The following is a 122,091-nucleotide window of genomic DNA, read 5'->3' as shown; positions in this document are numbered from 1 at the left end:
TACAAAACCAATAATTTTTCCCATGAATATTCCCATCTCCAAATAAAGATTCTTTAACCTGGTTCTCGATTCCTAAACCGAATAAGAGGAGGAGATGGTAGACTAAAAATTTTCACAAGAACAATAACAGGAGATGAAATTATTCTCTTAATGACAAGAGAATATGCTTCTCATTTATTTCCCATTATTACATCAGTATATAAAGACTTCATATACAACTGAAACTTGTAACAGAATACAACAATAATTAACCACTTTATAACAAATACAAGTCATCAGTTATTATCCCCCCTCAAACGGATGCTAGCTGAAGCAGTAGTTTGGATCGAAAGTAAAACAAACGAGCAGAAGTGTGAGGCTTGGTGAAAAGATTTGCAATGAGTTGTGGGAACATAACAGAGCGTAATGTCTTTACGCACAACACGTTCTCTAACGAAATGAAAGTCGATTTCAACGTGTTTTGTTCGCCCATGGAAAACAGGATTTTTTGCTAATTGTATAGCAGAAGCATTATCACACCAAAGAACAGGTGATTGTGTGCTAAATACATGAAGATCCTTCAGAAGTTGACGAACCCAAAATAGCTCAGCAGCTGTTGAAGCCAAACACCGATATTCAGCTTCCGTAGAGCTCCGAGACACTGTGGATTGCTTCTTAGATCCACACGAAATTGGATTAGAGCCAAGAAAGATAACAAAGCCCGACGTAGATCTCCTATCATGTGAGTCCCCTGCCCAATCTGAATCAGAAAAGGCATGGAGCCTTAAGTTTGAAGAGCTCCGTTGAAACATAATGCTGAACTGAAGAGATCCAGACAAATACCGAAGGATACGCTTGGCAGCAACCAAATGAGATTCACAGGGAGCATGCATAAATTGGGAAAGCTTCCCAACGGCAAATGCGATGTCTGGCCGTGTAAATGTTAGATAGTGAAGGGATCCTATAAGACTTCGATAATTCCGAATATCTTCAATTGAGCAAGGAGCACCAATATCAGTAGTGGAAGACAAACTCATGGGAGTAGTGCAAGGCTTAGCAGACAAGATCCCAAATCGTTGCAAAACATCTCTGGTATATTTGGCTTGACTGATAGACAAGCCATTATTAGTATAGGAAATTTCCAGTCCCAGAAAATATTTTAAATCCTCCAAATCAGTCATATCAAATCGACATTTCAGCTGGACTATAAGAGAAGCAATATAGGATGGATCACTCCCAGTAACAAGAATGTCGTCAACATATAAAAGGAGATAGGTATAAGATCCATGAACAAGTCGGACAAACAGAGATGAATCTACAGAAGACGCCACAAACCCAAGTTTTAGCAAATGTGTGGTGAAACATTCAAACCAAGCACGAGGTGCTTGTTTGAAACCATATAAAGATTTACGTAACTTGCAAACATAAGAAGGATTTGTAGGATCGACAAAACCTTGAGGCTGCTGCATGTAAACTTCCTCTTGAAGTTCCCCATGAAGGAATGCATTCTTGACATCTAATTGTCGAAGTTGCCAACCAAAATGAGTAGCTAAAGACAAGATAATTCGGACAGTTGGTTTCTTTACAACGGGACTGAACGTTTCGTCAAAATCAATACCTTTTTGTTGATGAAAACGTTTGGCAACAAGGCGAGCCTTATACCTAGCAATGCTGCCATCGGGATGTCTTTTAATTCTATAGACCCATTTGCACCCGATTGTATTTTTTTCGGGTGGTAAAGGAATAAGATCCTAAGTGTTCTGCTTAATCAAAGCAGAGAATTCTTCATTCATGGCCTGTCTCCATTCAGCCATCTTAGAAACCTTGGTATAAGAGGATGGTTCTTCAGACAAATCAGAAACATGAGCAAGAAATAATTTTTTCTTGGAGATCCCAGACTTGCTCCTTGTTTTCATAGGATGCACATTAGTGGGTGCAACAGAGGTTCTAGGATTAACACCTTCCAAGGCAACACCCGTAGTAGTATTACATGAGCTGGGATCAGTAGTTTCAAAGGCAACACTAACATTCTCATTGTTATTAGACATATCTGAATATTCTAAAGAAGAAGAAGCAGTGAAAGAAGGATCAATCGAACCAATAGACTCATTTGATGGTGACATTAGGGATGCCAAAAGAAGCGAATTAACAGGGGAAGATGAGGATGATAAATCATGAGTAGAAGCAGACACAGGTAGATTAGCAAATGGAAAAACAGATTCGTCGAAGAGAACATGTCTGGACGTGTATAGTCGCCCGATGCTCATATTATAATAGAAGTAGCCTTTATAATCCAAAGGATAACCAAGAAAGACACATTGGGTGGACTTAGGTTGAAGCTTGTGAGAGTTGTAAGGCTTAAGAAGTGGATAACATGCACAACCAAAGGTTTTAAGAAAGGAATAGTCAGGTTGTTTGTGAAACAGAAGTTCAAAAGGAGATTGATTTCCAAGATAGGAAGAAGGAAGACGGTTTATAACAAAAACAGCTGTTGCAAAGGCAAAAGGCCAAAACTTGATAGGTATAGAAGCTTGAGACATAAGGGTTAAAGCGGTTTCAACTATATGTCGGTGCTTTCTCTCAACAACACCATTTTGTCGAGGAGTATGGGCGCATGATTTTTGATGAAATATGCCACTTTGTTGTAAAAAAGTGCCAAGGTAATGATTCACAAATTCACCCCCACCATCAGTCCTAAGTATTTTGATGCTAGAGTTTAATAGATTTTCAACAAGAGATTTGAAATTTTTAAAGGCAGCAAACACACCAGATTTAAGAGTCAAATGATAGAGCCAAGTATACTTGGAATAGTCATCAACAAATGAAACATAATAGTTGAAACCATTTATTGAAATTTCAGGAGCAGGGCCCCATACATCAGCATGGACAAGTTCTAAAGGATGTAAAGACACACTAGTAGAAATTGGAAAAGGAAGCCGATGCATTTTACCATAGACACAATGTTTACATAGGCATTGAGAAGATTTACTGATTGGTAAATGTAAAATGTGAAGAACAGAATTCAAAACAGAATCATGAGGATGTCCTAATCGACTATGCCAAAGGAATGAAGGCACCTGTGTTCCAACATGAGCAACCGGAGAGGCAGAGTTTTTGACAGGGGAATTCAAGTGAGCAGAAGCTTGATTTGAAGAAGACAAACAAGCATTTGATGAGATAGGATAGAGACCATTGATGCTAGGGCCTTGGTAGAGTATCTTGCCCGAACATTTGTCCTGGATGAAGAATTTATCAGAATCAAAGATAAAAAGGCAATTATTGTCAAGGCAAAGACGATGAACCGAGAGAAGATTATTAGAGATAGTAGGTACATGAAGCAATTGAGATAGAGTAAGAGAAGAAGAGGGAGTTTTAAGAATGCCACAACCTGTATGAGTAATAGGAAGGGACTGACCACTTCCCACACTGACTTGCTCCTCACCAGAATATTCAGATACGTTGGAGAATTGACTTAAATCTGCCGTGACATGTGCGTTACAGCCAGAATCTGCAAGCCATGGAGAATTTATAGTAGCTAGGTGACCATAATTTTGAGAAGCTACCATTGCAGCCAACTGAGTAGGAGGATGTCGTCCCTGATAACTATAGTTCATCCTATTGTAACAGTCCAGCGCAGTATGTCCAACACATTGACAGATTTGACAAACAAGTCTTTGAGAGAAACCATCTGAGCTAGGTCGTAAGTGTGAACCAGATGTAGAAAAAGATTGATTCGGTGAAAAATTACCACGACCACGACCATAAGAGGCAGAAGAATTACTAGTGTTTGCAGATTTACTTCGATTGACTGACTTAGATTTGCCTGAATAACCTCGACCACGGCCAACATTTGGATTAGTGTTCTGATTACGAGGTGATTTTTGAGCAACTAAGAGAGCAGTCAGTGTAGAGAAAGCCTCATCACGTTTGACTTGTTTATCAATCGCAACTTCCTCTGATACAAGAAGTACATGAAGTTCACCGAATGAGACCGATGAAGAAAGAGTTCGCATCGATGTGCGAAACGTATTATATTCGACACGAAGACCATTTAATGTATAAATGATAAGATCCTCATCCTCAATAACAACTGAGATGTTAGCAAGCTTATCTTTAAGTTCTTTGACGCGTTGAACATACTGATCAATGGTCTCGAACGGCTTCTTTACAATCGATTGGAGATCTGTTTTGAGATTCACAACATTCAATCTGGAATCCGACGAGTAATGCTTCACAAGCGTAGACCACACTTCCTGAGAATTTACACAACCAACAACAAAAGCTAAAGCAGTAGTAGAAAGTGTTGCATTGATCAAGGCCATTAGGGCATGATCCTTGGCGATCCAATCTTCATACGCTGGATTAGGTTGAGTAGAATCATCGTTCAGAAACAGAGATGGCTTCTTGGTTGAACCATCCACAAAGCCGAATAACTTGTGCGCTTTTAGAATTGAAGTTAACTGAAACTTCCATAGAACAAAATTGGATGAATCGAGTCTAATAGAGAAACGATTGCATATATTGGACAGAAGAAATATTGGAGAAGCAAGATCCTTCGAGATATTGGATTACGCCATGAAAACTCACCGCAAGAAGAGACTTCACCGCAAGAAGAAACAAGCAGTAATGGAAGCGGACACGTGGTTTTGGATCGAGACGTGGGTCAATAGAAGTATGATACCATGAAATTATTCTCTTAATGACTAGAGAATATGCTTCTCATTTATTTTCCATTATTACATCAGTATATAAAGACTTCATATACAACTGAAACTTGTAACATAATACAACAATAATTAACCACTTTATAACAAATACAACTCATCAGTTATTAAGTCCATCTTCATTCCTCCCACATTATTGTCCTCTCTAATCTAGATAGAAGTTTCTCTCTTATATATATTTCCAATTTTCTAACTTTTTAAAAACAGAAAACTAAAAAGATTACAAACATGTTTTGTTTTCTGTTTTTTAAAAACGAAAAAACAAAAAATAATTATCAAACAAATATGGTTTTTATTTTTTAAAAATAGAAAAATCACAAACAAAAATAAAAAACAAAAATGATTATCAAACGTCCTTTAAAAACTGACTCAAGTGATAAATCTAATAAACTATCGAACATACTCTCTAGATCTCTCACTCGATAGAGATTGTATTATTTCTCTTAATCTAAATCCCCACGGAATGGGAGGAAACAGTAAAACCTCCTCCAATAGAATCTGCCAATGTAATAGTTATCCAAATAGCTTATATACATCACTATCAACAATTCCATTATTTGCTGCCCAAATAGTTTACATGTTTCAATCAAGAACCCACTATTTGTTTCTTAACTTCCACTAATCATTATTGAAAAAACAAATTGTTGATCTCTTGATACCTAATGTTATGACGATGAAAAATGAACTACCATGTGTCAAGCATCGAATGAGGTAGCTGACCTGGTGACGTCAGTGAAGCTATGAATGGTGAACCAGATCGATCTCGTCCTACCATTACCATCATCCATGCATAGGAAAGACAATGCTTGACTAAGTGTAGTCAGCACCCATCACTAGTCTGGCCATCGAGATCCGCAGAGTGAATCTCGACCTTCCTAGTTAACCAATTCGCCTTTGTTCACTTACAAAAAAAAGTATTGGTAATCTGTTACCAATGTATGTTTGACTCCCTTCTAAAATATACTCTACTCATTTCTCCAGCCACTACTGACTTAAGTATTTGAGTACTCATCTTTGTCTTGCAGATCAACTAATTCATACAGAGAGATAAATTTAATTATTTAGAGGGACATTCCCATACACGAACACCTAACATGTGAATTAAGATGAGGAGGATGCTTAAAAAGGGATATTATATCTTCGTTGAGAGAGATTTTAAATTCTTTTTAAGTTTAGCAATAGCTACATCCAAATAAGCTGTGGATAAGAATTTTTCTAAAATGTTTACAAATATGTTAGGAGATAAATTGATATAAATTAAATATTTATTAATACTCTTATTATAACTTGATGGGACTAGTGTTTCTACTAAAAAAATCTCTAGCCATCCTTCGGTTAGAATATTGTCTTTTTTTGACAAAAAAATTATCCTCGTTTGTTCATCTTTCGCATAACCATAGTACATTTATTAAAATGTTGATATCGATAATATCGAGAACTTAATTTTATGTAAATGTCTATGAAAATATTGATAAAATGTATATATGGTAAATATTTATAGAAAACTTGTAAGAAACAAAATTCAAAACAAATATTTAATTTAACAAATAAACATTTTACTTTTTATTAAATAAGTTTAAAAAGTTAAAAAACTATAAATAATAATATTATTTTCATATTAGTGATATTTTGTTGTCAATGTCGAAGCCATTAACATGTGAAAAATATCAATATTTTGTTAATATTTTTTATATTTGGTCAATTTTTTGCCATATAATATAAATATCAATTCACCGAATTCATTAACATGTGAAACATGTCGATGTCGACCGAAATTTAAAACCTTGACTATAATTACTAATCTTCAAACAAAAAAAAAAAAAGAAGAAGAAGAAGAAAAAAAACCTTCACCCCAAGCAAGGTATTAGATTGTCATAAAAATGTCTCAGTTCAATTTCATGAAAAAGTCATTGCCCTTGGATGTTTCTAAAAATGTTATAAAAATTAAACAAAATATCATAAAAAATATTTAAATTTACAAATAAGTTTTTCATTATTTCTTAATAAATTTAGAAGGATTAATATTACGTCTACAATAATGACATGTCGTTGATATGTTAAATATTTTAACGAATTGTTTGTACTACTATAAAAATGTCGATATCAAATACATAAAAATGTCTTACACGTCAATGAAAATTTAATAGCTTGGCCCAAGTAAAATTATAAAAAAGAATACAAAAAGTATTAATGGACCCAGTAATAGGTACCAAATTAACCCAACTCAAGAATGTGTAAACCAAAAAAAATGAAAAGAAATGGCAGTAGGCATCACAAGTGTGGGTCTTGAAAACTAAAATTTGATCAGAATCCCTCAGCTTCTGCTTAAATAACTCCACACAATCACACATAAGCTTTGCCAATTCCAACCATCTTCATCTTCAACACTTGCTATTTTTGCCTTGTAAATGTAGAAATGCTGTGTTTTAACTTCTGCCTTTCTTTCTCCACCATTTTATATCTCTGGCTACAGAAATTCCAAATGACATCTCTGGAAACTCAAGGTTCAAATGAATTAATGGAGACTAACATGACTAGAAACAAATGTTTATTTCGAGATTGTATCCAAGTATAAATCTAGGATCTACATTATATTATATATCAAACTATATTCATCTTCTCCTATCATTCTGATAAGGCCCTTCACTTTCTTTATCTTTCAAGAAGCCTAGAAAAGCAAGGAAGCCGAAGAAGAAGAATCCACCAGACCAGTTGCCTCCGCCACCGCCACCTCCCCCACCGCCATCACCATCATCACGAGGTGGAAAGCCAGAATCACCATCATCCAGTTGCGGTGACTTCTCCTTGCCTGAAATTTTCGAAAATATAATGCTTAAAGCAACAGCCGAAATTGTGATAGTGCCTAAGCCAACGCTGTGTGTGTTTGAGAGGGAGAAAGACAAATCAACAAAAGCATAGCGATGCAACTTATTTTCAAGGAGAGACAGACAATGGAGTTCTGCTTCAGAGATCGATTTTCGGACCATGTTAAAAGTTACTAGTATTCATAAAATCTGTAGGTGATTGTTACCAGGAAGAACAGTGATTGTGGGAGCCTCTCTTGTAACTGTTTGGGTCTGCTCCGCTGCACATCTAGCATTCTGCAGACAAAGTGCATCATTAAATATTTTTATTTTGCTTTAGTCAACTCAACTTTAGACAAAAACTCAAATATGACAGTTCTACAGAATATGATCGAGATCAACATCTTAACTCTCAATCCCTCTAAAAATCCTACTACTCTCAAGCTAAAAGCCCCAAAAAAGAGCAAAAATCCAACACACCAACGGTTTCAACCCTTATCATGAAAGGGCAGGTGTAAAAGAACCTCCTCCATCAAAGAGCGAAAACTTCTGTTCCAAGCTAAACTAGAACCAAACTACCCCAGATTGAGCAAGCGAACCAAAAGTTCTAGAAAATATGATCTAGGTCTTCAAACGCAACCTTCCAAAGAAAGTACATTGGGGCCCCAACAGAAAGGAAAAATGCCCGAGGATACAAGGAAAATAACGGGAGGCTGGGAGAAGAGGGATTGTGCAAAATAAGGAAAAAGGATTTACAAGGTAACCCATGGGAAGAATTAGGTATCCAATAACAAAAATCCTTCTTCCCCCAATTCACAACGTTATCACCTAACAAGGAAAGAAAAGCCAAAACATCTAACATCCCTCTATCAGACAAAGGACGGTAAAGTGAAGAACAAGCAAGGAGCAGTTATAGAAAGAAGGATGGATTACGCAATATGACTTCCTTATAAACTACTATTATTTTGTACTTCCTCCAATAAAATTATTTCTCATTTCAACAAATTGGGAAGCCTTTTGATAATCTCCCTTGGCATCTAAGCTTAAGATGGTACATTTCATGATACTTACGTAAAGTTTCTAATAAAAGATTATTACCAACTACCAAAGGGGAGAAACTTTCAAGTAAAAAGAGAAGAATATAACTCAATGCCAAAAGAAAAGAAGCAAGCATTAAAAAAAAAAAACAAACAAACAAATAGAAGGAGAACCAACTCACCAAAGCAGCAAAACATGTGAAAGCGTTGGTCTTTCTACTAGAATATAGAACACTTTCCCTTGTCCCAATAGATGGAATTGGTTTGAGAAAAAGCGGTCCCACTTTAGCAACCACTTGTTGTATCCTTCCATTAAGAGGTTGAAGTTGGAAACTATCCCTTCCTAGATGGAAGTTCTTGGCCTTTGTTCTTCCCCAATGCCGACCCACTATTTTGCAAGACGATAGTACAACCAAGTATCAAAAGTTTTGTAAACTTAATGGCAATAGAAAAAAAAAAAAATTTATTGAGAACCAGTGTAAATGTGATGGTTTTTAAAGTTAAAGGATATCATAAGAAATGAATTCCACTATTAACCTAAGCAGAAATATATTGAAACTTCTAAATCTTGGATGATAACATACAAGGCCAAAAGAAAATTAAATATATAATGATATGAATATAGGCACGCACTCGACAAACCTTAACTTATCACAACAGCCAATAGTGAAAATTGACTCCCCAAACAACTTAGTGTAAATAAACATACATCCCAAAAAACGATCAAAGATGTTATGATTCATCATTTCCACCTTGCATTAGCTGACTAAATATTGAAACCTCAAAACTATGAAAAGTTGTGATTTGGCAGTATCACAACTCACATACATGTGTATGTATGAGAAATGAGCAGCTTCAAGTACCACAATGCTTATCTAATACTTCAAGACAAATTTTGTTTCGTATAAACACATTGAGGGACAAAAATGTTATCCCAACAATCAAATTGCCAGAGGATTTATACCATCTATACCAGCTAAACTAAATTATACGTTCCCAAGCTTAGTAATGACCTATCCCGCTCTCCTGTTGTATTTATCCTTTTTATCATAATGAAATCCATTAGCTTCCTCTCACGTTGAATCAATAAATCCATTTGGAACCTAGTTGCTTGTACCTGGGGGTAGAAGAGGTAGCATGGCACCAGAATTTGTAGTAAGCATCTCCATCTATGAGGGTGGATGATAACCTGACACTGTAAACAAGAATTTCTGAGATGAAAATGCCAATGAAATGTGAACAAATTGAATTTTCTCATTATATCTTGCAACCTATAAGACTACAAGTAATAGAACCTGACAATAAAATCAAAATGAAAAGGTAAAAAAATTTTGTTTTTCTGAACCACACGTGTTACAGAGTAAAGAAAGTTAAAAAATGTAAAAACAAAACAAAACAAAGAATCCACACTATAATAAAAGTGGATAAGTATCTGATTTGATAAGAAACAATAGTTTCCATTGACTGGACGAAAAGTACAAGATAGGAATCACATCCCTAAACTCTAGAGCTGGTGTAAAAAGCCCGGCTGAGAATTTAAACTCAGAGATTGTTGAGGTCAAGCTGGAAGACTAACTCACATCATATTTGTTTGTTCAAAATAGAAAACGGGAATTTTTTCATGAGCCACCAAGAAACCTTATAGGGTGGCTTTTAGAATGATGGGACCTAAAAGATGGGCCAATTGAATACCACTTTTCTTCAAAAAGGAGCTAACTGAATGAATACCATGAGGCACCTGGTTTGGCTGACTGCTGAAGCAAGAGTTTGAGGAGCTATACACTAGACATGAACAGCAGGTAAATATAATTTGATTTGTCATTAGGTTTGATTTTTCCATGTGTTCAGGTGATTTTGATCTGTCCCTTTTATTGGTTGTCATTTCATATAATGTTACAGGGAAAGGAAAGAAGGTTGTTCAGGCACGGGATTGTTGGTTTGAAATCTCAAATCTTGGACCGGAACTGGAAACCCATACACGTAAGGTGTTAAACAACTCTGGCTTCTTGATGGTTTTGATACTTTTTTGTTGTATAACTCATTTTATTCACTTTTTTGCATCTTCCAGGGTACTTGTAACAGGAAAAGCAAGCAGCAGAATCTCGGGACCATTAAATTCTCAAATTCCGAAAAGCGTTATTTTCAGGAGTAATTGTGAGGAGTCTAAGATTGAGAGATAGGCTTCTTTAGTGGGTTGCGAGGTAGGATCCCTTCCGTTCAATTACCTAAGCCTTCCTTTGAGAGACAACCCTAAGCATGTTGCTTTCTGGAACTCGGTGATTGAAAAGGTTCATATAACTTGCCTCATGGAAAAATGTTTTCTTCTCAAAAGGTGGGAGATTAACGCTCATCTAATCGATGTTGATTGAAATTCAAATTCCTATTTATTTTAAGTCTCTCTTTAGAATCCCTCCATCGGTGAGTTCTAAAATTGATTTGTTTAGAGATTTCTTACAGGATGGGTTCTTGATTGGTTAGATGGGAGATTGTTTTGAAACCAATCTCGATCAGAGAGCTGAGGGCTAGGCATCGGTAATTTGTTGCTCCGCCATAAAGAGGCCCCACTCACTAAATGGCTTTGGTGCTTCCCCTTTGAAGATCTTGCTCCATGGCATAGGATCATTGTGAGTAAGTATGACTCTCATCCTTCCGAGTTAATTTCCAATCATAAGATCTAAGGCACTTTCAGGAACCAGTGAGAGCTATTCCCCTGGGGTACTTGAATTTCTCGAGCTTTATCAGGTTTATTGTCGGGGATGGGGCAGCGGTTTTCTTTAGGGAGGACTATTGGCTGGGGGATAGTCCCCTCTGTTGCCTCTTTCCTAGTTTTTATCATTCGTCTTTGCTGTACCCAATGCGCCTATTCTTGTTCTCATTGGAGATTCCCTATCGTTCAACTATGGTTTCAGTCGTTCATTGTCAGATCATGGGTCTTCAGATGTTTCTTTGCTCTTGTTCTTGCTGGCTACTACTTTTTACCCTCGGACCAGAGTTAGGGATATTCGTTTTTGGTCTCCTAGCCCATCCAAGAATTTCTCTTATAGCTCTTATTTTTCTATTCTTTGTAGGTCGACCCTCCTCAATGGTTCTTTGTTCTCCTTACTTTGGAAGGTTTGAATCCTCAAGAAGAACATATTCTCTATTTTTGTGTAATCTAAGCACTTGCAATCATGTGAATTGTGACAAAAATCAATGGTCAAATTTGATAATTGCCTACATAAGATTGCACCATCATGAGTAGCAAAATAGATAACATCATAACATTGTAGAATTATTAAGCGGTCTGAATGTCCATTTCAGCTTACCAATTTTTACTTCGAATTTATCACTAATATACAACTTCTGTATCATACCTAAATTATAATTAAATTGATTTATTTATTTATGTATTAATTTTATTCCTTTGACTCTCATTTTTTCCAAGAATGGGGAGAAGAAAGCCAATAATCAGTTCGACAATGGTTAGAGAATTGCAGCCTAATCATGGTGACTAGTACTTATCAGAAAATGTTGTCATACTATTTCAAGGCATGACTTTTCCAAAATATCAATTGGATGTCACGAAACAAGCATGGGAAGGTTTAGGCCAGATAGAAAAACCTCATTCGTTAAAATATATGCACCATATAGTGCAACTTATGTATGTACAAATTTTTTTTTTTATAAGAAACCAAACTTTTCATTGAGAATAATGAAAACAAAACGGATGTACACGGGCATACAAAAACAAAGCCCTAAAGAGGGAAGCCAAACTAAAGAAAGGGCCTCCAATCCAAAAGAATATGACCTAACTGATAGTTACGAAACAATTTCGTAAAAGACCCCCATAAAGAAACATTAACCTTATGAGGTCCCAAACAAACTCCCACTCTCTTTCCACCCCCTAAAAATTCTATTGTTTCTCTCCAACCAAATCCCCCACATGATCCCAAAGAAACCCGCCCGCCAAAGGAAACTCCATTTCTCACGGAAAGGAGAGGACATAAGCACTTCCTCCACCATCGATCCCCACCCTCCATGACGAGCCCAAGAAATAGCAACCATCTCAAAGAGCCGACCCTAAATTCTCTGGGAATATTGGCACTGCCATAAAGATATGATCAAGATCCTCAAAATCCTGCTTACAAAGAACGCACCAATGCGGCCCCAAGCAAGCGGCCGAGCTTTTTTGAATACGATCCATGGTGTTGACTTTCCCAAGTAAGACCTGCCACACGAAAAATTTTATCTTCTTTGGGATCTTCACTTTCCACAACGGGGTAAACGCTGGGGTTACCGAAGGAAGAGAAAAGGAACATAAAAGGTTGAAGAAGGAACTGGACGAGAAGCCCCTAGAAGGGTTAGGGGACCAAACACGGCAATCCCTTCTATCACAAAAGAGGGAACAATCAGAGAGCAAAAGGATCAACTCCGACACTTCCCACACTTCCCTATCTATCAAAGACCGAGTGAGACTCAGGGACGAGGACAACCCATCCCCCCCATTCTCCAACACCGATGCCACCGAATGCGATCTCTTATCTAATAATTGATAAATACGAGGAAAGAAAGAACAAAGAGGCTTTTCTCCCACCCAGATATCTTCCCAAAAATAGGTGCATGACCATCCCCCACAGTACAAGCTAGGAATTGAGAGAAAATGGGAAAACCAGCGGAAATAGCCTCCCAAGGATTACTCGCGCAAGCTTTGAGCCTTCCGCCAGCCACCCACTCGAAAGGGTTGGGGCCGTACTTACTCACAATAACCTTTCACCACAAAGCATTGGATTCGTGGAAGAACCGCCACAACCATTTAGCTAGAAACGCATCATTTCTCTGCCTCAAACCTCCAGCCTCAACCGGCTTGGCAACCACCTCCCAGTTAACCGCATGAGCACCACCCCCCTCATCCACCCCTTCCCACAAAAAGTCTCTCATGATCTTCTCCAGACTCTTACAAACCGCCACTGGAGCTTTAAAAAGAGAGAGATAGTATGTTGGGATCCCACTTAACTCTTCAATATTGAAAATGCTAATCTAACATTGAGATTCAGCCTATATAAATGTTTCACTTTTGATTCTATTGACATGACTCCTACTACTGAGCAATATGTATATTATCTCTCGCAAGTGCCAGGACTTTATTCTCACAATGAGGTGCTTGCAAGAATGGCTTTTTCAGCATTCTTAGGCAAGATATAGGTGAATGAGATTGAAAAACAAGTAAAAAAGAACAAGAGAAAATACATGCATACCAATAGATTACTTTTGAATCCTTGGTAGAAATTTGCAAATAAAAAAAAAATGTCATTACTAGCATTGTGTATTTTCAACGCAATTTTATTCCCCAAAGTCAACAAATACGCAGTAGAGCGAGTGGTTAAGTTGTTTGCCAAAGTGAAAAGAGGAGTTGATCAATTCACTCCCTAAATTATTTCAAGACAAAAGAAACAGAAAAGTTTCTAGGATATGCACAATTATTGTACATTTGGATTCTTTAAGTGTCCACAGTGTTTGACGCTCCAGGAATAAATTTCAGAATCTCATTTTCCCAAAGTAGGTATTCCATTCTTCCTCACTTGGATTAGTCTAGCTCCACCCAAATTGAATGGATCAGAGATGAGATTCTACAATTTATTTCAAGAGCTTGAAAATTAAAGCTAATTCTGATAGACACTTTATATGACTAAGAATCCAAATGTACAATAATTGTGCACATCCTAAAAACTTCCATGTTCCTTTTGTTCTACAATAATTTAGAAAACAGAATTATGCTAACAGAGATACAATAGGATCAACTCATATTTCTACTTTGGCAAAAAACTTAACCACTCGCTCCTCACTTTGGAGACTAAAATAGAGATGAAAATGCACAATGCTAGAAATTACAATTCTTTTTCTTGATTCGCAAATTTCTGCCAAAGATTCAACATGTAATCTATTGGTATGCATGTATTTTCTCCACCTTTTTTACATGTTTTTCAATCTTATTCACCCTCGTCTTGCCTAAGAATTCTGATAAAACTCTTTTCACTATAAGCCCCTCATCGTAATAAGAATAAGCCTCAATTTGCAAGAGAGTGATATTCCTTGATAGTAGGAGTCTTGTCAATAAAATAAAAAATGAAACATCTAGAGTTCAATGTTTGATTAGCACTTTCAATATTTAAGAATTAATTTGTACATACATGAGTTGGGCTATATCACCATATCTTATAACGAATTGGATCTTTCTATCTGCTCCTAAACTTTTCCATGCTGTCACCATGAATGCCAAACTAATTCTTGGCTTTCTTCTCCCTATCCTTAGGACGGAATTTTGTTAGAACTCATACTTCAATTTCTTCAATTTTTACACAATTTGCAAAAACAAAATCAAAGGGAAAAATGAAGAAACAAAAACAGAAGCTAGAATCGGATAAAGATGATGAAGAGGGATCGGCTTTTTCCTTTTCTAGCTTAGACGGCCCCCTATCCAAGGCAGAGATCGGAAAAAATCCTGAGGAGGACTTCCCTGAGGATTTCTCCCTTTGCTTTAGAGAAGAAGAGCAAGACCTCGAAGAGATAGTCGTAGAGACAGCTTGCCCAGAGGAAACAAAGTCAAAAAGTCATATAGTGGTCAGAAAACAGAGCCCTCCCCCAGGTCTCTCACCCCCACCTTTCTCAAAGAAGATGGTAAAAGATCTCAAGGAATGGCAAATGTGTATTCGGCCTATTTCCATGAAAAACTTAGTAGGTCAATAGGCAAAGAAGAAAAAAACAAGGGAGATTATAAACCTCCTTAAGGCTTGGGAAAACGAATCAGAGGCAGGAGATCAAGAGGAAGAAGAGGAGGCTTTAGAAACAGAGGATCAAGAGGAAGATGTAGAAGTTTAAGTGCAGACCGCTGTGGGCACTAATGCGAACTCATGAAGGTTGTTTCATGGAATGTGAGAGGTTTAGGAGTGTCCTCCAAAAAAACTCTTGTTAAAGACTCTCTCATCAGAGCGGGTCCTGATTTAGTGATTTTACAAGAAACCAAACTGTCGTCGATCGATAGGAAAGTCATTAAGGAGATCTGGAGCTCTAGAAGAACGGGGTGGGTTGCCCTAGATGCCAAAGGTTCCGCGGGGGGAATTCTCATTATGTGGAAAGAAGATGTGATCGAGGTACTCGACTCTGTTATAGGCTCTTTTTCTGTCTCTATTTTATTCTCCTTTAACAATCTTGTGCAAGGTTGGATTACGGGAGTATATGGGCCGTCCACCCCTCGGGGTAGGATCTCTTTTGGCAGGAAATTATGGATCTCTCAAGTCTCTGTTCAGGATGCTGGTGCTTAGGAGGTGACTTCAATGTAGTGCGGAATCCGAACGAAAAATCCCGGGGGAAAAAGTTGACTAAGAGTATGAAAGATTTCAACTCGTTATTTGCAGAGCTAGGGCTGATTGATATCCATATCAACAATGCTACCTTCACCTGGTCAGCTTCGAGGGAACAACTCTCTGCCTCCCATATTGACAGATTCTTGGTGTCTCAGGGCTGGTCAGATGCCTTCAAGGATGTGGTGCTACAAAGATTGATCCGTACGACTTCAGACCACTTCCCTCTTCAACTCAGTTCGGGTTTCCAGAAATGGGGTCCCACACCTTTTCGTTTTGAGAATATGTGGCTCTCTCATCCGCAGTTCAAAGCCTCGTTAGAGTCGTGGTGGAAGAATCTGAACCCTACGGGGTGGGCAGGTTATGCTTTCATGGAGAAACTTCGGGGACTCAAGACAATTTTAAAGGCTTGGAATAGGGACACCTTTGGAGCTATTGACCAGGAAAAAGTAGATCTGCAAGCCAGAATAAACCTCCTTGACCAAGAAGAAGAAAGTGGGTCTTTGTCCCCTGTATCCTTTTCTGAGAGAATTAATCTTAAAGTCTCCCTGCAGGAAATTATCATTAAAGACCGGCGTAGATGGGCGCAAAAATGTAAACTGCAATGGCTTATTGGAGGAGATGAAAATACCAACTTTTTTCATAGGTGGGCCTCTCAAAGGAAATGTAAAAACATCATTTCGGTCTTGGAAGATAGTGCAGGCAATCCTCTCACTTCAGAGAAAGAGATCGAGCAGGAAATTTTCAGTTTTTTTGACTCCTTATATAAAGCTAAAGCCAGACCCCGGTTTTGTTTTGATGGAATGGAATGGAATTCTCTTAGTCATCAGGACAGTCTTGACTTGGAGGCTCCCTTTAGTGAAGAGGAAGTGCACGATGCTATCAGGAAACTTGGCACCCTCAAATCTCCGGGCCCTGATGGGATGACAAATGAGTTTTTTAAACAGTCTTGGAACATTTTGAAGGCCGACTTAATTAGAGTGTTCCAAGACTTTATTCAAAATGGGATCATCAATCAGAGAACAAATGAAACTTATATATGTCTTATCCCAAAGAAGAGAAGAGCTAACAAAGTTAGGGACTTTCGCCCCATTAGTTTGGTCACTTCTCTTTACAAAATTATAGCAAAAGTTTTGGCCGAAAGACTAAGAAAGTACCTCCCTTCTATTATTAGCAACACCCAAGCAGCGTTTGTTGAGGGCAGAAATATCCTAGATGCGATCTTGATTGCCTCCGAAGGGGTTGGTGAGCGGCGAGCTTCCAAGAAAAGTGGCTTCATCCTCGAGCTTGATTATGAGAAGGCTTACGATATGGTGGACTGGAATTTTCTGTTGGCTGTTCTAAAGAGGAAAGGCTTCGGTACGAAATGGTGCAGTTGGATCGAAGGGTGTATTGGATCGGTGAACTTCTTTGTTCTGATAAATGGGAGGCCCAGAGGCAAAATCTTTGCCCAGAGAGGGCTTAGACAGGGCTGTCCTTTGTCTCCTTTCCTCTTCACCTTGATTGGAGATGCATTTAGTCGTCTTGTGCACTTTTGCCATGAGAGAAGAATACTGAAGGGTTTTCTGGTTGGGTCTAAACAAGTCCCCCTCACAAACCTCCAATACGCGGATGACACCATTATTTTCAGCAAGGGGAGGGTTGAAGATCTTCTGGATTGGTGGGGGATAATATCCCTTTTTGTCTATGCTGCAGGTATGTCTATGAATGTGGATAAAACTTCTCTGATAGGGATAAATATTGAGGAGGGTGATCTCCTCTTAGCTGCAAACATCATTGGGTGTAAAATTGAAAGCCTTCCATTCAACTATCTGGGCTTCCCTTTAGGAGGTAACGCAAACTCCATCGGCTTTTGGGAACCAATGTTGGAAAAGTTTAGATGCAAGATATCTAAATGGAAAAACCTCTCCCTTTCTAAAGGAAGTCGCCTAACTTTGGCCCAATCGATCCTTAGCAGCTTACCTCTCTATTATCTTTCTTTATTGAAAGCTCCCAAAACGGTGATTAAGACCATGGAGAAGTATGTTAGGGACTTCTTTTGGGATGGAGGTACTTACCACTCTTGCAGCCATCTAGTGAAATGGGAATGGACCTCTCTGCCTCTCTCCCACGGTGGTCTTGGAATAGGATCGTTCCAACAGAGAAACAATGCTCTTTTATTTAAATGGTTGTGGAGGTTTACTCAAGAAGAAGATGCTCTATGGAGGCGTGTGGTGGAAAGTATTTATGGTACTCTTCCTCATGGTTGGCTTACCGCCACTCCAAAAGGTGCAGCAAAATGGCGGCCATGGTTTGCGATTGCGAATAACACAAACCTTTTCCTTAAGATTCTGTCTTTCAAGGCAAATAATGGGAAGAAAATCAGGTTCTGGAAGGATCTTTGGATTGGAAACCAATCGCTGGAGCTGACCTTTCCTGACCTTTACTTACTCTCTAAGAGAAAGGAGGACACCATCCACGATTGTTGGAACACCGAGCAACAAGACTGGGCCTAGGCTTTCAAAGGGGGCTTTTCGACAGAGAAGTCAACAGTTGTCTAGGCATAATCAATCAGCTAGATACGGTCAGATTGGGAGAATCCATAGATGGGGTGAGATGGAAGATAGATGGTTCACGTGTGTTCACTACCAAGTCCACTTTTTTCCATCTTTCAAAGCGATGTAAGATTATCCAACCCCCCCTATCAAGAAGATTTGGAAGACAAAGGTCCCTAAGAAGATTAAAGTCTTTCTTTGGTCGATGGCTCACCGCAGTTTAAACACTCAGGACCGCCTTCAAAGGAAGTGCAGTACTTGGAGCATGCTTCCCTCTGCATGCCCCTTGTGCCTTAAGGTAGAAGAGACCATCGATCACTTATTTCTCCACTGCACACTTGCGAGAAATTGTTGGTCCCTAGTCTTTTGCCATTTCAACATGAGCCTTTGTCTCCCGCAACGAGTAGATGAGTGGCTTCTTCAAGCCATAGGGGGTAGCGGATTCAAAAATGCCAAAGGAACCTTGTGGACTCTCGTGGTGGCAGCAGTTATGTGGAACCTTTGGCTGGAACGAAACAAAAGACTCTTTGATGATTCTTCTTTAGATTTTCACGTTTTGTGGAGTAATATTCAGCTCACTGCTTCTAGGTGGTGTCATAGTTTTAGTAAATTGCAACTACTCCCTTCTTTCGATCCTTCACAATTGGAAGGCGTTCATGTTCATGTAGTAGTTTTGTGTTGGGGAGGGGTTTCCTCTACCCCTTGCCCTTAGGTTGTTCTCCCTTTTTTGATTAATACACTTCTCTAAGTTTCTTATCAAAAAAAAAAAATGAAAATCAAAGGAATAAAATGAATACATAAATAAATAAAACAATATAATTTTTTAAAACTAATATAAAATGAGAGAATTCAAATGCAAATTGCAAAAATCAAACCAGAAATTTCATGCTATTTCTACAGTTATGGGTCTAGAGTAACCAAAGGGGTAACAGTTCCCAAGCTTTCCATATGTTTTTGCAACATGATCAACTTGAGTGGAGAATTTTACGAGCATGCATAAGAATCCAAATTCCACGAAAGGCACAATAATAAATGACAAAATATTAAGTTGTGTCCCTAGTAGATTCTAAAATTTTATCTCAAATAGGTCAATGTCTTCAATAATTTAGCATAAGAGACCAAAACAAATCACATTAATCAGCTCCATTTCATGAAATGGAACTTCGGAACCAAGTAATTATCTTAACCTTTAAAACAAATTAAAAATCACCCAACTTCAAAACAACACCAAGATTTCAAAACACAAACAGAGACAAAAATATCAAAAAAAAATATTTAAAAAATTCATGATGCTTCAAAAATGTAAACCTTTAAAGAAACAGTAACATAAAAGGTTACAAAATCCACAACATTCCAAAGAAAAACAACCTAGAAAAGACTCCCAAACTTCCCGAATTCAAAAAATAATAATAATAATAAACCGATAAAAACACTCTTAAAAACTCCAAATTTTCAGAAGAAACGTAAACTTCTAAAACAATCTTTTTAAAACTCCAAATTTTCAGGGGAAAAAAAACATTATAAACAGTACCAAATTCCTAAAATTTTCAGCAACATAAACCTGAAAAACAGTCCCAAAATTTACCAATTTTCAGAAACATAAACATGGAATCATGTGGCTTCTCTATTAAACAGTACCAATCTCTTTATGCATTGCTCTTTTGCTTTTAAAGCTTGGGATCATGTGGCACTTTTCCTTTTGTCTTCCACGGTATATTGAAGACTTCATCGCATAAGGTTTTGGGGGAAATGCCCTCACAGGAAAGGCCTTTGTCCTTCGGAATTGTGCAGCGAGGGCGGTCCTTTCATTTCTTTGGCGGGAAAGAAACAGTAGAACATTTGAGGATAAAAGTGCTTCAATAGATTCTTTTTTTCTTAATATTAAGCATGCGGCTTCTCGGTGGGCTTCTCCACGTGAAGATTTTTCTGTAATTACAGTCTTCTTTTGATTATGCAAGATTGGAAAGTTGTAATTGTATAGTCTGTTTGGGGAGGGTTTCCTCCACCCTCCGCCTTTAGGTTGTTTTGGCCTTGTTTGGGTCTTCTTCCTAATACACCTTTCTTTGTTTCTTGAAAAAAAAAACATGGAAAACAAAACAGCCCTAAAATCTACTAATTTTGAGCAAATATAAACACGAAAAACAGCCCAAAATTCTTCAAATTTTCAGCAAACATACACATGAAAAACAAAAATTACCCACCTTACTCTACAGATGTGGTTCGCCGCCGTCCGTATTGCCGATCTAGGTGTCGCCGGAAAAGATATGCCGGAGATGCCGCCGCTCGCCGTTCGGAGATGACGCCGCCGGCGCTGGGTCTCTTTCGAGTGCGCCTGCCGGAGACGCCTCCGGAATGGGGCGAGATTGCAAGAGAGAAAGGGAATGAGGTGAGAAGAGATTGAGAGAAAGGATGAGGCGGCTGAATGGGATGAGAGAATAAATTTTATTTTTTATTTTTGTAATCGAAAATCAATCTTTTAAATCAAAAATCGTAATTCGGTTTCAAAATCTTAAACATTTATCTTTCTTTTTTTTTTACTAGTAATAAACGTGATAAATATGATAAAATGTTAATGTGGATAGATTTTTATCTTAAAAGTTATAGAAATTAAAAAATTGTAAAAAGTATTTAAATTAACAAATAAATATTTTTTAATTTCTAAATAAAGTAAAAATAATTATTATTAATATTATGTATATATTAGTGATATTTTGTTGATATTTTTCATATTTCATCCATTTTTTTTTGTAGTACGAGGGATATATTGATTTACTCCTCATGTTGATGTCGAACACATAGAAACATTGATATGTTTATGGAAATATCGACGTGTTGATTGATATTTAGAACCATGTTTGTGTCATAATTTTATTTTAAAGTCTAAAAATATAAAAATTAATTAAATAGTTATAAATTAAATTATTAAAAAATAAAATTGTTAAAATTGTTTTATTTTAAAGAGAGACATAAGAAAGAGTTACAGAACTTTATTAATTACAATTAAAAATAAGTCATACTTTTTTTAATTAATTGGTAGATATGTAACTCTTCGGATTATTAAATCGTAAAAATGATTAGAACTTTTAAAATATCATTATTACTTATAATTAAAAATAACTATGATTTTTTAATTAATTTTTAGAAGTAAAGTTAAAATTAGGTATTCTAACTTTTAGCATTATTAGATAATAAAAATAATTAACCTTTTGGTGTTACTCAATAATTAACTCATTATTTTTATGATTCAATAACTCATCCTAAATTAATAGACAAAATAATAGAGATGATGTGTTAGTTGGAGGAAAATGTGGACGAAAGAGAGGGAGCATTTCGAGATAGAATATACAAAACAATCATAATATATTTTTATTTTTCTTCTTTCATAAATCATGGTTGGAAAAAAAATTCTCTCAGATCTTTTTTTTTTTTGTATTTTTTTCTCGATTTTTTCATGAAGCAATACATTATAAGAGCAGTAGAGTCGACTCCCAATTTAATTTACATTACTCTCTTGAATTTTTCTACACAACAATGTATAGATGAAAAAGATGCTACATTTGAGAGAGATAAGAGCATGAAATTTAACATTTGATGGGGGTGGCTAATAGAACCACGACTTAGGCGAATTGTAGTTGTATTTGATCATTATGACGATAGTGAAGCCATTGTTGATGCAATAGTTAGGTTGAAAGTGAAAATATTGACCATATCAAAGGAAACTGTGAGAATGAGAGAGGAAAAAGTTATAAAACTTTCGTGGCTAATTGATGATAATTTTTTTAGGGTGCAATGTTGGCTTTTTGGTCCTTAATCTCGGTTAATTAATGTTTTGATTATAACAAACCTAGTATTAATTGTTTTTTGCGTGAGAATTATTGATATAAAACATAAATTTATTATGCACTTCAATAATATTATATGATTTACTGGTAATACATATTTTGTTTATTGATAATTTTAGTATTTTAAAGTGACCACGTAAAGTTTGATACGATGATTCTAATGAATTTTGAATTACCAAAATCGAAGTTCAAACGAATAAATGATGATCGAAACAAGTTGGAAAGAAATTATCCGAGGTGCATGACGTGATGGATGAATCAACTAAACGGACCAACGAAATGTTGACATGTGGCATGGTGTTAAAAAATAAAAAAAAATTAGAAAGAAAAGAAAAAAAAAGAAAAAAAGAAACAAAAAAATAAAGTTAAACTTAAAACAAAGAAAAATAAATAAAAAGCAAAAACATATATCACATCACAGCATATTTGTTTTAAAAATATATATATATTATAATATAGGGGTGTTCACCAAATCCAACAACCCGACGAACCCATAAGGGTTGGATTGGGTTGGAAAAATCCCAACCCGACCAGGTTGGGTCGGGTCACGAGTTGACCCTTGAAAATGTCGGGTCAACCCGACCCGACCCGAGTATATATGTTTTATATATATATTACTTATAATATAATATTATATATATAATAAATTAGTAATTCTTATTTTTAAAAACTCAATCTCATCCATCCATCCATTTTGAATTTGTGTTTAAATTAAGATTTTGATTTTTTTATATTCTTTTTGGTCTATGTTATAAACAAAACAAAAGTAAATTAATAATTAAAAAAAAATCGACAACCCAACCCGACCCAACCCGAATTTTTTGGGTTGGGTTGGATTCTACATATGGTCCACCCGAAAATTCGGGTTGGTCCCAAAAAACCCTTAACCCGACCCAACCCGACCCGTGAACACCCCTAGTTCAACACATCCATATATAATATTTTATTATTATTATTATTTTATTCAGTTAAATAACAACCTTTAATTTTTAATAATTTCAAATTCAAGAGTCCAAATTTAATTTGAATTTTAAATTTCTTCCCAACTTTTTCTCCTCTATTTAAACCTCGCATTCTCTCGAATTTCAACAACACTTTTTTCTCATTTTTCTCTCTAATTCATCAATTGTTCATCTCTTAAAAAACTTCAATGTTCGATCTTGAGCTTATAATTTTTATTTTCTTTTAGACAATTCGAGGGCTTTATTTTGTAAGAATTTTTCTTACAAAATTTGTGAGTAAAAATTTGAATACCCATTCTTTGAAAGAGTTTTTAAGTTTATTCTTCAAATCTTCAATTCTTAAGGGTTGCTCTTGAGCCCAAAGAACATTTGTAATGGTTTGATCATAAACCGTGGAAAGAATCGGCTTCGTTCTTGCTTCCGTAAAAAGAACTTTGTACCCGTTAGACTCTCCATGGAAAAAGTCAAGTTCTTCAATTGAACATCCAAGAAGAGCTTGGGAAGTAGAGTAGCTGAGCCGAACCATTATAAATTTTCGGTGTCATTTTCTATAACCCATCTATATTTAATTTTTCCAATTAATTTTTTTCATTATAAATTGTATGAAATTAATTGCTATAATTTGTTATTCATATATTTATGTGCAATATTTGGGTGGTGAAATTAATTAAGGTGCTTGCATTATTTGTATTTTTATTTGTTGTTTAATTTTGTGTTGTTACACTCAGAGAGTTATAGCAAGATTCAAAATTTCGATGTCGAGGTCCAAATTTTATAAACATGTCGATGTGATGGATATTCTAGAAAAGTCACGGAAATTATAGATATCGATGCAAATTTTTTGGATTAGTAAATAAAAATTTAATTGCAACTTAATTAGCCCATAATTGATAAATTTTGACCCTCATAATATATTTATGGAAATATCGTTGTAATGATAACATCATAAAACTAGAGGTTTGCCCATTTTTATTGTTTTAGAGATTAACAAGTTCAGATGCTTTTTGCATTCAAGAAAAACTGAATGAATAAACATATAAAACTATTTGAAAGAAGCAGAAAAACAAAGTAATATGGAAAATAAAAAATGAAAAATAAATGTAAAAGTCTACCGAATTAACTAGTTGAAATGAAATTAAACCTTTGTAAAAAAGAAAAAAAAGTCGGTTTCAAATTATTTAGAAAAAAAAATTCCTAGATTCTCTCTCCCATGCCACTATGCCAGTGCTCACTATACAAGAGGAATAGATTTTTCCTTTATTTATTGTAGGAAATATTTTATTTTATTTTATCTTGATTTAGATTTAATTTACATATTTTAATTAATTCTTTTTAACATTTTAGTCAAGTCATATTTTATGAAGTCAAATTCTAGAGGCTAAAGTAGTCTATAGACTTAAATTGTTGCGTATCAACATCATTCTTGTGAGAAGTGTCATTTTAAATCCCAAATGAAGAAAAAAAATCTTTGGGACCAAAATTGCAACGTAGAGAAGTAGATTGTGAATAACGATCAAACTATACTCATTTTGACATCAAAATTGCAAGTTGGCAAGTAGTTAAAGGTCTAATTTAAAGCATACACAATAGAAATATCATATCGCATCAATATTTATCAACATTTATAAATAAAGGGAAAAAAAGAAAGAAAAAGGAAGAAATAATGCTAACTCCTGATGAAACAACAGAGAGAGATTTTCATCACCACACAAGTTCTAATGGTGGTCTCCAACCCTTCACCATTTTCTGACATGCTGACATCTTCCAACTCTTTTCTTCCATACTTTTAGAACTCAGCCATGAAAGCAAACACAAGCAACCACAATTCTCCCTCTCTCATGCTTAGAACACAAAAGTTCAGTCACTGAAGCAACTAACACCGAAAATAACCAAACGAACCAACAACCCATGCGAAGCAAAAATTAAATATTAGCCCCTCCTTTCTAAGAAGCAGCCTACAGCGTTTACAATCGAGCAAACCATGATCCAACTACAATCACTATACTTCAACTGCAGATCACGACTTCAGGTATCGTCAACTTGCGAATGGAAGACAAAACTTGGGAAAGTTGTGGTGATGTCCCTGCTCAGTCAAAAGCTCCAAATTATAACAGAACAGAGCTAGCGCTATGAATATATTTTTCTTTTTTTTATAACTAGGAGTCGAAGCTTTGCTCTCCTTACTCAGGGCACCCGCACCCGCCCCAAGTCCCAGACTTGGGGAACATCAAGGGTTTTTGATATAAGCTCACCGAAAGGTTCAAACTTGAGACCTTTAAGTCAGTATCATCAAGAGACCTCAAGTCCTAGCCAACTGGGTTGTCCCTTAGAGGCACTATAATTGAATTTTATTTAGTTAGCTTTGAGATATTCTATCTAAGGCAGCTAACTAAAATTTCAGTTATAGTTCACTTTTCGAGACCGGCCTCAGGCATTTACAATGTAAAACAAGAACAAGGAACTGACTTGAGGTATTTAAGTATGATTATGGTTATGCGATGTTTCAGTGAAACCAAAACGGTGGACTTACTTGAGATATTGAAGGGTCATGTTCTTTAAGAGAGATGGATGACGTAGAACAAGATTTCTCCACTCTTCCTTATCAATCTTTCCGTCATGTTTTGTATCAGCTTCTTCAAAGGTCTAAAAAACATAATCAAAAGTTTAAAATAGTAACAAATTAAAGATGTCTCTCTGTATATAAAACGAATACCTGAGAGGGAATGATAATAATTCAAATTTCAGAGAAGTAAACAAAAACTATAAATAATGAAAACAGGTAGAGCAGCATCTACCTTATCAATTATACTCTCAATAACATCATCCGAAAGATTCATGCCAGATTCTGCAAGGGTAGCCACTACCATTTGCTTCACCTATGGCATAAAAGGGAAAAAAAACCGACATTATAGTAGGAAAATTGGGTTATGACACTGGAAACTTAAACTTCATGACAGGGAACAAAATTTTACCTCTTGTCTCTCTATAAAACCTTGCTGCTTAAGATCGTACAATTGAAAAGAAACTGAAAACATGGCATTATAAGGTAAAGGCAAAAGAATATAGTTAGAGACACAAAGGTTCCAATGATATTATAAATCTCTTAACAACCGGCGTGACAACAGCCTCAGATATTTTATCATTTATTTTTGTCTCTTTCCCTTTTGTAAGGAAAGGACAAAAATCTCTATCAATTTTCCTAACAACTTTACATAACGTACATTCAATTTTATCATCAATCGGGGCATTCGGGTGAAATACAGATAGCGCGCGAGCAAACTCTTCAAAGCCTAATATTCCATTGTGTTTCGTATCAAATAAGTCAAACACCTGCAATTTAAAATCAATTAAGAATAAGAACTTTATACAAGAGATGTTGGCAAGAAAAATGAGTTAACAAATATTGTCCAACCGAAAAGGCATATCACTCTACCGCAGAAATACATGATCAAATAAATAATACACAGTAAAAATAGTACCCTGTCAGCAAATAGGCTTTCTTTTTTATTCGTCTTGAACAACGCCAGTTGAAACTCCTCCTACAGAATAATAGTACAAGAAACAACTTCAAGAAAGAACCAACGTAAATCAGCAAAATACATCTTACAAGTGTCACCATATTGATGTGAAGGAAAAGATGTTAGGTCCATAGTGAGGGAAAAGTTTCACGCCTAAGCTACAGATGAACATATCCCTAATAGCAGAAAAAGATGCATATACCTTGTTGATCAGGCCATCATCAATCACGGCACTGCTTATCTTCTTAAAGAGTTCATATAGTGCCTCTATTTCACTTACACTGACTGCATCAAGAAAAAACAAGCATTATTTAACTGAAAAATGCATATTTTTTCTTTCTTCTAATATAACAGAATTTCAGTGGCATCACAGGTACCTAAAAGGATTAATAAATTAATCAAAGAACATTGCATTCATTTTGGTCACCTACTTTTATTTTTAGTATTTCACTGGACACCAAGTTAATGTGTCCAATATAAACTATTAACAAAAAGAAGAGGAGGAAGCCAAGTAGATGTGACAATATAAATTGGATGCGTTCATCAGTATACAAATCCACAAAGGAAAGATAAAATTATAGACATACACACAGTCTCCCTTGCTAGAAGTTCTGGATCGTCAAGACCTCTTGATTGCTTATACAAGTCAAGATCACAACATCTTAGTAGGGAAGCAAAAAATCCCCCTATGCACTGCAACATGATATCGCTTGAAAATCAAAACACTCCATGCCTGATTAGCAGAAGACTGGTAAGAGTTTTCCTCGGTGATATCAGAAAATGCGTACAAAACAATGGAAGGAAAGAGATAATGAACCTTTTAACCATTTCCTGCTTCCAATGACTTGCTCAGATGCCAAAACTTCACATAACAAACAACGGAAACCTATTCTTGTTGAGACAGTAGTCTGAGTACATTAGAAATTAATCAATTAGTAGAACAAATGATAATCAGCAAAGCACGAAGAGATTTTATGGAAATATTAATAAATGGCTCAAGTAGCACTTCAATATTACATAATTGCGAGAATGGAAAAAAAAAAAAGAGAGAGATAAAATAAAAAAAGAAAAGAAAAGAAAGTAGCTAGCATTAACTCGCTGCTTAGTTAATTCACGACCAACAAACTTCCTCACAATAAGTTGATTATCTCTGTGCATCAAAGAAGGTGTTTTCAAGGTGTGTGCATCAAGCTGGGGCTTCTCAAGTAAGACAACCATGTATAGGTGCTTGATGATTTCCAAATCATTTTGTACAAAAAAAAAAAAGTTACTGTAACAAATAAATTCTCCATTTCCAACAACATCAAGTACTTGCTCATAACCAAAGAAGTGTGGGCATGGCATGGGGACACAAACAAGACACAGTAAAGACACAATGACATGTCAGTTTCTAATAAACTGGGACATCGAAACACCAAGGATGCAATTGCTAAAATATAGATTTTTAAATATATCTGATCATTTTAATATACTTCAATGATCTTCATGTTAAAGTTTATTTTAGTCTATGATATTTGCACATGAAAGACAATATAAATGAGTTTTCACAGCTCATAGAAATTTAAAATCAATAATGCTTAAGAACTTAATAGCTTCAAAAATAAGTTTGATGTTTTTTGCTATCAAAATTTATTATTTTTCTCCCATATTTCTTTTTTGTTCCTTAATTTTTCCATTTTTTAAATTAACACTTCATTTCAAGGGTACAAAAATTATTTGACACACATGCTCAAGTGTCTGACAAAGTTTATAACATGTCCAACAATACTCTAACACACATACAATTAATTCAAATAGCATCCTATACCAGTCTATTGTGCTTAAAGAGTATTTGACATGTATCTATTGTGCTTAACAAATACAAGTATCAAATGTCTGATATGTATCAGACATGGACATGCTACCCAAACTAACGTATATGTGTTTCATATAGCTTGTAATAGGGCTAAATAAATAAATTTATCAACAACTTTTAATGGGCACAACAAGTAAGCTTTAAGAATTCAGAACTTGGTAAATAATTATTGAGATAACTGTTGGTCCATTGATAAAATAAACTTTAAAAAGAAAGTTAATTGTATAAATATAGGGATATCCTAATCTCAAAATGCCAAGAGACGACAAACTCTTTCCAGGTAGATAAAATAAGCTGAAAGAGAGCTCTTGGAGAAATAGGAAGTAATAATATATCATGCACAAATTTGGTAGGTGTTTTGCTATGTAAAACTTGAGAGTTCTCTATACCAGGTTCATGCACACTTGTATAGGGGAAGCAAGCTGCATATTGCAGATGCTTCTATAAATTCAACGGCCAAAAAAAACATCTACATCAGGCACTGATGCAATACATCTGTAATCTACATATGAGGATCCTCTGTCCAAAAACCCCAAAAGTACATCCTTTATGGTATAGGTAAAGTGATGTAAAAAATCACTTTACTGTAGTTAAACTAACTCTAATCTCCTGAACCAATCTAATATAAGCCAAAAATGTATTTACTGCATACAGAACAGAACTAGATTATAGTCATTAGGCCATTATGGTAGGGAGAGTTCAGAATTTTTGTGATGTAGTTGTTGCATGATCTTTGATCTGTCCTAAATAAGAGGTAGATTCCTCGACCCAATGACATCTAACAAGAAAGTAAATTCCTACAAATTTTATTGATGACGCCAGATACTAAATTGGCACTAATTTTAGGTTGCATTCAGAACAGTCAAAAATCTCAAAATCAGAAATTTCTCTCGAAAACAAGATGATACTAACTCTACCTCACACATCCAGATTTTTGCATATTCGGAAAATCTCTACAAGAATTCTAGCCTCCAGAAAAATCAATATAAAAAAACCAACAACAGAGCTCAATTTCATTGCACTAAAAGGAAAATGGGGACCAGAATTTCAGTTCAATGTGATAGAACCCACAAAAAATTATCTCAGCGACCACCAACATAATCATAACCATAACAGCAGTCACAAAATAAAAACACACCCACCCCAGATCTCCAAATCCGTTACAAACCAGCAACAATATAGAACCTAGATCCGATCGCGTAATTCCTCGAACCAGTCCCCACCAAACAACAGATTTCAAATTCCAAAACTTCGCCGGTGAGTAAACAGACACAAATAATACACGGGAATAGAAAATAAAACGCAACTCGAAGGAATTCGGAGTACGTTCGAACAAAAACAACGAAACCCAATAAATCATATTCAGTTTCTCGTCGGACAAATTTGCGTGAAACAAAAAGAAGAAAAATCGGCAGACATACCTTATGAGGCGACGGAGAAAATGAGAAGAAAATGCGAAAGTGACGAATCGGAAAAAAGAGAGACGAACAGAGGGATTGCGAAACGTACTTATAGCCAAAAATCAAGAACGGAAAAACAAACCAAAAACAATAATTCGATCAAAAAATGAGTTTTTTTTTATTAAAAAAAATAAAAGAAGAAGAAGAATTTGACGTTTTGTAGCGTGACGATGAGATGGAAGGGAAAAGCCCATACTGTTGGGTGGCGCTGAAATGATAAGAAAAACGCATGCAGAACGGCGTCGTTTGGACCGGGTAACGGAACGGGTCGTTTCAATTTTGGGGCCTACGCCTATGTAACCGGACAATTACGGACCCACGTTTCCACCTCCTGATTCGGTTGCCGGTTGGCTTGTTCCTTCTTCAAAAATTAGTTATTTTTAAATTCAAATCAACCCGCCCCAAAATATTTAAATGCTTTTTTTTTTTCAATTTAAAATTTGTTAAATTACAAATTTGGTTTTTATGGTCTGAGCGTAGTTTTCAACTTGGTCTCAATATTTTTAAAATTTTCTATTCCGTTCATATAGTTTGAGCTTTATTTCAATTTAGTTTATGATTTTATTAAACTTCGAGGATCATCCCTAAACTATCTTTTTACTCACCCGACTCTTATTTTTTGATAAAATAATTATAAAGGTAGGTGTGTAGGGATTTCAATCTCCTATTTCAAGAGAATGAGTTATGTATGTGCAGCTATACTTGTGTTGACAAAACATCATCTCATTATCACGTAAAAAAATATATATTAGTGAGGTTTAAAAGATGACGATTTGTGAGGTTTTTTTAGTATATATAATTTATGAGGTTAATTGAATTAGAAGGACTCAATTAAAATGATCAAATTATACCTACTAAATTGAGACTAGGAAAATACTTGGTCCCAGTCTCAGAATGAGAACCAGTTGTCCTCTCCCCGCCACTAAATATTTGAAAACTTATTATTAATGGTATGGAGGACAAAGCTCGTGAAGAGTAAAATTGTTTTCCTTACCCCTATGTCCAAGGATTAACCTATAATTTTTTTATAAGTGACATGAAATCACCACAACAGAGAATGAAGTCATATTAACCCTGATTGCTACTTATGTTTGCTTCTATTTTATTATACCCAAAAATTTAATTTATCCCATTAGAATCTATTTAATAATATTATCATTTTTTTTTTTATGTTTCTCTATTTTGATAAAGAAAAATAGATCTACATAACTTCCGATATCCATAGAAGGATGATAAAACAATATTTTTATTTATTTTGAAATAAATTGAAAACATGAACAAGAAATAAGACAGTTATTTTTAAAATTTCTATACATTTTTTAAAACGTTTGTAAAAAAGAGAAACATGAAACATAAAAAAAGTCACCAAATATTCTCTAATTTCCAAATTTCAAAACCTCAATTTCCAAATATTTTTATCGTATTTTCAATAGAAAGATGATTGCGACATTTTTAATTGATTTTAACGTTGTAATAATCTTATAATATTTATAAGTGAGTCATTTAAAAAAAATAAAGTATTTCCTTAATGACGTGGCGGAAGAGAGTGGCCGAGGCCTGGACTCTGGAGTAAAGAAAGTAGTTACACATCACATCTCAAGAGAGAGAGGGCGGCCTCGTAAAGAAAAATGATGTACCAATACCAACACATTTAAAACCCATGGAAAAATATAATAAAATAAAAAAAAAACTTTATCGTAAATATTTCTCATGAAAAAAATAAATTGTTTTTTATATTTTAAGAGAAGAAAAACTCAGTACACAACACAAAGTGTAATATGGAATCATGTCACAGTCACATTTTAAACCAAGAACACAATCATGAATTCAATAAAGTAGAAATAAGAATAGAAATTCACATTTTAAACACAAGAACACAATCATCAATTCTCAATTCCAAAAAAATAATAGAAAGACAAACTTTAATTCATTTCCATCCTTATTTTATTTTTATTTTGATTCCTGTACTTTCTCCTTTTCATTTTGGTCATTCTGACCAATTTTGTCTTTTTATTTTATTTTAAATCTCATTTTTCAATCACAATTTTGTCTTTATTTCCAATCTTATTTTAAATTTTATCTTTTGCAAAATTTGACAAAGAGAAACTAAAAGGATCACATTTTTATAATATAGAGATTTAAATGAACATTTTCAAAGCATAAATGAATATTTTTAAAATAAAGAGACTAAAATAAATCCAATACAGGGCTCTATAATAGAATTTTAACCAAAATAGTATGATCAAAATATTATAATTGAACATTCACTTAAATAATATAACCAAAATAAAAGTCAGATATGATTCAGCATTGAATAAATTTCTATATCACCCAAGATTTATTTAATAACTAAAAGTAAAACACTAAATATCTAAAATACCCAAATATGAAATGTGATAAAAATTGTTCAGATTGGTCATCTTGTGTATCCTACAAACTAGGATGTCTGCCCATCATGAACCATGGCAACCATGGCTACCAATTTCATATCGAGTGTATAACCAGCACAGTGTCATGTTAATTTTCAATCCAAACTGATGCCAAATCAAACTACTGATTTAAGATAAATGGAAAACTTTTATACCGATGCTTAAAGAACTACTTCAAACAGAGAATATGACCCAAGTTCAAGAGAAAGATGGCCCAAAACTGAGCCAAACCCAAGAGGCCTAAAAAACTTGGAAAGGGAAGAAAAGAGACCTCAAATTCAACTAGAAGTCGGTCTATAAAACTCAAAAATTCTGACTCGTGAACTATTTGGTTGAGCAAGGCTTCACCAGAATGTGGTCAATTTACAGGCAAGTTATGCATGGAGCAAGAGAGATGTGAAAGATGCAAGCATTTTGGAGAGAAATATAATAATATCATCACTAGAGTTGCCACAAAACTTTGAGAAAACAAAGTAGTCAGCAAAGTAATAGGAAAACAAAGACAACTTCTTAACTAATGACAGGACAAGATATATATAGATTGAAAACAAAACATTTGGGAAATCTTAAAAGATGCTACCGGCTTTTGGTCTAATAGTAGTCAATTAATCGACTTCTTCCATCTTGCTACCCTCAGCATCAGCCTCAGCATCCTCAAGAGGAGGCATGTCAGCATCTGCTTCACCTGCATCCTCATCGATGCTCAGGCCAAGTTTCAACATTCTGTGGATCCTGTTTCCAAAGGTGTTTGGTTCGTCAAGGCTGAATCCAGAAGTGAGAAGGGAAGTCTCGAAGAGGAGGAGGACAAGGTCCTTCACGGATTTGTCGTTCTTGTCGGCATCAGCCCTCTTCCTGAGCTCTTCCATGATGGAGTTCTCGGGGTTGATTTCCATGGTCTTCTTGCTCGACATGTAGCCAGCCATGCTGTTGTCCTTCAATGCCTGAGCTTTCATGATTCTTTCCATGTTGGCTGTCCACCCGTATTCACCAGTTACCAAACAGCACGGGGAATCAACAACACGGTCAGAAACAATAACCTTCTCAACTTTGTCGCCCAAAACATCCTTGATCACCTTGCATAACCCCTCAAACTTCTCCTTCAAAGCTTCTTTCTTCTTCTTCTCATCTTCACTCTCGTCGAGTTTCAGACCTTCCTTGGTTGCGGATACAAGCTTCTTCCCTTCAAATTCCTTCAGCTGACCAACTGCATACTCATCAATTGCATCAATCATGAACAGAACCTCATAACCCTTCTTCTTGAGCTTTTCAAGGAAAGGAGAGTTCTCTACAGCTTTCTTGCTTTCACCAGTGATGTAAAAGATATCAGTCTGGCCTTCCTTCATTCTGGTCACGTAATCCTTCAGGCTGGTCAACTCGTCTCCACTTTTGGTGGAGTGGAAGCGGAGCAATTCAGCAATCTTTGGCCTGTTCTGAGAATCCTCGTGGATACCAAGCTTCAAGTTCTTGGAGAAGGCCTCATAGAATTTGTTGTAGTCTTCCTTGTTCTCAGCAATTTCAAAGAAGAGCTCAAGGCACTTCTTGACCAAGTTTTTGCGGATGACCTTCAAGATCTTGTTCTGCTGTAGCATTTCTCTAGAAATGTTAAGGGGAAGATCCTCAGAATCAACGATACCCTTAACAAAGCCAAGGTATTCAGGAATGAGGTCCTCACAGTTGTCCATGATGAAGACACGACGAACGTACAACTTGATATTGTTTGGCTTCTTCTTTGTGTCAAAGAGATCAAAAGGAGCCCTCTTGGGGACAAAGAGAACAGCCTTAAATTCAAGTTGACCTTCAACAGAGAAGTGCTTTACAGCAAGGTGCTCCTCCCAGTCGTTGGTAAGGCTCTTGTAGAAAGCAGCATACTCTTCCTTTGTAATCTCTTCCGGCTTCCTCATCCAGATAGGCTTCTGTTTGTTCACCAAGGACCACTCGTGTGAAACCTCCTTGATCGTCTTCTTCTTCTTTTCTTCCTTCTCCTTCTCTTCATCAACTTCCTCAACCTTACCTTCCTCATCCTTCTTCTCTTCCTCATCTTCATCATCAGAAATCTCCTTCTCGGTGGTCTTCTCAACCCAGAGAGAAATTGGGTAGCTAATAAACTCGGAGTGCTTCTTGATCAAGTCCTTGAGACGACGCTCCTCAAGATATTCAAGCTGATCTTCCTTGAGATACAAAGTAATCTTAGTACCTCGGCCAAGATTCTCACCAGATGTGTCTCTGGTGACGGTGAATGAACCCCCAGCTTGGGACTCCCATACGTACTGCTCATCATCATTGTGCTTGGTGGTAACAATGACCTTTTCAGCCACAAGGTAGGCCGAGTAGAACCCAACTCCAAACTGTCCAATCATGCTCACATCAGCACCGGCTGCAAGGGCTTCCATGAACTCCTTGGTTCCAGATCTTGCAATGGTACCAAGATTGTTCACCAAATCTGATAACATAGATATTCTTGTGGAATGAGTCATACATGTAACATAGAATAAAGGAAAATCTTGATACGAGTTTCAGCAATCACTCACCAGCCTTGGTCATACCAATACCACTGTCAATGATTGACAGAGAATTATTTGCCTTATCAGGAATAATGTGGATGAAGAGCTCTGGCTGAGCATCGAGCTTGCTCTTGTCAGTCAAGCTCTCAAATCGTATTTTATCCAGAGCCTGAATTAGAGTCCCACATGGTGATTAGTAAAATCATTTTAGGACAATTTCTATCTTCATTTCCATTGAATGTACAAAACCCTTCACCATGATTCCAAACAAGTATATAATAATACAACTACGCAACAGGACTTCAGACAACTGTTCGATTGACAGTTAGGAATAATCTAGAAAGAACCAACAACGAAATGAATTCTAGATTGAATTACTTTCTAACGATTCAAAAACTGTAGACGAAAACGAAAGTCAGAAAACTACCCATCAAATGTTTGAATCAGAGACAACTATAAAAAGGGGTATAAACCCCAAAGAAAATTAACCATCGAATTGTCGAAAGAAAAACCTAGTAACGCGAAAATCAAAAAATACATATACATACACTAAAAACCTCATAGAACAGTAAATAGACAGTAGATATATGGAGATCAAACACAAATATGAAGACAAGTGAAGGGGAAATGAAAGGAGACTCACGTCAGAGGAATTGCTGATAAGCTCACGAAGGAATATCTCCTTGTTGCTGTAGAAGGTGTTAATAATCAGACTGAGGAGCTGATTAATCTCGGCCTGGAAGGCAAACGTTTCAGTATCCGCCATTGTTGAAGACGAGAAACAAAGTTGATAGATCAAGAAAATGGGTTTCAGTATCAGCAATGGAGGAAATGGGAGGCTTGAGAGAGCAATTCGAGATCTGTGGAGGAACCGCAGGTTTATATATTAGGGATTTTACTAGGGTTTCTGGAACCTTCTATTGAAATATAATTATATAATTAATTTTTCTTTTCTTTTTTAGTTTTAGTTTAAACTTTATAAAGTATTTATTCTACGTGGACTGGTTGCAACGAAAAGTTCGAGAAAATGGGTTTTGGGAAAGCCTAATCCAGGATTAGAGCAAGGTAAGCCGAAGGCCTGCCATGGAAACTCCACAGCCAAACAAGGCTCTAAAAATCGATGAGGAGGGACCACATTAAATTGCTTAAAGCAGCTACTTTAGCTTGGACAAAAAAAAAGGTAACTTATCTCAAAAAAAAAAAAAAAACAGTAACTTTATTTTATTAAATATTTTTTATATAAATTTTGAATTTAAAAAAATAATTACAAATATCGCATTTTAAAAAAAAATTACTGAGTTTGTTTCTATAAGAATCCATTAATTTTGATAATGATAATTTTGTTATATTAATAATGATAATTAGCATGTTCTTTTAAGTCAATGATTTTTATTTTGTTTAATAAATATGGGGTGCTAATAAGTTTCTTATCCAAGAAGTATACTTATGACTACTCTATCTATTATTAACTATAATTATATAATCATTATTGTTGGAAGTAAAATAAAATATATATATATATATATATGATCATTATTGTTGATGTCGAATTTTTTTTAGTACAACAAGTGGGGATGGGGGATTCAAAATCATGATCCATTGATCAAAGATATATGTCAATTACCAGTGACATACCCTCATGTTGGCTTGTTAATATCGAGTTTTGAGTTGGTGTCACAGTAATGCCACATATGCCTTGGTCTCATAGCTCAACGTTCACATGTACATAGAAATCTAATATCAGTAGGGTGTTTTGTCGAGTGCACTCTGATGCCTAAGTAGGAACTTAAGATGAGAGCAAACGGGTATGGACCAAATAAAGTAAGGAAGCACTAATCTTGGTGATAGTTTATTTGATAGTGTGTGTCGACACTTATCACAAAGTGTTGTGTAGGAAATTTCAACTTACCCTAGAAATTTCCCTCTTCTCTTATGTATGGAGAGCCAAATGAGAGGGAGAGGCAGGCACATAAGGTGGAATGTCGCACCAGGGGGTCTTGGAGACCACCAACATTCTTCTTCCATATGTGTTATGCTAGAGGGGATGCTACGGTGCCCTGGACGGTCCTTTGAAGATGTTGATGCGTGGATTTTGACCCTCCGGTTCTTCTTCTCGCACACACCTAACTCGATGATAAGGGAACTGATACCTGCAAAACCAAACCGATCTAAACCTGTGTAACTTCAGTCACATAGGCTCTGATGCCTAAGTTAGCGAGGGAGAGTTGAGAAAATAGTGAGCCAGAGATATGTCACTTGCCTCTATAGGGTTAGGCTGCACTGCTATTTTCTGCTGTGAGGGTGGTTCCAGAACCTTCTGTAGTTGAGTCTAATTCGGAGTTGCAAGGCCCAACGATTGTAAATCAACAGAAGAGGGTAGATGTTGGGCTCGACCCCGAACAGGGGTGTTTACTCTCTTGTAGCTAGATCCGAGCGGAGGAAGTCGCGTTGCACCTTGGCCCGAAGGCCAAGGTGAGAGGCCGGCGCCTCAGCGCCGAAGAGGTTTCGGAGCCGTGATGGCCTCGGCGCCGGGTCGTCTTTTGGCATGGGCCAGCCCTCTACGTCTTGGGTCGGTCTCCGATTGTCGATGATCTCAGACCTCGATTCTTGTTTCGTTTCGGGTCGTTTATGTTCTCTATAACAATGGCCCCCACTCTCAAAACATAAGACGAATGACTGTGTCAAGATCTTTGTTTGAGAGTACCTGTCGCTTGTCATTTCCACGAGACCATTCTATAACTCATATGTGTATCAGTGGCCAATCATGTCAAGGTTTCTAACTCACAAAGCTTTTACCAAAAGCTTTTGATCCAATCTTAGATTTTAGCTGCTTGGTTCCTACTACTGGTTTTGTACCTTGAGTTTGTCGATATCACTTCATGAATTGGAAGTTCGAGTTTTTCCAATTTTCGTTGGTCATGATCAAGTCTCCTGAGCCTGGTTTTATTCTCATCTGAGTTTAAACCATTCACTTTTGGCCTTGGGATCTAACTTTAACAGAACTAATGTCGATACCTTAGAATTTCTAACTCGTTTGGCTTTTATGCCAAATAGTTTTACATTCTGTACTTTTCTGCTTTAGTTTTGACCACGCTTAGTCGTTACTGGCTTTTTGCCTGTTTGGCTTGCTTCTAGGTCTGTCCCAATTTTGAGTTTCTTGATTGGTCGTAGATATGTAGATATTTACATATGATGCCCCCTGCTTGAGAAATTTATTTCAGAATGAACATAAAAACTCAAGTATCATGTTGAATGTCGGAGACTTTATTAGTAGGAAAATTGCCCTGTCGAAAATTTAGTTACAACAACTTTAGTTGGCGAGAATAATGGAAAAACATAAAAGATCTAGAACCAATGTGTCGAACTAGTGGTAGTATCTTTTGAGGTGTTGAGCGTGCCATGGGTGTAGTAAGGCCTTCTCCCATTGGTCTTCCAAAGCATAAGTGCCAATTCGAACCACTTTAGTGACTTTATATGGGTCTTCCCATGTTGGCCCAAACGCCCCGCTAGTTGAATCTTTGGTGTTAGGCATGATCTTTCTTAACACTAGATCACCTTCTTTAAAGTCACATTTCTTAACCTTCGAGTTGTAGTATCGAGCTATTCAATTTTTGTATTCAGTCGTTCGTAGTCGTGCCGTTTCTCTATGTTCTTCTAATAGGTCGAGGTTGAGCTGTATGTATTCATTGTTGTCAAGTAGACTAAACTGCTCTACCCAGAGGGGAGTCCAATTTCGACTGGCACTACCGTTTCAAAGCCAAATGATAGTGAAAACAGCGTTTCTCCTGTCGAAGTACAAGGTGTTGTTCTGAAGGCCCATAATGCATTGGGAAGTTCTTTTGCCCACAACCCATTAAGCTTTTCTAACCTGGTCTTCAGAGTTCTTTTGATGATTTTGTTGACTGCTTCAACCTGCCCATTTTCGTGCAGATGTGTTAGCGAAGAACAAATGTGCTTAATGCCCAACTCCCTACAAAATTCTCGAAAGACAGCATTGTCGAACTGCTTCCCATTATCACTGATAATGGTGTAGGGTATTCCAAAGCGGCAAATTATATTCTTCCAGATAAAGTTGGTGACCTTTTTATCAGTAATTGTAGGTAGGGCTTTGACTTCAGCCCATTTAGTAAAATAGTCGATTGCCACCACTGTAAATTTGGTCTGACCCTTTCCTAGTGGAAGGGGCCCTATAAGGTCGATTCCCCACTGAGCAAACGTGTCATTCAGCATGGTCGGCCAGTAGTACCATTGTCGAACTATTTTGTGACTTAAGGATCGTGCTCCAAAATGGCTCCTACAAACGCCTTCATGTATCTCTCTCATGACGTAGTCAGCTTCGTCGGGCGTTAGACATTTTAAAAGTGGCAACAAATAGCCTCTTTTGTATAAATTGTCGTCTTTAAGCACATATCTGGTTGCTCGTCGTTGTAGCTGCTGGGCCTCTATTTTTTCAGTAGGCAGGATCCCGTCTCTCAAATATTTGATCAAATGGCTCATCCAGTTTTCTTCTGGTTGCCCCTGCTCGTCGATATCCATTGCTTCCTAAGCCTCTATGCTTGGCTCGGGTAGAATCTTGACCGGTACAGTTCTTCCTAGGTCAATTTCATAAGCTGCAGCTAGTCGAGCTAACGCATCAGCGTTAAGGTTTTGAGCACGTGGAATTTGTCAAATCTCATATTTTAAGAACTGGTCGCGCTGGTTTTTTACATGAGAAAGGTGTTTCGCCATTCGCGGTTCTCTAACCTGGAACTCTTCTTTCACCTGACCTACAATCAGCTGTGAATCGCTGAGTATCAGTATGTTCCTGACTCCAACGTACCTGGCCACCTTTAGTCCTGCTAGCAGAGCTTCATACTCAGCTTCGTTGTTGGATGCATAAAAACTGAACCGCAGTGCATATTTGAATCTCTCTCTATCTGGAGAGACCAGTAGAAGTCCTGCCCCACATCCTCGAAAATTTGAGGACCCATCTACATAGAGTGTCCAGGGTTGCTCTTCCTCAACCAATTGTGGGTCGATGTTATATACCTGAGGTTCTGTTGGCGTTAATTCTGCTATGAAGTCTGCCACAGCCTGCCCTTTCACGACAGTTCTTGGCTTATAGTGAATGTCGTACTCGCTGAGTTCCATAACCCATTTTACCAGTCGTCCAGAAGTGTCTGGCTTTTGCAAAATCTGTCGTAAGGGAAAGTTGGTGAGGACAGTTATTTTGTGAGCTTGGAAATACGGATGCAGTCTCCGGGCCGAAGTGACCAGTGCCAACGCCAATTTCTCCATTTGCGGGTATCTAAGCTATGCATCTACCATTGCTTTACTTGTGTAGTAGATTGGAGACTATCGTCCATCTTCTTCTTTTATCAACGCGAAACTCACTGTAGTGTCGAATACAGCTAAGTATAAGTGGAGTTCATCAACCACGATTAGCTTTGAGAGGAGCGGGGCTGCCCCCAGGTATTGCTTTAGCTCCTTAAAGGCAGCCTCACACTCTTCTGTCCACTCAAATTGCCCTTTCTTCCTTAGGATTTTGAAGAATGGCAGGCACTTATCATTTGAACGACTAACGAATCTGTTGAGTGCTGCTATGCTTCCGTCAAGTCCTTGCAGTTGCTTTAGATTTCTAGGTGGATCCATCTCCAGAACAGCTTTGATTTTATCTGGATTGGATTGGATTCCCCTTTGGTGTACTAAAAATCCTAGGAACTTGCCTGAGGTCACTCCAAACGTGCACTTGGTGGGATCAGCTTCATCTTGTACTTTCGCAAAACGTCGAATGCTCCTGCCAAATCCTTATCGTGTCGCTTGTTCTTTTGACTCTTTACCAGCATGTCATCTACGTAGACTTCCATATTTTTGCTGATTAAGGCTGCAAACATCTGATTCACCATTCGTTGGTATGTTGCACCTGCATTCTTCAATCCGAATGGCATCACCGTGTAGCAATACAAACCTCGACTCGTGATAAAATAAGTTTTCTCTTGATCCGGTACATGCATCTTGATTTGATTATATTCGGAGTAGGCATCCATGAAACTCAATCGTTCATGCCCTTAAAATAAGTTTTCTCTTGATCCGGTACATGCATCTTGATTTGATTATATTCGGAGTAGGCATCCATGAAACTCAATCGTTCATGCCCTGTAGTGGCATCAACCAGTTGATCTATTCGAGGTAAAGGAAAAGAATCCTTTGAACATACCTTATTTAGGTCTGTGAAGTCGATGCACATTCTTCATTTGCCGTTTGGCTTCTTTACCAGCACTACGTTGGATATCCACTGGGGATAATGTACTTCCTGAATGAAGCCTGCTTTCAGTAGCTTCTCCACCTGTTCAGCTGCAATCTCGTTCCTTTCTTGGTTGAACGTGCGACGCTTCTGTTTCACTAGCTTACAGCTCTCGTCGACGTTGAGTCGATGTACCATGACTCCTCGATTGATTCCCGACATGTCCTCATGTGATCATGCGAACACGTCGGCGCTGCTTCTGAGGAAGTTTATAAGGCTTTCTCTTTCCTCATTCCCCAACCTGGTTCCAATGTTGACTCGTCGATCTTCGACTATCAAAGGGACATATTCTACCTCCTCAGTTGGTTCTCCCTTGTCATGGGTGGTCAAATTAAGTCGATGACCAGGGATTGGCCTTGCCTCACTCGAGAGGTCGATCGCTTCATTCGAGCTTGAAGCCGACCTTTTCCTGTCACGGGTGGTCGAATTAAATCAATGATCAGGGCTCGGTCTTGCCTCACCCGAGCGGTCGGCCGCTTCATTCAGGCTCTTCTTTTCGAAACGCTGATGACTCTCACCAGGATTCATGTCGCCTTTCGGTATCAAGTCGATGATCAGGGCTCGGTCCTACCTCACCTGAGTGGTCAGCTGCTTCACTCACGGATCTGGATTTCGCCTCAGATCAAGATTTCGCCTCGGATCGGGATTTCGCTTCGACGAAGCTTGCTTTGATGTATCGTCCCCACAGACGGCGTCAATTGTTGATTCGTGGATTTTGACCCTCCGGTTCTTCTTCTCGCACACACCTAACTCGATGATAAGGGAACTGATACCTGCAAAATCAAACTGATCTAAACCGGTGTAACCTCAGTCACACGGGCTCCGATGCCTAAGTTAGCGAGGGAGAGTTGAGAAAATAATGAGCCAGAGATATGTCATTTGCCTCTATAGGGTTAGACTACATTGCTATTTGTAGCTGTGAGGGTGGTTCCAAAACCTTATGTAGTTGAGCCCTAATTCGAAGTTGCAAGGCCCAACGATTGTTAATCAACAGAAAAGGGTAGATGTTGGGCTTGGCCCCAAACAGGGGTGTTTACTCTCTTGTCGCTAGATTCGAGCGGAGGAACTCATGTTGCACCTTCGTCTGAAGGCCAAGGTGAGAGGCCGACAACGAGGTGGGGTCGGCGCCATGATGGCCTCGACGTCGGGTCGTCTTTTAGCATGGGTTGGCCCTCTACGTCTCGAGCCGGTCTCCCATTGTCGATGATCTCAGGCCTCGATTCTTGTTTCGTTTCGGGTCGTTTCTGTTCTCTGTAACAGAAGTGTATCGCAATTCAGGCACAAGGTATCAGTATCTTGATTGTTGGCTATCTCTTGTACAAACAACCTAGGTGTGCTTGGCCCACTGAACTGGTGCACTCGGGTTTGAGCCCGGTGTACTCACTTTTTATTAAACTGGTCTACATGGTTCAATTTGAGTTAGGACGTGTGTCGCCTTAGATTTAATTGATAACAATTACTATCTAAAATAACCATATAATTATAGTAAGTTACTAATTAACCATATGTTTGTTTATTATTTTTTTCATATTTAGAAAAACTAATTATTTAAATATAATGATTTCAAAAATATTTTTTAAATATTGTATTTCTAGGAAAGAAAAAAAAGCTAGAGGTTGTTTGGTCTTGAGTCTTGAGCCCATATTTAGCCATGGGATGTTGGTTTTGATCTGTTTTTTTTAGGAAATTACAAAAATAGCATTAAAAAATATTTATTTTCATGTATAACATTAGGTTTAAAATGGTAAAAAATGACATAAATCACAAACTTATATAATTATGTTTAACCAAAAACTACATTTTACTCTGTTTCAAAAAAAAAGAAAAACTACATTTTACGACATTTAAGAAAAGTAATGATACTTTTATAAATACATATTTATTGACTAACGCGAGCTCAGCGGTAATTGACATATATCTCAAACAAAAAGTTTGTGAGTTCTCCATCCAACCACCTCTTCTTGGTGCATCTTTCTTCTCGTTTTCTTCTCATCTTTCATCCCCTCATTTTTTAAGGGCGGAACAAAACTTATATTAAAATAAAAATTGAAACTTTCAAAACTAAATAGAAATTAAACTTATATAGAAATGGAAAATTTTCTTTATTATTATCATTTAGTATGCATTACAAAAATTTCCCGCTATACAGCAAGAAGGAATAATTACACGAAAAACACTATTTTATTTTGGTATCAATCATAAAAGATAGCCTACAAGTTGATCCAGTAAAATAAGACTTCTTTTTTATTAAGTTCGTTTATTACGTTACGAATCATTAAATGATTCTTTTTTTTTAATAACATTATATATATATATATTTTTTTCTTTGTTCCTAATCTAATAATTTTAAATTTTAGATATCTATATTAGGAGTATAATATAATGTTTATGCAAAGAATTGCAGTATGCTGTTTAACGAACCAAGCTCGAATCTGGTCCCCGGCTTGACCTGAACTTAAGAGTGAACCTGCACAAGAGGGCAAACTCTCCGACGCTCAAGTCAGTTATGGTCGGGCTCAATATTAAGTTCGAGGTGAGATTCCATACCTGACTGTGAAATGAGACCCTCTATTTATAGGTGGCGGGTCCGACAGTGCTCACGACCGGCGGTTACCTTTGTCTTTTTTATGTCGAACATGTCGTGTTTGAGCAGATCGAACCCGTCTAGGTCGAACCAGGGCTTTTTACACAGCCTTGTTTATGGGTAAACTCAGTCTCCTCGGCAGGTTCGAGGAGGACCTGGGATACTTCTTTTATTTACTGAACACCAATGAGCGTCCCCCACGTGTCCAGGGTATTTTTATCCCCAAACATATAATTTAAAGAATAAATGGATAATAAATAGTAAAGAACAATTCGTTTTGAACAATAGATGTCTTTCACATCCAACTATAGCAATGAATAATTTATTATAATTTTTTAATGGTAGTTCCAAAAAAGCACACTTCTATATCAAAAAAACGTATTCGTAAAAATATTTGGAAAAACAAAGGGCGTTGGGCAGCGTTGAAAGCTTTTTCGCTAGCAAAATCTCTTTCAACAGGTTAAAAATTCCTATTTATTACTGAATCGACCATAGACCAATTCCCCTTTTATTTGGGATGGGAGTGTTGACTACACCCAAAATTCTGAGCTTCAAGCAAGTGACGTATCAGATACGGCATCCCGATTCGATTGAATGGGATGACAGTTTCTCATTCTGAATCTGTAAAATCAAAATTTTGATCAAATCACACATCGCAATATACTAAGCCTTCTAATTCTTTAAGAGGTTTATCTAAAAGATTCGCGATATAACTAGGAAGACGTTTCAAATACAACACATGGGTTACTGGGCATGCCAGTTTTCTACGGGAAAAAAAAAACAATATTTATAAAATTTCAATAAATTATTTTAAAATAAGCATTTTTCACTTAAATTAATTTCTATGTTAGTCCGATTCAAATGTAACAAAAATAAATACTATTTTATTTCAAACTTACTAAAATAAAATTAGTAAAATAAATAATAATGAATTTAACTAAATAATATCAAGGGTGAACATAAACAACCATGCATCTCAAAGTTAGCTACACAAATTTTCATGTGAAAGTATTTAGATGCCGCTGATCACTATTGAAAAATTGACAACTCGTTATTTTTTAAAACAATTATGAACTTTGGCATTTATCTTTCTTATTTGTCAAATTTTCAATGCGGTCAGTACTAAGATAGGTGCTCATGTGTGTTTTTTTTGTGGAAGAGTGCATCCTGACTTCGACCCTATCCCGTTCTCATCTCTATTTTATATAGAGTTTTTCTTATCTCTAACATATATTTTCATTAACTTTTTAAAAACAGAAAACCAAAAGTAGTTATCAAATCTATGTTTGGTTTTCAATTTTTCAAAAATGAAAAACAATAACAATTATCAGATGACTCCGAGAGCTCTTATTGACGGAGTCGTTTGACACCTTGATGTCGACTCATCACATCCTGGGGTCGAAGAAGGTCCCAAGAGTTCAATTGTTCACTGATTCAAGTGGTACGTGAGTTGAGTTTAGAACGTCGTGAGATAGTTCGGTTCCTATCTACTGTTGGGTGTTAAAGGGAGAACTGCGAGGAGCCAACCCTAGTACGAGAGAATGGGGTTGGGCCAACCTATGGTGCATTGTTATGTCAATAGCAGCGCAGGGCAGCTAAGGTGTACTGTTAGTGTTAAAAGAAGAACCGCAAAACATATATGGTTTTTGTTTTTTAAAAACAACTAAAAACATGAATGGTTAACACACGGGCCTTAAATGTTAAGGGGTGAACAACTACCTATGTACTAATCACTATTGAAAAATTGACAGCTTGTTATTTTTTTTTAAACAATGATCAATTTTTGAATTTCTCTCTTATTTGTCAATGTTACGTCGGTGGTTAGCCAAGATAGGTGCTCGTGTATGATATTTCTCTCTTAAGTCGAACCCGTGTCCTAATAAAAAAAAAACAAAATTAGACCTTTTGACCATTGACAAGCTCCCACGACAAAGAGAAAAAGTAGTAGTGGCCATAAATTGAAGATTAAAAATAGAGGAGAGCGTTTGTTCGTTGAAACCCCAAAATTAACCCTTCAATTTCCCTCTCTTCTTAACAAATAACAACAATGCCTTCCAAATTCCCCAATCCAATCTCATCTCTTCTCTTCCAATTCCCGACGAATCCTCCTCCTCCCGATCTCCGGCGGCGGAGCAACCCTCGCCCGCCGTCGGCCTCTAGCCGGAACCCATGGATCACGTCGGAGCAGAGCCGAAACAGCCGAAGATGAACTGCAAAACGCCGACCGCCAAATCGGCGCTGCCGGAGTTGGATCTCGACGAGCTGAAGAAGAGCTCGCATAATCTGGTCATGTCTCCCACGGCCTTGTCGCGGATGTCCAAATCGCCCAGCACAAAATCCAATTGCCTCTGCTCTCCGACCACTCACATCGGATCGTTCCGGTGCCGGCGCCACCGGAGCACCGCCATCTCCCGCGGCGGCTCCGTCGGCTCCAACCTCTCCGACCTGGCTCAGAAATCCGCGGCGATGGAGGACTCGTTGGAGGCGTAGTAGATGTATTTTGCGAAGGCGGTGGCGGCGGTGGTTAAATCTCCGGTGCCGGCGATTTATAATAAGTTGTTTGATTAATTTCTCGGGAACAAGTGTTTTGGCTATATATTTTTTTTTTTTTGTTCTTTCGGATTTCTCTGCATTTTGTTCCTCATTTCCTCTGTTTTCTTTCATATGAGAAATTCCTTTTCATTTAAAGAATAAAGACATTGTTTAAGTTTGGAGTCAAAATAGACCAAATAGCCAAAATAGATATTTATATTTTATATTATATAGTATAATTTCCTTAAAGTGTAGAATTCATCATTATTAATTAGTAGAACAATAAAATATAATAATATCTTATATTAATGAAGGTTGCTAATAAAAAAAATATTAATCAATTTTAATTAATTTAATTTAATTTTAATTATCTATTATTTGTTAATAGTAAATAAATTGCTATACTATTTTTGTAGCTTTTGTAGCCACAGCGAATGCAAAAATTAGCAGTCAGAAGATGCATGGAAAATGACAAAATGAAACTTGTGACTAATGGTTAGAAAAAGGAGTTTCCTATCAAAAAACATTCCCTAATAACATCAAGAGCAATCTCATAGGTTCCAAAAACAAAACATAAAAGAAACATCATTCAGTAGAGATAAAAAGTTACTACAGGCCTTCAGAATCCTCAAAAAAAAATATGAAAAAGATACTACTGGTTTTGTTGTTAGCTATTTCTAGTCGACTTCCTCCATCTTGCTGCCCTCTGCATCGGCCGCATCGGCATCCTCCAATGGAGGCATGTCGGTGTCGTCTCCTTCTGCAGCATCCTCATCGATGCTCAGGCCAAGTTTCAACATCCTGTGGATCCTGTTTCCGAAGGTGTTTGGTTCGTCAAGGCTGAATCCAGAAGTGAGAAGGGATGTCTCGAAGAGGAGGAGGACGAGGTCCTTCACAGATTTGTCGTTCTTATCGGCATCCGCCCTCTTCCTGAGCTCTTCCATGATCGGGTTCTCGGGGTTGATCTCCATGGTCTTCTTGCTAGACATGTAGCCAGCCATGCTGTTGTCCTTCAATGCTTGAGCTTTCATGATTCTTTCCATGTTGGCTGTCCACCCGTATTCCCCAGTTACCAAACAGCAGGGAGAATCCACAACACGGTCGGAAACAATAACCTTCTCAACTTTGTCGCCCAAGACATCCTTTATCACCTTGCATAGCCCCTCGAACTTCTCCTTCAAAGCTTCTTTCTTCTTCTTCTCGTCTTCACTCTCGTCAAGTTTCAAACCTTCTTTTGTTGCCGAAACAAGCTTCTTACCTTCGAACTCCTTCAGTTGACCGACTGCGTACTCGTCAATTGCATCAACCATGAATAGAACTTCATAACCCTTCTTCTTCAGCTTCTCAAGGAAAGGAGAGTTCTCTACAGCTTTCTTGCTTTCACCAGTGATGTAAAAGATGTCACTCTGTCCTTCCTTCATCCTGGTTACATAGTCCTTCAGGCTGGTCAACTCATCGCCGCTCTTGGTAGAGTGATAACGGAGCAATTCAGCAAGCTTAGACTTGTTTTGAGAGTCCTCGTGAATGCCAAGCTTTAAGTTCTTGGAGAAGGATTCGTAGAACTTGTTGTAGTCCTCCTTGTTCTCGGCAATTTCGAAGAAGAGCTCAAGGCACTTCTTGACCAAGTTCTTGCGTATAACCTTCAGGATCTTGTTCTGCTGCAGCATTTCTCTGGAAATGTTAAGGGGAAGATCCTCAGAATCAACAATGCCCTTAACAAAGCCAAGGTATTCAGGAATCAGGTCCTCACAGTTGTCCATGATAAAGACACGACGAACGTACAACTTGATGTTGTTTGGCTTCTTCTTTGTGTCAAAGAGATCAAAAGGAGCCCTCTTGGGGACAAAGAGAACAGCCTTAAATTCAAGTTGACCTTCAACAGAGAAGTGCTTTACAGCAAGGTGCTCCTCCCAATCGTTGGTAAGGCTCTTGTAGAAAGCAGCATACTCTTCCTTTGTAATCTCTTCCGGCTTCCTCATCCAGATAGGCTTCTGTTTGTTCACCAAGGACCACTCGTGTGAAACCTCCTTGATCGTCTTCTTCTTCTTTTCTTCCTTCTCCTTCTCTTCATCAACTTCCTCAACCTTACCTTCCTCATCCTTCTTCTCCTCCTCATCTTCATCATCAGAGATCTCCTTCTCGGTGGTCTTCTCAACCCAGAGAGAAATTGGGTAGCTAATAAACTCGGAGTGCTTCTTGATCAAGTCCTTGAGACGACGCTCCTCAAGATATTCAAGCTGATCTTCCTTGAGATACAGGGTAATCTTCGTACCTCGGCCGAGATTCTCACCAGAGGTGTCCCTCGTGACGGTGAATGAACCACCAGCTTGGGACTCCCATACGTACTGCTCATCATCATTGTGCTTGGTGGTAACAATGACCTTTTCAGCCACAAGGTAGGCCGAGTAGAACCCAACTCCAAACTGTCCAATCATGCTCACATCAGCACCGGCTGCAAGGGCTTCCATGAACTCCTTGGTTCCAGATCTTGCAATGGTACCAAGATTGTTCACCAAATCTGATAACATAGATATTCTTGTGGAATGAGTCATACATGTAACATAGAATAAAGGAAAATCATGATACGAGTTTCAGCAATCACTCACCAGCCTTGGTCATACCAATACCACTGTCAATGATTGACAGCGAATTATTTGCCTTATCAGGAATAATGTGGATGAAGAGCTCTGGCTGAGCATCGAGCTTGCTCTTGTCAGTCAAGCTCTCAAATCGTATTTTATCCAGAGCCTGAATCAGAGTTCCACATGGTAATTAGTAAAGTCATTTTAGAGCAATTTCAGTCTTCATTTCCATTGAGTGTACAAAACCCTTCACCATGATTCCAAACAAGTATATAATCATACAACTACGCAACAGGACTTCAGACAACTGTTCGATTGACAGTTAGATTAATCTAGAAAGAACCAACGACGAAATGAATTCTAGATTGAATTACTTTCTAACGATTCAAAAACTGTAAGCGAAAACGAATGTCAGAAAACCACCCATCAAAGGTTTGAATCAGAGACAACTATAAAAAGTGGGATAAACCCCAAAGAAAATTAACTCTCGAATTGTCGAAAGAAAAACCTAGTAACAACGCGAAAATCAAAAAATACATATACATACACTAAATACCTCCTAGAACAGTAAATAGACATCAGATATATGGAGATTAATCAGAAATACGAAGACAAATGAAGGGGAAATGACAGGAGACTCACGTCAGAGGAATTGCTGATAAGCTCACGGAGAAAGATCTCCTTGTTGCTGTAGAAGGTGTTGATAATCAGACTGAGGAGCTGATTAATCTCGGCCTGGAAGGCAAACGTTTCAGTATCCGCCATTGTTGAGGACGAGAAACAAAAGTTGTTCGATCAGCAATGAAGGAAATGGGAGGCTTGAAAGAGCAATTCGAGATCTGTGGAGGAACCGCTAGTTTATATATTAGGGATTTTACTAGGGTTTCTGGAACCTTCTATCGAAATTTAATTATGTAATTAATTTTTTTTTCTTTTTTCTTTTTAGTTTAAAGTATTTATTCCTTACGTGGACTAGTTGCAACGAAAAGTTCGAGAAAATGGGTTTTGGTAAAACCTAACCCAGGATTAGAGCAAGGTAAGCCGTAGGCCTGCCATGGAAACTCCACAGCCAAACAAGGCCCTAAGAATCGATGAAGAGGGACCATATTAAATGGCTTAAAGCTCAAAGCTATTTTAGCTAGGAACAAAAAGAAAAAGTAACTTTATTTTATTAAATGTTTTTTTTATTTATAAATTTTGCATTAAAAAAAAAAACTAAAAATATAGCATTTTTTAATAAAAATTACTGAGTTTTTCATATAGGAATTCATTAACTTTAATAATGATATTTTTTATATTAATAATGATAATTAGTGTGTTCTTTTAAGTCAATGATTTTTTTTTTAATAAATGTGGGTCGGTAATAAGCTTCTTATGGAAGAGTTATGCTTAAACCTACAAAATGACTAATCCATATATTAATTAACTATAATTATATAATCATTATTGTTGATGTGGATTTCTAGATGCCACACATGCCATGGTCTTTAACTTTAAGGTTCACCTTCACACATAAATCTAGTACTGTTATGGTGCTCTGTTGAGTGCACTCCAGTGTCTAAGTTGGAACTTAAGATGGGAGCAAACCGGTATGGACCAAGTAGAGTAAAAAAACACTAATCTTTACAAGAGTCTGTTTGAGTGTGTGTCGAATTATCAGAAGGAAATGTGTACCTTCCTTAGGATTTTTTCCTTCTTTAGGTAAAAGACAGATATTTAGAGGGAGAGGCAGACATAGAAGGTGGAATGTTGCACTATAGGGTCTTGGAGACCACCAACATTCGTCTTCCCTCTGTGTTATGCCAGAGGAGACGCGACAGTGTCCTAGACGATCCTTTAGAGTGTATTGCGATTTGGGCATAGGATGTCAGCGCTCTGACTACTGGCTATCTCTCATACAAACAACCTAACGAATGCATTCAAGTTTGGACCCAATGCACCCACCTTTCATTAGGTTGGGCTACATGGCTCAATTTGAGTTTGAACTCTTCTGGCCTTAGATTTAGCTGATAACCATTACTATCTAACATAGACCATAGAATTATATCAGTTACTAAGTTTATTTAGGAGCTCTTTTTTTTTTAATATTTTAAAAAATGAATTGACAAAATATAATTATTTGGAAACTATCTTTTTTTAAATATTGTATTTTTATGGAAAAAAAGAAGTTGTTGGGTCATGCGTATGGAGTGGTGATAGACAGCCTACCCCATATTTAGTCAACGGATTAAAAGATATTGCCTTTCTTGGATGGTATTTTTTCAAGGGAACTAAGAAAAATAGCATAAAAAGAATATGTATTTTTTACATTATACACTTTAATTTCATTTTTTGCAGAGGAAAGCAGTAATAATGTTGGGGTAGAACAACATTTTTTCGAGGTGGAACAATAATCTCCCACCCCCTCCGTTGCATCTTTCTTCTCTTTTAAGGGTGGAATAGAACTTACTTATATTACAATTAAAATTAAAACTTTAAAAATTAAATATTGGATCAAAAAGTGTAATTCACTCGAAAATATATAAATAATTTTAAAATGAGGAGATTAATCTATTTTGAACTCACTTATATTATGGCTAAAAAAAATTTACTTGTTTTAAAATAAAAATATGAAATTTTACGAATCAAATATAAATTAAACTCAAATTTCGATTACCAAAAAATAATATAAATTTCAATAAATCATTTTAAAATAAGTTAATTTTCACTTATATTAATTTTTAAGTGGGTCATATATCTCTATACTAATCAATATTGAAAAATCGACAAATAGTAATTTTTAAAAATAATTATCAATTTTTCAACCGTGGTCAGCACAAGATAAGTGCTCGGTGTGATATTTTTCTTTAGAGCCGAACCCGTGTCCCAAATGCAGGTAAAAGGAACTAAATTAGATCTGTTTGACCATTGAAAACATCCAAGACAAAGAGAGAGAAAATAAATGGTAGATTAGAACTCCTTCAGCCGACTGAGTGGGTACTCGTCGATTGCATCAACCATGAATAGAATTTCATAGCCCTTCTTCTTCAGTCGCTTTTGGTAGAGTGATAACGGAGCAATTCTGCAAGCTTAGACTTGTTTTGAGAGTCCTCGTGAATGCCAAGCTTTAAGTTCTTGGAGAAGGATCTCGGCGATTTCGAAGAAGAGCTCAAGGCACTTCTTGACCAAGTTCTTGCCCATGACCTTCAGGATCTTGTTCTACGGCAACATTTCTTTGGAAATGTCAAGGGGGAAGATCCTCAGGATCAACAATTCCCTTAACAAAGCTAAGGTATTCAGGAATGAGGTCCTCACGATTGTCCATGATGAAGACACGACGAACATACAACTTAATGTTGTTTAGTTTCTTCTTTGTGTCAAAGAGATCAAAAGGAGCCCTCTTAGAGATAAAGTGTAGGCTCGTGAAGGATGGTTAAGAACATTTAGTCTTGAAAAAAGATTTGAATTGTTCAAATCCGAGTAGTGGGTATCCCGTAAGACCTCAACCTGTAATGTAGTGTAGTGTAGGTTCATTAGGTCCCAGCTTGTAAATGATGGTTAAAAACATTTAGTCTTGAAAAAGGATTTGAATTATTCAAATTTGTTAACGGGAATCAAAGTTAATTGTATGAGATGCAATTAACGTAATGTATGTTCATACATTATAATATAAAGTTAATTTTGAATTGGATTCAAAATTATGAGAGTAATAGATATTAGAATTGAATTCTAATATGGTTGATTAATTTAATTATATGATTTAATTAAATTAATGAGATATGTTAATTTGATTAAATTAGATTAAATTAAATTAAAATTATTTTAATTAAATTAAAATAAAAGGAATAAAAAAGAAAAATGGGAGAAAAACCTCTCACTTTATAAAAGGTGGGAATTGAGAGGTGGTGAATGGGGAAGTTGTGACTTACCCCTCACTCTTCCTCCTTTATAAAAGGGAGGTTCTCCCCTTTTCTTTGGATTCCCAATCGTTGGTTGATTGAGTTTTTGAAACTCCAATGAGAAAATTTGTCTCGATCTCTCGATCTCCCTTTCAATTATAAGACGGTTCCCACAAATCAAGTTCTTAACATCCATAGGATAGCTAGGAAGGTCTTTGTATGATTGATATACCAACACTAGAGGGGGGTGAATATGGTTGCTTACGAATTTGTAGATTTTAAAAAATAATTTTAAGAATAATAAAAAATCAAATGAAATTTAAATACATAAATTAAAGAGTAGAGAGAAAGATGACACCAGAAGTTTTTATAGTGGTTCGGAAATCCTTACTCCACTCCCCAAGACTCCTTCTTGTGTATTTTACTACGCTGGCTCTCTTACGGGTGAAAACCAAACTGCTCGACCATCTTTTTTGTCTTAGGTTAAAGAGAAACTCTCGATCCTTTTTATTGGTTCATGATCCAACCAATTGTGTTTTCTCACAACCAAAGGTGTACCCACACCTTAATACAAAACCAAAAAACGTGAAATGAGCAATACAAAGAAAATACATCACGAAGGTGAATTTTCAAATTTTGCATCAAAGCAATAGCTAAAAAGCTAAACTCTAATGTATCTCTCACAAAAAAAAAAAAATTGGCAACTTTTTGTGTAGAGAGAATGAAAGTTTGAAGAGCAAAGTGATTTGAAGAGAGAAGAATGTTTGCTTTGATATATAATTCGTGTGTAGAATGGTGAAATTTGGTGGCTTTAAATATAGTTTCGAAGATGAAATTTGACCGTTGGATTTAGGGCAATTTTGACCCTCAGAAATTTGATTTATGCACTAAAACCCAACTTTGAGAAGGGTGAGTTAGGAAAAATAACAAGAAACCAATATGTGATGTGACTTAGACATAAGCGCATAAAACACGGTCCTATACATAGGCCCTCTGATCCATAAATGAAAATGAGTTGATAAATACTTTATAGGATTGTAATCACACATAGAAATATGATTGTAGGTTATCCTAGCCTCTACAGCAACTAAAAACGGTTCGTGAAAGAGTAGAACAAATAGTGGCTGCATGGTGCATATTCCCAAGATTTAGCCAAATAGTGGCTGGTGCATATTTTTCTGAAGTGTATATCTTCCATATTTTCCATCAAAATTAAGGTAGAAAGCAAAGATGTCTTGTTTTATTAGATTGCTTGATATTTGAAATCCAAAACAATAACATTTTATCACTATTTTCATCGTAACCACAATTCCATCTTTGAACTATTTCACTTCATTACTTGATTTTGAAAGCACAAGTCCCCGAGGATTCGACTTTCGATTACTTCCGAGTATTACTTGTGACTATGTACACTTGTACGTATCTCTTATCTTTTGAAGGTAGAGAAAGTCCCAACAATAGCCACCCTCAATTAGACAACTCCTACCATGAATTTTGAGGCCAGTGAAACATAGGTCCTCCATTAGCCTCATAATGACGCCTTGGTCATTACATTAATCATGGCAAACGTTAAAGTTGACTGTGTATTGGTAGACGGAAGCTCGGCTAACGTCTTCACCTTGCAAGCCTTTGATAGGATGAACATAGGCAGAGAACGATCGAAAAATTGTCTCACCCAATTAGTTGGATTTGGAGGAGAGCGAGTCTATCATGTGGGTATCATCGAACTCCTTGTAACTTTCAGGGACGGTCAATGTACTTTGACCAAAAATCGTTCAATTTCTAGTGGTAGCTCTCGCATTAGCATATAACGCCATTCTAGGACGACCAACAATTCACAGTTTGGAAGCTGTCCCATAAACCTATCATCAGATCATGAAATTTACGACACCGCAAGGGAACATGATTATTCGGGGAGAATAGCGAGCGAATCGAGAATGCTATAACACAACCCTACAGGATGGTTTCCACATGGAAGGCTGATCTCGGAAGATACCCAATGAAGAAATGTCCGAGATACCTAGAATAAGGTCGAATAAGGTCTAGTTTAAAATATATATATGAATTATTTTATCTCAAACTTTAGTAAGTTGTATTAATTTTTACCATATACTTATAATTTCATCAAATTGTACTTTTAGCTAACTAGTCTTTAAACACGTGATATGCACATGATATTTCTAATATATTCGATCATACATTGAAATTAATGACGAACTAATCCATTCATGAACTCATAAGTAATTAAATTATTTATAAGTATTAAATTAAAAATTCTAATCCAACGTAAACTTTTAAAACAAAAATGGTAACAAAATTAATTATAAAATATTTATTTTAAAGTATAAAGTAATTCCAAAACATTTACATGATGAATTGGTACATCACTACAAGAATTTGGAGTTTTGGCGATGACAATTTTCGTCGCTAAAAGGTCAAATTTCGTCCCCGAAGGTCTTTGGCGACGAAACAAAGTCGTCGCCTAAATCGTCGCCGTTACCCGGTCGCCAGAGGGTTTCGACGACGATTTATATTTTTCGTCGTCGAAGGTAGCTTCGACGACGAAAATAGATTGGGTCGCCGAAGGTTATAAACCTTCAGAGATGAAAATGAATTTGGTCGCCGAAGGTCATAACCTTCGGAGACGAAAACAGATTTGGTCGCCGAAGGTATCTTCGGTGACCAAATCTGGTTTCGTCTCCGAAGGTATCTTCGGGGACCAAATCTGGTTTCGTCTCCGAAGGGTTTTTTATTTTTTTATTTTTTTTTCATGAATAAACCTTGCCATACATTGAATTTAATATAAAACTTATAATATTAAGTAAAATTTAGTTTTACAAAAAATACAAGAAGTTCATACAAACAAAAATTAAACAAATTCTAAGAAGTCTCAAATAAAAAACCTAAACATATGAAAATTTCCCATATCATCAAATTCTTCACGAGATTAGATAATCAACTTTTCAGAAGCTTTCGATACAGAAATCGGACGAACCTGAAAAAATAAATAACAAATAAACTTATGTTAACAAATAGTTCCACAAGTTAACTCACCACTTCTTTTCAAACAAACTTCCAATTCTAACTCATATTCCACATAACAAACTAATTGCACATGCCATGAACTAAAAATGTTATTCTCACTTCATAGGCATGAACTCAAGTAAGCATTAAAAGTTAACTCATTAAAAACAACTTTCAAATTTACAAAACTTACTCTCACTAAGTCTAAAAAACATGCACACAAACTCTACACAATACACTTAAAATTCAACAACGTTATCCAAAAACACTTCATAACTCACCACTTGAAACAAACTCACCACTTCCATTCAAACAAACTCACTACTTCCATTCAAACAAACTTCCAATTCTAACTCATTCCACATCAAACAAAACATTCAAACTTTGCACATGCCATGAAGTAAAAATGTTATTCAAGCTTTGCATATACATGAACTCAAAGTAAGCATTAAAAGTTAACAAAAACTCATGAAAACAATTTTCAAATTCACAAAACTTACTCTCACCGAGTCTAAAAAACATTCACATAAACTCTATCACAATTCACTTAAAATTCAACAACGTTATCCAAAAACACTTAATAACACCCCCCCCCCTCCAACACTCTCATATATTTAAAGCCAATAAAAACTCTCCCAAACAAACTTAAAATGCACAAAACTTAGTCTCACTATAAAAAAACACATACAACTCTCTCATGTCCATATAACTCTCATTAACTTCAATCCAAATTATACAAACTAAAGGAAAGGTACGTATAAAACCCCACAAAATTAAGAAAAACTAATCTTCAAACTTCAAATTCTCAAAACTTACTTTTATTATGTAAAACATCCACAATCACCAATTCATTTCACAAATTCAACAAAATCATCCAAAACCACAAACTATACATGACATATGTTCTAAATGGCTACCATAACTGCAGGATAGCCACATTTACAGTTATTGAATTCCAACAACATTATACTTAACGTATCAATTCACTTCAAAGATTCACTTCACTGAAAATTCACTTCCTATTAATATCTAAAACACTTCAAACATGCACTCAAACATAAACATAGTTAAATCATTCATAAGACACGTTCTAAATGGCTACCATAACTGTATGATAGCCATATTTACGATTATTGAATTCTAACAACACTCTACGTGGACGTACCTATTTTGACGAGCTCGCTCCACTAGACTGACTCATAAGGTTTAGCACCATTGATCTCAAATCTGACATTTCACTGCGTAGACCCGTAATCTCAGAATCTTTGGCTGCGAGACTCTCATCTAAGTCCTTGTCTTTCTGAGCAAGACGATCGTCAAGCTCTTTGTCTTTCTGCGTGAGACGGTCCTGAAATTCTTCTCTTGGAGTACATATTTCTTGTGACAGCTCTTCTTCCCGCTGTGTTGATGCTGCACTTGAAGAAGAACCTCTACGAGACTTTGGTTTTCGGCCCCAACCAGCACCCTTAATGTATCCTGAACGATAACCAAGAACTGACTCCAATACTTCTGGGTCTGGTAGCGGTTCACCTCCGTCTTGCATAGATGCTTCTCTAACACGCATCATGTCTAACTGCATACATATTTTAAAAAGATTAAATTGTTTACACATAAAATTCAATGCGTAATTTGCAGTTAATTATTATAAGATTTGTAAACTTACGTAAGCTGTCTCTGCTCCTTCGACCCAACCTTTAGTGTCAGAATATCTCGTCTCCCTGAACAAATTGATTTCAGAAAAGTTGTCACCTCCCTCTTCTTCTTTCTGCAATTGATAACACGCAATTGTTGATAATCGATCTTAAGTAATATAAGTATAAGGCTAAAAAAATATTATTTTATTGTACCTTCTCCTTTGCAATAATAGCAAACGCCTTCGGCCCTGCATGATGGTTGAATGGCATCTTCGCCCTGTTGCGTTTGTTGGTCTCAGATTTTTTCTAACAAAAGAAAACCTAAATGAGAATATATATTGAATATAAATACTCAAAAAAGTATAAGTTATATTCGTAAATTACCTTCCACTCATCTGTCTCTCATCTATCGCACAACATGTTCCAATAATACAAAGATAAGAAAATAAAGAAAAGAAGCTGAAGATTAGCTCCCAACTGCCACTGAAGAGTCTGCTTTTTCTCTTTGCTTTCTCTAATGGTTCTTAGAGAGAGTTTCTTGGAGTAATGGTGGACTTCTTCCAAGGATGAACAAGGGGAATGTTTCTTGATGTGTGTGTCCTTGGAGGCTTCTTCTCTTGTTTGTATTTATACACCCCTCAAATATTAGGGCAACATTACGGACCTTGGGGGACCCAGCTCTCTCTCTTGGTTAAAACCTCCAATTACTGTGGTAAATCCTGTTGGGCAGTCATTTCACTGTCAGCTTGTCGTTTTCTGCTGCTTTCTGAATCTGGATCTGATGTTGTAGCATCGTCAAACTGTAGCAAAATGCACCAAAATTAGCTCCATTGCAATTGACAATACTACAGTGTAGAAAGCTAGTGTTTATGATCTTTTTAGCACAAAAACAGTGATTAAGGGAGCAAGGACTGCTATCTTTAGCTAATTTACACCAACATTATACCCAAATAACTCTATTTGAAGAGTTATCAACGTTGAAGGGAGTGGAAACCCCACACTAAAACCCTCTCCATCCCCGTACATAGGAAAACAAACAAATGAAGGTAAGCCACATTTCTCCAACTCCTTGTGAGGATTCGACACACACTCTTAGACTCCAACCCTCGAGATTATTGCTTCCTTATTTTTTCTGTTTCATACCTGTTTGCCCGCTACTTGAGTTTTAACTTAAGCATCGAAGTGCATTAAGCAAAACACCACACCGGTACAATATTTCTGTGTGTGCATGCATTAGGTTTTTTTGTAGACGAAATTCATCTTCTTCACTCACCAATTATCAAAACAAAAATTTTCGAACTCATGGTTTTTTTTATTAGAGAGAGGTCTCAATTACCATTGAGCTAAGCTCATGTTGGCTAGAGTGTTGCTTTTTAGCCGTTGCTTTAGTGCAACATTTGTAAACCTACCTTAGTGAGATATTTACTTTGTACTACTTATTTTTACATAATTTGAGATTTTGTATTAAGATGTGAGTGCACCTTGAGATTGTGAGCGTTGTTTGATCCTGAACCAATGAAAAGTGTTGTAGTGGTTTGATCCTGAATTAGTGAAAAAGATTGGTGTAGGTTGGATATCGAATTTGCAAAAGGATTGGTAGGGGTTTACTTTTGAGCCCGCAAAAAGTGTGGTTGATCGGTTTGGTTTTCATTGTAAGAGAGCCGATGCAATGAAATACCTAAGAAGGAGTCTGAGGGGTGGAGTATGAATTTTCGAACCAATGTAAAAATTCCTAATGTCATTTCTCTCTCTACATTTTTAATTTTTGCATATAAATTTCGTTTAATTTTTTTTTTGTTATTTTTTAATTTTAATTTAGAAATATAAAAGTTGGTACAACCCTATTTACCCTAGGCATACCATCCTACGTCAACATCAACAATTTATAAACACATCCGGTCCCTCACAGTTCATCGATCTACATATATAAGACACTGTATTAAATCTTAACAAAAAGTTTCACGATAGAGACTAAACTGCCACAAACTTTAAACTACATGAACTAAATTGTTAATACTAAAGTTCATGAACTAAAATTTTAGTAATTTAAAAGTTTAAAAACTAAATTCTCACTTTTAATTAAAGTACATGGACCAAAAATGTTTTTCAACCGTGACTAATCCGAGAACAGGCAGGCAAGGAAAGGAAGCCAGCCACTAATAATCAATCCAACAAAAATTGCTAATTAAAGGAAGCCATTTTCCAGCATACACACGGTTCGGTTCTCTTTATTGGGTCAAAAAAAGGATAATTATTTTACCTTAATTTCAGCTTTCCATTAATCAAATGAATGGCCATTATTAATTCACGTGCATCAAATCCATTTCCCTTTTGGTTACTATAAAACCCCATTGGGAAACAGATGAAACTCAAAAGAATTCCAAATTAAACAAAAGCAATGGAGAATTCTCATATTTCTCTATTGCTTTTGTTTTTGTTTATGCTTCAAACATCTGCCATCCCATCCAAAAAGGCAACCATTTTTCTCTGCCTCTCTCTTTCACTCCCAAATAGGTTTCTTTTTCTTTCATTTTTATGTAATACTTTTCCTTTCTTCTCTTTTTTCTCTTTTTTCTCGCAGTCTTATATCGTTTACTTGGGATCGCCATCGTCGGAACGCTCAAGCATCTTTGATAACCAGCTTGCAGTCGAGTCCCATTATGATATATTGGGATCGGTCACTGGAAGGTACCATATTTTCTTCAGGATCATGCAGAGATCTAAATTAAAAAAAAAAAAAAAAACTCCTGAATTCTGACATTTGTTTCGAAAGTATCCGTATCTTTTCAAAAGTTTCAATACTATCCTGAGCTTTTCATAAACGTTTAAGAAAAAAAATCATTTTAGCAAGCATCTGTCAATATTCGTGACAAAGTTTGGAAGGTCATGTGTGGAAGTTCGTTTAATTTGGAACAATTATGAGCTGGTAGAACTAAAAAACAAGTTTAATCTTTAACTTGGTTGGTTGTGGGTTTGTCATTGTTTATACTTGAGATTTGTTTTGATCAGTCAAATTCGTTTTGTAGTGCTAGCTAATTCATTTTGTAAGCTTTTATGTTAATTGTCACCTCGTTTCAAATTCTACACGTAAGTTTTTCATTCAAAATATTAATAGATGTTTGTTCAAAAAATATTTTTTAAATATTTATAAAAGGTCAAGATAACATTGAAACTTCTAAAAAGACAGTTAATGACAAAGTTTAGAGATTTCTTTTTTTTTTTTGGGTCTGTGCATTTGTTTAATATATGTTTTATTTAATTTTCCTTGTTTTGCACAGCCAAGTAACAGCCAAAGAATCGATGATCTACTCGTACAATAGATACATCAATGGCTTTGCTGCTGTACTTGACGACAAGGAAGCCATAGATCTTGCAAGTAAGCTCTCGATTTCCTTTTGTTTGTTACATTTTTTTAGAAATATCTGGTTTGTTCGATAACTATTTCGTGTTTCTAGCTCCCTAACTTTAAGATATGATCTCGACGAGAGTATGTGGTTTATGTTTTTCCATTTCTAAAAATATAAATAAATGTATTATTATTTATTATGTTTTGACCAATGAAATGGTTAATAAATATTTACAAATTAAATATAACATAATAATTTTCAACTTTTATATTTTTGTAGATATTGTTTTCCAAATTTTTTTAATTTCAAAAAATCTAAGAGAACCCATGGTTCCAAACACACATTTATTTTCCTTCACTGTATTTTTAAAACATCCATTCTTACTGTATTTTAAAAGGGTGACAAATTTGGTCTTTATTAAATTTGAAAACTTTAACCGTACAAATTTTATACACAGTAGAAACCGTTTAATACAAATTCATAACTACATTTCAAGAAAATTTAGTGGATGAATTATAACGTAATTACAATCAAAAGAAATGAGATAAAAATAAAAGTAAAGGGACCATAATATGACTATTTTTTAAAATTATAGAGACTAAAATGTAAGGTATTTTAAACTACAGTTACCAAAATAGATATTGGATGGTGCGTTTCCTTGTATGAATGCTGAGAATTGATGGATATGTGTTTGAAAACACGACAGAGAATCCACGCGTGATGTCAATATTTGAAAACAAGGAAAGGCATTTGCATACAACACGATCATGGAATTTTCTCGGGTTGGAAAATGACCAAGGAATCCCTCCAAACTCCATTTGGAAGGCCGCCAGATTCGGCGAAGATACAATTATAGGCAATCTCGACTCTGGTAATTTCCTATCTTCTTCGTCATCTTTTTTGAGTATTTAACCATCAGAAGTCAATATTAAATGAGGAAGGAATGACAATCTCCTACTGTTCTGATATCACCTGAAAACTTAAGCTGATGAGTTAAAAGGTAAATTGAATCATTTATAGAATATCTAATTGGGTTTTTAATGGCTTTGGTATGGAGGTGTTTGGCCAGAATCAAAGAGCTTTAGCGACGAAGGCTATGGCCCTGTGCCAGAAAGGTGGCTAGGAGATTGCCAAAGTGACTCCAAATTCCGTTGCAATAGGTTCTTCTTTTGCTCCAAATATTTACGATTTTTTTTTCTTTCTTCTGGTTAGATTTCAATTTAATCTCATTGATCTTAAAGTTTTTATTGAATAATGAAAGTAATCTTGCATACCTTTGATTATTGGTTGAGAGCATATAAATAGTCTAAGAGAAAGGCTTAGTTACAAAAGTTAACTTCCAAACTAACTAAAACAAACCAATTAACAAGAAAGAAACTCTACTACTCCCCTCAAGATGGAGCAAAGGATTAGAGATACTCATTTTGGATAATAACAAAGAAAAGGTTTACAAGGAACTGCTTTTGTAAAATGAGCTTTTGTAAAATGACAATCCAGCTTAATGTGTTTAGTCCTCTCATAGAAAATGTGATTAGTAGCAATATGAATTGCAGCTTGATTATAAAAAAAAAAAAAAGAGTTGGAGAAGTATTAGAAGGCTGTAAATCAATCCATAGATGAAAACCCAAATAAGCTCACTACCACCGGCAACAAGAGCACAATATTTAGCTTCAGTTGAAGACCAAAAAACAACACTATGTTTCTTAGCATTCTAAAAAAATTAGAGAGTCACCAAAAAAAAAAAAAAAAGCAAAAGTCAGTAGTAGATTTTTGAGAATCCAAACAAGAACCCCAATTTGAATTGGCAAATGCACGAATTTGAAAGGACAAATATGGTGGCAACAAAATCTCCGGACCTGGAAAACCTTTCAAATACCGATGCAAAGAATAAACAACATTACCCTAAGAATAGGTGAAAGAGTGCGCGATTAATTAATTAGGTAACAAGGTGTAAGAATGATAGAACACGAGATTGAAAGGGGAGAAGTCGAGCCAAATTCAACAAATGTTGGTGCTCTCTTTCTACTATAGAGTTTTGCTCGGGACGACCAACACAAGAAAACTGATGACGAATAATGAAATTCTCGTGGGTTTGAAATGCAGGAAGTTGATTGGAGCTCGATATTTCAACCAAGGTTTCATATCAGCATATGGTCCTCAAAATGACTCGTCCTACAACACAGCAAGAGACCATCGAGGGCATGGAACCCACACTTTGTCCACTGCTGGTGGCAACTTTGTCCCCGGCGCCAATGTGTTTGGCAATGCCAATGGCACTGCAAAAGGTGGTGCCCCTAAAGCTCGTGTTGCTGCCTACAAGGTCTGTTGGCCCGCTACTCAAGGCGGTTGCTTCGACGCTGATATCCTAGCCGGGATTGAGGCTGCCATTGAAGATGGCGTCGATGTCATCTCGATTTCTCTCGGTACACAGGCCCAAGATTTTCCCGATGACCCTCTAGCGATAGGGGCGTTCCATGCTGTTCAACAAGGAATCGTTGTCGTGTGCTCAGCGGGGAATGATGGACCGGATCCCCAGACTGTCACCAATGTCGCTCCTTGGATGTTCACGATTGCAGCTAGTACGACCGACCGAGAGTTCGCCACCTACGTTGACCTTGGAAACAAGATGCAAATCAAGGTACTTAAAAGTTCATTTTTGCTATATGACTTTAAAAGTTTCAATTTAATTTCTAAAAAAAACATGCTTAGGTTTTACCAAATGTTGACAGGGTTCAAGTCTTTCTTCTCAAGGAACGCCGAGTGGACAGTTGTACCCTTTGATCAATGCTGTGGATGCAAAAGGTGCCGAAAATATCCCTGATATCGATGCGTGAGTATCACATATTTGGCTCCAACTTTTGTGAACAACTCAACTTCGAAACCCATTTCAATTAATAATTCATATACTTTTGTTGAACAATTTAATTCACAGCCGACTTTGCGAGGAAGGATCACTTGATCCCTCAAAGGCAAAAGGGAAGATTGTAGTTTGCCTTCGAGGAGACAATGCGAGACTCGCCAAGGGTTCCGAGGTTGCTCGTGTCAGTGGGGTCGGGATGATTCTCGTTAACGAGGATGAAAATAACAATCAACTTCTTCTCGATCCACACTTCCTTCCTGCTGCCCATGTAAGCTACAAAGATGGGCTTTTGATTAAGGAGTATATCAACTCGACCAAGTAAGTAAATGGCTAGCTATCACCTACTTATTGAGTTACGAGTCAATTTTAGATCACTCTAACCTTTCAATTTTATGAAAACCAATTAAGTCTTGGACTTAGATAAGTGCGTTATATTTTAATATAGATTACTAATAGAGATACAGAATAATAAATTGATAGGGTTTCAAAGAAGGACAACACTAAGGGCTAAATTTCTTTTTGTTAAAATTATTGAGTTTTAGGAGATTTATTCAATAGTTCATCTAGCTAAACTAGTGCACTAACTCCCTAAAAAAAGTTAGAAGTTCAAGATTAGTTTCACAAAAATGTTAGGACTACGACACTTATCCAATTTTGAAGTATAATTTAATAAAATTAAAAGTGTAAGATAAAAATTGTCACTCAACTCAATTAATTATGGCGCGAAATATTTAGTTTGTGTACTTTTAAAATCAGGACACCAATGGCTTCCATAACCCAAGTAAAGACCGAGTTGGGAATTAAACCAACACCCGTCATGGCTGAATTTTCATCAAGAGGCCCGAGTCCGATCGACGAGTCGATTCTGAAGGTCGGTTTTAGGAGTAAAACTTCCGCGAACCGTGATTTCAAGTGAAGGGCTTTATCGTTTTTTCAACAATTACTAATCAAATGCTTTCTCTAAAAACACTTTTGTAGCCTGATATAACAGCACCAGGTGTGAGTATACTTGCAGCATTCCCCGATGACTTGGCGCTAACAGATTTAGAATCTGATAAGCGCCGAGTTGCTTTTAATCTGGAGTCTGGGACTTCCATGTCATGCCCACACGTCTCTGGCATTGTAGGCCTTCTCAAGACCCTTTATCCTACGTGGAGTCCAGCTGCCATCAAATCCGCACTCATGACTACAGGTGAATTACAACCCAACCATTTATTCTATTTTGGTCTTTAAATTTCGAAACTATTTATTTTAGGAAACTATTTAAGTCCTTACTGAACCATCGACCACATGTTCTCGTATCATCATTAAATGTTTCACAACTAAAGGAGAGAAAGTAAAAAACAGATAATTTTTTAGAAAATAATGAGATATCAATTTTTCAATGGTGCTTAGAATAGAGATAGGTCCTCACCGATTTTAAGTATTTTCCTTTATTTTATGATTTAAATACTATTTTGGTCACTGTACTTCCAACATTCATTCATATTTCCAAAACATTTAATCTGATTTGGTTATTGTACTTTTAAAAAATGTCCAATTTTGGTTAATGTTTTAAAACAAACTTTAATACCTAATGGAAATTTTTTCAACACAAATTTATGGGTTTATTTCAAGAAATTTAGTGAGTGGAGTGTTATGCTAAAATTATGATTGACATAAATGAGATAAAAGTGAAAATGAAGAAATTAAAATGGACGTTTTGAAAGTGAATAAAAATTTAAAGTAGATAGACCAAAATAGACCTTTTAAAAAGTACGTCACAAACCAAAATGAACCAAAACTGAAATTACAGACACTAAAATAGTTTTTAAAACTTATTTCATTTTCTCGTAAAACAATCTAATCAATTGCTAGGCGGGCTTGATAACCACTTTAATTTGTATTTTCTATTTTTTAAAATTAACTTAGAACTAATACTTCCCACTTTCTTTATTTTTTATCAACTTTATAAAAACATTTTCAAAATCCAAGCAAGGTAGTTTTATTAAAAAACTTGTTTTTACTTCTAAAAATTTGACTAAAATTCAAACTTTGTTGTGCAGCTAAAACAAGGGACAACACGAGGCAATCAATTTTGGACTTCACAAAAGGCAAAGCAAGCCCACTCGAATACGGCGCAGGACATGTCCAACCAAACGATGCAATGGACCCCGGCTTGGTCTATGACACCACCATCGACGACTACTTGAACTACTTATGCGCGCGGGGTGCCAATCAGACACAGCTCAGACAATTCTCCAACAAGCCATTCACCTGCGCCAAATCATTTGCACTCACAGATCTAAACTACCCGTCGATTGCGGTCCCGAATTTGAAAGTCGGAGCTCCGACGACGGTCAACAGAAGGGTTAAGAACGTGGGAAGTCCAGGGACGTACACGGCGCGCGTCAAGGCGCCGTTGGGGGTTTCAGTTGTGGTGGAACCGAGTACGTTACAGTTTCGTACCGCGGGTGAAGAGAAGGCTTTCAAGGTTGTGTTGCAGACTACGCCAAAAGCTGAACAAGGAGTGTATTTGTTTGGGACTATGGTGTGGTCAGACGGGAAGCATTTTGTTAGAAGTCCTATTGCAGTCAAATCAGGATGATGTATGATCACCTTAGTTGATTGAATTGTACATATTCAGTTTCATTTCCAGTCAGATTTGCAAAAAGGATATACATTTTAAAAATTTTCAACCACGCTCGATCAGTTTGGTTTCAATTTAGACGTTAGCTCATCATCTCTCGTTTCGATGTCCAAAGAAAACACAATTCGTTGGAGTCATGAAATATGGAACGGAGTTTGGTTTGGTTCGATCGACTTGATTTTGTTTAATGTAAAGTATATATGGTGTTTTGGATGGCAGTTGTAGTAATCATACGATAGGAAATAAATGCTTCTTTATCAAGCTTGATTATGGTTCGAGGTCTCAAGTAAACTTTGGCAATGGCAAGATGCTGACAAAGCTTGTTATAGAGAATAAAAACGATCCAAACGAGATGAGAGGTCGGACCATGAAAGAAGAAGAAGTCCGAGATCATCAACGAATGGTGGCCGGCCCATAACGTAAGGGCCGACCCAATTTGAAAGTTGATCCGCCTCGATGCAGAGACCACCTCGGCGTTGAGGCGCCGTCCCCACCTCGACGCCGAAGCCTCCTCGGCTCCGAGGCGCCGACTTCTTGTCTTGGCCTTCGGGTCAAGACGCAACCCAATCTCTTCCACCTGGTCCCTATGCCAACCGATCGAATACCCCTGCTCGGTGCCGAGTAGACATTCTCTCTCTTTTGTTGACTACGAGTCATTGGGCCTGCACAACAATCGTCTAGGACTCATTTAGAAGGTTCTGGAACCTTCCAAGCGACTATAAATCGATCATGTTGCCTAACCCTAGGGTAAGCAAAGTTCTACACTTGAATTCCGTTACTCATCTACTCTCCTTGCTAACTTAGGCATCGAACAGCGTTGATAACTCTCCAAAATAGAGTTATTCTGGTGATTATTTGGGTGAAAATGTGCATTAAAATGTCAAAGTGTGTCGGTTTTAGGTCATAACAGCATGAATAGTGTTTAATTGTAAATTCTTAGCTAAATATCCTTAGTCTTGAGAACTTTTGCCAAAAACAGCATAAATTCTCGTATTTGTGGCTCATTTGCACAGTTTTTTAAAGAATAGCTAAGAAGAGAAGGAAATGTTGAACCAAAGAAGAAAAGTCAAAGCATTTTCAAGTCAGAGCATATAAAAGCTAGAGCATAGCGATGCTAGAGCATGAGTGTTCATACAGTTAATTCAAAAACACGACAACTCACTTATGTCCGTACAATCCCCAGTCGGGTGCCCTAAAAACAGGACCCGATATTTAAAGGAAATATTGCCCTACCTGACAGGCACGCAAATCCCAAGGAAGACAAAAATTGAGAGTTGAAAAGACCAAGGAACGAAATATACCCATTTTTGGGAGGAGAGCTGATGCCAGAAAGGGGAAGTTCGCCTGCTGGAACAAGCTGACTGCTTCTTCTTCTCTGTCATTTAGCTATTTTTCTGCTATGGGTTGTATTTCTTCTTCTTCCATTTTGTTTTCTTTACCCATTATGAGGTGAACCCTATTTTAGGGGGGGAGGGGGATTTACATGCTGTAACTGACTTGAGACCGAACCTCTAGCTGCTACATTTATTTTTAAGCAATTATGAGTTTATTTCTTAATCTTTATATTACTGTTGGCCGCTGTTTCGTGTTGCTAGCTTCTGTATTGACCCGGAAGAGCTTGTAGGTACTGATTTGTTTTGCTTGTGGTTAGCGCTTTTATATAGCTATAGGGATACTCAAGAATGGGGTCCCCTAATCATGCCTATAGTTTGAGTTTATTGCTTGGGTAACTAGCAACGGGAGTTGTATTTACTCATGTTTGGGATATCTCGGAAGGGAACTGAGTCGAACTGGACATTGATAAATGTTAGCTACGCTAGAGGGTAGGTTGATAACTTGTGAAAGCATGCTAAATCTCCACCGCCTTCTTCATATCTGTTATTCCCCCATTATTGCTTGATGTGCTACTACTTTCTTGTGTTGACAACTTCAATACCATCGTCCTTTGCAAGTTTCTGTCGTGTTGTTATTACTTTATTTTATTTCTTTCTTTAGATAATATCCATACCCAAGCTTTGTATAATTTTTATTTGTTGGTATCTACTTTTATCGTTAGAATATAAACCAAAAATCCCTGTGGATACGACCTCGTTACGTACTACAACCGCGATTCATGTATACTTGCACGTATTGTCAACACAGTTGTGTGGATGCAACACCCGTGTGGTAGGAATCACATCGGTTTAGATTTGATCGATTTTGCAGGTCTTTGATTCCCAGATAATCAAGGATTGACGAGTCAACATCAGAACTAGGTTGGGGGATGAGGAAAGAAAGAGCCTTATAAGCTTCCTCAGAAGCAACACCAACATGTTCGCATGGTCACATGAGGACATACCAGGAATTGATCGAGGAGTCATGGTACACCGCCTCAACGTCGACGAAAGCTATAAACCAGTGAAACAGAAGCGTCGTGCATTCAACCAAGAAAAGGAACGAAATAGTGGCTGAACAGGTAGAGGAGCTACTGAAAGCAGACTTCATTCGAGAAGTGTATTATCCCTAGTAGATATCCAACGTAGTACTGGTGAAGAAGCCAAATGGCAAATGGAGAATGTGCATCGACTTCACAGACCTAAATAATGCCTGTCCAAAGGATTCTTTTCCCTTGCCTCGAGTAGATCAACTGGTTGACGCTACCGCTGGACATGAAAGATTGAGTTTAATGGATGCCTACTCTGGGTATAATCAAATCAAGATGCATTTACTAGATTAAGAGAAGACCTCTTTTGTCACGAGCTGAGGTCTATATTGCTACACGGTAATGTCGTTCGGGTTGAAGAATGATGGTGCGATCTACCAACGAATGGTAAATCGAATGTTTGCAGTCTTAATCGGTAAATATATGGAAGTCTACATTGATGATATGAAGGTAAAGAGTCGAAAAGATAAACAACATGAGAAGGATTTGGCAGAGGCATTTGATGTTTTAAGAAAGTACAGGATGAAGCTGAATCCTACTAAGCGCACGTTTGGAGTGACCTCAGGCAAGCTCCTGGGATTTTTAGTGCATCAAAAGGAATCGAAGCCAATCCAGATAAGATCAAAGCTGTTTTAGAGATGGATCCACCTAGAAATCTAAAGCAACTACAGGGACTCAACGGAAGGATAGCGGCACTCAACAGATTTGTTAGCCGCTCAACTGACAAGTGCCTGCCGTTCTTCAAAATCCTAAGGAAGAAAGGGCAATTTGAATGGACTGAAGAGTGTGAGGCTGCCTTTAAAGAGCTAAAGCAATATTTGGGGGTAGCCCCACTCCTCTCAAAGTCGATCGCTGGTGATGAACTCTACTTGTACTTAGCTGTATCCAACACTGCAGTGAGTTCCGCATTGATAAAAGAAGAAGAAGGGCGACAATCTCCAATCTACTACACAAGTAAAGCAATGGTAGATGCAGAGCTTAGATACCAACAAATGAAGAAATTGGCGTTAGCACTGGTCACTTCGGCTTGGAGACTACATCCGTATTTCCAAGCCCACAAAGTAACTGTCCTCAACAATTTTTCTCTACGACAGATCTTGCAAAGGCCAGACACTTCAGAGCAATTGGTAAAGTCGGCCGTGGAGCTCAGCGAGTACGACATTCACTACAAGTCAAGAATTACTATGAAAGGGCAGGCTGTGGCAGATTTCATAGCAGAACTAACACCAGCAGAACTTCGAGTATGTAGCATCAAACCACAACTAGTTGAGGAAGAGCAACCCTGGATGCTCTACGTAGATGGGTTCTCAAATTTTTGAGGATGCGGGGCAGGACTTTTACTGGTCTCTCAAGATGGAGAAAGATTCGAATATGCACTGCGATTCAATTTTCATGCATCCAACAACGAAGAGGCTCTGCTAGCAGGATTAAAGGTGGCCAGGTGCATTGGGGTCAGAAATATACTGATACTCAATGACTCACATCTAATTGTAAGTAAGGTGAAATAAGAGTTTCAAGCTAGAGAACCACGAATGACGAAATACATTTCTCAGATAAGAGACCAGCTCGACCAGTTCTCAAAATATGAGATTTGACAAATTCCTCGTACTCAAAATGTCAACGCAGATGCGTTAGCTCGACTGGCTGCTGTTGGGTTTTTGGCCTTTAATCTCAAATTAATTAATTAATTATTTAATGTTTTTATTATAACAAACTTAATTTTTTTATTTGACAATTTTAGTGTTTTGAAGTATCCACAGTGTAGAGCTTGAAATAAAGATTCCAATAGTTTTTGAATTACCCAAATCGGAGCTCAAACAAAGAAGTTATTGTCGAATCAAGTTGAAAGGATAAATTCCCGAAGTGATTGACGTGACAATTAAATCCTACATGGACGAATAGAGGAGGACATATTGCGAGTCAAAAATCTTAGTTTACAAATGAAAATGAAAAGAAGAAAAGAAGAATTTTTTTTTAGTTTATAGAAAGAATGAAAAGAGAAAAGAAAAAGAGAAGAAAAGAAATTAAAAAAAAAGTTACAACGGTAACTTGAAAGAAAGAAAAAAAAAGTCTTGAAGAGCAGTTAGAGAGAAAGAAAAAAAAATATTTATTATTATTATTTTATTATATTATATTTTCAAAATCAATTATTATTTTATTCAATTAAATCTCAACTTTTGATTTTCAATCATTAAATATCTAATGACCCAAATTCAATTTCGATTTAAAATTTATTTTCAACTTTTCCTCACCTATTTAAACCCCACTTCCTTCAACATTTTACCTAACTCATTCTCTCCCAATTTTCTCTTCAATTTCTACATTGTTAATCTTTTTTCAAAGCTTCAATTTTTGTTCTATATTCTTGAGAGAGATTTTTTATTTGAGAGATATTTGAGCTTTCAATTTTATTTCTTCTAGCCAATTTGAGGGCTTTTATTTGTAAGAATTTTTTCATACAAATTTGTGAGCAAATATTTGTATACCCACTATTTGAGAGAGTTTGTAAGTTCGTTCTCAAATTTCATATCCTTTGTAAGGGTTGCTCTTGAGCCCTAAAAAGAGCATTTGTGATCCTGAACCGTGGAAATGATTGAGTTTCTTCTTGCTCCCGGAAAAAGAAGGTTTTATATCGGTTTGACTCCTACCGTGGAAAGAGTCAAAGTTTCTTAATCGAATACCCAAGAGGCGCTTGGGGAGTGGAGTAGGCCGGTTGTTGCCGAACCACTATAAAATTTCCGTTGTCATTTTCTCTAACCCTACTCTATTTAATTTTTGCAATTAGTTTTCTTTATTACAAATTGCAGAAAATTAATTGTTCGAATTTGTTATTCATAATTATGCTCAATGTTTATATTTGAATTATTTGGGTGGTGAAATTAATTAGGGTGTTTGTATTTCTAATTTATTGTTTAATTTGTGATAAAATTAATTGTTCCTAAAGAGTTTACTTATTTGTTTAAATTTGGGCCCACCGTAGTAAAAAGTTTATAAAATTTAATTAAACCCTATTCACCCCCCTCTAGGATTGTCATACCGATCCAACAGCTGCAGTTTATGAACTGACTTGGGAAGTACTGTACCGGTCGAGATTTTGCCCGAGTCGAACATAGAAGCTCAGGAAGCAATGGATATCGACGAACAAGGGCAACCAGAGGAAAACTGGATAAGCCCTTTGATCAAGTATTTAAGAGACGGAATCCTGCCTAGTGAAAAAATAGAGTCCCAACAACTACAATGACGAGCGGCCAGATATGTGCTTAAAGACAAAAATATGTACAAAAGAGGCTACTCGTTGCCACTTTTAAAATGCTTAACACCCGACGAAGCTGGCTACGTCATGAAAAAGATACATGAGGGCATTTGTGGGAATCATTCTGGAGCACGATCCCTAAGTCACTAAATAGTTCGACAAGAGTATTATTGGCCGACCATGCTATATGACGCGACGCAATTCACCAAAAAATGCGATAAATGCCAGCGGTTTGCAACGGTACATAGGCAACCGCTGGAACCTCTAACAATCATAATGAGTCCTTGGCCCTTTAATGAGAAGTAGACCTCATAGGACCCCTCCCGCTAGGAAAGGGCCAGACCAAGTTTGTAGGGTTGCAGCCAGCTATTTCACCAAGTGGGCCGAAACCAAAGCCCTAGCTACAATTACTGAGAAAAAGGTCACCGACTTTATCTAAAAAAATATAATTTGCCGCTTTTGAATACCCTACACCATTATCAGTGATAATGGGAAGCAATTCGACAATGCTGCCTTTCGAGAATTTTGTAGGGAGCTGAGCATTAAGCGCATCTGTTCTTCACCAGCGCACTCGCAAGCTAATGGGCAGGTTGAAGCAGTCAACAAAATCATCAAAAGAACTCTAAAAACCAAATTAAAGAAACTTAAAGGGTTATGGGCAGAAAAACTTCCCAATGCATTATAGGCCTACAGAATAACACCATGTACATCGATGGGAGAGACGTCGTTCTCGCTATCATTTGGTTCTGAGGCGGTAGTGCAGGTGGGAATTGGTCTCCCTTCCCCAAGGGTAGAGCAATTTAATCTACCTGACAACAATAAATCCATGCAGCTCAACCCCGACCTGTTAGAAGAACATCAAGAAACAACAAGACTACGAACGACCGAGTACAAAAATCGAATAGCTCGATAATACAATTCGAAGGTTAAGAAATGTGACTTTAAAGAAGATGATCTAGTTTTAAGAAAGATCATGCCTAATACCAAAGATTCAACTAGTGGGGTGTTCGGACCGACATGGGAAGGCCCATACAAGGTCACTAAAGTGGTTCGAACAGGAACTTATGCCTTAGAAGACTAACGTGGGAAGATCTTACCACACCCATGGCACGTTCAGCACCTCAAAAGATACTACCACTAGTTTGATGCATTTATTTTAGGTAGTTTATGTTTTGAACCTCCCTTATCTTGTCAACTAAAGTTATTTTATTGTAACTAACTCTCCAGCAGGACGATTTTCTTCTAATGAAAGTTTTCGACATTTGGCATAGTACTTGAGTTCTTATGTTCATTCTGAAACAAATTTCTCAAGCGGGGGGCATTGTGTGTAAATATCTACGACCAATCAAGAAACTCAGAATTGGGACAAATCTAGAAGCAAGCCGAACAGGCAAAAAGCCAATAACGGCTCAACATGGTCAAAATTAAAGCAGGAAAATACAGGATATAAAACTATTTGGCATAAAAAGCCAAACAAGTTAGAAATCCGAAAATATCGACGCTAGTTATGCTAAAGTTTGATCCCATGGCCAAAAGTGAATGGTTAAAACCAGATGAGGGTAAAACCAGGCTCAAGAGACTTGATTGTGACCAACGAAAATTGGAAAAACTTCCAATTCGCGAAATAATATCGACAAACTCAAGGTACAAAACCATTAGCAAAAACCAAGCATTTTAAATCCAAAACTAGATGCAAAAAGCCTTTGGTAAAATCTTTGTGGGTTAGGAGCCTTGGCGTAATTAGCAACTAATACACATATGGACTATGCTATGTTATAAAATTATCTCGTGATAGCAACAAGCGACAGATCCTCTCAAAACCAAAAATCTTAATGCAGTCATTCGTCTTCTGTTTTGAGGTGGGGGCATTGTTATAGAGAATAAAAACGATCCAAACGAGACGAGGTCGGACCGTGAAAGAAGAAGAAACCCGAGAGGATCGACGAATGGGGGCCGACCCATAAGGTAAGGGCCGACCCAATTTGAAAGTTGACCCGCCTCAACGTTGAGACCACTTCGGCGCCTCAGTGCCGACTTCTTGTCTTGGCCTTTGGGTCAAGACGCAACCCGATCTCTTTCGCCCGGTCCCTATGCCAACCGATTGAATATCCCTGCTCGGTGCCGAGCAGACATTCTCTTTCTTCTGTTGTCTACGAGTCATTGAGCCTTCACAACAATCGTCTAGGGATCATTTAGAACCTTCCAAGCGACTATAAATCGATCATGTTGTCTAACCCTAGGGTAAGCAAAGTTCTACACTTGAATTTTATTACTCATGTACTCTCCTTACTAACTTAGGCATCGAAGCCCGTGTGACAGGAGTCACACCGGTTTAGGTTTGATCGATTTTGCAGGTCTTTGATTCCTTGATAATCAAGTTTGGTACGAACCTGATAAGGAACTGGAAGAGCATAATTCACGAATCAACAAAACTAAAGGGAAAAGGTCTTATATTATCATTGTTCAGACCAGGAAAGAAAGATATGAGATGAGATGTTTTTTGCATTCCTGACATGACCCAAATTTGTTAAGTATTGGATAGTTGCTCCAAAAAGTATACACTATTAATTTTGAAGTTAAAAAACGTATTATAGTAGACGAGGAAAATGATTGAATAACACTATAGTAAATATGAGCTTCAATGAAAGTTATGAACAATTAAAAAAAATTGGACAAAAATAACTATCATAAATTGAAAAAACGGTGGTTTTTGAAATTTTATAAATTTATGACATTTAAAAACTCTCACGAAAAGTAGAAAAAAATTATTGATTCAATGAAAGTTAAAAAATGTCATAAAATATTGGACTTTGGAGGTACGATTTTGGCGGGAAAAATGGAGATTTAAAGATCTTTCCATTATTTGTGATTTTTTTTAACGTCACAGAAAGTCAATAAATATTGGGATTCAATGACAATTTAAAATTGTCATAAAATGTTGGACGCAAAATTTTGGTAGGAAAATGGAGTGCAAATTTTTTTTTCTTTATTTATGGCGTTTTTTAATTGTCACCAAAAATCAGTAAAAATTAAGATTCAATGACGCTTGTCATGAAATGTCGGAGGCACATTTTTTGCGAGGAAAAGAAATATTATTTTGGACTACTTTTACAACGTTTTTCAAATGTCACGAAAAGTAATAACTTTTGCAATTTCATGACACTTAGAAAACGTTACAAATGTCAACCTCAGCATAACTCAATTAGTTAAGGCATACATCCACGACAAAAAGGTTGTGAGTTCGAATCCCTACAACCCACAAACTTTTTATATCACTAGTGGACCAATATGATAATGTTGAAGGGACGTTAATACCACAGCAGAAACGTCGATCTTGTTCTTGTTCTTGAGTTTTAAGGATCAAAAACCACACATGGAAAAGGAAAATACAGGGATACAAAAATTACATTTAAAGACCTTTTTCAAATAACTCCAGTAAATCCGTTCACTACCACCAATCTTTTCGTTATCCTCTGGAATGAAGAACTTGCTTGTAGGAGCAATTAAAGGGAAATTGAGAGAGGAATCAAATTCTCTAATATGTTTTGCAGGTTGAAGAAGAGAAGAAGAACAATTGCACAACCGTTCTGCATTTTTAACAATAAAATGACGTGCGGATGACGTGGGGAGTTACCCACAGGTCACCACTCTCCTACATTTATGCAGAGGTGTTGGTTTTATTTTATTTAATTAAATAATAACATAATTAATTAAATTAACAAATTTAATTTAATTAATTAATTATAATTAAATTAAATTCATTAACATCTAACTAATTTAATTAATTAATAAATTTGATTAATAATTATTAATTAATTAATCAAATTCAAATATTAATTAAATAAATATATAAATAATTAACAATTAATTATTTATCTTTTAATTAAATATCACATATTTAATTAAAACTATATATTTGAATCATATTCAAAAACTCTCTTTTGTATAACCTATAGTTTTAATATGAATCCAATTCATATTACTTATTTGAATCATGTTCAAACATTTCTCTCATAATATATATTATTAATTTTGAATCTTTATCCAAAATTAATATATACTTATATATAATGTATCAATATACATTATATACATTTCCTTATATAATTTGAACATTTCAAATTATTTCATAATTCTTGATCCTCGTTTTACCCATTGTGCATTTCTCTCATAATATATATTATTAATTTTGAATCTTTATCCAAAATTAATATATACTTATATATAATGTATCAATATACATTATATACATTTCCTTATATAATTTGAACATTTCAAATTATTTCATAATTCTTGATCCTCGTTTTACCCGTTGTGAACTAGCAAGGGGACCTAATTGACCTACAAATCAGAAACTCCAATGATACGAGATTAATCGGTCAAACTCATTAACCGAGTTAATCAACATTTGTTAATTACGGGTTACTCCACTAAAAACCCGCAGCTGCACTCTTCTCACTACAGAATGTTTTCGTGTCCACGGATATATACAACCATTTATGACAAGTCAATCTTTCACGAGTGCTTGTAACTCAAGCTGGGTCAATTTACCGTTTTACCCTTGAGTTACATGTTGCTCCTTAAATACTATTGCTCCTCTAATGAACAACTCGGTTATCGTCCGACCGGAAATCCCTCTCGGTCTAGTGAGAGGGTGGGGCCCCTTGTTCAAGCCCGAAGTTAGAATTTAAGAGAACACTCATCTACTCCCCGAAAGTCGGGGAGGAGCGAATTCCATCTTGTGAAGTTATGTTCCCAACTTCCCACTCGGTCTCGTCCCCAAAATGGTAGGAATGTTGAGTCGGCGACTCATGTCACTCTCACCTATACAGATCAAAAGACGAGCCATCACGGGCAAGATTGAGAATGAGTTGTCTGGTCATCCTATGAAATAGCAATCTGTTAGTCAATGACGTTACATCTAAAGATTAGCTATTTCACGGTTCGGTCTAATATGAACTCATTGTATAGAATACCCCCACTTGAATGTCTCCACACGAACGACCTGGATCGGGTCGCTTGTAACATTTACAAAGTGGGCCGTATCTATAGTGTTGCCAGGATGAGGTACCTAGCTTATCCATATACTATAGACCCTTTAGGTTATTTTCGAGACATTATCCACTTGTATATCGAAGGTATATCAAATATATACCTAGTATATATATGTCCCGGTTACATGATAATAATCTTGGATGTTTAGTTTATTGGATTTGGACAATGCCAACAAATTAATTGAATATGAAACCATAACTTTAACTTTATTGAACATAAATTTGTTTTTACATAAATACAGACTACGAGTTTAGGGCAACACACCCAACAAATGTTCGTTCAACCCACATGGCAGCCATGAGAAGGGTGTGGCTACTGGCTGGCGTGCAGATGCAAGCAAAACATGGCCTCAGTTTAACTTGGGGAAAAGGTGAAGGAAAACTAAGCAAAGTAATGTCATTGGTGAACGACTCTGCCTAAAAGGCTATGTCATTGATAAACGTTTATTACCAAAAACCCTATCAAAGAAATCAATGCCACCTTCATTCCCACATTCAATATCTACAACGAGAGCCCCATTCTTCAACCTTTCAACCAAAACCCAAAGCTTAAAGAAACACTTCATTTTCTAATAAATCATAAACACCACCTCCGTAGATGTTTTTAGAATCTTCACAATAAGGTTTCAGATCAAATCACAATCATAGAGAAGAATGATATCAAAAATAGTATTAAAAGAAGACGATTAAAAGGGTCATAGTTCAGTTCATAATACTTAAATCAAACCAAAAAGAGATTTAATTGGGTCATTACCTACCTACCCTTACTAAAAAGGCTTGGGTTATCACTGGATTAATGTTGAAAGAATTCGATAATACAGATCTGAGGTCGTAGGGGTGCTCGGGAGATCTGAGGTCATAGGGGTGCTCGGGCTCACTAATATGAAAGAATCAAGTGTGACTGTTGTAGATCTAGGACTGGTTGGTGTCCCATATCGGAGTTTATTCCACAATGTTAATAACCCTTACGCTATGTATTGGACTAACGGTCCCATAACGCTATGTATTCCACAATGTTTATTCCATATCGGAGGTGTTGTGACGTACCCCACGTCACCCTTCTTCTTCTTCTCCAAGTGTTGGAGAAGGAAAAGAAGAGGTTGTTACAGAACAGAACAGTACCAAGGAAAACTCCCACCAATTCTCTCAAGAGTTCTCTTCATCTCTCCCTCTCGTTCCAAAGAAATTCTCCCACAAGAACGATCTCGTACCCAGAGGATAGCGAGGAAGGCTCGGTGGTGGTGTTCGTCGGAAATTTGTTGAAGAAACGTTCTTCAAAGGTATGAAATTTCCTTTGTATTTTTCTTCTTTAAATTTCGATTTTGTATCCCGAAAATCAGCAACGAAGATCCGCTTCCGCTCCGGGAGTCACATCCCTTCAAGTCGATAGAGCAAGAGTCACTATATAACAGGCGATATTGACTGCTTCTGCCGATAAAGTTTTGTCTAAGACTGTAGTTGCTAACATTGCTCTTGTTCTCTCCAACAAGGTTTTGTTCATCTGCTCTACCACTATATTTTGTTGAGGAGTTTGAGCAGTAGGGAAATGCCTCTTGATGCCTTTCTAATTACAGAATTTCGCAAACTCATTGCTGGTATATTCCTCTCCATTTTCTGTCCGCAAATACTTCATCATCTTGTTAGATTAAAGTTCTACCTACGCTTTGAATACTTTGAAGACCAAACACACATATGTCTTCCTCTTGATATGATACACCCAACACCTCCTGGATTAGTCATCTATAAAGGACAAAGTACCCTACTCCTCCCAAGGTTGTAACCGGTGCTTGACATACATCAGAGTGAACCAATTCTAAAATCTCTTTACTTCGAGAATTTGATATATTGATGTTTAACCTTTACTGCTTACTTGTAATACAATGCTCACAAAGGGGTAGAGATACCTTATTGAGCCTTGAGAGTAGATGTTGCTCTGCAAGAACCTTCATTCCTTGTTCCAACATGTGTCCGAATTTCTGTTGCCAGGTCATCGAGAGCTTTTCACTTGGACTTCTCGAGGCAATTAATGCTTCTTCTTCTTGTAGTCCCTTCCTCCAGCATATAAAAGTTTGTAGCCACATTTTCTCCCTTCATAAGAGTAAGCGCACGTCGAATCACCTTCATGATTCCTTCTCAATGATAACCTTTGCCAGGCGTTCTACATGTCGCGCTTGTTGAATTGTGTGAACTGTATTATCATGGAACTTCAACTTGATAGTTTTAATATCGATAACCTTCAAGGCATGATCATTACAGCTGAACACAAATCCTCCAGAGACAGGCTCATAATGATGGAACCATTATCATTGAGAGGTCATATAATAACTGGCTCCTGAGTTGATAAATCATACATCAGCTGAACTCTTTCTGCCTTCAATAGTTATCACTGCTTTACAAGACAATGCATTGCCTTCATTTGAGGTGCTTGCTACATTTCCCTAAGGATTGGAATCTTTCTTACTTGGATTCCAACAACCCTTTTTCAGATGACCCTTCTTCAAATGACCCTTCTTGCCACAGTGTAGCACTTCATGTCACAGTGTAGCACTTCATGTTCTTCTTACTTCTTAATTTTGGTTCTCACTTGAGCCACGTTCTATTGATTTGCCTCTTGTCACCACTAAAGCCTCTCCTTGTGAATTCGCTAACTTATCTTTTTGTTCTTGCATCGATTTCCCTCTTCCAGGATAGTCGGTGAGAATATTATTTGTCAGTTGATGACAATTAGTTGGCCATACGAATCTGGAAGACTTTGAAGTAGAAGTTCATCATGTTCATTTGGCTCTATTTTACAACCCAATGATCCGAGTTGAGAAAATAGAGTATTCATTGTGTTGACGTGCCATGTCATTGGAATAGATTATGACATCTGAAGAGTATACAAAGAAAAATCTTGTTGTGAAGTGACTTGGCATCATACAACTTTATGAGATGATCTCAAATCTCTTTCATAGTTTTCTTCTCCTCTATGCTTGACAGTACTTTATCTACTAGTGCCAGATAAAGATTTGCAATAGCATTTTCGTTCATCTCGTTCCACTTGTCATCTGTGACTTCTACTGACCTCTCACTGATGACTACAGGACAATTATCTTTTCCCAAGATAGTCTTCATCTTCAACTTCCATAACGAGAAATTAGCCTCGTTGAACTTCTCAATCTCGAAATTTGCCACGTTTACTTCTATCACAAACTACGAGGGGCCCCACCCTTTCAATAAATCAGTTCTCCACGCCTTCTCAATCTTGAAATCAGTTCTCCACGGTTCCTTCACTTAGAGTAGTGAATCCAGTGAAAGTCGAAGACTAAGAAGAAGGTACGGAAGCCGGGAAAACGACTGAATACGATAACGAGACCATTCACAGCGGAACAAGAAGAATCACAGTCGACTCAACTTGAGCTATCGAGTCAGTAGCTGTCTTTAGAGCTGGGATAAGTAGGGTGGGTAGCAGCTAAGATTAACTAAAAGGACTCTCCTCAACCCTCAACCTAGACATAGAACTCCTAGCTCTGGAGCGGATTTCATCCTTTCAATAAAAGTGAAAGATATCTAACTTATTTTTTATGCGAAGGATACACTTTTAGTGTCAACAACATAGCATACGATAAGTAGATATTAACACTTAAAACCATGCTCTGATATCACGTGTTGAAAAAAGGATTAGAACTAGATAGAGTAGAATCACAACTAAAATAGATTGTGAAGAAGTAATGAGGAAGAAGAAGGGGAAGAATAAGACACAATGAAGTTACATGGAAAGCCCCTAAACAAATTAAAGCAAAAACCACAGGTAAGGATAGAAGAATTCCACTCGACAAAATTGGAGTATTACAAATTTTCTCTCTTATAGAGAACACAATTCTCTTATAAGAAGAAACTTTCTCTATTTTATCTCACAAGGCTCACACTATAGCTCACTTGAATTTAATGATTTTGAGATGGATTGCCAACCATAGGTTACCCACCTATTTATAGCCCAAACATACTTCTCGGCCTAATAGCTTTAGTGACTTCAATCCCTAAGGAAGCTTCTTGAGCAAGATTTGGCAAAATATTTAATTTAGTGGTTTCTAGAAACTTTTGGAGTAAACTTGTCAAAAATTATTTAACAGTTCTTATAGTTCTTATATCCAACTAGTGTCTGATTAAAGTAATTCAAGAGAAAACTCCCTCTGAATTGTGGGATAAGAAGAATTATTTTTCAGGATCACTTCAAAGTTTTTGGCGGCCTAAATAGCTTCTATTTGAAATTAAGTTAATCTTTTGCCGGAAAAAAGTTCATCCCATTATAGTTTGTTCAGATTAATTTGATTAGAAGTTGAGGATCATCGAATATGATTTTAAAAAGTCTTTTTTAGTACAGTATGTGGGTGGTGGATCGAACTTACAACTTCTTGGTTGAAGATATATGTCAGTTATCGAATATAATTTTAAAAAGTTAAATAAATAGTTTTATATTAAATATTTCATGAACAATCTAATTTTTTTCTTTTTAGACACGATTCTAATTTATCTAACATATCAAGAATTTTATTATTTTAGTAATACGTTTCAATAATAAAACTTATACCTATATAAATTAATTATTTAATTTATCAACTACATCAAATTATATTTTCAATGAGACCAAAAATTTTAAATCGATGTCCGACTATAAAAAAAGATAAGATATTTCAAATTTCACGCATGAAAACGATGACATTTGATAAAAAGAAAAATACATGTTTTTTGTTGCACTTGTTTGGTATAGAGCGAGAGAGAAAAAAAAAAGAAAAAAGAATCTCACAGCATAAAACACGTTGGGAACAAATAAACCAGATAATAAAGATGTAGCAAAAACACGAACAAGAATGACAATATAACAAAACAAAACAAGAAAAAAAAAACAGCGCAAAAACACAACCATAAATAACAGAGTTATTAAAAATAACTCCCAAGCAGACCCCGCAACCATAAATAACATAGTTATTAAAAGTAACTCAGTTATGAAAATAACTCCCAAGCAGACCCCATCAAAGTTCGACCTCTATAATGAAAACTATCCCGTTCTGATAGTACGAGTATAAACATCACTCTGAACAAGTTATAAAATAACTAAAGTCGGACGATAAATACCACTATCGATTCTAGATTTATGTTCTCTCCAAAAGATATAAATGCAACCCAAATAATCCTCCAAACTTTACATGTAGGTGACCAACCTCTACTAATTCAGATAAATTCACTATAACTCTATACTCTAAAGGTAGATACGATGAGAAGAATTTGTCAAAACAATCATACCACGCCCTAGACTTTGCAAATATTTTAGAGAATGAACTTACCCAACCAAACAAAGAACTTTCTAACTAATTATATTGAATCAAAGATTTCAAAAGTTAGTAATTTGCCTTTTCTCTCTGTTTTTTTCTTTTTTTTTTTTTCTTTTTCTAAAGATTGGAGGAGCTATATTGAGCACTCCCCCAAATATGGTAAGAAAAAAGGTAAAATTTATGACTAAAATTAGGGTTTTCCATATTACAAAAACCCTTTGAAACCGAAAGAGCATTTCAAGGCAAAGCAATGGAGGCTTCTAATATTTCTCCATTGCTTTTAGCCTTCTTTCTCCTCTCCCTATTGCAAACTTCCACCATTGCCATTGACAAAAAGGTTTACTTTTGGAAATTTTTTGTGCTTTATTATAATTTTTTTTTCTTCTCAAATTTTTATGTTTATTTTTATTTTTTTTGATTATTTGTTTCTTTTTTCATGGTGGGTGCAGTCTTACATTGTTTATTTGGGGTCACAATCCTCCCTTGCTTCAACAAGTTTATTGGATTCACGACAGCTAACAGCATCTCATTATAATTTGTTGGGATCTCTGTTGGGAAGGTAACCATTCTTGTATGATTTTTGAATAATGATACTCATAGGACCTAAACAAATAAAAGCAAACATTTGATTTATGGATTCCGCTTTAAGGGTCAAATGCTACCCTGGTTTAAACTAAATGCATAAACTTCCACGTCACCATTCGGTTAATGACATTTTGATTTTGTGGACCTTTTAGAATCATTTTCTAAAAGTTGGAAACCAAACCCTAAAACTTAGGGCTCTTTGGTAACGTTCCTCTTTAATGTTTCTGATTCTTTATTTTTAATGAAGAAAGATGTATTGCATGGTTTCAACCTCCAAGAATTCAAGTATGATAAAAAAATGTTTTTATTTATGTTTTGGAACAAATTAGAAATAAGAACAAGAAAAGAGAAATTTGGTTGTTCCCAAAATTTCTATACAATTGTGAGAATAATCCCAAAAAAAAGGAGAAAAACAAGAAACAAAGTTTGTTGTAAAATACTTAGATTTCTTAAGAAAATTGGAAACGAGAAACAAGAAAATTAACAAACGGGCCCTATGTTTCTTGTTTGTCATTTTTTTTTTGGGAACATTCTCAAAATTGTATAGAAATTTTGGAAACAACCAAAACAAGTTTCTTATTTCTTGTTGTCATTTCTCATTTGTTCCAAAACATAAATAAAAAATATTATTTTATCATACTAGAATTCATGGATATTGGGACCATACAATTCATTTTTCTTTATTAAAAATAAAGAAACAGAAACAAGAAATGGGAACGTTACCAAACGAGTCTTCAAGGATCCAATAGAATTTATCCTCAAACTCAGAGGTCAAAGTATATTTCTACCCATTTACTTTTTCTACTGCATGATAATTTATGCAACTTCTTTTCTTGAGTGTGTATATTTAGATCCTGCTCTCTTCTAATTAACTAATTTCTTCAATTGTTTCCACATGTCACAGTAAAAAGATAGCCGAGGAATCAATTTTCTACTCCTATACTAGAAGTTTCAATGGTTTTGCAGCAACACTCGATGAAAATGTAGCAGCACGTCTTGCGAGTAAAAATATCTCAGTCATCATGTTTGTTTCTCATAACCATTTTAATTTTTAAATCTTATAACAGGCGGTTTTTTTAACTGAATGCTTGTTTGAGTTTGTACTCTCCCAATAAGAATAAGAATAGTAGCTTATAAATCTTGTTAAGTCTCTTGATCTAATAGAAACGTGAGAGTTAATAAAGTCTTTAGCTACAAGTTCACTAACGACTCTCATCAAGCACATAATTAAACCGTTTTATGAAACGCTTGTTGATTACGTTTTCAAAGCAATGTTGTTTAAAACGTTGCAGAAAACCCACAGGTGATATCGGTGTTCGAAAACCGGGCAAGAAAATTGCACACGACACACTCATGGAACTTTCTTGGGATGGAGAATGCACAAGGAGTTCCTCCTCCAAACTCTATTTGGAACGCTGCAAAGTTTGGTCAAGATATAATTGTAGCCAACATCGACACAGGTTTTATTTACGTTATCCCTTTCTTAAAGTCTATATTACACGTTACTCAATCGGTCACACAATTCTAAAAAGAAACATTACTAAACGGGTCCTTAGAGTATACATATCATCCACGTAAAACTTCTAACTTCATCATAAATTCCTCTCTAAATCATAATTAAAATGGGTAGTTGCAAATATGCCAAAAATATTTAGCAAAATAGCAATCACGTTTAGTTTTTTTCAAATATAGCATTTTTTAAAAAAAAAAATGGGGTCCAGTTTTAAAATGACGACTTTACCCAAATGATATACACATGTAATATATCTGACTATTGATATACGTATGTATGAGTGTCTCTGCAATCTGTATGTGATATTTATTTGATATACTATTAATACGAGTATATATACTACTAATTTTTTAATAGAGTTTTTGCCAAAAAACTTTCAACAGTCACCGTAGATGTTCAAAGAACAGGTCGATCCATTTTTTATTTTGAAATGAACTATTATTTAGTTTGAACCATATTGTTTACATTACCAATATTCTTAGAATTGGTTGAAGATTTTTCATATCACCTCTTTTTTTATGTTGATCATATTAATTGGTAATTTGGGAATGTGAAGGTGTTTGGCCGGAATCAAAGAGTTTTAGTGACGAAGGGTTTGGACCTATCCCATCAAGGTGGAAGGGCACGTGTCAAACCTACCTCAACTTCCATTGCAATAGGTACGTTTTTTCCCCAACTTCTGCTCTCCTAAATTTCTAAGTAATGATAGTTTAAGGCCCGGTCCGTTTTGATAACTATTTTTAGTTTTTATTTTTGGTTTTTGATTTTTGTTTTTGGTTTTTTTTTCTTAAAAAATAAAAGACATATAGTTTTTGATAGCTATTTTTTGTTTTTTTTTTCTAAAATACAGAAAACAAAACAGGTAACCAGTTTTAGTTTTATGTTTTTAAAACATTAGAAAATTAAAAAATATATATTAGAGAAGAATTCTATTTAAGGTAGAGATGATAATAGCGTGGGGGAAGAGTGCTGCACTCTTTCGTTCTTGTTGAAAATTTTTAGTCTATCATCTCCACCTTCTTATTCCGTTCGAAAATCGAGAACCAAGTTAAAAAATCTTTATTTGGTTAAAAATTACTGGTTTTCTAATTAATTTTAATTATTTTTAGAATTTAAAAGTGTAATAAATATATATTAATTATTTTTAGAATTATTATTAACTATTATAAATAATTAGTTTTTAAAATATTTCATATTTTATTTACAATTTAGTAAATATGTTAATAAAATATATATTAATTATAAAAAAAATGGAATCGGGGACAAGTTTGGGCATGAATTTCCTATTCTTGGAGCAGGACTTGACCCTATGGAAATTTTGAGAGTCGAGATGGCAACAGAGTAGTGCCAGGGGCCATCCCCATCCCCACCCCATTGGGGATTTTTTCCCTCATCCCTGCCCTCATCCACCAAATTTGGGGGTAGGGATTCCCCGACTCGGGACAGGGGAACCCATCCTATTATAAATATATATTTTTTTTAATTTTAAAATTTTTAAATTACCTTTTGTTATTACTAGTATAAAAAATGAACATAAAGTGGCTAAATAAGATATTAGCTTGATTTTTTTAAATTAAAAAGTATTTATAAAATTAATATATATTAATATTATTATATAAAAAATAGAAAAAGTAATAAAATATTAAACGGGGTGGAGAATACTTCTCGTTCCCGCCACGGTTTGACCCCATCCTCTGTCAAACCGGAGATTCCCGACCTGATCGGGTCGGGTACCCACGAGGATCGGGTCCTGCAGATTTTTTTGCCATCCCTACCTAGAAATAAAGAAAGAGATTTAAAAAAAAAATTAGTGAAAGAAAATTTAAAGACAAAAAGAGACATATTTAAAAAAAATTAATAAAGTGGTGAGGAAGAGATATGTTAAAGGAAAAAAAAAGAAATTAGAAAGAAGAAAAATTATAGTGAGAAAAAAATTTAAAAATAAAAACAAGATTCGAAATATACTTTTTAGTAAAAATAAATAAATAAAAAAATAGATAAAAGTTATTGTGAAAGATAATTGAACGAGAAAATAAAATATAATTTTCAGAGGAAAAATAAAATAAGAAGGAAAAGAAAAGATTTAAAAAAACGAAATTGTCAAGAGAAAAGTTCGAGAAAATATTGAATTTTTAGAGAGAAAAATCAGAGTGATACGTTATAACAAAAATAAAAAAATACATAAAATTAAAAATCTTGGAGAAAGAGAAATAATAATAAATATTTAAACTATGAAAATTTTAGAGAGAAAAATAAATTTTATAGAGAGAAATTTAAGAAGAAAAAATTATTATACTGAAAAAGAAATTTATTAGAGATAAATACGATAAAAAAAAGTTGAATATGAGAGGAAAAAAAGTAGATTTTGAAAACCATAAATCAGTTTTTTAAAACTACTCTATTTAATTTTTGAAATCTACCTAGAATTTTAAAATCGTTTTTGAAAAATCAGAAAGAAAAAATTTAATTGGCTACCAAATAATCTGGTTTTAAAAAATTAAAAATTAAAAATAAAAAAAAACAAACCTTTAATCTTCCACTTTTAGAAAATTATTCTAGTCAAGCTTTTATTTGTGTCCCAATGAAATAGTGGGCCGAAGTTTGAGGTACTAATTTGATATATAAATAGGAGGCACAAAAACCAAATACTTATGTTCAATATACATTTGTCCTCTTCCTCACATAATGGGATAAACAAAAATCTATTTCACCATTTTTTTTTAAATTCAACAATATATATATATAGAAATTGAGGAAAAGATTCCAACCTCTATATATATTTTAACTAATTGTGATAAAAAGGAGGGAATAATATATTTTTGGTCCCTAAGTTTTGAGGTAGATGTCTATTTGGTTCCTAAAGTTTCAAAATAAAATCTTTTTTGCAATAAATGCATATTTGGTGACTGAAGTTTCAAAATAGATACTATTAGTCCTTCAAATTTAAGAAATGGTTATAAATGACTCCTAAGCTTCTCTTACCATTAGTAGGTTCTCTCTCTTTCCTTCTTCTCTCATCTTATTTCTCTCCCATCTCAAACCAACATTGCCGTCAGCACTATCGACCATATCTATCCTCACTACGACCTACCTTTGTTGCACGGTCCCATCGCCATTGTTGTACCACGTCGTTCCAGATCTAGAACAAAGGAGAGAGGGAGCTTTTAAAACCAAGGAGAGAGCTCCCTCCCTCTGTTGTTCTAGATTTGCAACAAGGGATCTCTCTCCCTCTCTCCCTTGTTCTAGATCTAGAAGAGGGACGGAGGGATCTCTTTCTCTCCTCTAGTGGCCATGGTGATGGCGCGATGATGATGGTAGTGTGGCGATGGAGACAACAGATCGACAGGACAATGGGACGACGATGACGGAGATAGCACGACAAAGGCAGGCAATGGCAAAGGTAGATATAGTTGGCAGTGTCGACGACAGTGTTGCTGTAGATGAGAAGCTTAGAGCCCCTTACTCAAATTTCAAAAACTAAAAGTGTCTATTTAGATCAAATAAACACATATTCCAAATTTCAAAAACTAAAAATATTTTTGAAATTTAAGGGACCAGATACCAATCTAAAACCTCAGACTAAAAGTTATTTCTCTCAAAAAAGCTAAGGTTAATTTTCAAGCTAAAAAATAACAATACCCCTCGTCCCCTCGTTTAAAAATGGACACGGTGTGAATATATTTTACGAATTTTTAGAAGAAAGACAACAAACAAAAATAAATTCTTAAAATTTAACCTCAACTTTTTCTTAAGATCAGTTTAAAGTAGGATAAATTGCATAAACCACCCTCGAACTATAGTAAGTGTTACAATTACACCCTTAAAGTTTCAATGGTAAAAATTAAACCCTCGAATTTTTATGAAAGAAAAAATTAAACCCCTAAATTTTCAATAGTAAAAATTTTCAGAGCGAAAATTTTCTTCATGTTCATTGAATTTTAATTTCACTAAAAGTCGATTCCTCCTTTAATCACAATTGTTGAATTTGACAATCCAATGGAGAATGACTAAACAAATTTCTTCCTCCATTCTATAAACTCCCTTTTAACATCACCATTCTTTTCCAACAGCTTAAATTCCTAATCATGTTTCTTCCTTCTCTTCTTCCCCACATCTTTGGTCGTCGTCCAAGCCTAGAAACTTCTCCGCCTTCTCCAGCTTCCAAGTTCCAATCCCATAGCGACTGGTTCTCCGTTTGGTTCCTCAACATCTCAATTGACGACGTCGTTTGATCTGTCAATCATCTATCTTCGATCAACAGCTCGACAACTCTAACCGATGCACGCTCCCGCCTACTCCAGCCAAAATCTTTGGCCTTCTAAAAATATTTTTCGAAACCCAAATTTCACGCAAAAATTTGATTTTCTCTCTGACATTTTTCAATCAAGCGTCAAATACATTGTGTCAGATGAAATATTTGAGACTCTGTCTCCTGATGAATAGAAGCTCTAGCATCCCCACACAAACGAAGTTTTCAACAAATTAATTTAAATACTTGAGAGCTTCCAAATCTGACTGCAATGGTGGACCGTTTAAAAAAAATTAGTATTTAATTTTTATTGTTTTGTGCAATTTTATGGAAAGATTAAGAGTTTTTCCAAAGTTTAGGGTTTAATTTTTTCTTTTTATTTTTTTCTTTTTACGAAGATTTGAGGGTCTAATTTTTATAATTGAAAGTTTAGGGGTATAATTGCAGGTGAGGTTGATGCAATTTACCAAGTATTAACCATTGAAATATTTGGTCTAAATTGGGGATTTAATTAAATTTAGTTTTTGGAATTCAGGAAGCTTATTGGAGGAAGGTATTTCTACAAAGGATACGAAGCCGCTGGAGCTAAACTGAGTCCGAGTTCACTCACCGTACGTGACCACGACGGCCATGGAACCCACACGCTCGCCACCGCCGCCGGCAACTTCGTCCCCGGAGCCAACGTTTTTGGCCAAGGCAACGGCACGGCAAAAGGGGGCGCCCCCAGAGCCCGCGTTGCCGCCTACAAGGTCTGCTGGCCTCCATTACCCGAAGGAGAGTGCTTCGATGCCGACACCCTCGCCGGTTTCGAAGCCGCCATCGCTGACGGAGTTGACGTCATCTCAACTTCCCTCGGTGGAAGCGTCCGAGACTTCGCCGACGATCCCCTCGCCATCGCCGCCTTCCACGCCATGCAACAAGGCATCGTCACCGTCTTCTCCGCGGGCAACGACGGCCCTAATCCGGGGAGCGTCTCCAACGTCGCGCCCTGGAAGTTCACCGTCGCAGCCAGCACCATCGACAGAGATTTCGCCAGTTACATTGCCCTTGGAAACAAGAAACGCATCAAGGTAGGGTTTCAAATTCAGACAAATTTTTTATATTTACAAATTTCTGCCCTAACGCACCCTATATTCCTCAATCGACCAATTCCAGGGCGCCAGCCTTGCTTCGGTTGCTCCATTACCTAAAAAGTTCTATCCATTGATCGATTCCGTGGCCGGAAGAATAATTTCCAGGAATGTCACCGATTACCGTGCGTGAGTATCGAAATCTTCATAGTTTCCAACACTTTTTCCAATAATCATGAGTCTGTAATTCGTTTATCGCAGTCAATTCTGCGGCGAGGGAACGCAAGATCCGGCCAAGGTGAAGGGGAAGATCTTGGTTTGCCTTGAAGGGGAGATTGTAGGGTTCGAAAAGGGTATTGAGGCAATGCGAGTAGGTGCGGCGGGGCTGATTGTGGTTAACGATAAGGATTCTGGGGACGACATTTTTCCTGAGTTGCACTTCCTTCCAGCTTCGGATGTAAAATACAGCGATCGCCAAGTGCTCACCCAATACATGGATTCCACCAGGTAATTATCCGTCTGCTTCTATTCACTCTCCCAAAACAATTCGTTCAAAGCATACATGTTTTCATTAGAATTCTGTAAGCTTTAATTTCGTTGAATTCGAACTATGAATTTGAAGAATTGGTCACGGATTAGTACCTCTTTAGTTTATGTTTGATGTTTGATATCATATAATATGAGGTTTCTTGTGGATTGGATGTTGGCTTGGCTTTTGTCATAGATCTATTCTGCAGACTGTAGCTCTGTGTAGTTGAGTTCTGATGAGTATTGATTTATCAGATGCTTTTTGAATAATTGTGGAGTTGATTTTCATAGAGCTATCAGATTCATAAAGAACAGTTCGTTCAAATTCCCGTAACCCGCATTTGTTGTACTAAAAAAAAACGCTTTCTCGTTTCTTCTATCTCCTAAGAAAAAGTTGTTCCTTGTCCACCTCCAAAACTAGGAACCCAGTGGGTCATTTAATGAAGGTGAGGACAGAGCTGGGGATTAAACCAGCTCCAGTCATGGCTTTATTCTCATCCAGAGGCCCCAACGCAATAGAGAAGTCTATCCTCAAGGTCTGCTTCCCAGTTCTTGTGATCACTCCCTGATTCAGCGCATTCAAATATAACTCTGTTTCTGCTCTCTGTTTTCAGCCTGACATTACTGCACCGGGTGTGAACATACTCGCCGCTTACTCCTCCGGGAATGCCCCGACCACTTCCCGCTACGACCGACGGCGCATCCCGTTTAGTGTAATCTCTGGCACCTCCATGTCCTGCCCTCATATCTCCGGTATTGCCGCCCTTCTCAAGAGCATTCATCCCCAGTGGAGCCCTGCTGCCATCAAATCTGCTATTATGACTACTGGTAAGGTTGCTTGTTGCTTGTGCTTTCCCAACTTTTATTCACATTCGAGATGTCAAAACGAGAGATTAATGGCATCTCCTTCTTGTAGCCAAAACGAGAGACAACAACTTGGGTTCGATCCTCGACTTGACCAAAGTCAAAGCTACCCCATTTGCTTATGGCGCGGGACATGTACACCCTAACGATGCAATGGACCCCGGCCTTGTTTATGATACCACCGTCAAAGACTACTTGAACTTCTTGTGCGCTCGAGGCTACACTGCAAAGCAAATCAGAAGATTCTATGCAAAGTCATATGTTTGTGACAGATCATTCAAACTCACAGATCTCAACTACCCATCGATCTCGGTTTCGAATCTGACAATGGGTCCGGTGACAGTCAATAGAAGAGTTAAGAATGTGGGAAGTCTAGGCACGTATGTGGCACGGGTGAAGGTGCACCCAGAAGTGTCGATTAGTGTCGAACCGAGTACGCTGCAGTTCAGTAGTGTGGGGGAAGAGAAGGCTTTCAAGGTTGTATTTCAGTACAAAGGAAAAGGGAAACGGGAAGGCTCTATGTTCGGGACATTGATATGGTCTGATGGGAAGCATTTTGTCAGAAGTCCCATAGTAATGAATTTGGAAGAATGATTTTTATGTAAATTCTATTGTGAAACCATATGGTGGATGACATTAAAATTTATTTGTACTATGCAATATGGGAAAAAAAATACTATTTTGGGCCCGTACTTTCAGCTTTAGATTTTAGTTTCTATGTATCCAATCACGAGGTTGAGAGTTTGAATTCTCATCCTCACATGTTATACTACAAAAAGAGGAAAAAAAAAGTTTGGTCCATTTTAATCTTTATATTTGAAAATGTTTAGTTCTTGCGCTTTTAAAAAATGATCATTTTAGTCATTATTCTAAAAATTTTAATACAAATTATACCCATAACGAAAATTTTTTAGTAAAAAGTAAGGTTTACCTCTTTATAAAAATTATAATCATAATGTTATGTAAAATTGAGCTAGGAAAAATGAGATTAAAAATAAAATGAAGACATCAAAATAGATTTTTTTAAATTATAGGATCAAAAAATGAATAAAAGCCTTTTTTCTAAGTACAAAATGAATCAAATATAGAGACAAAACGAACAAGTATACGCACCAAATTTGTATTTTATCAAATATTTTTTTATTACTCCTTTTTTCTCTCGTTCCTCTCGAAATTCTTATTATCCACCCATAAGCTTTTTATAATTTTTTTTTTTTTGAAAAATAGAAAAATGTCTCCTCTCTCACTCCCTCTCTAGGTTTCAAAACCAACCAGCATCAATTTTGTCGGTTTCTAGAAACAACGAAATCGAAAAATTTTAAAATTTAGAAAAGTAATAACCATAAAACTATATATTCACTCATAGTATCGAGCATCTTCATGTGAATCAGAAAAATTAAGAACAAAGAGTAATAGCAATTAGCCAATTCAATAGGGTTATCGTCTCTATATATCTATTTGATAGCAAATTTTGAAAATTCGAATCTTAATTTAAAAAATGGTTAAAAATATGTTTAGTAATATGTTCATAAACAATGAAAACAATGGTAATATTATCACTGGCTAAGTATTTAGTTGAATCTCAAATATTATTAATTAATTTATTAAATATTTTACGTTATCAATTCTTGTAATTATTATTTTATAATGTATATAAAATATATATTATATTATATCATAAATATTTTAATTTAAAAATGAGTTTATAATCTAGAATATAATATTGGTCAAAGTTTTTGTCTTTTTTTACCATTTTACATTTTAAAAATTTAAAATACGAAATGTTATTTTTTTAGAATTTTCACTGTTTAAATTCAAAAACAATTTTAAAAAACAACTGTACTCCAAGTATATTCAATGACTGAAAATGAAACATAACCTAAGTTGGATACTAACACACCAAGTTGCTTACTTAGCAAAGAGTGTTAGAAGGTTTAGGGCCATTCTATTTTTGGTTTTTCTATTCTTTGTTTATGATTTATAGTTTTCTATTTTTAAAAAATAAAAATTGATAATTGTTTTAAAAAACGGAAAATAAAATAATTTTAGTAACCATTTTGGTTTTAATTTTTAAAAAAGTCATAGAGTTGAAAAGATATACTAGATAGAAAAAGAATTATGTTAAGTAGAGATGACAATGGGGTAAGGTGGGAGTCAGGATGCTCTCCACATTCTTGTCCTCGCAAAAATTCTTAGTTCTCATCTTCACCTCATTTTTTGATTTTGGGAATCAAGATCCAGATCCAGGAATCCTCGATTGGGGACGATGATTTATGCAAGAAAAATTATTGATTTATTAATTAATTTTAGTTATTTTCAGAATTACAAAAAAGAGGACTAACTATATATAAATTATATCCATTTTATTGAAAAATTACTATTTACTAGTACAAATAATTAGTTTTAAAAAATACTTAATATTTTATTCATAATTTAGTAAAATAGTTAATAAAATATATATTAATTACTTGAAAAATAGAATTAGGGTCAAGGTCGGGATAGGGAGGAAAATGCATTCCCTATTTTTTGGAGCACTAACCCGACCATGTAAAGATTTTTGTGATCCTTAATGTAGAGATAATGTAGAGGTATGAAAGTAAAAACTTAGAGATAAAAAATGAGACTCTTTAAAGAGAAATTTTAGAGAGGAAAAAGATAGAGAAAAATTGGAGATATATTTGGGGGAGAAAAAATAAATTAGAAAGGAAAAAATGTTATAAAATACGACATTTGAGAGAAATTATAAAATATGACATTTGAGAGAAAGAAAAGTTTAGAAAAATATTAAATTTTTAGAGAAAAAAATGAGAACGATATGTTAGAATAAAAAAAGAAAGAAAAAATATAGGTAGAGAGATAAAAATTTTGGGGAGGGATAATAAGTAAATATTATAGAGATAAAAAAATTAGAGTGAGAAAGAAATTTGTTAGAGATAAATATGTTAAAAAGAAAGAAAAAGTTGAACATTAGAATAAAATTTGATGTTTTGAAATACTACTAATTTTTTTTAATTTACATAAAATTTTAAAAACATCTAAAAATACAAAACAGAAAATTAAATTTATTATCCAATAATCCTCGTTCTCCAAAAATAAAAAATAAAAAATCCAAAATAGTCATCAAATCAGCCACTAATATTTACCATAAACAACACAGGTCATAAATTACGAAAAGAGAAACCCAAATGCTTATCCATGACTGAGTGTAGGGGAAAGGCCGAGTCCAATTTCAAGTGGTTAAACATTAATTTTAATTTTCCTCGTGGATTAAACATTCAAATCTTCATTTCTATTTATAATGTTATATATTAAAGAAAAAAAACAAGTTTGACATTTTTTTTTTGAGAATCTCTCTTCATAATTTGTAATGTAATACAATCCATCGTATATATAAAAAGTACCTGAGGATAGATTGTTTAGGTCAAATTTACCTTTCATTATAACTCTTTCTTTTGACGGCAATTTTGTCCTTTGAATATAGTTTTTCTTTTTACCTCTACTAATTGAAAAGAATCATTTTAATAAACAAGAATTAAGGTTACGCATGAATGATTTAATTTTAAATATTTAAGCATTAACCTATTAATTTAGTGTGAAAATTGATGGAAGGATTGAAAAGCTTAAACTTCCTCATCCTTCTACTTCCATATATAAAGATTTCTCCTCTCTTTCCTGTTGGCAACAAAGGAAAAAAATCAAGAGGTGAATAGAATGGACTGAAAAATCACCAGTTGATGTGAAGGTATAGGGGGATTTTCTTCTCCTGCTTTTACAACCAACAATGACAACATGCATATGTGTGATCAATAGGGCAATTCATATGGAAGAGAGAGGAGTTTAAAGGTAGACGAAAACCTCAGACTTAATTGGAAGTTGATGGCAACTACTGGTTTTCTTGAAAATTATCATTGTTCTTATTGGGAGAAATTGGAGAGAATTACATTCAGTTCAGACCGTACGAGATGGAATCAAGTTATTTATCTTTAGAAAGCGATCATATGATGCTTCTAAATTATGAATGTGCAATACCCTGAATTTACAAAATTATGGAAAAAAAATTCAAATTTTATCCCTCTCAATTTCATCAAATTGAATTGTAGGAGAATTTTTTTAGAAATTTTTTTCTCACTAATGATCAATTTCATATGCATCGCACGTGTTATTTACTAGTATTATTAAAATTTAAAAATGAATAGAGAGGAACTATTTTTTTATTTTCGCTTTTAAAGGGTTTTTCTTAGTACCACGAATGAGGGTAGATATACCTCTTAGTTGAGCTATGGTCGTATTGCTATGGATTTTTTTTTCTTTGAGTACAACATCTAAGAGTAGAGATTCGAATTCATGACTTTTTTACCAAGAAAGATACTTTAATCAGTTGAGCTAGGCTCAGTCACTCAAGTTAAAAAAAAAAAAAACAAAAAAACTTTCTTGAAGTGGCATATATCTTTAATTTTTTTTTCCTTTTTTTCTTTTAAATTTTAGTACAATTTTTCATTTCTTTCTTAAGTTGCAAAAGAAACGTAGATTTTTTGCCCTATTGTCCTCGAGCTAGAATTTATTTTTAGTTAATCTTAAAAATACTTACCAAAAATACATTTAAACTAATAAAACCATGGAAAGTTACCTTAAAGATAACACTCATTAAATCAATAAATTACTCAATTATTAAGAAAGAAACTTTTAAAACTGATACAGCTGTAAATGATTTAATGCATTTAAGAACAATAATCATTTTCATTCACAAATACAAGATAATGAAACTTTCTTATTTAAACAGTAATCAAGAGTATTTCCAAACTTTATGCCAAAAAAAAAAAAGTTATACTCTAAACTCCTCAACTTCCTCTTTCTAATTCCGCAACTTCAAAATGTCGGTTTTGATTTCTGAACTTTCAAGTTTAATGTCTATTTTAATTTTTGAACATTCAAAAAGTCGATCTTTACTATATTAATCATTGACCTACGTGCTCGAACACATGATCACATTAACAGGATAATACACATACTCGAAGCCACGTCATTAATCTCCGGTGGCGACAAAAAATGGTTAGTTTCTAAAAATACATTATCCAGATACTTGCATTGTTATTTTCTTCCCCTAATTTCTGCAATGAAGAAAATGGGTTGGTTTTTGTGCAAGTTCAAACTTCAAAGGCAAATAGAGATTCCTAAGCTTAAAAGGCAAAAGCATTGCAAGAAAAAATACCTGTTTTTGGAAAGTGCAATGGGCAAAGATAAAAGAGGAGAGAAATTACCATTTCATCTTCTTTCCTTCCCAAATCTGAACTGATATCACTGCTAAGGATTCCACCCATTTGGTGCACTAAATGCTGTTAAATGGTTTTCATTTCCTTTCCATAATTATCATAATCAGCCCATAACTTCTCTATCAGACCAAGATTTCCCACCATTTTTGCCTCCTGATCTTCTTTCTTCTCTTTGAAATGGAAGAATCATTCAACACATTCTATAGATAAAATGAACAACCAATTTTGAGCCAAAACTTGTATAAAGCTGAAAAGAATAGAGGGAGTTTCATTCATAAGAGTCAAGTAAAAGCCATGGAGGCTTTCAGTTTCAATCTATCTTCATTGCTTCTGTTCTTTCTCTTTGCTGCATTGCAAACATCCACCATTGCCACCAAGAAGGCAAGCCAGTGAAAAAATATGGCAATATTTTGAATGTCTATATATGATTCTGCATCACATGATCACTCACATTCTTTTTCATCTCTTACAGTCTTACATTGTTTATTTGGGATCACATTCACACGGGTCGAGTCCGTCTGCAGTCGATCTTGAACTCGCAACGGAATCTCACTACAATTTACTTGGCTCTCTGTTGGGAAGGTTGAGCTTCTAGTTCAAATCATGGAACTAACCAGGTTTCTGTTGGATTGATTTGTTTAATCCTCACTCTATGTTTTGTTTCCAAGTACAGCAATGAGGCAGCCAAGGAAGCAATTTTCTACTCCTACAACAGACATATCGATGGCTTTGCAGCCATGATTGAGGAGAAAGTTGCAGAAGATCTAGCAAGTAAAACAATTCATCCAATTCATTTTAATATCTAAAGGATAAGTTATTTGTTTAGTTAATCCCTTTTTGTTGGTATTTAAAATATGACTTACATATATCATGGCAGAAAATCCCGCTGTAGCATCCGTCCATGAGAACAAGGCAAGAAAACTGCACACAACAAGTTCATGGAACTTTCTTGGACTAGAGCATGATGGTGGAATTCCTTCGAACTCTATTTGGAATCTTGCAAGTTTTGGTGAATCCACAATCATTGGCAATCTTGACACAGGTTCGTCCTGTTTCCTTTCTAAGTGTTTGAAGATTCTGCAATTTGGGTAATGATTTATGAATCCCCTTCTTGTAATTAGGCGTTTGGCCAGAATCAAAGAGCTTCAGTGACAAAGGATATGGACCTATCCCATCAAGGTGGAGAGGAAGTTGTGAGGGTGGCTCCAAATTTCACTGCAACAGGTGCACTACACCAATCCCGCTTCATTGTCTCTCTTTATTTCCTTTACATCAGAAGTTGTAAATTAGAAACTTCAAATGCAGGAAGCTGATTGGGGCGAGGTATTTCAACAAAGGCTATGCAGCCTATGCAGGGCCCCTCAATGCTAGCTATGAAACGGCAAGGGACCATGATGGCCATGGAACACACACTCTATCCACTGCTGGAGGCAATTTCGTTTCTGGAGCGAGCGTTTTTGGGAATGGTAACGGAACTGCAAAAGGTGGTTCCCCCAGAGCTCGTGTGGTTGCCTATAAGGTTTGCTGGCCTCAAGTGTTCTCTGGTGGGGAGTGTTTTGATGCGGACATCTTAGCTGCCATTGAGGCTGCTATTAGCGATGGAGTTGATGTTCTCTCGGTTTCACTCGGTGGAGACTCGAAAGATTTCTCCGACGATGTAACGGCGATAGGTGCCTTCCATGCAGTTCAAAATGGTGTCATTGTTGTTTGCTCTGCTGGAAACTCTGGACCAGCTCCAGGGACTGTACAAAATTTGGCACCCTGGCTTGTAACTGTGGGAGCTAGCACAATCAACCGGCTTTTTACCAGCTATGTGGCTCTTGGAAACAGGAAACATATCAAGGTAATAAGAGGAGTAGCTGATGTATATATAAACCTTGTTAAATCCTATGATCTTTTCGACGTGGGATCCTTTAACACTTCAATTGTCAATACTAGGGTACAAGTCTGTCAGACAAAATATTGCCAGCTCAGAAGTTCTATCCGTTGATCAGTGCTGTAGATGCGAAAGCCAAAAATGTCTCTGCTTACGAGGCGTGAGTACACTTTCATTTTTCACCATTATCCAGTGATACCAGTCACATGATATTGAGCAAACTTCAAAGTTTAATGTATGATTGCAGCCAAATCTGTGATGAGGGGTCTCTTGATCCCAAAAAGGTAAAAGGGAAGATTATAGTTTGCCTTCGAGGGGAAAATGGGAGAGTGGACAAGGGCCATGTGGCTGCTCAAGCAGGTGCTGTGGGGATGATTCTTGCTAACGCTCAGGAAAATGGGGATGAACTTTTGGCTGATGCACATTTGCTCCCTGCTTCCCATGTGAGCTATGCTGATGGTGAATTAGTCTTCCAATACATCAAATCTACCAAGTAATTCCTCCATCTACTCCCATCAATTTATATAGTTCTTAGCAATATTTGTTTCTTTTAAAACTCAAAAGTCACATACTGTACTTTACTCAGAAATCCAATGGCTTACATGACTCACGTAAGGACTGAGCTCGGAATCAAACCAGCACCACTCATGGCTTCATTCTCATCAAGAGGTCCCAATACAATCGAGGAGTCAATACTCAAGGTTCGCTTGCTTATCTCCTTTTCGCCTCCGTATACTCTGTTAAAAGTAGTCCCTGCAAGTTTCTTAATCTTTTTGACGTGGGATCCTTAACGCATACGTTGTGTTCTACTTTTGTGTTCAGCCTGATATAACAGCACCAGGTGTCAATATAATTGCAGCCTTTTCCGAGGATGCACCACCAAGTGGCTCATCGTTCGATAACCGTCGAATCCCATATAATGTAGTATCTGGCACTTCCATGTCCTGCCCCCACATTTCTGGAATCGTTGGCCTTCTCAAGACCCTTTATCCAAAATGGAGTCCTGCAGCTATCAAATCTGCAATCATGACCACAGGTACATTCAAACAGAACAGTGAAACATTTGAAACATTTCTGTTATAATGATTCTCTTCCAATTTCCTGTCACAGCTGAAACCAGAGCCAATAATTTTCATCCTATAATGAACACAATCAAGCACAAGGCAAACCCATTAGCATACGGTGCAGGACATGTCCGTCCAAGCAGAGCAGTGAACCCTGGCCTTGTTTACGACCTCTCCACCAACGACTACTTGAACTTCTTATGTGCTCGAGGCTACAACCAAACCCAGATCAGGAAATTCTCCAATACATCTTTCGTTTGTTCGCAGTCGTTCAAATTAACAGATTTCAACTACCCATCAATCTCCATACCCAATCTGAAATCGGGACCTGTGACAATCAGAAGAAGGGTTAAGAACGTGGGAAGCGCAGGCACGTATGTGGCTCGGGTCAAGGTTCCTCCAGGGGTTTCAGTTTCTGTTGAGCCAAATGAATTGAAGTTTACTCGAATTGATGAAGAGAAGGCTTTCAAAGTTGTGGTGCGGAGAGTGGGAAAGGGCAAGCGTCGAGGCTATGTATTTGGGTCGCTGGCATGGTCGGATGGGAAGCGCCATGTGAGAAGTCCGATTGCGGTGAATTTGGTATGATTAATGGAACTTCTAGAGGATGATTTAGTGAAAGAAAATTATGTTGTGGGTTGGTAATCGGTTTCTTTTGAAAAATAATGGATTTTCGTCTACTTTCAGTCATGAATTACCAAAAATTGAGAAATGTATGCAGCAGAATGAACAAGAAGAAATGTGAACCAATTTGTTCATACAAGTTGCATCGTAAAGAAATTCTAGTTGAACTACAAATCCCAAATCGTAAATACTATTAAACTGTAGATTAGGTTATCAATCGTGTTTTGATTTTCACTTCTTTAGAAAATGAAATATTGTTTGCTAACAATATATGAGAATCAGAAGAATAAGTTTGAAGACTCCCGCAAAATTGGCTCGAATGATTGTCCTAGGTTTTACTTTGTTCAAATAACCTACCTTTTAAAATTTGTTTTAAATGATCAAAAAAAAATTTCTCACTTGTCAATAGAGGTAAATGTACCCAATTACCCTTCGTTACAACGTAAATTCTTAAACGAGATTGGCATATTCTCGACCAAAATTTATGAAAAATAACAACATAAGGTTGTTGATGGGCGAGAATTGTGCGAGAAATAAAGTTGACTTACCTTAAATTTACAGCCGTGAAATGTAATTGTCTCGCCCGAGAATTGAAGTTTTTTTAATTAATGCAAACACCTAACTCTCTCATACATTTATTGTTCAGCAAATCATACCTAGGAAAGTTTTTACTTTTCATCTGGACAGTCTCGCTACCTCTTTAGTTGCCGCTCCCTACTTGCTCATTCGACAGTTATGCTGCCTTCACTCAAACACTTTCAAAGAAGCAAGGGTGTCGGGGTCTGGTTGATAAACTCATTAAGTCAGATATTGTAAAGCGTTTTGATAACATACATCATGAGCTCAACATCTTAGTTCTTCAATCTTATTTAGGTGAGGAGAATCGTGTCTTCCTTTATCTTATTTTAGTGTTCTTACGACCGAAGCCTCGGTGAACGGCGACTGTAAGTATAACGGTCCTAAGGTAGCGAAATTCCTTGTCAGGTAAGTTCCGACCCAGCTTCCCAGATAGGGAAGAGAACAAAAATTGGCCGCACGGCACATTTGGATTCTATATATCCACTCATGTGGGTGCATTTTGTACTCAGCTCTCAGACAACAAAAAGAATATTGTACATTCAAAGTCAATATTCCATCTGCACCTAGTTCGTGGTTGAATAAAATTTCTATACCAACGAGGTAGGTGATATTTCCTTTAGAAAAGATGTTATGTTTTCTGTATAAACTCGCACATTTGCAGCTCTACCTTTTTATTTGTTTTTTTTTTGTGTGGAAACGTAGAGTGCATCATTTTTTTTTTGTCTTTTCCTTTGAGAACAACATGTAGGGGTGGATGTGTGTTTGAGAATTTTTTTATGATTCTCGGGCGAAATTAGAAGTATTCTCGCCCGAGATGTATACAATAAGCATCTCGACTTGTTTCGCCCGTGAATTTTCGCCCGGAAAATATGGAAATTTTGTCCGAGAATTTAGATTTATAATTTTGATAAATATTAAAATGTAAAAATATAATACTAGCTCACTTGATCGCAAAAAACTCTCTTCGCTTGGCTTCTCCCATACTTTGGGTTTTTGATTTCCCCCTCTGGCTTCTTAAGAAGGTAGAGCTTGATGTATCTCACAATGTTGTCCACGTGGCTGGCTAGATGCCTTTAATGAAGATCCTTTATTAAAAAAAATAATTTTTTTTATATGAATTAAAATTATATTTACGTTAACCTATAAATTATACCAAGATTGATAAGGGCATTGTTAGAACAATACGTAATTTTAATATATTCCTATGTAAAAATGTGCAGAATAAACACAGTTATTTTATTTTATTCTTTTTTTAAACGATGAACCTAGCTATTTAAGTATTCTCAAACATTCTTATAAATATTTCTACAAAACAAACATTACTAATATGTTATGGATGAGAAAATCTCAATTCCCTCTAGATTCAAAAGAGAAGATATTTTGAGGAGATATCCTATATTCAAAAGGAGATAGATTTACTAGATGTATCATAAATAGGGAAGTAAGTTGGGGGGCGACAAATCTATACTCACACCACTCTACACTTATACTCAACTACTCTGATTTTAACCTAAGCATCGGAGCCTGTGTGACAAGAGTCACACCAGTCTTTAATGTTATTCTATTTTGCAGGTCTTGTCGATCCCTTTTATTCTTGAAGATTGGTGCGAATTCGGCGGAATTCTAGGATACCAAATTTCTAGATCAACACTCTCTAAAGATGCAAGACATTTATAGTTACTCGTATCAATTATTCACGACATCTAAAAAAGCTATCTACATCCCCAAACAAAAACAAATCGCCTTAGAGGAGTTTCATATTTTGGAAATATATAATATTTTATAAGAAAAAGCTCTTTAGAAGGATGTAGTTATAGTAACCCAACTTTTTTTTTTCAATACTAGTTTATAACAGGTGAGATGGAATTTGTAAATTTGTCAATTTATTTTACCAAATAAGAAAATGAAGCATTTATATAAGTAATATAAAATAAATATATGTTTTCAAATATGACAATTTTAAAATTAACAAATGGTCAAAGAAAGAAGATAAAAGTGGTGTTGTTTTATAAAAATGAATGAAAAATTAGTCATTTTTATAGTATAGGAAATGGAGGAGTTCATTATTTATGGTATTCCAAACCATTTTTAAATTTCATAACTTAACTGAAGGTAAAATATTCATATTATACCATTTTATATTTCCTTTATTTATTAATAATTTTATGTGCATTTAGTTTATTTACCAAATAAATTTTCTAATTTTATGTAAACATGTGTGGTTAGTGAAAAGGTCTTAAAAGATTTGAATTTAATTTGTATTATTTTTAATTAAAAATAGGATAGTTTAGGTATTATCAAAAGCTCAAGTTTAATATTATATACTAAATTCTTATTAATAGCCTTATGTCTTTCATTGTTTAAAAGTATCGCAATAATAAATTTAATGCAATTTATATCACCAATTCAAAACTAAAAGAATTTACAAATTTTAGATAATAAATGTACATATATTGCCACATTCGAAAATTAAAATAATGGTAAGATATGCATTGCCATTCTAGAGGCCGTTCCGTAATTATTGAATTAAAAAAATTAAATAATCTATCTGTTTCTAAAAAAAAGTAAATAATCTTAAAAAATGATATTGACAAAGAATAAAATTTAGTATAAAATGTTGAAGTACTTATACTTTATTTCCTTTCAAAAATTTATATTTATTTAAGAAAAAACCAATAAATAAAAAAAAACTAAAATAAGATTAAACGTTGAAGAAAACAAAATGGAAGACAGTGAGTGGAAGGGAAAAAAAAAGGCAAACTTTGGAGGTTACAGCAGAAATTGCTTACCGCAAGTGTACTGGTCAAGTTTTAATATGGATGGTATGTGAATACGGATATCGTCCTCTGGATTGGGTTTCTAGCTCACTCAAGTTACCACATATACAATCACTCAATCCGAATGAAAAAATAGAATCAAAGAAAATAAACACACCCTAATAAAGATAAAAACAATGGGGAAAGGTCCTAGAGAATTGATTTCACCTAACAAATCCATGAACCAACTACTTAAATACTAACTGAACGAATTATTAATTCTATAGGCCAAGAACTCTCCCGAGCTAAAGCTAATTCTTCTTATCAATTAAGAAACCAATATCTCTATCTAGTTTCTATAACAAGTAAATACTTTATTGAATAAGTCTTCTAACGACCTTTTAAAGGACTTCTAAATCTCATGAACTTAAAACCCCTTTAGTTATACATTTCAGTTCTAACTCTAAACCACGTCTCCCGAACGTAAGATTTCAAGTCTAAAATCAATCAATCTATGACTAGTAGATTCAAGACATTAAGTAGAGAGAAGAATAAATAGAATATTCATAAACATTCAATCAAGAAAAATAAACAATCAAAACATAAAATTCAATGGCTACATCAATCCCTAAAATAAGAGGTTTAGCTTCTTATATTCAATGTAAAACAATAAAATCACAATGAGAATTCCAGAACAAAACTAGAAAAATCAGTGGAAATGAGAAGAAACTATGTTCGGCGTATCAATCATCTGTCCCCAAAGCGACCTCCACGATCCCGAGCCTTGAAAATTACTTTTCTAAACTCTCCAATGGTCTCTTTGCCCTCCAAATTGGCCAAAAATCAGAACTGCAAAAAAATCTCTCCCAAATTCCTCTCTCTCGATGGCTACAAAACCCTATTTTTTTAAAAAAATCGTCGCGGCAGCACCGTAGCGCTATACACGAGGTCATGGCACTACACTATTCAAAAAACGCGAAATTTAAACCTCGGAGCGCTACGACGCTCTGTGGCAACGCGGTGGCGTTGTCTCCTCCGGTTTTTGGGCTTGATTAAGTATTGTAATGTCTTCTATTCGCTCGGGCTATGATTTTCCTCTCAATTTGATCAATTTATGTCTCGTTTCCTCTCGATTATTCATTCCTGCAAAATATATCTTATGTGCGTAAATAATGTGATATTAAAACGAAAACTAACAATTAATTCAAATATAAGTCTAATGAATTGTAGCTCACAAGATGCGTTATCACAGAGAAGATACGTTCATATTTCTATCCTAACCAAATAGTATTTGGGCTACGTAAGACATGACTAATGTTACAGAAAGATCAAAACCAAAGCCCGACGAAATGACAAAGGCCCAAATTGAGCTAGATGTGGAAAGGCCCAAGTATTTTAAGAGAATAATAATAAATAAATAAATAAGTATTTTAAGAGAAGAAAAAAATCAAACCCTAACTCTCTCTCTCTCCTCATTCTCCTCGTTCATTTTCCTTTTCCTTGGACCAAGAAATTGCCACCACATTTGGAACGAAATAGACAACGCTCGTGTGTTTGCTTTCCTCTACAACTACAACGTTGACTAAAGTTTCGGCCATTTACCGCTACGCCGTGCGATCCATCTACTAAAGGAAGCAGATTATCTTTGTCGTGTCGTCCACCTGCGGACAAGCTTCATGCTAAAAAGGAGAATCTCCCTAATTATTCCTCAAACAATAGTGCTTTTGTTATGCCTTGTATATTTTTCTTCCAATATATTTTGCATTGTCCTCCTTGTTACCAGACACTCTTCTTTTCAAAGACTTATTTTATCATCTATATATATTATGTAAAGCATTGGAAATGGGAAGAGGAAAGATTTATCAAAATTTCATGGATGGAAAGTTAAAAGCATTGAATAATAGGATGAATGATCCATTCATTACAGCTGCTAGATTCATGAATGAGTTGTTCTGTGATGTGTTTTAATCTTGAAATTACGGTTGAAGAAGACAAAAAGTCTTCTATTGTCGTTTACTATTTAAAAAATTACTAAAATTGATAATTAATAGATTAGCGTATATTTAATTCCTAGCAAAGGACAAATTTCTCATAAAAAAAGTTACAATGATAAAAACTTCACACTTTAAATTATTATTTTCTAACTTTTTGACATTATTAAATAATAAATGATTACGTGGGTTAAGAAATTTGGATGGATGGGGATGAAAGGAGTAAAAAGAAAATTAAAAAAGATAAAAATAATGAAAGAATTAAGAGAGAAAAATGATAGAGTATTTGAGAGGGAAAAAATAGATAATGAAAGCGTTAAAAGAGAGAAAAATGGTAGAGTTTTCGAGAGAGAAAAAAACAAATAGATTTTGTAACCGTGGAAAGACAGTATTTGAAAAGTGAGAAAAGATTAGTAAGAGAAAAAGAGGGGTGAAATCGCGAGGGAGAGGAGAGAAATTGGAAGAGAAAAAATTTGTATTTAAATGACACAATTGTCCTCGAAGGAATAGTAAAAATAATTATACTAAGAAGTAAAAATGACACAAAATTTCTCTCTAGAGACTTTTATATATACTACAGATTATTTATTAACTTAGTTTAAAAATATAAATCTCACACACATTCTTTTAGTTCTAAAAAACCGTCCCTTTTAAAAGACCATTATACTACGACAAATTAAGGATATGGAGGTTCGAACTTTGGACTTCGAAAAAAGGAGTAAAGTTAGTCATGCTGATGTTGGCAACTACACTCTATATTCCTTCCTCTCTCTCTCAAATCAATTTAACTTATATCTTCCTTTTTGTATTTCTATTTAATACGTGGAATAGAATTTGAATACACTGACCTTTTAATTGAAAAAATATATGTTTTAATCAGTTGAGCTATATTCAGACTAACTTTACTGTTTTTACTTGAGTACCCTCTATAATCTCTCCAAAAAAAATCACTTATTAATTTAAACAAAGAAAATTATAAAAATTCACTAATTTAATATAAACAAAAATTTTCAAATTAATTTTGATTTAGGTACAAAATCCACCCTTAAATAAATGTAAGAGAGAAAAAAAATTTAACTTTAATGGTAATTGTTGTTTAAATCATATCAATTTCATAGCAAATATATATTTTCTAACACACATTTTTCAACAAATTTTTAAATAAAAATTTATCAAATAGTAAAATTTGCGATATTTAAAAAGATAGAAACTCCAGCGGTTATCCAAAGTATAAATTGATATATATTGTTAAATTTACGCTTAAAATTGATATTTTTGAATTATATTTATATACATTTCAACCCCTCCCACGTCAAATCTTGGATCGTCCATTTCCATGAGTATTGTGCATGTGATATTAAGAAAATACATCAAATTAATAAAATACCCATATTGCTCCTCAATTATGGCAACAAAAGCTGATAGTGGAATATGGCACTCAAAAAAGAGAGTCAACAGGCTGATGACACCTGTCCATTATTAGGTTGACAACCCTTTTTTAATAAAGAGGATAAATTTCAAAATTTTCCAAAATCTCTCCAATATAGTATATACCACCCTAAATAACAAATTCTTTTTTTCTTTTTCCTTTTAGAAAATTGTTGAAGCTATGGTATGCTATCTCCAGAGTATTATTTCTGGGTTAATTTAAGAAATAATGTAATTAAAAAAAAATTAGAATCAAACTATTGACAAAAATATAGGAGTTTTTTTTTGTCAAACTAAAAAATAACGCTAACGTATGCATACAAAATAACATAAAAAAAGAACATTTTTTTTTATAATATGGCAAACAAAATAGTGTAAAAGTAACCAGAAAAAAAGGTTAAAAAAATATAAATATTGAACAAGGAAACAAGAAAGAGATGGGTACACCAAACATAGATACATTATAATTTACTTATTAATACTATAACGTTAACATTTATGAATCTATTGGACACAAAATTAAAAATTCTTATATTTATATTATACTTTTTAAAGTTTAGAAACTTGTTAAGATGAACTTAGTTGAGCGATAACTGATACCAGTCTTGCATCAAGAGGTCATGAGTTCGAATCTCCTACTTTACTTATTCTATTCAAATAGAAAAAAAACAAATTTAAGAATCTATTAGACACAGAGTTCCGATTTTGCAATGTTATTTTTTGGGCCATGGAAAAATGAGTTGGCATTTTTTCCCAAGTTCAAACTTCAAATGCAGAGATTCCCATGCTTGAAAAAAGGTCATCCATTTGCAAGCGAAAATACCTGTTTTTGGAAGGTGCCATGGACAAAGGTAAAGAGGCTGATCTGGCAGTTGCAAATCCTCAATTGTTACCTTACCATATCATCTCCTTTGGTCCAGTGAATGTTGTTAATTGGTTTTGATTTCCTTTCCATAATTATCCTTTTTTCTTCTCCATAAGACCAAGATATTCCTCCATTTTTGCCTTCTTTGTTCTCTTGAAATGGAAGAATCATTCTTCAATCTGAGCCCAAACTTCAGCACTCACCATTTCCTCTTGCCATTATAAAACAGAAGAATCATTCATACAACTCAAAAGCAAAAGCCATGGAGGGTTTCAACCATTCTTCATTGCTTCTGTTGTTCTTCCTTTTTGCTGTGTTGCAAACATCCACCTTTGCCACCAAGAAGGTAAGCCGATATCGTGTGTCCTAAATGCGTTTTTCCTTGTGAAGCACTGAAATTTCTTCTCCATCTTGTGCAGTCATACATTTTTTACTTGGGATCACATTCACATGGCCTGAATCCTTCTGCAATTGATCTCCAACTTGCGACGGAATCTCACTACAATTTACTCGGCTCGTTATTGGGGAGGTGAAGAAGAAAACTTCTGATATATACCTTATCGTTGAGACTGTAGTTTCAAGTTGACTTTTGCTCTTGTTTTTGTCTTTATTTTACAGCAATGTGGCAGCCAAGGATGCAATTTTCTACTCCTACAACAAATATATCAATGGCTTTGCAGCCATACTTGATGAGAAAGTTGCACAAGAGCTAGCAAGTAAGCAAATTTTGTCGTGTTTTTTCTTCTTCGTTGCTGTTGATATCCAAAGTTTCTAACTTACAAATCATGGCAGAACATCCCAGCGTGGTGTCGGTCCACGAGAACAAGGCAAGAAAACTGCACACAACAGGTTCATGGAGCTTTCTTGGACTGGAAAATGATGGTGAAATTCCCTCAAACTCTATTTGGAACCTTGCAAGTTTTGGTGAATCCACAATCATTGGCAACCTTGACACAGGTTCGTCCTGTTTCGTTTCTAAGTTTTTGAAGATTTTGCAATTTGGGTAATGATTTTTATGAGTCCGTTTTTTGTAATTAGGCGTTTGGCCAGAATCAAAGAGCTTCAGCGACAAAGGATATGGACCTATCCCATCGAGGTGGAGGGGAAGTTGTGAGGGTGGCTCCAAATTTCGTTGCAACAGGTACAGTACATCAAATCTAGCTTCATTATCTCTCTCTCTTTCTTGGTTTTAAAACACCTTCGTCCGAGTAACAATTTAATCATTGTAGTTTGAAATTGATAACAAAATTAAAAATTTAGTCATTGTAATTTGAAATTGATAACAATATAATTTAGTTTTTTAGTTTAGAGTTTGTAATGATTACTGCCTAATTACGAAAATGTTTTGTTAAGATTATTTAATAAGATTTCTTATATACGTAGATGATGGAGAACTAAATATATTTATAAATTAAATGACAAAAACTAAATCATTATATGATAAAATTCGACTCTTTTTACAATAGACTACATTGTTACAAATTTTAAATTATAAAGACTAAAGTATTACATATTAAAGTTGAGAGAGTACATAATTACTAATTTAATTTGAAGGTGTAGAGACTAAATCATTACACATAAAGTTTATGGAATAAATCATTACTTCAATAAAGTACAGTGACCAAATGTATTTTTTAAACTAAAAGTAGTAGTTGAAAGTTTGAAGCTTTAGACATAGGAAGTGTTAGAAATTAGTGTAAACCGTGGTAGTTTCATGGCCAGTGTTTTCACGCTTTAAGAGTTAATAGTTGGTGGTTAATTTTCATTGTTTAGTTAATTAAGAAGTGGATGTAAGTTGCAGAGTCTGTCGACCCGATGGCTGAGTGAATTGTAGTGTTCGTTAGAGAGAATGTTAAGTAGTGGTCCAATTCTAATTTCGGTGAATAGAGGTTCTTTTTCCATATAATTTCTCTCTTGCTCACATTCCACTCTATTGGTCCCTTTTGTTTGTTTGTTAGGAAGCTGATTGGAGCGAGGTATTTCAACAAAGGCTATGTAGCCTCTATAGGACCTCTCAATGCCAGCTACGAAACGGCAAGGGACGATGAAGGCCATGGAACGCACACTCTATCCACTGCTGGAGGCAATTTCGTTTCTGGAGCGAGCGTTTTTGGGAATGGCAACGGAACTGCAAAAGGAGGTTCCCCCAGAGCCCGTGTTGCTGCCTATAGGGTATGCTGGCCTGCTGTGCTCACTGGTGGGTGTTTTATGGCGGACATCCTTGCTGGCTTCGAAGCTGCCATCCATGACGGAGTTGACGTTCTCTCGGTTTCACTCGGTGGAAGTCCCGAAGAATTCTCCGACGACGGACTGGCTATCGGAGCATTCCATGCAGTTCAGCATGGCATCACCGTCGTCTGCTCTGCGGGAAATTCAGGGCCAGGTCGAGGAACTGTTTCAAATGTGGCGCCATGGATGATAACTGTGGGAGCTAGCACAGCCGACAGGCTTTTCGCCAGCTATGTGGGCCTTGGAAATAGGAAGCATATCAAGGTACTCGTATTTTCTATTTTAGTGATCTCCACGGAGATATTATCCCTCACTTATGTACTCACGATGTTCTCCTTGTCTAACTAGGATTTTAATTGTGTTCCTAATGTATGATCTTTCAATTGTCAATCCCAGGGAGCAAGTCTTTCCGACAAAATACTACCGGCTCAAAAGTTCTACCCATTAATTAGCACGGCAGATGCGAAAGCCAGCAATGTCTCCCTTGAATATGCGTGAGTATATTTTCACCATTGTCTACTAATAGACTCAAGACATATTTGGAACTGGCTTTTTCATTGTTAAAATCACTTTTTCCATTCTCTAAATGACTTGGTATATCACTGCAAACCATTACTATTATAAATGAAAGTGATTTTGGCAACCACATAAAATGACAAGCTAAAATCACTTCTAAACACGTCGTTAAAGAGACAATAATGACACTTGCTAGATGATGGGTCATTGCAGGCAACTGTGTGAGGAGGGGTCTCTTGATCCCAAAAAGGTAGAAGGGAAGATTGTGGTTTGCCTTCGAGGGGACAATGCGAGGGTGGACAAGGGCTATGTGGCTGCTCAAGCAGGTGCTGTGGGGATGATTCTGGCCAACGCTCAGGATAATGGGGATGAACTTTTAGCTGATGCACATTTGCTCCCTGCTTCCCATGTCAGCTATGCTGATGGTGAACTAATCTTCCAGTACATCAAATCTACCAAGTAATTACTCCACCAATCCCATCAATTCTCAACTCCCGAATGCTCGATTAACATTTTTCAATTTAGTCTCTTCCGGTTGGTAAGTGTTAAAATCGGCTGATGATAAACGGGTGAATTAGCAGACATTTTGAAGAGGAATACGATAGAAAAGTTTCTCATTCCTCCTCTACTTCTTCTCAAAAAAAAAAAAAAACTGTTTTGCAATCAGTAAGTTTATCATCTGCCAATTTTAACATGTAATAAGGATGGTGAGAGATTAAATTGAAAAATATTCAAACATAAAGGTCTAATAGCTTTCTTAAAATTAGTTTGGTCCTGCAACTTATATGTGACATGGTGTACTTGAATCAGAATTCCAATGGCTTACATGACTCACGTAAAGACAGAACTTGGAGTAAAACCAGCACCATTTATGGCTTCATTCTCATCCAGAGGTCCCAACACAATCGAGGAGTCAATACTCAAGGTTTGAGTCATATCTTAGAGGTGTTCAATTTTTTCCACGGGACGTGAAATCTCAGTTTAGGCTTCCCACAGGACTCGTCCCTGCCACCTAAACGAGGACGTTGCCATCTCATCTCGTGAACACTCCTAGTTATACAAACATTCAGTTGTGTGTTTTTTTGGCAGCCTGATATTATAGCACCAGGTGTCAGCATAATTGCTGCTTACTCTGAAGAAGCATCACCAAGTGGCTCATCATTTGATAAACGTCGGAGCCCATTTAATGCAGAATCTGGGACCTCCATGTCTTGTCCTCACGTTTCTGGTATCGTTGGCCTTCTCAAGACCCGTTATCCAAAGTGGAGTCCAGCAGCTATCAAATCTGCACTCATGACCACAGGTAATACATTCAAATTACTAAATCATTAAATCTATTTTTCTAATTTTGTACTTGTTCCGTGACAATTTCTTTAGAAATACATTTAAGAATTTCAAAATCAAAAGCAAGTTTTTTTTTTAAAGTATTTTATTTTAATTTTTTAAATTCTTAAAAGTTGGCTTAGATTTAAAAAACGCTTTCAAAAAGAGGTAACAAAAAAAGAAAATAAACATGTTGCTTTTCTTTTTCTTTTCAACTAATGTAAACATGATAGTTAAATGTTATTTGATACGTGAAATTTGATTTGCTGATGCAAAATCTAACCCAATTATTAATAAAAAGTTCATTTTTTTCAAGCGACATGTCTATATATCTAAATATATTAATAAAACAATAATTTAATGACACATTATCTTTATGTTAACAAAATATAAAGAACTTAATTGACAATTTTTAATACATTTAGGATAAAATTGAGGAAAACCTTAAATAATAGAACCACATAATATATATTTAGTCAAAAAAAAAAAAAACAATCACTTGTATTTCCAAAACATTAATAATAGATTTTTAGCTATAGGTGCTTAAGAATATTTACATGCTTACCAATGACACGAACCACCCTTAAGCTTTTGTCAACTTGAACATAGCGTAAAAGGCACCTATCTACGAACAAGTCAATATTTTCAACACGATAGTGAATCTACGGTTTCAATATTCCTAATATGAACATAATATTAAAACTTTGTTAATCCCCAAATGGTTTTTGTTTGAACTCTGTTTTGCAGCTGCAACCAAAGCCAACGACTTACATCCAATACTAAACACAACCCAGCTGAAAGCCAACCCATTATCCTACGGCGCGGGCCACGTCCGCCCAAACAAGGCCCTGAACCCGGGCCTCGTCTACGACCTCACCCTCAAGGACTACTTGAACTTCCTCTGCGCTCGAGGCTACAACCAAACCCAAATCAAGAAATTCTCCAGCGCCCCATTCGCATGCTCACACTCCTTCAAACTAACAGATTTCAACTACCCATCAATCTCCATCCCTAATCTCAAATTTGGCCCCGTGAAGGCCAAGAGAAGGGTCAAGAATGTGGGGAGCCCAGGCACGTACGTGGCCCAGGTCAAGGCACCCCCGGGAGTTGCGGTTTCGGTGGAGCCAAATATGCTGAAGTTTACTGGAATTGGCGAGGAGCAGAGTTTCAGAGTGGTGGTGCGGCGAGTGGAGAATGAAGAGCGACGGGGGTATGTGTTTGGGTGGCTCGCATGGTCGGATGGGAACCACCGTGTTAGAAGTCCCATTGCGGTGAACTTGGGGTGATTTGTAAGAGCAAATAAACACAGGTTGTTGTTTATGTCTTGTTGAGTTTCTTGTCTCACATTCTTTTCCAAAATTCTTTGTCTGCCTACAGTTGTCGATTTGTTCAATGATAATGGATTTTTTTCTTGGAAAAGGGCTACATCCACACTGATGAAAAATGACCATCCGAAAATTATGGAAAGGGTAAATTTACATATTAACCCCCACCCACATCTGATGTCCCTAGATTTACGGGACTATCTTCCATCATTTGTCAATTTTACCCGCTTATTTAAGGAGCCACAAATTTTGGTTAGTTGTGAATCCCTAAAATACCTACCTACATAAATGGTAAGCAAACTAATTTGAATATTTTTCAAACTAATTAAATTACAAAATAAATTTAACTAATTCTTTATCAACTCAACAATCTCAAGTTCCACGAAATATGGACGGATCAACAAATCGAACAGAGAATGACTTGTAGAGATTGAGCTTCCGATTCCATGATCGAAATTCATCTGGTAAGCATTCGAATTAGAAGAAGAATTTAGTTCAACAATAGAAGAATTGAAGAATTTCTTCTTCTCCTTGATGGTTTTCTACCACAAAATATGTCATCCAAACCGGTTTGTTGTCACATTCGTCCGAAATGAAACTCTGTCCTAGCTTGATTCTTTGGTTGTATGAATTGCATCATTTGATTTCCATTTTAATTTGCGCATTTGAGCCCTAATTTGCAAAAATTAGAAGCAAACATTGGAGGAATTGATATTTAAGGTAATATAATTGTTGAGAGTTGAGAGTTGAGAGAAAGAAGTAAAAGATGGAAAAGATGATTGGAAAGGACAATGAGAATTATAAGTAAAATAGTTGCCAAAAGAGAAAGTTATGTTTTTCAGACGGGAAGAAGTCAAAGTGTGACAACCTTTAAATTTGACAGGGACACTGTAATGGGAAGCACATACCCGTTCTACATGCACCAACAGATGTGTTCTTCGGAAAATGAAAGAATGAGAAAATTCGTATAGAGAAAGGGAAATGGAGATAGTTCTATATATATAGTCGAAATGACATGATGTATATGCCCTAGAGCCTTAAAGCTACTATATAGTTATGGATACTGACCACGTACATAGTTCTATATACCAAGACATGCAAACGCACTATTGCAAACTCATTAATGACTTTATAATGGGGAGCATATACTCGTGCTAGGTGCACCAACAAATGTCTTCGACATAAGACATGACATGATTATTTAGTCTCCCAATATACTTACTCCTTCTACATTTCAAAGACCTTCAAACTTCATCCAAATTAAATCTTCATTAAGATTATAGTTCATCTTTTAAGTTTTGTATTTTTTTTCTTTTTTCTTTTTATGAATTTAGTGTTGGGTTTGGTGCCTTTAGCTCGTGTATTTGTAATTAATGAACAAATTATTTATTTATCCAATAAAGAGTTATTTTTTTTGCATTACTCGTATTCCAATAAACTAAGATCGAATATTATTTAATGTAACTGGAACAGTATGTAAATGACATATGGTATATATTTAATATATAGTATATATATTTGATATATAATATATAATAAATATACAGTATATAATCGATATACAAGTGGATAATGTTTCAGTAATAACCTAAATGGTTTATAGTACATGGATAAGGTTGGGTACCTTATCCTAGCAACACTATGGATACGACATGCTTTGTAATGGTTAAAAACGACTCTATCCAGGTCGTTCATGTGGAGACCTACGAGTCGAGGTATCCTATACGATGAGTTTGTATAAGACTGGACTGCGAAATAATTAGGGTGCATTTGGTTGGTAATCAGAAAATAGAAATTTGAAAACAAGGGATTCAATGAAAACCAGAGTTGTATTCTTTGTTTTCAGTGTTTTCAGATATGTGTTTGGTAGCAGATTTGGTAATTGAATCTCAATTTAAAAAATTGTTCAATGTGTGTTTAGTATATATTTGTAAACTAGAAGTAGTTACAAACTAAATTTTAGTTTAATCTAAACTTATATTAATATTTTTTTATGAATTTTGTATAATTGTTATTTTACAAGGTTATATAATTTAGAATACATTATATTTTACATGTTTTAATTTTAACAAACATAAAATGAGTTTATAATATGAAGTAATATATTTATCAAAGTTGTTATCATTTTTAATGTAATTCTGCATCTTCAAAATTTCAAATTCTGAATCTGAAAACACTGAAAACATAAAAAAACCTTTTTCAAAATTTCTACTGTTTGAATCACAAATCCGAAAACAGTTTTCAAAAACAAATATCAAAAATCTTGCCAAACGCATATTCGTTGGATCCATTTGATTTAGTGAATCTGAAAACAAAAAACAGAATCCGAGTTTCCAACCAAACAAGCCCTTAATCTTTAGTTATAACACTATAAACTAACTAGATTAATATTTTTATAGGATGACCAGGTAACTCGAAATAGGTAGATCCTATGCATGCGAATACATCAGGAAAATCAAAATTACCCAACATTCCTAATTGTTGCATGACCTCTTCAATCAAATTGACGAAAGATATATATTAGCGGATAAAACATTAGTTATGAGACTTTATAGTCTATGCAATTATATTTGTTGTTCCAAATACCACTATGAAGCATGCGCACGGAATAGAAGTGGTACCTATTTGACATTTATACCAAAATAATTTTATATTTATATTTGGACAAAGTAATTATTATGATAGATAGACATATATAACATAACCTAAAGTATTTTAACAACACATGGTAAGTATATTATAACCTAAAGTACAGGTATATGTTTATAATACTTTCTATTATGCAACAGAAATAATTGTTGATGTGTGGATTTTGGTCCTCCGGTTCTCCTCCTCGCACAAACCTAACTTGATTATTCGGGGGTTGATACCTGCAAAACCAAATCGAACTAAACCGGTGTAACTCTAGTCATACGGGCTTCGATGCCTAAGTTAGCAAGGGAAAGTTGAGAAGTAGTAAACTCCAGATGTCCCCTTACCTCTAGGGTTAGACCGCTATTTATAGCCGTGGAGATAATTCCATAACCTTCCGTAGCTAAACCCTAATTCATAGTTGCAGGACTTAAGGAAAATCGTTGATCACGGGCGGGAGACTCACAGGCTGGGCCGAGCCCGGCTCAGAGCCAGCAGGGGTCGGGACCGAGCCCTGCTCGGACTAGTTGGTTCTCTTTCGATCGCCAGGCAAGTAACTTATCTCTACCTCACTATTTTCTCAACTCTCCCTCGCTAACTTAAGCATCGGAGCCTAGGTCACACCGGTTTAGATCGGTTTGGTTTTGCAGGTATCGGTTCCCTTATTATTAAGTTAGGTGTGTGCGAGAAGAAGAACCGGAGGGTCAAAATCCACGCATCAACAAAATGTCACGAAGAATCCGATAATTACAAAGTGAATTATACTGCTTGTAAATAGCTCACTTACACTTAGATACATTACTCACTCGAGTTACCTCTTGTCCAGCAAGCAAAGATTTACCTATGTGGAAAGGATGATTCAATCAGATCTAGGTAGTTTCTTAGACCTCATTGTGAGTTACAACTCCTTTAGGCTAGGTAACTTCTCTCGATCTCACGATGGTTGAGCTAATAGGTATTTTGACGCACATAAACTTTGTGCTAGGTACGACTCCGCTAGTAGTAATGTAGTAGGAAAGTGGTATGTTATTTTTAATTCTAAAAGTTAATTTAAATTAAAAGCAAAAAGTTCCATTCAACATAATATATCAATTTCTAAACAAAAGAAAGAGCTATAAAGGGCAAAAGAAAAAATAAACCCTTTGGGTGTGTTGCCCCAAACTCGTAGTTTGTATTTTGTAAAAACAAATGTCTATTTAATAAAGTTTTATTCAATAAATTTGTTGTTAATTCATAGCTTTGCATTATCCAAAATCCAATAAACTAAACATCCAAGGTTATTTGTGATGTAATCGGGACAGTATATATACTGGGTATATAGTTGATATACGGGGTATATATTTGATATACCCCTGATATATGAATGGATAATGTCCCGTGAATAACCTAAAGGGTTTATAGTATATGGATAAGGCTGGGTACCTTATCCTGGCAACACTATGGATACGGCCCACTCTGTAAAGGTTACAGACGACTCGATCCAGGTCGTTCGTGTGGAGACATGCGAGTGGAGGTATCCTATACAATGAGTTTGTATAAGACCGGATCATGAAATAGGTAATCTTTAGATGTAACACCGTTAACTAATAGGTTGTCATTTCTTAGGATGACCAGGCAACTCATTCTCAATCCTGAGTGAGTTATGGACTTCTGCCCGTGAGGGCTCGTCCTTTGATCTGTATGGGTGAGAGTGGCCCGAGTCGTCGACTCAACATTCCTACCATTTTGGGGACGAGACCGAGTGGGGAGCTGGGAACATAACTTTTACAGAGTCGGCCGCACTCCTCCCCGACTTTAGGGAAGTAGGTGAGTGTTCCCTTAAATGCTGACTCTGGTACTTGAACAAGGGGCCCAACCCTCTCATTGGTCGAGAGGGACTTCCGATTACTGGTTGGACCATAACCGGGTTGTTCATTAGAGGAGCAGTGGTGTTTAAGAAGTAAGATGTAACTCAGGGGTAAAACGGTAATTTGACCCAACTTGAGTTACGAACACTCGTGAAGGATTGACTCGTCATTAATGGTCGTATGTCTATGGACACGAAAACATTCTGCAGTGAAAAGAGTGCAACTGCGGGTCTTTAGTGGAATGACCCGTAGTTAACGAATCTAGATTAACTCGGTCAATGAGTTTGACCGATTAATCTTGCATCGTTGGAGCTTCGGATCTGTAGGTCCATTAGGTCCCCTTGCTAGCTCATAACGGGTAAAACGAAGATCAAATTTTTGGAAGAATTTGAATTGTTAAATTACTTAAGGGATTATATATATATTGATACATTATAATATATATAGTTAATTGTAAATTAAAACTATATATTATGAGAGATATTATTTGAATGAGATTCAAATAAAATTAATATGAATGAGATTCATATTAAAACTATAGGTTAAAAATAATGTGCATAAGATGTACATTAAAACTATAGGTTATACGAGAGAAATGTTTTAGAATATGATTCTAATATTATAATAAATAATTAAGTGTTAATTATTTATGTATATATATATTTATTAATTATTAATTGGAATAATAATTAATTTGATTAATTAATTATATATATATATATATTAATTATTATATATATATATATTAATATTATTATTAATATTAACTCCCCTGCAAAATTGCAGGGGAGTGGGAGGTGTTGTGACGTGGGGAGTTACCCCACATCACCCTTCTTCTTCTCCAAGTGTTGGAGAAGGAGAAGAACAACTGTGTTACAGAACAAAAAAAAAAAGGACTCCCGACGATTTCTCTCAAAATTCTCTCAATTTCTCCCTCTTTTCGATCAAGGTGCTACCACAAGCACGATCCCGAGACCCAAGAAGATAGCAAGGAAGATCCGATGGTGGTGTTCGAGGGGAATTCACTGAAGAAACGTTCTTCAAAGGTTTGGAATTTCCCCTGTATTTTCTTCTGTAAAATTTGATTTTGTATCCCGAAAATCAGCAACGGAAATCCGCTTCCGCTTCGTGATTCACATCCCTTCAATTGGTATCAGAGCCAGGTTGCAGTTCTGATTTTTTTGGGATCAAAATCGTTAAGTATGGTGGGTGATTTCATATTTTCGAAATATGGGTTTGCGGGTTGGAAAATTTTTGGATTTTTTGCACTTAGCTAGCATTTTTCTTCATGATTCGATCATGTAAGGGCCCGGTGTTTTGGGCATTATGTTTCTGTTTTGTTTTTGTAAGTCTGGGTCGCTCGAAAGTCGTTCGTGGCGTCAGATTGGGCAAAAGTTGCATAAAACAGCGAAGAAGACGAAGCAGACTGCGCAGACAGCGCCATGGCGCTACGGGACAGCACATAGCGCCGCGGCGCTGCCCTTAGGCGCCGGGGCTCTGTCCCGGGTGTTTTCGACGCCGTTTCGAGGCTCCGGTTCGCGGTTTGAGGGAGGATGCAGTCGGTTTTCTTATTTTTTCTTATTTCGTTTTTTTAAGGTGCCAAAAACCGTTCCAACTTTGCTATTTAATTATTTTATGCATTATGAATGTATATTTTAATTAAAATCATATAGCATATTGTATGCCATATAGTTTTAAAATCCCACCATAAGATACATGCATAATATGTATGTTTGATATATAATATGTATGTATGGCCATGCATCATATAGTTATAAATGTTATAATGTATGTATGCATGTTATATTTTCATAATTAATATAAGTGTTGTATTAATTAGATGAAAAAAAAGTTGCATTGAGCATGACATTATTTTGGATAATATAATTGTTATATTAATGTATGCTTTCAATGCATGTTTATAGTTTTAATTTCTTAAATTTTATAAGAGTTATAAAATGTGGTAGATAGAAATTAAAATCTATAATAAAGAGTTGCATGCAAACATAAGGTCTAAGTTAATTAATTTTAAAGGGGTTTAAAATTAATTAGACCTTAGGTTATATCTTCTAATGTGATTAGGGGGTAGTCTTTTATTTTGTTTTAACTAGGTTTAAAATGAAATAATAAAAGACTAAATATAAAATGTTGTCTATAAGGGAACCCCGTCTAGGTTGAGGTATTTAAGCTGACCGTAAGGGAACACCTCTACCTGGGAACCGACCTGGGGGTTGAATTAGTCAATATTTTATATACAAGCAATAATGTCGTTGGTTTATTAAAGTGTTTAACGAACTAAAACATTATTGTACAACTTCCGATATAATAGTTATATTGGGTCGACTAAAAATTCACTTAGTTAATTTCACTTAGCCGGGATTTATCTAAGTAATATACCCTAGTCTTAGAATACTAAGTGGGAGCAAAAGAGAATATGTAATATACAACGTATATATTTGATATACAAAGTATATATAACATACTTTACTCTCTCTCTCACGTTCTCTTTTAAATTCACGCTGTGAGTTCCATGCTCGGCCTTGTGTCGCCCTGGGCGCGGCCTCCCTACGGAAGGTATTTGCATGGTTCAATATCGAGGTGAATGAAGATAGTGTTCATAGTAAATGGGAGAAGGACGTGTGACAACACATCCTGCGGTCTCCGCCATTGGTTTGCACCGTGAGGTTTCATAAATGACCTGTGTGTCGTCTTAGAGCGACCATCCCTACGGAAGGTTCATTGTATGGAAATCAAAATCAAGCCAAACTCCAGAAATGGATAGGAGTCTCTTAGGTTTTGCTCCAATATTTTCCTTCCCTACGGCAGGATTATTGGGGTGGACCTCTGAGGTTCGAAAATGTTGGGTCACACTTACGAAGAGTTGTTAAGTTAGTTAGCAATTTCTTGACCAAATAAACGATGACTAAAATTGATAGGAATAAGAGTTATTCTGGTGTAAAATTTAGTTGAGAATGTATCAATTCAGTGAAGGAGTACCTGTCCGCCCTATGGTGGCTGTTGCTCTAAATCACTGAAGCGTCGTTGCAAAACAATTTTATTAGGGTGCTTAATTACTTTTGCTAAAATTTTGATTGGGTTTAAAAGGCTAATGCATGAAACTAATATAGATTTGTTTTTACTTTCAGCATGTCTACTTCTATTATTGCATCTTAACCGCGCAAAGACTTAATGGTGAAAATTACAAACAATGGAAGTCAAACCTAAACACTATTCTCGTGATAGATGATCTTAGGTTCGTCTTACAAGAGGATTGTCCTCAAGCCCCTGCGGCTAACGCCACTGTGGCGGTGCGCAACGCCTATGACAGGTGGGTCAAGGCCAATGACAAGGCTAAGGTCTACATCTTGGAGAGCATATCTGATGTGCTTGCCAAGAAGCACGAGGACACGGTCACCGCTAAGGAGATCATGGACTCGCTACAGAGCATGTTTGGACAACCGTCCTCACAGGCTCGACATGAAGCCCTTAAGTTCATTTACAACTCCCGCATGAAGGAGGGCTCCTCAGTGCGAGAACACGTTCTCAACCTGATGGTCCACTTCAACGTGGCTGAGTCGAACGGGGCCGTCATAGACGAGCAGAGTCAGGTCAGCTTTATTCTGGAATCTCTTCCGAAGAGTTTCCTTCCATTCCGCAGTAATTCGGTTATGAATAAGCTGGAGTACACTCTTACCACGCTCCTAAACGAGCTGCAGACCTACCAGTCTCTTATGAAATGTAAGGGACAAGAAGGGGAGGCAAATGTTGCCACCTCAAAGAGGTTCAACAGAGGATCGTCCTCTGGAACCAGGTATGCACCCTCTTCTTCTGAAAGTAAGACTTTTAAGAAGAAGAAGGCTGCAAGGCTGCTGGTAAGGGGCTAAACCTGACTCAGCTGCTACTGCCCAAAAAGGCAAGGTCAAGGTTGCAGAGAAAGGAAAGTGTTTCCACTACAACATGGATGGGCATTGGAAGCGCAACTGCCCAAAGTACTTGGCCAAAAAGAAGAAAGCCAACGAAGATAAATATGATTTACTTGTATTGGAAATATGTTTAGTAGAGAATGATGACTCCGCCTGGATACTGGATTCAGGAGCCACTAATCACGTTTGTTCTTCATTTCAGGGAATTAGTTCTTGGAGGCAGCTTGACGCCGGAGAGATGACTCTCAAGGTCGAAACGGGAGAGGTCGTCTCAGCTGTGGCGGTAGGGGAGCTGAAGTTGTTTACAAACAAGAATATGTATATATTATTAGATAATGTGTACGTTGTTCCTAAAATTAAAAGGAACTTAATTTCAATTTCTTGTTTGTTGGAACAGATGTATTCAATTTCATTTCATTTAAATGAAGCGTTCATTTCAAGAAATGGTGTTAATATTTGTTCAGCTTTACTTGAAAACAACTTGTATGTGCTAAGACCAACCATAACTAAAGCAGTTTTAAATACCGAGTTGTTTAAAAATGCTAGAACTCAAAATAAAAGGCAAAAAGTTTCTCAAAAGGAAGATACCTATCTTTGGCACTTAAGATTAGGTCACATTAATCTCAATAGGATTGGGTGGTTGGTTAAGAATGGCATTCTAA

At 36.0% G+C, this 122,091-nt stretch overlaps 9 protein-coding genes across 12 annotated transcripts; 4 read left to right on the top strand and 5 right to left on the bottom strand.

The window, feature by feature from the left end:
• Positions 1 to 6,836: 6,836 nt before the first annotated feature.
• Positions 6,837 to 20,865, bottom strand: LOC111013392 (uncharacterized). Of its 2 annotated transcripts, none has more exons than XM_022287828.2 (5): positions 20,617 to 20,865; positions 9,662 to 9,739; positions 8,727 to 8,932; positions 7,735 to 7,804; positions 6,837 to 7,512 (listed from the first exon to the last, which is right to left on the bottom strand). In XM_022287828.2, exons 2-5 carry the CDS (start codon positions 9,711 to 9,713, stop codon positions 7,316 to 7,318), a joined length of 525 nt encoding a protein of 174 aa, XP_022143520.1. In that variant the 5' UTR covers positions 9,714 to 9,739; positions 20,617 to 20,865; the 3' UTR covers positions 6,837 to 7,315. The 2 variants fall into 2 exon arrangements, with proteins under 2 accessions (XP_022143520.1, XP_087974946.1); XM_088118820.1 differs by lacking the exon at positions 20,617 to 20,865 and adding an exon at positions 20,054 to 20,331.
• A 3,913-nt stretch (positions 20,866 to 24,778) lies between these two features.
• Positions 24,779 to 30,219, bottom strand: LOC111013381 (calcineurin B-like protein 3). Of its 2 annotated transcripts, none has more exons than XM_022287812.2 (10): positions 30,014 to 30,213; positions 27,555 to 27,645; positions 27,325 to 27,470; positions 26,940 to 27,022; positions 26,699 to 26,758; positions 26,441 to 26,549; positions 26,192 to 26,244; positions 26,015 to 26,095; positions 25,750 to 25,862; positions 24,779 to 25,302 (listed from the first exon to the last, which is right to left on the bottom strand). In XM_022287812.2, exons 3-10 carry the CDS (start codon positions 27,437 to 27,439, stop codon positions 25,245 to 25,247), a joined length of 672 nt encoding a protein of 223 aa, XP_022143504.1. In that variant the 5' UTR covers positions 27,440 to 27,470; positions 27,555 to 27,645; positions 30,014 to 30,213; the 3' UTR covers positions 24,779 to 25,244. The 2 variants fall into 2 exon arrangements, with proteins under 2 accessions (XP_022143504.1, XP_022143506.1); XM_022287814.2 differs by lacking the exon at positions 24,779 to 25,302 and adding an exon at positions 25,325 to 25,554 and having other exon boundaries at positions 30,014 to 30,219.
• A 2,674-nt stretch (positions 30,220 to 32,893) lies between these two features.
• Positions 32,894 to 35,851, bottom strand: LOC111013349 (heat shock cognate protein 80). The gene is made up of 3 exons (XM_022287781.2): positions 35,626 to 35,851; positions 35,010 to 35,151; positions 32,894 to 34,921 (listed from the first exon to the last, which is right to left on the bottom strand). The coding sequence occupies exons 1-3, from the start codon at positions 35,746 to 35,748 to the stop codon at positions 33,087 to 33,089; spliced, it is 2,100 nt and encodes a 699-aa protein (XP_022143473.1). The 5' UTR covers positions 35,749 to 35,851; the 3' UTR covers positions 32,894 to 33,086.
• Positions 35,852 to 39,647: 3,796 nt separating this feature from the next.
• Positions 39,648 to 40,259, bottom strand: LOC148208723 (uncharacterized). The gene has a single exon (XM_088119166.1). The coding sequence runs from the start codon at positions 40,257 to 40,259 to the stop codon at positions 39,648 to 39,650; it is 612 nt and encodes a 203-aa protein (XP_087975292.1).
• Positions 40,260 to 46,877: 6,618 nt separating this feature from the next.
• On the bottom strand, positions 46,878 to 49,803 carry LOC111013350 (heat shock protein 90-2). Its single transcript, XM_022287782.2, has 3 exons — positions 49,606 to 49,803; positions 48,988 to 49,129; positions 46,878 to 48,899 (listed from the first exon to the last, which is right to left on the bottom strand). The coding sequence occupies exons 1-3, from the start codon at positions 49,726 to 49,728 to the stop codon at positions 47,059 to 47,061; spliced, it is 2,106 nt and encodes a 701-aa protein (XP_022143474.1). The 5' UTR covers positions 49,729 to 49,803; the 3' UTR covers positions 46,878 to 47,058.
• A 10,077-nt stretch (positions 49,804 to 59,880) lies between these two features.
• On the top strand, positions 59,881 to 66,510 carry LOC111013336 (subtilisin-like protease SBT5.4). Its single transcript, XM_022287770.2, has 11 exons — positions 59,881 to 59,972; positions 60,081 to 60,187; positions 60,778 to 60,875; positions 61,553 to 61,717; positions 61,904 to 62,006; positions 62,950 to 63,484; positions 63,576 to 63,676; positions 63,779 to 64,024; positions 64,463 to 64,577; positions 64,685 to 64,898; positions 65,752 to 66,510. The coding sequence occupies exons 1-11, from the start codon at positions 59,898 to 59,900 to the stop codon at positions 66,291 to 66,293; spliced, it is 2,301 nt and encodes a 766-aa protein (XP_022143462.1). The 5' UTR covers positions 59,881 to 59,897; the 3' UTR covers positions 66,294 to 66,510.
• A 16,116-nt stretch (positions 66,511 to 82,626) lies between these two features.
• LOC111013337 (subtilisin-like protease SBT5.3) lies at positions 82,627 to 91,998 on the top strand. 2 transcript variants are annotated; one of them, XM_022287771.2, is made up of 11 exons: positions 82,627 to 82,713; positions 82,826 to 82,935; positions 83,866 to 83,963; positions 84,254 to 84,421; positions 85,031 to 85,133; positions 89,259 to 89,793; positions 89,879 to 89,982; positions 90,055 to 90,300; positions 90,743 to 90,857; positions 90,936 to 91,149; positions 91,238 to 91,998. In XM_022287771.2, exons 1-11 carry the CDS (start codon positions 82,627 to 82,629, stop codon positions 91,777 to 91,779), a joined length of 2,322 nt encoding a protein of 773 aa, XP_022143463.1. In that variant the 3' UTR covers positions 91,780 to 91,998. The 2 variants fall into 2 exon arrangements, with proteins under 2 accessions (XP_022143463.1, XP_087974812.1); XM_088118686.1 differs by lacking the exons at positions 82,627 to 82,713; positions 82,826 to 82,935 and having other exon boundaries at positions 83,875 to 83,985.
• Positions 91,999 to 96,749: 4,751 nt separating this feature from the next.
• LOC111013338 (subtilisin-like protease SBT5.4) lies at positions 96,750 to 99,980 on the top strand. The gene is made up of 11 exons (XM_088119165.1): positions 96,750 to 96,836; positions 96,928 to 97,037; positions 97,129 to 97,226; positions 97,333 to 97,497; positions 97,577 to 97,679; positions 97,761 to 98,298; positions 98,394 to 98,491; positions 98,579 to 98,824; positions 98,918 to 99,032; positions 99,154 to 99,367; positions 99,442 to 99,980. Exons 1-11 carry the CDS (start codon positions 96,750 to 96,752, stop codon positions 99,978 to 99,980), a joined length of 2,313 nt encoding a protein of 770 aa, XP_087975291.1.
• A 7,716-nt stretch (positions 99,981 to 107,696) lies between these two features.
• Positions 107,697 to 113,122, top strand: LOC111013335 (subtilisin-like protease SBT5.4). Its single transcript, XM_022287769.2, has 11 exons — positions 107,697 to 107,981; positions 108,055 to 108,164; positions 108,254 to 108,351; positions 108,428 to 108,592; positions 108,674 to 108,776; positions 109,594 to 110,128; positions 110,261 to 110,358; positions 110,594 to 110,839; positions 111,191 to 111,305; positions 111,470 to 111,683; positions 112,451 to 113,122. Exons 1-11 carry the CDS (start codon positions 107,898 to 107,900, stop codon positions 112,987 to 112,989), a joined length of 2,307 nt encoding a protein of 768 aa, XP_022143461.1. The 5' UTR covers positions 107,697 to 107,897; the 3' UTR covers positions 112,990 to 113,122.
• Positions 113,123 to 122,091: the final 8,969 nt, after the last annotated feature.

This window comes from Momordica charantia, assembly GCF_013281855.1.
Source record: "Momordica charantia cultivar OHB3-1 chromosome 10 unlocalized genomic scaffold, Mcharantia_2.0 BLBB01000010.1, whole genome shotgun sequence".
Lineage (NCBI taxonomy): Eukaryota > Viridiplantae > Streptophyta > Magnoliopsida > Cucurbitales > Cucurbitaceae > Momordica > Momordica charantia.
This window is presented reverse-complemented; position numbering and strand designations above follow the sequence as displayed.

Coding starts and splice junctions, on each gene's coding strand:
- LOC111013392 (XM_022287828.2), bottom strand. CDS start 9,713: ATGGAGATGCTTACTACAAATTCTGGTGCCATGCTACCTCTTCTACCC. Junction 7,805..8,726: donor TCACATGTTTTGCTGCTTTG/GTGAGTTGGTTC, acceptor CTTTGTCTGCAG/AATGCTAGATGTGCAGCGGA. Junction 7,513..7,734: donor CACAATCACTGTTCTTCCTG/GTAACAATCACC, acceptor CGAAAATTTCAG/GCAAGGAGAAGTCACCGCAA.
- LOC111013381 (XM_022287812.2), bottom strand. CDS start 27,439: ATGTTGCAGTGCATAGGGGGATTTTTTGCTTCCCTACTAAGATGTTGT. Junction 26,096..26,191: donor GTTTTATAGAGAGACAAGAG/GTAAAATTTTGT, acceptor TTTATGCCATAG/GTGAAGCAAATGGTAGTGGC. Junction 25,863..26,014: donor TTGAGAGTATAATTGATAAG/GTAGATGCTGCT, acceptor TATGTTTTTTAG/ACCTTTGAAGAAGCTGATAC.
- LOC111013349 (XM_022287781.2), bottom strand. CDS start 35,748: ATGGCGGATACTGAAACGTTTGCCTTCCAGGCCGAGATTAATCAGCTC. Junction 35,152..35,625: donor TTATCAGCAATTCCTCTGAC/GTGAGTCTCCTT, acceptor ACTCTAATTCAG/GCTCTGGATAAAATACGATT. Junction 34,922..35,009: donor TATTGGTATGACCAAGGCTG/GTGAGTGATTGC, acceptor CTATGTTATCAG/ATTTGGTGAACAATCTTGGT.
- LOC148208723 (XM_088119166.1), bottom strand. CDS start 40,259: ATGGAGAAATTGGCGTTGGCACTGGTCACTTCGGCCCGGAGACTGCAT.
- LOC111013350 (XM_022287782.2), bottom strand. CDS start 49,728: ATGGCGGATACTGAAACGTTTGCCTTCCAGGCCGAGATTAATCAGCTC. Junction 49,130..49,605: donor TTATCAGCAATTCCTCTGAC/GTGAGTCTCCTG, acceptor ACTCTGATTCAG/GCTCTGGATAAAATACGATT. Junction 48,900..48,987: donor TATTGGTATGACCAAGGCTG/GTGAGTGATTGC, acceptor CTATGTTATCAG/ATTTGGTGAACAATCTTGGT.
- LOC111013336 (XM_022287770.2), top strand. CDS start 59,898: ATGGAGAATTCTCATATTTCTCTATTGCTTTTGTTTTTGTTTATGCTT. Junction 63,485..63,575: donor GAAACAAGATGCAAATCAAG/GTACTTAAAAGT, acceptor AAATGTTGACAG/GGTTCAAGTCTTTCTTCTCA. Junction 63,677..63,778: donor AATATCCCTGATATCGATGC/GTGAGTATCACA, acceptor TTTAATTCACAG/CCGACTTTGCGAGGAAGGAT.
- LOC111013337 (XM_022287771.2), top strand. CDS start 82,627: ATGGAGGCTTCTAATATTTCTCCATTGCTTTTAGCCTTCTTTCTCCTC. Junction 89,983..90,054: donor AATGTCACCGATTACCGTGC/GTGAGTATCGAA, acceptor CGTTTATCGCAG/TCAATTCTGCGGCGAGGGAA. Junction 90,858..90,935: donor TAGAGAAGTCTATCCTCAAG/GTCTGCTTCCCA, acceptor CTCTGTTTTCAG/CCTGACATTACTGCACCGGG.
- LOC111013338 (XM_088119165.1), top strand. CDS start 96,750: ATGGAGGCTTTCAGTTTCAATCTATCTTCATTGCTTCTGTTCTTTCTC. Junction 96,837..96,927: donor CCACCATTGCCACCAAGAAG/GCAAGCCAGTGA, acceptor CATCTCTTACAG/TCTTACATTGTTTATTTGGG. Junction 98,299..98,393: donor GAAACAGGAAACATATCAAG/GTAATAAGAGGA, acceptor TGTCAATACTAG/GGTACAAGTCTGTCAGACAA.
- LOC111013335 (XM_022287769.2), top strand. CDS start 107,898: ATGGAGGGTTTCAACCATTCTTCATTGCTTCTGTTGTTCTTCCTTTTT. Junction 108,352..108,427: donor AGTTGCACAAGAGCTAGCAA/GTAAGCAAATTT, acceptor AAATCATGGCAG/AACATCCCAGCGTGGTGTCG. Junction 110,129..110,260: donor GAAATAGGAAGCATATCAAG/GTACTCGTATTT, acceptor TGTCAATCCCAG/GGAGCAAGTCTTTCCGACAA.